The 144,179-nt window shown below is 41.1% G+C and overlaps 11 protein-coding genes and 1 pseudogene across 13 annotated transcripts; 2 read left to right on the top strand and 10 right to left on the bottom strand.

The window, feature by feature from the left end:
* Positions 1-3,271: 3,271 nt before the first annotated feature.
* Positions 3,272-20,130, bottom strand: LOC146658909 (chemerin-like receptor 1 pseudogene; annotated as a pseudogene). The gene is made up of 2 exons (XR_014913761.1): positions 18,937-20,130; positions 3,272-3,446 (listed from the first exon to the last, which is right to left on the bottom strand). The product of XR_014913761.1 is annotated as a chemerin-like receptor 1 pseudogene (transcript).
* A 13,583-nt stretch (positions 20,131-33,713) lies between these two features.
* LOC146658908 (chemerin-like receptor 1) lies at positions 33,714-37,614 on the bottom strand. The gene is made up of 2 exons (XM_085424180.1): positions 37,578-37,614; positions 33,714-35,416 (listed from the first exon to the last, which is right to left on the bottom strand). The coding sequence occupies exons 1-2, from the start codon at positions 37,612-37,614 to the stop codon at positions 34,338-34,340; spliced, it is 1,116 nt and encodes a 371-aa protein (XP_085280306.1). The 3' UTR covers positions 33,714-34,337.
* Positions 37,615-54,045: 16,431 nt separating this feature from the next.
* Positions 54,046-55,221, bottom strand: LOC146658907 (formyl peptide receptor 2-like). The gene has a single exon (XM_085424179.1). It carries the CDS (start codon positions 55,219-55,221, stop codon positions 54,046-54,048), a length of 1,176 nt encoding a protein of 391 aa, XP_085280305.1.
* Positions 55,222-62,347: 7,126 nt separating this feature from the next.
* Positions 62,348-63,505, bottom strand: LOC146658906 (formyl peptide receptor 2-like). The gene has a single exon (XM_085424173.1). The coding sequence runs from the start codon at positions 63,503-63,505 to the stop codon at positions 62,348-62,350; it is 1,158 nt and encodes a 385-aa protein (XP_085280299.1).
* Positions 63,506-71,850: 8,345 nt separating this feature from the next.
* On the bottom strand, positions 71,851-73,029 carry LOC146658905 (formyl peptide receptor 2-like). The gene has a single exon (XM_085424172.1). It carries the CDS (start codon positions 73,027-73,029, stop codon positions 71,851-71,853), a length of 1,179 nt encoding a protein of 392 aa, XP_085280298.1.
* Positions 73,030-75,545: 2,516 nt separating this feature from the next.
* On the bottom strand, positions 75,546-76,821 carry LOC146658904 (chemerin-like receptor 1). Its single transcript, XM_085421794.1, has one exon. The coding sequence runs from the start codon at positions 76,808-76,810 to the stop codon at positions 75,872-75,874; it is 939 nt and encodes a 312-aa protein (XP_085277920.1). The 5' UTR covers positions 76,811-76,821; the 3' UTR covers positions 75,546-75,871.
* A 17,195-nt stretch (positions 76,822-94,016) lies between these two features.
* LOC146658903 (C3a anaphylatoxin chemotactic receptor-like) lies at positions 94,017-95,383 on the bottom strand. The gene is made up of 2 exons (XM_085424171.1): positions 95,374-95,383; positions 94,017-95,069 (listed from the first exon to the last, which is right to left on the bottom strand). Exons 1-2 carry the CDS (start codon positions 95,381-95,383, stop codon positions 94,018-94,020), a joined length of 1,062 nt encoding a protein of 353 aa, XP_085280297.1. The 3' UTR covers position 94,017.
* A 495-nt stretch (positions 95,384-95,878) lies between these two features.
* On the bottom strand, positions 95,879-97,783 carry LOC146658902 (chymotrypsin-like protease CTRL-1). The gene is made up of 7 exons (XM_085421793.1): positions 97,699-97,783; positions 97,331-97,434; positions 97,125-97,204; positions 96,963-97,044; positions 96,683-96,863; positions 96,352-96,482; positions 95,879-96,156 (listed from the first exon to the last, which is right to left on the bottom strand). The coding sequence occupies exons 1-7, from the start codon at positions 97,742-97,744 to the stop codon at positions 95,995-95,997; spliced, it is 786 nt and encodes a 261-aa protein (XP_085277919.1). The 5' UTR covers positions 97,745-97,783; the 3' UTR covers positions 95,879-95,994.
* Positions 97,784-98,284: 501 nt separating this feature from the next.
* hsc70 (heat shock cognate 70) lies at positions 98,285-102,797 on the bottom strand. The gene is made up of 9 exons (XM_085422637.1): positions 102,651-102,797; positions 101,311-101,515; positions 100,945-101,150; positions 100,478-100,630; positions 99,850-100,405; positions 99,541-99,743; positions 99,221-99,419; positions 98,877-99,109; positions 98,285-98,685 (listed from the first exon to the last, which is right to left on the bottom strand). Exons 2-9 carry the CDS (start codon positions 101,513-101,515, stop codon positions 98,503-98,505), a joined length of 1,938 nt encoding a protein of 645 aa, XP_085278763.1. The 5' UTR covers positions 102,651-102,797; the 3' UTR covers positions 98,285-98,502.
* A 544-nt stretch (positions 102,798-103,341) lies between these two features.
* On the bottom strand, positions 103,342-116,437 carry LOC146658900 (TBC1 domain family member 15). 2 transcript variants are annotated; one of them, XM_085422636.1, is made up of 10 exons: positions 115,927-116,437; positions 114,570-114,755; positions 114,316-114,434; positions 113,923-114,026; positions 105,475-105,542; positions 105,207-105,353; positions 104,682-104,772; positions 104,380-104,528; positions 104,137-104,275; positions 103,342-104,052 (listed from the first exon to the last, which is right to left on the bottom strand). In XM_085422636.1, exons 1-10 carry the CDS (start codon positions 116,132-116,134, stop codon positions 103,884-103,886), a joined length of 1,380 nt encoding a protein of 459 aa, XP_085278762.1. In that variant the 5' UTR covers positions 116,135-116,437; the 3' UTR covers positions 103,342-103,883. The 2 variants fall into 2 exon arrangements, with proteins under 2 accessions (XP_085278762.1, XP_085278761.1); XM_085422635.1 differs by having other exon boundaries at positions 104,137-104,278; positions 115,927-116,436.
* Positions 116,438-118,544: 2,107 nt separating this feature from the next.
* On the top strand, positions 118,545-121,563 carry LOC146658899 (uncharacterized). The gene is made up of 9 exons (XM_085421791.1): positions 118,545-118,625; positions 118,761-118,821; positions 119,096-119,482; positions 119,578-119,598; positions 119,691-119,741; positions 119,825-119,945; positions 120,285-120,359; positions 120,619-120,697; positions 120,799-121,563. Exons 2-9 carry the CDS (start codon positions 118,761-118,763, stop codon positions 120,871-120,873), a joined length of 870 nt encoding a protein of 289 aa, XP_085277917.1. The 5' UTR covers positions 118,545-118,625; the 3' UTR covers positions 120,874-121,563.
* A 5,694-nt stretch (positions 121,564-127,257) lies between these two features.
* Positions 127,258-127,944, top strand: LOC146658898 (sialic acid-binding Ig-like lectin 14). Its single transcript, XM_085424170.1, has 2 exons — positions 127,258-127,582; positions 127,667-127,944. The coding sequence occupies exons 1-2, from the start codon at positions 127,258-127,260 to the stop codon at positions 127,942-127,944; spliced, it is 603 nt and encodes a 200-aa protein (XP_085280296.1).
* The last annotated feature ends 16,235 nt before the right edge of the window (positions 127,945-144,179 follow it).

The raw sequence follows: 144,179 nt of genomic DNA, 5'->3' as shown, positions 1-144,179 counted from the left end.
GGGTTACTGAAGTTGGACTAGCTGGTATTTAATGATGTGCTACATGATCGCTAGCGACACAGTTATGTTAGCATAACATTAACACAGTGAAGCTGGAGGATGAACGCTAACTTTTTTCCATTCGATAAAAGTTAACGTGAGGGTTTCTGGTGGTTAGGGACAAATTCAATTGCATGGCAGGATGATATAAACGGACCAAACTTCAGTCGGGAGAACAACTGAGATAATCCATCCACAATACAAGGTTAGTTATTAATATACTGCAACAACATGGGAATAGAGCAGCTGCGAGACAATTCAACAATAATGAATCAATGGTACGGAATGCAGAATTCATACATAAGGCACACAGGATTATAAGGTGCATTCTCGAGTTTTGAGAAAATTGCAGGCTTTTATGAGCACCTTATAGTCCGACAATTACGGTAATAATGACGTCCCGCTTGGATGTTCTATAAAAGAAATGTGCTTTGGTGTGTATCTGACGGACAAACACCAAACCAGTTGCACCATTTTTACAAACCAATTCTGGTTCATCCGTTTCACTCAACGATCAGCTTTCCCCCTTCTCATTCTCTGTTCCCGCCATGCTTTTTTGGCCCTGTGCATATGAAAACAAAGGCACTGCGCATGCCCATTTTACTCATATTCTATCACGATATTTTATTTTCTTATCGTTGCAGAACATTATACCGGTATTACCGTGAACGGTATAATATGGCCCAGCCCTACTAGAAAGTACTTTTTCACGTTTTCCCTCCAAAACTTGCTGAATAGTCAGGAAAACATCAAACCCATGGCTGCATGTGTTTCAAACCAAGATTCTAGAAGGGGTTATCAAAGAGTAAAAGCATGTTGAATTTCACATTGTTCTGTCTTTCCTGCGATCACCAGAATACGCACTTATCCAACAATTTTTTTCCACTTTTATACATGCATTTCACCTTTCCCCCTTGCGACCCCTCTGACTCAAAAAGGATGAAAGGTGTCAGTTTTTTTCAAAAGTCCTTGCAGGCCTTACCCGTGGTCCTGTAAATCAGCAGTGGGTCATTGCATCTTGGGATGCAAAGAAAGGTGCCTGTTGGCTGGGATACAGGGCCTATAGAAGGCCCTCTGGAAGTCTGGAGAACCAAGGGGTCAAAGGTCACCACTGTAAAGAACATTTTGGGGGCCTAATCGCGTAGGAGTGACGTATCAGAATGCAAACACTTATGTCTTGAAGAGGGTGATTTGGCGATGAAGTGACCCGATTTCTGACCCTCTACGCCCCTCCTGTGACTCACAGCATGACAGCAAAGTTAGTGGAAAAGGCAATACAAATGTATAGGGGATTTTGAAAGTACATTTTGGGGGGGCCTAATCGCGTAGGAGTGGCGTATCAGAATGCAAACACTTATGTCTTGAAGAGGGTGATCTGGCGATGAAGTGACCCGATTTCTGACCCTCTATGCCCCTCCTGTGACTCACAGCATGACCGCAAAGTTAGGAGAAAAGGCAATGCAATTGCATAGGGAAGTTTGAAAGTACATTTTGGGGGGCCTAATCGCGTAGGAGTGGCGTATCAGAATGCAAACACTTATGTCTTGAAGAGGGTGATTTGGCGATGAACTGACCCGATTTCTGACCCTCTACGCCCCTCCTGTGACTCACAGCATGACCGCAAAGTTAGTGGAAAAGGCAATGCAATTGCATAGGGAAGTTTGAAAGTACATTTTGGGGGGCCTAATCGCGTAGGAGTGGCGTATCAGAATGCAAACACTTATGTCTTGAAGAGGGTGATTTGGCGATGAAGTGACCCGATTTCTGACCCTCTACGCCCCTCCTGTGACTCACAGCATGACCACAAAGTTAGTGGAAAAGGCAATGCAATTGCATAGGGAAGTTTGAAAGTACATTTTGGGGGGCCTAATCGCGTAGGAGTGGCGTATCAGAATGCAAACACTTATGTCTTGAAGAGGGTGATTTGGCGATGAAGTGACCCGATTTCTGACCCTCTACGCCCCTCCTGTGACTCACAGCATGACCACAAAGTTAGGAGAAAAGGCAATGCAATTGCATAGGGAAGTTTGAAAGTACATTTTGGGGGGCCTAATCGCGTAGGAGTGGCGTATCAGAATGCAAACACTTATGTCTTGAAGAGGGTGATTTGGCGATGAACTGACCCGATTTCTGACCCTCTACGCCCCTCCTGTGACTCACAGCATGACCGCAAAGTTAGGAGAAAAGGCAATGCAATTGCATAGGGAAGTTTGAAAGTACATTTTGGGGGGCCTAATCGCGTAGGAGTGGCGTATCAGAATGCAAACACTTATGTCTTGAAGAGGGTGATTTGGCGATGAAGTGACCCGATTTCTGACCCTCTACGCCCCTCCTGTGACTCACAGCATGACCGCAAAGTTAGGAGAAAAGGCAATGCAATTGCATAGGGAAGTTTGAAAGTACATTTTGGGGGGCCTAATTGCGTAGGAGTGGCGTATCAGAATTCAAACACTTATGTCTTGAAGAGGGTGATTTGGCGATGAAGTGACCCGATTTCTGACCCTCTACGCCCCTCCTGTGACTCACAGCATGACCGCAAAGTTAGGAGAAAAGGCAATGCAATTACATAGGGAAGTTTGAAAGTACATTTTGGGGGGGCCTATTCGCGTAGGAGTGACATATCAGAATGCTCAACCCTTCAAAACTGCACCCAAATCATTAAGAAATGCTTTTGATGTAAATGCATTCATAAAATATAAAGTTAGACCTAGTTTAAAAGTTTACACTTTGTCAGGAAAATGGCCCCACCGGTCCAATTTTACACACTTGCAATACCACATTTCAACAGTAGGGCGTCAAGTCGACACACATTTACACACGTTGTCAGGAAAAGTCACTTCCAGGGGACCAATTTTACTTTTCAAAAAAAATCGCACTAGGCATATCAGGAGGCTGTTTTCAATCCATTGCAATGCTTGTGCCTGTGGGGACCGGCGCTCGGTCCCCACCGGAAAAATTGGACCCCACGAGGTGAGTGAAATCTCAGGTTGTGGAACCCACCAGGTAGTAAATACGAGAACACACACACACACACACACACACACACACACACACACACACACACACCTGCCTACATACAGATGTGCATAGGGGCAGTGCAGACAACACACCAAATAATAATAATAATAACAACAATAACAATAATAGTCACAGTCCCCACTGCCCACGGACCCCGAGTCCCCAGAGCCGGGTCCGTGACAAGAATTGCGTGATTAAAATGCGAAATGGTGGCAAACCACATTTACACTTTCACTTACCGGGTACAGATTCTGTGTTTTTGTTCGTATTACTGGAAGCTGTCACACTCAAAGTGGTCCGAGTGAGCTTTCTTCTTTTCTTCGGTGGGGGTCGGTCATAGCCCAGATAAAGCTCCGGGTCGGGGTGTAGTGTAACCCTGGTTAACATAGCTAACAACAAATAAAAGCCTGTTAGTAAAAACAGTCATAAGAAATATATTACAGGTGATAAATAGTCAATAAATAGATCATAATGGTTAGAAAATTCATTAAAAACATCAGCAATGATATAATTCATGGTATAGGATTTCATTTGTGTTTAAAAACATGTTAAAAGGGTACAGAACTTGCTAATTCATGGTGTTTTATGTTAATTCAGGTAAAATGGCTAAAATATGTGTTGAGACTCTTATTGTGAAAGGGCACGCTGCAGCGTGACTCCTGTGATTAGCCACACCCAATCGGGTTGTTCCTTCTTTTTGATGCTCGAGAGGGAGAAATGCAGACAGTCCTTGCAGAGCTGCTGCTTAAATGAGTGAAAAAATAGTAAAAATAAGCCAAAAATCTACTTAAAGCCATTTTTGTACTCTGGAGAATGTATTTTTGTTTTTCCGACCTGTCTTTGCCTTGGTGACGTTGTGAACATAACCGAACGGGACTTGGCCATTAAGGTTTGGATCGGGAAATGCTGAGCTAGAATCGGAGTTTGATCCGCTGAGCGAGAAACAAGATGGCGAGCCACCCACGGACCCATTGAACTGTACCGAGCAGGAAAAAGGAAAACGCCCCCTGCTGGACGTTGAGCTCTTTCGCTGATAAAACTGGTAGGATTAATCCATACACCTCTGCAAAAGAACAGCGGACTTTTCAAAGCACTGGATAATCATTCGGAGTAATTCCAGGATTAATAGTTAAAGGACACAGAGACAACTTTCTTTTGTTTATTTGTTTGTTTAAGGGATTTATTCAGCCTTTTGCTGAATTGTTTTCAGTTTTACATTTATTTATTTATTTTCGTAATTTATTTTGGTCAACCTTACATTTTAATGCTGTAATGGTGTTAATGGAAATGTAAATAATTTTGTTGGGTTAAAACAAAATAAGAACTGGTTGAGAATTTAAAGGTGAACCTAGACCAAGATTAAATTAAATCTTGGGCCTAAAGAACTGAACTTGATTTAAAATAACACAGTGTTAATGCAAATAGATCAAAGGATAAACTTGAACTTAGAACTTGAAATAAATAAAACAATAACCTAGGTTGAAAATAACATCCTTCTAAAGCCAAATAAAAGGTTTTGAGATAAATAGGATGAACTGACAGAACATACTGAACTAAAAGGGGGAAAAGAAAAACCTTGTTTTCTTAAATGTGTGATGTTGAATGTTTTATGTAATGTGTCTATAACTGTCTATTCTCTGTCTTCACAAAATAATAAGCCGGCAATTTAAACGTATTTACTGGTCTGTGGTCTTTATTACATGCTACGCTCATTACTGCTCTAGTAGTCGAACCTAACTGGTCCTAGTATACTGTAATGACTCCAGAAGTGTTACAGTAGCTCTGTGGGCTTTTTATCGATAAAATGAAAGGAGCAAACATAAACTCTCTTTGGAGGGTGTTTGAGTCTTAAAGCTGCCCGCCACGCTAGTTTCCGATCCTCCTTCCGCGGCATAGAGTGCAGTGCGTAGGGCGGTGGGCACGGACAGGCCTTTCTAAGTTGTTGATGCTCAAGGCAAAATGTTTCTAATGCGTTTTTCAGTTTTCTTGAATTATTGTGGCAGCCGACGACAGCACACGTTGAACCCGAGCTCATCTTCGAACAGGTAAAGCCACTTATTACCGCACAAAGTAACTGATTTTGTTGTTAGCAACGACTGAACGCTGGGTCTCGCTTTGAGTAACCGGAAGTATAAAACCGGACAACGGAAGTAGTGGTCTGTCATGGCAGCCTACGTACGCTCTTACAGAAACCTGTTGATAGAACACTGTGACATCCTGTTAGATCAGCGGTGAAGCAGTGTGTACGTCAGGTTTGTCATGAAGACACGCAAAAGCATTTGATCGGCATGTTTTTATTCACAGGTTAAAAATACATAGAGATCAAAAAATGTTGAGTCTCTGACAGTGTAATAGATGCAGATACTAATAAACATGGTTTAACAAGCTCGAAGATGAAAAAGTTATGTACATAAATAGAAATCTTACCAAATGTAATCTTGAAAACCCTTAAAAAACACATTTCATGTAACATTGGTTGTTTTAATCAGTAAATCAATAATCACAACTTTAAGCTGAAGCAAAACCACAAAGGGTTTTATCTCTATAAAACTCCAAAATGGAAGGGCAACCAGCAGATGAAGAATGCAAAAATGATGGGAGTGATGGAGTGAAATGATTCAGTGAGATCCTTGTTTTCTTGTTTTTGACATGTGCATTGAATGTATGCCTATGGCCACATAATACACAAATATGACCAGGAATGGGACCACAAAGCCCATAAGAAAGCGAAAAATGTGGAGACTCCATTTTTGTTCATGTGTGAATATACACAGTAATGTGTCCCATTATCTCCTGTGTTAGAGGAGTAGTCTTTATTGTAGTTCCACTTAGGTTATGTATTTCCCTTAGCAATTATTTATTGTTGAATACATTTTTCTTCTGCTGGAAAGTACCCAGGCTTCACACCTCCTTAGAGACACTTTCCTACTCGCTTACTTATCAGGTGGACGTGAAAAATATGGAGTGCCAGGACTGCCATAATGAATTAATTAAATACACCATTAAATAATTAATTAAATGTGGCAATAATTAATTAAAATTGAAATTAATTAATTAAATAAATAGTTATGACACATTTAATTAATTAATTATTGACACATTTAATTAATTATTTATGTATTTCACATTTTAATTAATTATTGACACATTTAATTAATTATTGACACATTTAATTAATTATTTAATGATATATTTATTTATTTCATTTTGGCAGTCCTGGCGCCTGGCTCTCATCATGAAATAATTTTATCTGTCAGCCTCACCCATCAAACTCAGGGGGCGGGGTTAACGCTGATCGAGTCATAACCATTGCTTTGGCCTGGTGGCCATTGTTTCTAGCACACAACAACCGGCATGTGGAAGCTAACAGAACTGAACTTTGAAAAACCCTGTTTGTGTGTCACCAAATACCGTTTTAATATTTTTTTTAGCCAAGAATGTAGTGGTTTAATCTTCATGTGTCTGGTCGGTTTGTCAAGATACAGCCTCTTTGCAAAAGTGCTTCGATGATTTCGGAGATGTCTGCCCAGTCTCACGGCAAAGCGTGGGATAGACCCGCTCGCCTCGCAAGCAATCCCACCGACAAAGCGAAGGCCCCGGTACACAGCTGTAGTAACCCCCGCTGACTTCTTTTACTGAGGTTATATTTATCGGTGTTTTATTTCCTGATGTTCTTATGTGTCCTACGTGTTTCAGTCGCCAATTCTGAATTATAACTAACATTAAAAACATGTTTAAGGAGGAGAGAGAGCAAATAAATCTGTTTAACATCTGATCTTTGGGTTTTTGTTCAGTAATCAGCGTGACCTGTGTATAAACGCATAAAAGAGATAACGTTGGTGTTTCCGTCATGTAGTAACTGCTGGCTTTAACTGTACAAAGGTTGTTCGACACTATGAAACACATACGGACTTCATGATGTTCGGCTAATATTTTTATTGTGAATATTAATCATGCTGACCTCGCTCTGTACACCACGCAGCGAGGTCAGCATATCCACGATATCCTCAGCTCCATGAGTTAACACAGAGTTTCCCAGCTGACTATCTAACTTCCAACTATTCCAGAGACGTGAAAATATACAGCATAAAGAAAAGTGTAAGAGACTCAGCAGCAGATTAGAATAACAGTTATACATTTAATAAATCACCAAATGAATCCAAGAAACGAGTAAACCTGTTCCGACAATTTGAGTTTGTATTCCCTCAGCTGCAGACTCGCTGCTGTTTAAATGTTTGAAAAGGAAGATTAGATATAAACAAACGTCAAACATAGACTCAGTCTGCCTTCACATTTGATATGAGGCCAGCACGTATAGTGGCTGTGTCCTGTTTTAAGATCATACATGTAAAATTTTTGTCTGACCTCCGTCGATCCAGCCGCTCAGAGTCCGTGGTTACCATGGTTACTGCATAAGCAGCTATAATGTTAACAGCTGGCACTGAGGAAACCTACCGGCAGCATGGGTGTTTATGTTTTTCATTGCAAAAGAACTGTCTGAATGGTTAACTGAAGTTAACTTGGATAAATTATAGTTAAGGAGTATCACAGATAACGCCTACGTGAGCTGTGCGACTGTTCACCACTACACTGAAATCAGCAGGCTATTACTGAAATACATGTGCTATATCATAAACTATGATATAAATAGGGGAGGTCCTATTAACATGTTTAGTTTTAAAGGACACCTTCCTGCCTTTAGTCTCCTTCATGAGCAGTATTAGTTTTCTTCTAACATCCAGAAGTCTGCACGATGTGTTTCATAGTTTGTAACAAGCCTTTGACAGGTAAACATAACATGACCGAAAAAGAAAAAAAAAAAAAAAGAGAGAGAGAGTGTTGACATAAGAAGAGAAAATGCTCTCAATTATGGAGACAGGCAAATGGTTCATTTATGTTTGATGTGTGTTTATTCCTCCCTAAATATCGTCGCTGAAGTTTGCCATGCACATCAGATTTTCCTGCGCATTTTTATACCTCTGCCAACAGAGAGAGAAAAAAATCACATTCTAACAGACAGCTGGTGCTTAGAATACAGTTGAATAACTATTAAAAAACAGATGATATTTAGATGATAGTTCAGTCTAACACATGTGCCAGTGAACCATTAAACGTCTGTGAAACTATGCAGTTATGAAACGTAACTTTAACCTCAGCCAAACCGATTTGCTCAGTTGTAAATAAAACAGCGAAGTAAACGTGACCCGACAGACAGAACCTGAGTGAATGAAGTCCAGCGTTTAACCACTGAGAGCTAAAACTCAGCTGAGGTTTCAAAGCTGTGTGCCGGTGATTGGACATCAGCCGCTGATGAAGCTGTTCGCCTATAAAGTGCTCTGTAAGGAAACAAGCTCCAGCAGCTCTGCGCTCGGGGAAAACACTATATTTACTTATCTTGTGCAGAAAAATGCGTTGACATTGCTTTATATCGAGCACCGGCTGCCCAGTTAAACTGTGACTATCACCAGGTAACGTAGGCGTGTTTCTTGAATTAGCAGCAGGTGTTAAACAGCTGACAGATGAGGAGGAGGATGCATGCAGGTAAACTGAGGGTCTGTTGAGCTGATCGCTGGTTTCGTGAGAAAAATGTCAGCTCGTTCTTTATGTTACAGAAGCACAGAGACACAAGACCAGGCGGAAAGAGACGATCGTTCGGTGAAAATGAGAATCTGCGAATGCAACATGTGGAACACGGAGAGTGGAATATGTAAACAAACCGGTTAACGTAACCCCCTCGGTGCACTCTGCATGCTAATTGTTAGCAGAGCTAGTGAAATCTCTGAAAACATCTGAGCACTTTTGCAAACATGTTCTATGTTGACAACCTGACCAGACATACGTCGCGACATTCGCGGCTAAAACACTGTTAAAAGTGTAGCTGGTGACAGAAAAACGGGGTATTTTAAAACTACACCACCACCATTGCTGCCTGTGATTTGATCTGCATTCTGGGATACCTGGCTGCCCCAAGTCTACACAAGCAATCGATTATCTAGGATCGACCTGTTTTGACTTACTTTGCACGGCAACCAATCAAATGTTAGAGAAGCTGCATGGGCAGCGTTAACCCCGCCCCCTGAGTTTGATGGGTGAGGCTGACAGATAAAATTATTTCATGATGAGAGCCAGGCGCCAGGACTGCCAAAATGAAATAAATAAATATATCATTAAATAATTAATTAAATGTGTCAATAATTAATTAAATGTCAATAATTAATTAAAATGTGAAATACATAAATAATTAATTGAATGTGCCAATAATAAATTAATTACATGTGTCATAACTATTTATTTAATTAATTAATTCCAATTTTAATTAATTATTGCCACATTTAATTAATTATTTAATGGTGTATTTAATTAATTCATTATGGCAGTCCTGGCGCTCCATATGTGCATTGTACGTATGCCTATGGCCACATAATACACAAATATGACCAGGAATGGGACCACAAAGCCCATAAGAAAGCGAAAAATGTGGAGACTCCATTTTTGTTCATGTGTGAATATACACAGTAATGTGTCCCATTATCTCCTGTGTTAGAGGAGTAGTCTTTATTGTAGTTCCACTTAGGTTATGTATTTCCCTTAGCAATTATTTATTGTTGAATACATTTTTCTTCTGCTGGAAAGTACCCAGGCTTCACACCTCCTTAGAGACACTTTCCTACTCACTTACTTATCAGGTGGACGTGAAAAACCACAAACCTGCACTTGTAAAAAGTAACTAAAATTTATTTATATAGCACATTTCATAGATAAAAATCACAAAGTGCTTTACAAATAAGATTAGACATACAAGTTAAAATGAATTAAAAGCCCGTTTGTATAAAAATGTCTTCAGCTGCTTTTTAAAGGAGTCAGTAGAGTCTAGACAGCGTAAAGACAACGGCAGAGAGTTCCACAGCCTAGGTGCCAGTGCCTGAAAAGCCCGATCCCCACGTGTTTTAAACCTAGTATGTGGGACCACCAGTAGCCTCTGACTTGAAGACCTAAGTGCTCGGGATGAAGCATGAGGTTTCAACAGGTCAGAGATATACTGGGGAGCTTCACCGTGCAGAGCTCTAAAAGTTACAACTAAAATTTTAAAATGAACCCTAAAATTTACAGGCAACCAATGAAGAGAAGCCAAAACTGGAGTAATGTGTGTTTGTAGCAGTTAAAAGTCTTGCCGCTGCATTCTGTACAGACTGAAGGCGATCCAGAGCTGATTTGTTGAGACACGTAAAAAGACCGTTAAAATAATCCAAACGAGAAGAGATAAAAGCATGAATAATCATCCCAAGTTCTGCCTTTGACACCAGTAGCCTGAGTTTAGAAATGTTTCTTAGATGATAAAAACAGTTCCGGACAAGTTGTTTACAGTGTTTCTCAAGAGACATTGAACTGTCAAATATAACACCTAAGTTTCTGAGACTTGACTGAAGTGAAGGGTCTAAAAAACTGATATGCTGCCTAATTTCTGAGAGCATGTAATCAGGTGCAATAATCAAAGTTTCACTTGCTAATTATAAACTCAGTTTATCAAAGCACCAAACCCCAGCACTCTGTGAGGCTGCCACTATTAACTGTCAGTACAAATAGTAACATCCAGTAAAATATTGATTCTGTATGGAAGTACTCATGAATGTGCTGCATATTCTGCATGTGTTTGTAGATTAGCTATAAGTGATAATTTGGTTAATCCCATTTTGCAGGTAGTACATGCTGACATGCATGGATCAGGACTGAATAGAGGCAGAACAGTCTATTGAAGGTAGTGAGGGGTTGTCTAATGGCACATTAGAAAAAGTGAAGTGTAATGTCCAAGTTAATGCTCATAGTTTGTTAATCTTTAACAAATAAAACCATATAAAATAGGGTTACGGTTAAAACAAATCACACCGACGATGAGGTGTGAACAAAACTAAACAATTTTTTATGCAAATTTACAATTTGGACATAAATTCACAGGCATGATGGACTGAAGAAAACAAACGAGAGAAGATTTATGGAACATTTCTTGTATTGTTATAGGACATACTATAAGTGTCTTATGACACACTGCAGTGACAACCTTGTACAGGGTTAATTGGGAAACAGAGTGGAATCCACTGCAATCCTGTATTAAAGAAGATGCATATGAATCCATGTGGCAAAAACACAACTTTGTTTTAAAATGTACTTTCCTAGTTAAGTGAAATATTTATTCTCTCATGATGTTTGGTTTAAAGTTGGTTGTGAATTTGATGTTGTAAAATATTTTACAACTGTGCTGTAGAGGCTCACATGAAGCTATGGACTTGAAAATTGAGAAAGTTGATGGTGAAGCCACAAAGATTTTGATACGCTTTATTGCCAAAAGTATTTGTAAAGTGTAATCAAATGAAAAAGTCTCTTTATAAAACTAGTTTTATTAGTTTTAATCTTTTAATTTTATGCACCAATCATAAATTAAATTATATGCAACATTCTCTGACTGGAAGAAATTTGTTTAACATTTAAACCTATTTTCAAATAGATGCAAGTAAAACACAGTAGAAAATAAATAAAATTAAAGATTTAGCCGTCCTGTTGCTTTATTTTCACCTGTATAGCAGAAGTGTCGCAGGCGGATGTTTGCCACAGCGGTCACTGGAAGGATTTGGGGGTTTCTCTGTGAATTTCCCATTCCGTGGTAGCGTACTCTGTGCTGGCTTGGAAATTTAGTTTTTTTTTTTTGCTGTACACAGTTTTCTTCCCATGCAGTGTACAGCGGATGCTAATGTTTTTGTCACTTTTTATGGAATCAAACTCAAAATAAGGTCAGTACTTCCACGCTTTAACCCTTTAAGACCTACCATAGAACCAAGTCCGCCAGAGCTTATATTATATTTTTACATGCTGTGGAGCCATTTTTGGGAGCATTTCAAGTTGCTATACTGTGGCCTATACGGTGGCCCCTAGAGACAAAGCACGTACAAACTCCAAAACACTTGCAAACTCCAAAACACATGCAAATTCCAAAACACATGCAAACTCCAAAACACTTGCAAACTAAAAAACACATGCAAAATCCAAAACACGTACAAACTCCAAAACACTTGCAAAATCCAAAACACTTGCAAACTCAAAAACACGTACAAACTCCAAAACACTTGCAAAATCCAAAACACTTGCAAACTCAAAAACACATGCAAACTCCAAAACACGTACAAACTCCAAAACACTTGCAAAATCCAAAACACTTGCAAAATCCAAAACACAACGGAAGTGCTCCAGGATGCTAGGGGCAGTGTTGAGCTTTTGATACCTAGTAACTACACAAGCCAGGAAGTACCAATGACCGGATTTGGGGTTTGCAGCCTTAAAGGCCGCATTTTAAGGCCGATTACGTCACAGCGACAAGAGAAGGCTTTCCCAATTCAAAGGCTGCTCTACATGCGGCCCTCAAATGCGTCCTTAATTTCCCTGAATTTTAAGGATGGGTCGGTGTAGCCTTCATGGCCCAACATATCCCAGATTTCATAGCGCGGCGGTAGTGTGGATAATTTTGCCGAAAAAAAACGGTGGAAGCGGAGCGGAGGAAGAGTAAACTTTCAGAAGTAAGTACTGAATATTATGTCACTTATTTATGCGCAAATATTTTTTTAATGAAGAACATTAAACCATTATTGTTGGCCACATGTTGGGAAAGTTATGTGACATTAGCAATGTCTGTACTTTCAGAATTAACTTGGTTTTAAAGCCTTTACTTTAAAAAAAAATATATATAGTCGACCTTAATCTTACAGAGATTGTGATGATTTTGTGGATAATTAAAGTCAGTCATATATCCACAAACACAACAAGCTGAAAGTCAGTGATGTTGCTCGGTTTGCAGTCCTGAATATCACGGCACAAGCAGGATCCACTGCACTGTTAATGTTAGCTATGTTATATTGCTGCCTCTGTTCGGTGGTGTCGAGCCAAACGGACTTTAACGTGTGTTTGAACGAGCTGACGGTTCACTCGTGAAGCTGAAAGAAAGATGCTTTAATCACAGGAGTCACACGTGTGTTCACTGTACCATCTGGGAACTCCTCTTGTTTCGTAATAACACAAACACTAAATCCTCCTTCTTTTGTAGCAGTGTGTACACCTGAGACTTTCACCTGTCTGTCTGTCCTGCACTCGCTCTCTGTTTCTTTCTCTCTGATTGTGTAATAAAAGTATGAACATGTGTTTATAAGTCACACTTGTGTTTGAATCCTGCAGCTTATCACACATTTGATTTCCATGTGTGACAACTGCAAATGTCCAGAGTGAGGACAGACTGAGGGACCCACTGCTGCACATCATCTGTGAGGCTTTGCACCCCTGATGATCCACCAGGACAAACTCAGCAGTGTGTGAGGAAGAGGAGGAGGAAGAGCCAGCAGCAGCTGACAGATGGAGAGAATAGACAGACTGTTCCCTGTTTGTGAAGGACTGCTAGAAAAGTTTAACATAACTAACTGTCTGTGCTGAATCAGTCTTATTAGGTAATGTTCAAATCATTTTATCATTCCAGTGTTTTCAGTGTGGGAGAAAGTACTCAGGGCCTTCAAGTTACACACTATGAAAGGCAGCAACAAGTTTAATATTCAGAAACCTAAAGTATGTATCAGCAGCAGAATGGACCTAAAAATAAATGTTTGTTCCAGTTCTATGAAGCTTTGAGTATTTTGGATTAGTAGCACTGCTGTGTTTGTTGCATCATATTGCTGTAATTGTTTATATGCTTTATATATTCTGAGGTAAGTTGATCTATAGTGTTACATCATATTCTATAAGGATGTTATGTGTTTGTATACTTTCTGCCCAGTTTGACCCATTTAGCAGAAGCCAGCCTGTTTAAGGCTCTGATATCTATTCTGTATGACTTAAAGCAGTGATGACATGGTCTGATTTTCTCACCCAATAGTAGACTGATATTTAATACATCAGTCTACTCTTCATTCTATCAGAAACAGTTATCACAGCTCGTACATTTGCTTTTTACACATATATGTAAGCGTTGAGCCAAATTTAGAAATGCCAACATACTGAAGGAACAACATTTGTCTCTTATATATGATACACCTATATATGCACTGTCAAAGATACTTGTCTTTGAGTGAAGATTTAAGGTGATAAGACATATAAATAACTGCAACTTGAATCTGTACTGAAGCTCAGTATTTGACACAGAGTTCATGTTCACTGCTGTAATAGCTAATAATGATTAATATAATAACTATAATATTGGCCATATTATATTTACATTACCAAAGTGATATGACTTTAGTCTCATGAACAACATGAGCTAATTCTTATTTACTAACTAATCTTGAAATAACTGTTCAGTACAGAAATGAAGCCCAAAAATCATGTTTTACTGTCCTGTGGTCTCAGCCTCAGATACTTATCAAATCACACAAAGCTCTTGTAGAAACAAACAAACAAACAAATGAACAAAATATGTTCTCCCTCATTTCTGTCAAACCAAGTTGTATGACACGTTTCCAGCGGTTAGTATCATGGTTGCTAGGCAACCTGGGAAGCGCGACGGAGACTAGACCGTCCCATACAGACAAACTTGCCGTTTATTTTGCAAATCGAGCTCAACACTGCCCCTAGCGTCCTGGAGCACTTCCGTTGTGTTTTGGAATTTGCATGTGTTTTTGAGTTTGTTCCCGTTCCTGTCAGCGGAGATCGCATTGACCACCGATGCTTCGGATGTAGCAGTGGGCGCCGTGTTGGAACAACGCGTCTCCAGCATCTGGCAGCCCCTTGCCTTTTTCAGTAGCACGCTCCGTGATACGGAGCACAAGTACAGTGTTTTTGACAGAGAGTTACTGGCTCTGCATCTCGCGACGCAACATTTTCGATTTTTCCTCGAGGGCCACAATTTTACCGCATATGTTGACCATAAGCCTCTGACTTTTGCCATGTCCAAGGTTTCTGATCCTTGAAGCGCGCGCCAGCAGTGGTAGTTTTTGGCAATATCAGAGTTTACCATGGACATTCGGCACGTGGCTGATAAATCCAACCAGGTCGCTGATTGCCTGTCCCGCGCGCTGATCTCGCCAGTGTATGTCGGTGTCGACTACGCCGCCATGGTTGCAGACCAGAGTGCCGACCGGGACGTCCTCGCCCTTCGGTCCTCGCAGACTGTCCCCATGCTGGAAGACATGCCAGTGTGGGATGGTGGTCCGCGTTTGCTGTGCGATGTGTCTACAGGTCGCCTGCACCCCATTGTTCCTCTTTTGTGGCGCTGTCGTGTTTTCGACTCCATACATGCTCTCTCTCACCCGGGCGTCCGCGCTTTGGTCAAGCTGGTCAGTGACAAGTTTGTTTGGCTGGGCCTGCGGAAAGCGGTAAAGAGTTGGGCTGCTACATGCGTTCCATGCCAATGCTCGAAGGTCCACAGGCACACTCAGGCGCCCCTGAAACCTTTCCGCATTCCTGGTAGGCGTTTCGAACATGTGCACTCCGATTTGGTCGGACTGCTCCCATAGTCGCAGGGTTTCACACACCTTTTGACTGTGGTGGATTGCACCACCAGGTGGCCGGAGGTGGTTCCCCTGGCTTTCACAACAGCTGAGGTGGTGGCCAGAGCGTTCGTGTCCATGTGGGTTTCTTGTTTTGGTCCCCCCGCTGACATTACCTCGGACAGAGGCCCTCAGTTCATGTTGGAACTTTGGTCCGCCATGGCTGACGGCCCGGGGGTCAAGGTCCATGGCATGGTATACCACCTGCAGGCTAACGGGATGTGCGAGCGGTTTCACCGGTCGCTCAAGGTCGCACTCCATGCTTCCTTAACGAGTGGTAACTGGGTCGACCGTCTGCCTTGGGTTTTGTTGGGGTTGTGCAGCACGGTTAAGGAGGACCTCGGGGTTTCTCCCGCTGAACTGGTCCTTGGGCAACCCCTCCGCGTCCCCGGGGAATTTTTGCCTGAGAGCCCCCACCCATGTTTTGATGTCTCGGTGCTGGCTCTCCGCCCCCCTGGAGCCCCCTTTTCTGTCCCTGGTCTCGTGCACCAATGCCTACCAGATGTTTTTGTTGGAATCTTCTCCTTTTGTTTTTGTTTGGCATGACGCCCATCAACCCCCTTTGCGTTTGCTTTATGACGGCCTGTTTCGGGTTATTGCACCAGGTCCCAATTATTTTGTTTTGGATTTTGGGGGCTGGCAGGAGGTAGTTTCAGTGTTCAGCCTGCACACGTTCTGCAGGATGCTCCTGTGGTGCCGGCCTGGGCCCCCCGCCGCGGCCGCCCACCTGCTGCCGGAACATTGGACTCTGACCCTCCTTCTTAGATTGCTCCGTGCCCGCTGGCACTTGTGTAGCCGGCGGAGGGTTTGGCCTGTCTTTCCCGGCCTGGTGAACCCACAGCCAGTTCTTGGACTTCCTGTTTCAGCCATTCTGGACGATTAAGCCCCGGGTCCTGGACTAGTGGACTGTTGTTTGGGTGTTTGGAGGGGGCATGTGTGACAACCCACTAGAGGGTTCCACTCACACCCAAGCTGGGAGGAAGGGTTCTGCTGTGTTTGGGCACAATATGCTCAGTTCATGTTTGGAGGTGAATAAAGTTGGAGTGTAAAACTAGAGCTCCTGTGTCGTGTGTCACATGCCTCCATAGTAACAATAGAAAGCCCAGGATGTCCCCTTGATCATAGCAGGACTTGTAAAGATTAGATAATTGGTGCTTGGTGTAGTGGTCTCAGACTCAGACAGAGGACAAAGTCTAATTGTTGGTTTTAGATGGAGATAATGTACTAAATCTCACGTTTTACTGGACTTTTGACTTTTTTGTCAAGGTCAATTAAGATCAAACTTCTATTCTTTTCTTTTACTCCGCTACAAACTTTGTAAAGTAGGCTATGTTTAAAAAGAACAAAACAAAAACAAATATTTAAAAATTACAGCACTATTTCCTTAAAAGTAAATGCTGCCCAGAGAGTGAACTGCGTTGGTGGAAGGGTGTGTTCTTGAAGTGCTTCTTGTATTTCTCTTCCAAGGAATCTGACTTTCTTGTAATGTTTTGCAGTTGATCAAGGGATCTTGAGCAATAGTTCTTCAGCCTTCCTGAAGGTTTTCCTTTTGACATCAGCTGCTTTTTCATTCACTTTCAGTTCAGTCCTTGTAGCTGATCATTTTCAGAGGATTTTTTAAAGCCATTTAACACTGACATATGAGTAAGATAGTAAGATAGTAAGTAAGATATGATAAGTATAAAAATGCATCTAGCTCAAGGAATGAATGAGTGTTGTGTCAACACATAACAGACAACTTAGCAACGGACTCATTTTAAATTGTTCCTTTCAGTTTGCAATTTGTTATTAGCAGACTCACAAAAACATAATTTGTTTTCATTTCTTTTGTTGGCTCTGTGAAAAAATGTCAATGATGACACAGTTTGACATTCATAAAATTGCATTTTTGTGTGCTTAAAAAATGAGGAACCGGAAAAGAAGTAGCAGGCCTACAGACTATTTGCAGTCAAATAGTGTAGTACTCTCTTTCAGTACTACAAAAAGTATCTGAAAGTCATGTCCTTAAGAGTTAGGAGAAAAAACAAGCATTTAATTGACACAAAACATTAGACATGCATCTGGCCCTTCAGCTGATCCATCTACTGCTCATGATGAAGGCTCATCAAGGTGGCTGTCAAGAAGCCACTTTTAAGGTAGGGAAACAGGGAAAAATAGCTGAGGAATGCTGAATTACACAAGGACTGGACTGAAAGATCCATCAAAAGCCACACCTCATTAAAACCACTGAAGAACTGTGCATTGCATTGTCACAGGAATGTGTGTATGATTGATGTGAGTGATTTATAACATATATAAAATGTTTTTACACTCCTTCTTCTTACTTCCTTTTATACTGCTAGAATTGCAGCTAGTAGAAGAAAGGACACAAATGATGAAGACCAGTTCAGAAATGTATGTTAAGTGCAGTGTAGTGTAGGCAAAGTGATAAATATATCAGTATAATATATAGCAATATATTGTATAATTTTACAGTTCTGCAGAATCTACTGGATATAAATCATAGAAAGTTTTGATGATGCTGACTTGGCAAATAACCTTGCTTACCTCTGGAAATCCTTAGTGAAAACCAAACATTACTGATATTTACTATGGCTTTTACAGTTCAATATCTTTCCTCATGAAAGGCAAACTTTTAGCAACTTTTTTAGTAAGAACATTTAGAGTGAATAGTGTAATTACTACTGCTCTGATATTGAGTCCCAGAGTGAGAAAGGCCTGTACAGTATATGCGTGCAGCAAGATACCTAGAACTAGCTGAGTGAATCTGTGGTTCATTTCCTGCACTTCATAGTTATTTAGATAGTGTGTTCCAAGTCAAATATAGAACACTGTGACATCCTGTTAGATCAGAGGTGAAGCAGTGTGTATGTCAGGTTTGTCATGAAGACAGACAAAAGCATTTAATCGGCATGTTTTTATTCACAGGTTAAAAATACATAGAGACCAATAAATGTTGAGTCTCTGACAGTGTAATAGATGCAGATACTAATAAACATGGTTTAACAAGCTCGAAGATGAAAAAGTTATGTACACAAATAGAAATCTTACCAAATGTAATCTTGAAAACCCTTAAAAAACACATTTCATGTAACATTGGTTGTTTTAATCAGTAAATCAATAATCACAACTTTAAGCTGAAGCAAAGCCACAAAGGGTTTCTGTTACTGTGACTAATCAGAAAAGTCGTAACATTTCTTTCTTACACTTGGAGGGAGCACAGCGAGATACTCCCTGCAACAGTAAGAACAATTTATAACAAAGTAACAATTTAACACACACTTTTTAATATCTATGCATGACTGCACTGTGTCAGTCAATTTGACACGAACAATTAAAAAAGATTTTTTTTTTCAGTTGAAATTACCTGATGTTGAAATCTTATTCAGTGCTCGGTGTCTCCTGAGTGACGATCACTTTGCTTTCTGTGAAGGATTTCAAATCAGCCGTGTCAGTCCTCTTTGAAGTTGCAGCAGCTTCTGACTTTTGGGCAGTATTTGAAAAGGTTGACATGGAGCGAGTGGACAAGAACGACATGTGGTCCTCTGCCAGAGCACTCTCAAGTACAAAACATACGGACTGCCGAAGCTTCTTCATGAATTCTTCACACATGAAAACATAAAGGATGGGGTTCAGGCAGCTGTTCAGAAAAGCCAGACTCAAAGTCAGAGAACCCATGATTCTAACAATGTTCCTGAGGTCTGGGTTAGTCACAGCCTTTATTTCTATAAAACTGCAAACATGGAAGGGCAACCAGCAGATGAAGAATGCAAAAATGATGGAGAAAATGATTCGGCGAGATCTGCGTCTCCTTGTTCTTGACATGCGCATTGCACGTATGCCTATGGCCACATAAGACACAAATATGACCAGGAATGGGATCACAAAGCCCATAAGAAAGCGAAAAATGTGGAGACTCCATTTCTGTTCATGTGTCATAGAATAACCACAGGAATGTGCCCCATTGTATTCCACAACAGTGCGAAAAGTGGCATAAGGAGTGCTGCAGATCGCAGCAGTCACCCAGATACCAACACATATGAGCCGAGCTTTGCAGACTGTGCGCTTGTTGTGTGCCCACACCACCACCCAGATGGACAAACAACGATCAGCACTCATAGCTGTCAGAGTAAAAATGCTGGCAAACATGTTGACTAAAGTGACAAAGTTGTTGAGCTTGCACATGAATTGTCCAAAAGGCCATCGGTGACTCTGAGAGAGAGAAATGATCGAGAAAATCAGGAAGGCCGTGAAGAGGAAGTCAGCTATGGCCAGGTTGAGAAACCAAACTGTCTCGACTGTTTTCTTCATTTTTAACCCCGTCACATAGATAACCAGAGCATTGCCCAAAGTTCCAACTATAAATATCACACAGTAGATGAGAATGGAGGCTGTTTGTATGTGTCTCAAAGCCGATTCCAGTCCATGTGATGGATTTGCAGCCGAACTAATGTTACCTAAAACAAAAATCACTTTATTCAGTTTATCAAAAGTTCATATTATCTTTTAGCTGACATAGTTTAAAAGAAATGCTAATGTATGTCGAAAGTTTCTCACCAGACCCCATGTTCCTTTTAGCTGAGAGAGTCGGTCTTTAATCTACACTCGTCTCTGTCTTTTACTGCTTTTATTTGCTGCCATTACTCCTCCCTCTCAGTTTATGCAAAAGAGAAGAGAAACATCTCAGAATATGCTCATGCAGCAGGAAAGGCTGAGTGATATATTTGCTGGATATTATTTAATATTTCCATGATTAAACTGAAAGGTTGAACAAATCTTGGAAGAGCAGTATTTATTTCACTAAGAGTGTTATCATATTTCACTGAGAAATTATTTGTAGTTACATATATTTTATTAATGTTTTCCTGGAAACATTGCTGGAAACACCTTTTAGAGGTGTGAAATTAGAGGTGTGAACGTGCGAAGTCTCTGACTGATCAACTTAAACAGTCATGTGTACTAACAAGTCAAGGCAGTGCAGTCAACTGCTGCTTTTCCCACTCTGACCCCCAGTTTGGTGCACCTGACTCAGTAACAACAGACTTTGGTGTGCCTAGCAAGACATACTAAGGTACTAGCTAAGATAACTATTGTTAAATGTCAAAGTCTGGCATTGGGCTCCAAGCCTCTGCCTGCCTTTGATGGTGGCCTATAGGCATTAAGCAAGTATAGGACAAAAGCACCAACAGGTCAATAATTAGATAAATAAATAAATACACAACATAGATCATCTTGTTAAATATGGACGGGTGACTCCTTAAAAGTGTTCACCTAAGCAAATACACATTTACCAAGAACTTTACACAGCATTATGACATCATTATTCTCTATGCATCTCAAGCTTCACCCAAGATAAATGCAAACAGCTTCATAGAAAGGTGGAAGTGAAACAGACAAGATGCATCAATGCTATTTCTCTAAAAGTATTCACTCACCCATCCAAATCATTGAATTTAGGTGTTTCGATCACTTTCATGTCAACAGTGTATATAATCAAGCAGGTAGCCATGCAGACTGCTTCAGCAAACATTTGTGAAAGAAAGTGTAGCTTTCAGGAGCTCAGGGAATTCCAGTGTGGTACCAGACTAGAATGCTACAAACTACTAACAAGTTCAGTCATGAAATTTCCTCATTACTAAACATTCCAGAGTCAGCTGTTTGTGGTATTATAATAAAGTTTAAGGGACAACAGCAACTCAGCCATAAAGTTGTAGGCAACGGAAAATCACACAGTGGGGTCAGTGTATGCTGAGGCAATTGGTGTGTAGAAGTCACTTTCTGCAGAATCAGTTGCTGCAGACGTTGAAACTTCACATGGGCTCCAGATGAGCTCAAAAACAGCACATAGAGAGCTCCATGGAATTTCCATGGCTGAGCAGCTACTTCCAGGCCTTAGATCACCGAGCACAATGGACAGCATTAGATGCAGTGCGGTAAAGTAGGCTGGCACTAGATTCTAAAGCAGTGAAGACTTGTGATAAGGTTTCTTAAAGGGACTCACACACAGGCCAGGTTTTCCTTAGGTGAAAGATAGTGCATTTATTTACAGTGAACACAACACCAAGTGAATATACACAATGTGCAGGGGAAAGGGGTCCGTGGGGAAACAGGTTGGGAAGAGGTGCTCCACACCTTCTGTACAAAACTCCAACTCCTTCTCCACTGCCACTCCTCTCGTAGTCCATAATCAGGTTCCAGAAAAGATCTACACACACAAAAGGTCCGGTTAGCAGGATAGTCACAACACGCACAGATACACAGGTTCAGATTTGCAGGTTTGACTGACGCCGATAGCTCAACGATTCAGCGAAGACTAGCGCAGATCCGCCATCTTAAATAGCAATCAGCTGGGATCAGCGACCGGTGTGGTGATGAGAGCAGGTGTGTGGGCCAGCAGCGGGAGCCCGTAATGAGCATCGCTGCGGCGAAAGACAGAGAGCGAGAGCGGGAGAGGAAGGAGGGAGAGAGTAAAAAACAGAAACAACTATGTTGCCTAATGGAGAGTCGACCAGCGAGGCACAAGGACCATGACAACTTGTTCTCTGGAGTGACCAATCACACCTCTCCATTTGGAAATTCCACTGACAAATCTGGGTTTGGTGGTTCCCAGGTAAATGCTACTTGTCTGATTGCATTGCAGCAAGTGTAAAGTTTGGTGTGAGCCAGGATTTCTCATCCTAATAAATCTGCTTCTGGAAGAATGGCCAAAACTTCCCATAAACACACTCCTAAACCTTGTGGATAGCTTTCCCTGAAGATTTGTAGGGTGGACCTGCTTCATATTAAACCTTATAGTTTGAAGAATGCGATGTCACTCGAGTTAGGGGTTTACAGAGAATACTTTTGGCAATGTAATGTATTAAAATCTTTCCGGCTTAACCCTCACCTTTCTGAATTCTGGCACCTTGTGACCAAAGTCCATAACGTCATGTGAACCTCTGCAGCACACTTGAAATATACTTTACAACATCAAATTCACTATCAACTTTAAACCTGAAAGAATAAATGTTTCACTTAACTATGAAACTACAATTCACTAGCTGGGCCCACGTCCTCATTTTAGGTTTGATAGCGTTTTAGTAGGTAAAGGTGAATGGCTTTGACATGAATTAAGCTGCAGTTTGGGGAAGGCCTCGAAGGGGACTGGCGATGTCTCCCGGGCCTGGCAGATCCCCATGTACTAAATAGAAGTGAAGAAGTTAAAGAATAGAGAACAAGGAGGGAGGGAGGGTGGGGCACGTAAACGAGAATGATCAGCTTGCAGAACTGGGGGAACCTATATAGATGACAGCCGGAAGGAGCGTGTTTGGAGGCATGGTCCTGCTCCTGAAATTCCGATACATAATCTCCAATAAACTGACAACATTGACAAACATTGATCCCTACTGCAACTCCCAGAAGTGTAACAATGACATCACAATTCTATTCCCCAGCACCTTCCTCTCCTACACGCTCTCTTACGGTGTGTTCACCCCGAACGCGATAGACGCGAACGAAAACGCCCCAAACGGCCCTAATTTGACGCGTGCACATTCGCACCTCAACGCGTGTCCAAGAAAAATCCATCGCGCCTCAAAATTGCATACTTTGACGCGCGTGAACCGGAAATGTGGGAGGGATGTGGGAGGAAGTTGTGCCAGACCGGTATCTTTGTCAGCTGTCGAGCTAGCGTTTGAAGAGAGAGTCTCCCTTCTCTATTTACTGTGGAGAGCAGAGCAGCAGCGTTAAGGACGTCCTCGCCGTACCTGGGTCCATCAGGTCCTCCAGACGCGTGAGCAGTTTGGTGAGTTTCAACACTTGCTCCAGGAGCTGCGCCTGGATGACGGCCGACTTCAGCGATATCGCCGTCTTCCCCTCGCCCAGTTTGAGGACCTGCTGTCCCGCGTTTGTCCAAGAATCGCCCGCCTAGACACCAACTACAGGCGCTCAATCCCACCTGCAGAGCGCCTGTCCGTCTGCCTGAGGTTAGTAAAAGTGTTTAATACGGTAATCCTTTATTGATACCTGTGCTAATATGCTAAACTATCGTTTATAGACTGCTAACATGGATGTGCTATGCTATCAATGAATGCCGTTGGTGTTTACTGATAGCAAACTGTGGTACGGAGACGACTGTTTATAATATTTCTAGTGATACTCGAAAGGTCTCATCAAGTCCTGATTTAATTCAATTTATGCTGTTATCAGTGTTTGCATTGATAGCATGGCTGTGGTGTCATACGTATGCTCTCGGTGTTTGCTGATATCAAACTGGTATTAGGACCACTGTAGGTTAATCTTTGTAGTGATACTCACTCCTTTTTTTATTTAGACCTGGTTTAATTCTGGGATAGTTGAATATTTGTATATAATCCCTGCAGCTGTCAGACTATAACAGGGGTCACCAGCCTTTATTAAAACAGAGTTATATAAAACTGAACAGTTTGGTTCATCTTTAGTTACATGGTTCTATCTTGATAAGATATGTCTTATCACAGATTAATTTTTCAAAAATATTAATGATTTAAGCAAGGAAAGGGTTACATGTCAACACACAACTCTTTATTTCTATTAATGTCTAACTTCATTCCTACCTGATTGACATGTTTAGGAATTATGCGTGATTGGCTCACTGTAGTGGCAAAAGTTGCTACCAATCAAATTATGATATGTTAAAGTTAAACAAACAAAACACAACTGTTTTATCCTTGTAATTACAAAATGTTTTATGTAAGATTTAAGTTTTGTGATTTAAATCTGACATCACAAAAGTATTTTGGAATTTGAATAATGTATTTTCTAACTGCAGTACACATAATACTAATTTTGAACAATTTTGTCCAGGTTCCTTGTCACCGGGGACTCCTTCACGACCATCGCGTTCAGTTACAGAGTTGGTGTGTCCACGGTGAGCCAGATCATCCCCCAGGTAGCGACGGCCATCTGGGACTGTCTAGTGGACGACTTCATGGCTGTGCCTTCACCTGGAGACTGGCGGTCCATCACAGAGGGATTCCAGGAGCGCTGGAACTTTCCTCTCTGCTGTGGAGCTCTGGATGGGAAGCACGTCCAGACAAAGGCACCCATATATCATATACAGGGCTCTAGAGTGCGACCAATTTGGTCGCAAATGCGACCAAATTTTTCAGTGGTGCGACTAAAAATAAATATTTGGTCGCACAGGTGCGACCAACTGTTCCGGTAACAAAAAAAAAATCTCTGTAACTCTCCGTGTGGTCAACAACAGACACACATTATGCCCCTATCGTGGACTAAACCAATCAGAGATAGTCAGGGGCGGGACCTCTCTGATTGGCCGTGGTCCAGTTGAAAGTGCAGGTGGAAGAGAGAGGTGAGTAGCTTGAATAAAGCGATATCAATTCATTAACGGATTCCACACAAAGACCTAAACACGGAGCGGACCCAACACATCAGAATCAGCTTCGTCTTTCTCGGCTTTCTCACCCGACGGCCTGAACACGGACACGCTGTCGGAGCTTAGCGATTCTTCGGGTCCGCGCTGTGTTTACGTCTTTTTGCGCTGATTCTGAGCTGCAGGTTTTGCCTCTCTCCAACCAAAATTCACCGAGCCTGCAGCAAAAGAAGCAGCAAACTGCGCTTCACATTTGATCAATGTCGTCATGAATTCCCTCTGACTTTTGCTGTTTTGCTTCCACCACGATAAAAATCACACTTCCTGCACAGCTCTCTCTCTCTCTGTACTTCAGGAACAGTTTCCCGTCTCAAATCTGTTTTCTGCATTATTCATTCGCTTATTACCCACCAGTCTAGCGTTGTTTACAGCGCTTTTTCTTTTTTCACTTAAATGACCTCGGACAAGAAAGCCTAATTTCTGCTGTTCAATACTGAAGAAATTTAAATTTCTTAAAATTATGCAAAATTGCAGAATATTTTTAAGGTTATCTGCTATAAAAAGCCAGACCAGGAAAATCTCCTTCATGTTTTCCTGTGTTTTATTCTCAGTTACTTTCACACAAAGGCATCTGCTGTGATTTTCACAATTCTGATGAAGTCTCATGTGTATCAGTACTGATAAATGATCAGAATTATAATATTTCTGACTGTCTGAGGCTAAATTGAATCAAATCAGGACTTTGAGAACCGGAATTGAATGGATTATAGAAATCAGTGATGATACTCAGCCCTAGTGAGCAGCCTAGGCCTGAGAGAAGTGGATGTACTGTAGCTGTGGGTAATAAGAAAAGATGAAAAGAACTATTGATAACTTTTTTGTTAAGTTAAGGCCTGATCTGTCTGAAATTCATAGCCAGTGCTCTGACACGGTGCCATCAATCTTTGAATGCTGAAAAAGCAGTGTATCCAGGAAACACATTATATGCTGCAATAAATGCACTGCCCAAGTGTCCCCTCTCCCCACGGCCTTTCAGCAGCAGACAGCAGCAAACAGGTCGTCAGAGGAGGCCAAGATGATGATTAAGTTTTTAACATTTTCTACAATATTGACAAAGCACTTTAAGCACAAGTTTGTTTGTTAATAATTTAGAAATTAATATTGTCTGTATGGACTTCCCCCCCCAAAGAAAGTGCACATGTAAAACTGCGGTGTTAAGCGATGCGGTTGAAAAATTTGAGTGCGCCTAACTTTTGTGCCGGTACGCCTAAATTTTTAAAGTTAGGCGTACCGGTGCGCCCATGTCAAAAAGTTAGTCTAGAGCCCTGATATAGGAGACACACACATTGATATACACTAAATATTTATTTCATTTCTTTTTTTGTGGTGCCCAAATTTATGCACCTGCTCGATTTTGTTTAAACAATTATTGCACACTTTCTGTAAATCCAGTAAACTTCTTTTCACTTTTCAAATATCACTGTGTGTGTCTCCTGTATGATATTTAACTGACATTTTTTATTGTAACAACGAACGATTTATACAGGAAAATAATGTCTATTAACAAGGTTGCCCAAACTTTTGCATCCCACTGTATTGGTATATTCTGTCATTAGTATAATATGAAATAAATTCTACATGTGTCAAGTCGTGTGCCAACATTTGCTGTGTAGTAGAACTGAGACATTAGTCATTATAAAAATTTATTTGAAGTAATATTAAAATTCTCAAACAGAAAAACATTAAACATAAATATATAAAATATAAGAATTTACAGAGAGACAGGAATAAAAAGGACCAGCTGCTCTCCAGAGCAGGAACAAGGCTGAGGAGGAAATGCTCCATTGAAGACTGGTGTGGCCTCTTCAGGGACACCAGGATGGCCAGCTCCACCGCCGATGGACCGTCCTGGGACCCGTCCCTCATCTGCCTCAGAGCCGTCCTCCCCTGTGGGCCTGTAAAACAGCACAAAGCACAAAGAAATGAGAAGGCTGCTACTAGATTTTAATTTCAACATTGAAAAAAACAAAACAAAAACAGGATATAATCAGATTGGTTGTAGATATTTAGTAAAGGTGATCACAAGGCAATCCCACCAACTAAAAAGGTATCAGTGCTTGCTCTACATACCTGTGGGTGCAGCAGCAGGAGCTCAGGGACTGGGCAGCCAGGAGAAGCAACAGGGGATGCTCTGCTGCAGAATCAGTTGGCTCTATCAATACAGTATTAAATGTTAACAGGTTGAATATAATCAGAGAAAGTATGTACAGTGGTCCCTCATTTATTGCAGCAGGGGTTCTCAGAATAACTAGCCCCTGGCCACGCACTTTATACACTGTTTTCCCCACACACATGAACATTGGTCACAGTTCTCACAATTGATTCTCAAAGTGCAAACCTTTGTAGATTGCAAAACGTAAAAGTATTATTATGCCGCGGTTTGTCTTCATCTGCCTGCCACTTTCGTGCGCCTTTTTCCCTCGCGGTGCAGGATGTCTATTTCCAAATGAGGGTCATAGTTATGGGTATTTTTGTGCTGTTTTTTCTATTGGACGTGATGGTTATCAAAACCAAACATGATAAATTTGGCAAGCGCAGGAGACACGACACGAAGGAGATTTGTCAATCAGGCTGCAGAATGCAATGCTGTACGGTGCAAAAAAAAGAAAAGAAAAAGAAAATCAGCGAAAAAGCGAAGCAGTGACGGATGAACAGCGGGACCACTGTGTGCTGTTTATTAATAAACAAAATATATTCCTATATGACAACATGCATAAAAGCAGAACGGTATTTGTACGTCAGTGGGAAAATAGCGGTGGCTTGCTAGCTTTTTTGCGGCTTCCCCGGGTCAGCGAAAACTTTCAAAAGAGAAATGAATGAACTTACCAGGTTGCCCGATCTCTTTACATATCTTCCTCCAAGCTCGGTCCTTTATATTCCTGTCTCGGTACAGAAAGCAGCTGGTGTAGTACAGCTCCGGGTTGTTTGCTATGGCGTTGATTAGCCTTCCTTCCATTGAAGAATGAAGGGCTTTGGCTGGATCTGCCCTTTTGACCTAGGTCACAGCCACGTCACCAGGCTCCTGATTGGTTGTCGCGGCGCGATTTGACGCTGGAGTTCAGATCTTTCCAACTCGAGCGGTAGACGCGTAACGCGCGTATGCACAAAATGCAACACAAAAACTCACGCGCATGTTTTTTTTCGCGAGTCAAACGCTCCAAACGCGGTAGACTGACGCCTGTTTCAGGCGTTTTCGCGACGCAAATCTGCTTCCGAATTTTCGCGTTAGCCGCAATCGCGCGTCATCGCGCCTTTCCATTGACTTTACATGTAAACCTGACGCTCTGTTCGCGTCTATCGCGTTCGGTGTGAACACACCGTTACACTCCAGGATGCGACAACGAGGGGAGCCGCAACCTGCACACACGGAAGATTACTGGGAGATTACTCGGAGGACACCTGAGAAGACAACTGACTTTAAGAGCCAGGGTTTCACTAACTATGTAAATCAACATTCCAGCGATGAATGACTGCCCACCCACACCTTAAGTAGGATCTGTGATTGATCATCTTCAGTGCTGTTAAAAAGTATTTTTGATGTCTTAACATTTGCACATTTGCCACACATATTTCAGATCGTTAAATAAATTTTAATATTACATAAAGACAATGTGAGGAAATCATTTTTTATGATTTTAATTTTTAAGGGGGAAATAAACCAAATAAACCAACCTAGTCCTGTGTAAAAAAGTAATAACTGGCTGTGAAGTCCTTGACACCAAGAACTTTAAGTATTTCTGAGCATGACTGACTGAGCCGAAAAATCTCGATCGTATCTAAGTCCAGACTTTGACTAGGGCAATCGAAAACCTTCATTTTCTTTTTTTTAATTGCATCTAGAGAAATGTAAGGGAGGGTATGAATATATCCTCGTGGCAATGGACCACTTTACGTAATTTGCTCAGACTAACCCCTGTAGAAATAAAAGTGCCAAAACAGCTGTAGAAAAAATATTTGGAGATTTCATCTTGAATTTTGGTTTCCAATACGGCTCCATCAGGACCAGGAAAGAGAGTTTGTAAACAAACTCTTTGCCAAGCTGTAAGAATACAGTTGAGTTAAGAGATCCAGAACCACACTATACCACCCCTGGGGAAATGGCCAGGTAGAAAGATTTAGTAGAATACTGCTGGCCATGCTTTGCAACCTTGCAGATGGAGCAAAAGCAGATTGGAAAGCATCTGTGGTAAAGGCGGTCCATGCTTATAACTGTATGCGCAGTGAGGCCAGGTTGCTTACTGTTGGTGCTTACAAGTTACTGCTTACTTCCTCTTGTTTTGGCGAAACACCAGACTCCCTATTCAGATGGTTTTTGGTCTCACAGCTAAAGCCCAAAGTCCTTCCCATCAAGACTATACTGAGAAGTGGAAGGCTTGCATGAAGAATGGTTACAAACTGGCCTCAGCAACAGCCTATAAGGAAAGTTGATCAGGGAAAATTTTCTATGGCAGCAAAACACTTGGTACGGAGCTATACCCATAGTGCAGATTACTGGTCTGAAATTTCAGTGAGAAGATAGAGGACCAGGGAAATTGAGACCATTCTGGGAGGGCTAGGTGTTTTGGGTGACACACAGGAAACATAAGGATAGCCCAGTATATGAAATCAAGCCAGAGAATGTCAAGGGGCATATCAGGGTTGTCCACAGGAACCTCCTGCAGTCGTGTGACTTCTTGCCAGTGGAAAAATTCAACTGACATGCAGAACTGAGAAAGCAAAAACAGAAAAACAACAGGAACATAAGCAAGAGCACAGTTCAGAGGATGAGGATGAATAGAGAGGAATCAGAGGACCTCCGACAGAACAGGGGGAACATTTTAAACAGCCATGGTGGACAGAGGCGTCAGAGTTCAATCCAGAGAGTGGAACAGTGATACTAGAGCAACCAACATGAAGAGGATACAGAGACACAAGAGAACAATAAAGACACAGAACACATGCCCCAACTTGAGACTTAATGCAGTGACCGAGAGGAAAAAGTATCCTTTCAGAATGAGAACACAAAAGCTAATGTTTACTTACCACAAATTAGGACAGCCTACTTTAGCATACGAAGAAGTACCCCAGACAAGGTCATACATTAAATAGTGCAGTAAAATAGTTATAAAATGTAAAGTGTGCTGGTGTAGTTCTTCTTCCCACCAGCAAGAGTCACTACAGTTCTTTCATGCCAAGATTTGTTTGTTATTAGCTGTAGCGTTAGTAATGCAGCACACTTTGAGAAAAGACTGACTCAGCATGTTGTTCGGATAAACATCTGCATCCATCCTCTTCGTTGTTTTACAGAAAGCATCGCTTGTGAGTATTTAAGTTGAACAAGAGTTAATGCAACTATATTTGCTATTATTTATGCACTTTTATGGTTAAAGGTGTACTAGGGCTGCACGATTAATCGTTAGAAAATCGCGATCTCGATTCATACTTATGTGCGATCTCATTTCCAAATGACAACGATTAAAAAAAAAAAAAAGACGACGACGACGATTGTACCGCATTTTGATCCAGGACGTACTCTGCATGAAAACAAGCGCTCACTCTTCCTGCTCAACAAATGACATGGGCAGAGCCTTATACCACGTGATACAGAAGCTGTGCCGTGTGATGCTAAAATTAGCAGGGAAAAAACAACGGAGAGCACGTCAGGGATGACGAGAAAGTGACAGGAGAAAATCCGTCCCGGTCAACCAACCAAACATCAATAACGGAAACCTTATACAGCGCTTCCCTATACCTGTTGAACTCCCGCAGGCACAAAGAAATTACGGAGGCTATCACTTATCACCTGACCAAAGATATGGCTCCCATCAACACTGTGCAAAACGAGGGATTTAGGAAAATGATCAACACCCTAGACAAATGCTACACAGTGCCGTCCCGCAACTATTTTTCTATTGTTGCACTACCTGCTCTATACAGGCAGTGTCGAGCAACGGTGGAGACGGAATTTCAAGCAGTACAACATTTTGCAGCAACAACAAAACGTGAGACATTTATTGTTTTTATGTTTATTTATTGTTTTTATGTTCAGTCTCAACTGTTACGAAGTTGATGTGCAGTTAATAAGTGCAATAAATATTTATACTGGAAAAGAGAATCGTGATCTCAATTCTAAGCCAAAAAATCGTGATTCTCATTTTATGCAAAATCGTGCAGCCCTAAGGTGTACTGTATTCAGATTTACTTTCTTTCCAATGTTAGCTAGTTTAGTCAACTGATTTGCATTATCGTGTGAATATATAGACTGAATATTGCTTATTTCTTCTGTTTGTAGTTTCACTCTGTTGATAATTGAAGGCAGCGTCAATAAAAGGGACAATACACCTGTCAGTTGTCGAGGAGTTTATCTATCTGCATAACTGTATCCAGTGTAGGAGTGAGGGCAGAATAAAAAGTTTCAGGTTTTCATTACCGTTTTGTTAGGAGAATAGAAATGTTAATTTTGTAAAGTTAGGTGCTATTCTTATTTGTAATGAGAATAGCACCCTATGTTATTTAGCTAGGTTATGTCCAGGTTAGAGCATCTTACTCAGTAAAGATACCCATAATATGGATGGAGGTTAAAGATGAAATGAAAGTCCTGGGAATTTGGATTAGTGGAAAGTGTCACGATCCTGGGTCGGTGACCCAGTGTTTTCGGTTTTGTATTATTATTTATCCTCGGTTTTGTTATTATGTGTCATTGTTAGTGTCTTGGGTTTTGATTCTGTATTTCTAGTCTTGGTTTGCTTTTGCGATTCCTCCTCTGTTAGGTCTGTCTGCGTCTCTGTGTGCTTCCTGTTTTTCTTTGGTAGTCTTCAGTCTGTATCTACGCCTCTGTCAGTGCGCCCCAGGGCAGCTGTGGCTACAATGTAGCTTGCCATTGCCAGTGTGTGAATGTGTGTGTGAATGGGTGAATGACTGAATGTAGTGTGAAGCACTTTGGGGTCCTTAGGGACTAGAAAAGCGCTGTACAAATGCAGGCCATTTACCATTTACCATTCAGTCATCACATTCAGTTTAGCTTTTGTCATGTGTAATTAACTGCTGCTACCTCTTTCCCCTGTTACCCTCTGTATATGGTGTCTAGTTTAGTCTGCTCAGTGTCGCGCCGTCCCGTCATATATGTGTTCTGTGTTCTGTTCGTAGTATTGTTTAGTTCAGTTCTGTGTTTACTAGTGCCAGCAATAAAGCTGCTTTTTGACTTTAAGTTTCGCTTCCGTGTATGAGTCTGCATTTGGGTTCTTCACTCCTGCCTGCCGTGACAGAAAGTGGACACTGTCAAAACCCACAATGTATCAGGTGGTTCTCAATAAATTATGCGTTAAACTGATATGGGGAACAAATCGTGAGGTAACAAAAAGGTGAACAGTGTGCCTGACCTTTGAATTGAAAATCTCTTTTATCAAAAATGTGTGTAGTGCTTGTGTGAGCAGGAAAACAAACAAGAACAAGGCCCTGTGGGGCTAATTGAAAGGGAAAGCTATATACTACAAACTCCTTTTTGGAGATATCCTTGAGCAATGGCAATATCTTAACAGAAATTAGAATCAGAATCAATGTCCAAAACAAATTTATAGTATAATTAATGACAATAATAATGGAGGTTTAACACAGTATAAATATGCGAGTGAAGAAGAACATTCTCAAATTGTTAAAAATATCTATGACAAAGTTATATCTGAAAACTTATCTCTGTTGGGCAACTTCCTGTCAGAGCAGTGGATCAGTGGTGCTTTTATGTTACAACAAAGAAATGCCCCATGCTACACTGCAGAGGTGTGGACTCGAGTCACATGACTTGGACTCGAGTCAGACTCTAGTCATTAATTTTATGACTTTAGACTTGACTTGAAAAAATGTTCTAAGACTTGTGACTTGACTTGGACTTTTACACCAATGACCTGGGACTTGAATTGGTTTACTTGAAAAGACTTGATATTTCACCCCAAATATAAAATTTAACACGCATATTATATAGAAAGTGTGCATCATTTATTCAAACTACACTCTGTACGTATGTGTGCGTGAGCTGTAGCACAGCCAATCAAATTAACCAGATTTTTTAAAAAAAGAAAAGGAAAAAAAAAAAACCCCTCAAAAATGCTGCAAGGAGTTATTTTTTTCAGGTACATAAACTATGAAGTAGTCAACAAAAAACCGAAATGCAATATGCAAAACATGCAAGAAGAGAATCACAGACAGAGATGGAACAACTTCCAATTTTCTCCGACAGTTGAAGTTGCATAAAGAACAGTAGGTGGTCCTTCTCTTTTGCTACGATGAGATAGCTGACTTCATCTAACTAGCAAATGTTGTCCAGGCTACATTGGTGATACAGTTTTTTTTAATGTGTATGATATTTTTGTCATCCGATTTTAAAGCCCGTCCTACAAGCGCATCCAAGACTAACATGCAGCTTATCTCAGAACTGTCGGTGAAAATTATTCTTGGAGCTAAGTTTAATTGAGCTGCATTTTATAGAGGTGCAATTTCACAATTTGTGTATATTTTCCAAGTTCACTATTTCGTCATGTGTTGAGAAAAATACAGATTTAAAAATTACATGTTCTAATATTTACATTTAGCATATAACTGCAACATTCTTTTTTTGTTTTTTTTAGGACTCTAAAGGACTTGAAATTCAAAGTTTCAGACTTGTGACTTTACTCTGACTTTTACACCAGTGACTTAAGACTCGACTCTGACTTGCCTGACATTACTTGAGACTTGACTTGTGACTTGAGGATAAAGACTTGAGACTTACTTGAGACTTGCAAAACAGTGACTTGGTCCCACCTCTGCTACACTGTGATGAAGACGACTTTGGACCATTTAATTTTAAATTGCTACAGAACACAGAGATAAGACAACAAATGGCTACTGTGGGTTTTGAGATTGATAACAATATAAAATCTGTAAGGTATGGTTTATTACGAATTTTTAAAGAAATGAGACAATTATTCTGGTTAATTATGTGCATAATTAATACCCCGTTCAGTGGATGCTGATATTAAAAAACATGAAATAATCTAGAGCATTAGAAACTCATATACACAAATATAAAGCTGTTCTTCAATCAAAAATGTTAATATGACTGTATGGATTACATAATTCATTTTTAACAAATTAAATACCACAATTCAAAGCTTCATAGGTTTTCTATTATATTGGCTAGTTTAGTTTTCTTACTACTGCATGGAGCATAGTGAGATTTCCCCTGGAATAGTTAGAAAAATCTAAAGAAAACAGTAGGGGTCACAAAAACAAAACAACAAAACATTTTAGATTTTTTTGCACAAATTTACAATCTGAATCATCCTGAGATTAAATTTTACATTAAAAAATTAATTCAAATTTACATTGCCAACGGTAAGTTTTTATTCGGGGTTTGGTGTCTCCTCAGTGATGACTACTTTGCTTTCTGTGCAGGATTCAAAAGCAGCTGGGTCGATCTTCTCCAAAGTTGCAGCAGCTTCTGACTTTTGGGAAATCCTTGAAAAGGTTGATGACACAGAGCGAGTGGACATAAACGATAAATGGTCCTCTGCCAGAGCACTTTCGAGTACAAAACATACAGACTGCTGAAGCTTCTTCATGAATTCTTCACACATGAAAACATAAAGGATGGGGTTCAAGCAGCTGTTCAGAAAAGCCAGACTCAAAGTCAGAGAACCCACGATTCTAACAATGGGCAAGGTTTTAGGGTTAGTCACAGCCTTTAATTCTATAAAATTGCAAACATGGAAGGGCAACCAACAGATGAAGAATGCAAAAATGATTGAGAAAATGATTCGGCGAGATCTGCGTCTCCTTGTTCTTGACATGCGCATTGCACGTATGCCTATGGCCACATAAGACACAAATATGACCAGGAATGGGATCACAAAGCCCATAAGAAAGCGAAAAATGTGGAGACTCCATTGCTGTTCATGTGTCATAGAATAACCACAGTAATATACCCCATTGTATTCCACAACAGTGCGAAAAGTTGCATAAGGAGTGCTGCAGACCGCAGCAATCACCCAGATACCAACACATATGAGCCGAGCTTTGCAGACTGTGCGCTTGTTGTGTGCCCACACCACCACCCAGATGGACAAACAACGATCCAAACTCATGGCTGTTAAAATGAAGACACTGGCAAACATGTTGACTAAACTCAAAAAACTGTTGAGCTTGCACATGAATTGTCCAAAAGGCCACTGGTGACTCTGAGAGAGAGAAATGATCGAGAAAATCAGGAAGCCTGTGAAGAGGAAGTCAGCTATGGCCAGGTTGAGAAACCAAACTGAGTCAACTGTTTTCTTCATTTTGAAGCCCGTCACATAGATAACCAGAGCATTGCCCAAAGTTCCAGCTATAACTATCATACAGTAGATGACAATAGAGGCTGTTTGTATGTGTCTGGAAGCTGCATCTTGTTCAGGTGACTGAGTTGCATTGAAACTGATGTTACCTGAAAACAAGAAGGAAAGTATTTTAAGAAAGATTATTATTTAACACATTATACATCATACACAGAAAAATAGGGCAAAAGAACAAAAAATAATATTTGATTACGTGCACTATACAGTGGGGCAAAAAAGTATTTAGTCAGCCACCGATTGTGCAAGTTCCCCCACTTAAAATGATGACAGAGGTCAGTAATTTGCACCAGAGGTACACTTCAACTGTGAGAGACAGAATGTGAAAAAAAAATCCATGAATTCACATGGTAGGATTTGTAAAGAATTTATTCGTAAATTAGGGTGGAAAATAAGTATTTGGTCACCTCAAACAAGGAAAATCTCTGGCTCTCACAGACCTGTAACGTCTTCTGTAAGAAGCTTTTCTGTCCCCCACTCGTTACCTGTATGAATGGCACCTGTTTGAACTCATCATCTGTATAAAAGACACCTGTCCACAGCCCCAAACAGTCAGACTCCAAACTCCGCCATGGCCAAGACCAAAGAGCTTTCGAAGGACACCAGGAAAAGTATTGTAGACCTGCACCAGACTGGGAAGAGTGAATCTACAATAGGCAAGCAGCTTGGTGTGAAAAAATCAACTGTGGGAGCAATCATCAGAAAATGGAAGACATACAAGACCACTGATAATCTCCCTCGATCTGGGGCTCCACGCAAGATCTCATCCCGTGGGGTCAAAATGATCATGAGAACAGTGAGCAAAGATCCCAGAACCACACGGGGGGACCTGGTGAATGACCTGCAGAGAGCTGGGACCAAAGTAACAAAGGTCACCATCAGTAACACACTACAACGGCAGGGAATCAAATCCCGCAGTGCCAGACGTGTTCCGCTGCTGAAGCCAGTGCATGTCCAGGCCCGTCTGAAGTTTGCCAGAGAGCACATGGATGATACAGCAGAGGATTGGGAGAATGTCATGTGGTCAGATGAAACCAAAGTAGAACTTTTTGGTATAAACTCAACTCGTCGTGTGTGGAGGAAGAAGAATACTGAGTTGCATCCCAAGAACACCATACCTACTGTGAAGCATGGGGGTGGAAACATCATGCTATGGGGCTGTTTTTCTGCCAAGGGGACAGGACGACTGATCCGTGTTAAGGACAGAATGAATGGGGCCATGTATCGTGAGATTTTGAGCCAAAACCTCCTTCCATCAGTGAGAACTTTGAAGATGAAACGAGGCTGGGTCTTCCAACATGACAATGATCCAAAACACACCGCCCGGGCAACAAAGGAGTGGCTCCGTAAGAAGCATTTGAAAGTCCTGGAGTGGCCTAGCCAGTCTCCAGACCTCAACCCCATAGAAAATCTGTGGCGGGAGTTGAAAGTCCGTGTTGCTCGGCGACAGCCCCAAAACATCACTGCTCTCGAGAAGATCTGCATGGGGGAATGGGCCAAAATACCAGCTACTGTGTGTGCAAACCTGGTAAAGACCTATAGTAAACGTTTGACCTCTGTTATTGCCAACAAAGGTTATGTTACAAAGTATTGAGTTGTATTTTTGTTATTGACCAAATACTTATTTTCCACCCTGATTTACGAATAAATTCTTTACAAATCCTACCATGTGGATTCATGGATTTTTTTTTCACATTCTGTCTCTCACAGTTGAAGTGTACCTCTGGTGCAAATTACTGACCTCTGTCATCATTTTAGGTGGGGCAACTTGCACAATCGGTGGCTGACTAAATACTTTTTTGCCCCACTGTATATATATCGCTATATATATAGCGATATATATATATATATATATATATATATATATATATATATATATATATATATATAGATAGATACCTTCAAAAGTTTTAGAACACTCCAATTTTTTCAGTTTTTTATTAAAAATTATGCACTTTAATTTCTAATTGCATTCTGAAATGAAAGCATAGTACAAATAAGCTATTGGAGTTAAAAACAAACAAACAGATAATGGAATCAATTTATAGACCAAAATGTTTTCTAAACCTTTGACTCATCAAAGCAGCCACCTTTGGCAAATATAACAGCTGAACACACCCGTGGCATTCTTTCTACAATAGAAATCAAATATTCTTCAGAAAGTTCTTCCCATATCTGTTAAAGAATTTCCCATAAACATGTGGCACTTGTAGGTTAGTTTGCTTTCACTGTTCTGTCCAGTTCATCCCAAACCGGCTCGATGGTCTGGAGACTGTGCTGGCGACTCCATGTTTCCAAGCTTACCATCTTGTTCTTTTTTCCTGAGGTAGTTAGTTTGGACTTATGTTTTGGGTCATTATCTAGGATGAACCCCTGACCAACTAGGCACATACCAGAGGGTATTGCATGGTGATGGAGAATGTTGTGGTAGCCATTTTTGTTCAGGGTGCCTCTCACTCTGTACAAGTCACTGACCCTCAATCCAGCAAAACACCCAGACCTTCACACTTCCTCCTCCATGTTTGACATTAATGCCACACACTGTGGAACCACCACTTCGCCTTCTTGACGGCGTACAAAGATCCTGCGTGATGAATAAAGATTTCGAATTTTGATTCATCAGTCCATAATACCTTCTTCCAGTATTCAGTAGTCCAGTGGTAGTGTTTCATGGCCAAGCCTCTTTGTCTTATTCTGACATCTTTGCAATGGCTTTCTTGCTGCAACTCATCCTGTCAAATCTGCAGCTGGAAGTATTCTCCTTAAAGTTAAAACTGAGACTAATATTAAGCTGTGCTTAAAGCTGTTGCTGTGTGAGCTGTCTATCACGCAAGCTGTTAACTCTCTGTGCCAAACCTCTTCCTGTCAGAGTTTCCCCAGTTTCTGAGTGCCTTTTGATGGTGAAAGAAAAAGTACTCACTGACACCTAGACTTTCTTTGCAATTTCTTTGTAGGAAAGACCTACATTTTTAAGTGTTACAAGGGTCAGTCACTCTTCCGTTGCTAATTGCCTTTTTTTCCACAATTTTTGTAGCAACACACTACTTTCTGCAGTACAATATTGTTCAACTGATGCTCACGAGGTTATGGTACCACAGTGTGTTCCAACACTGCTTTTATGCAGACAAAGGGGGTTGTAAGTACTCCAAAAAAGTTGGAACACCTGTAGGAATTAGTAGTACCAGCTTTCAAGGCATGACAACCTCCATTCCTGCAGAACAGCTTTAAATTGTTAACTCATTTTGTGTTTGCTGAAACAGGTCTTTTTGTGTAATTTTAAAATATACATTACTTCTCAGTTTTAGGTAACCTTACCTTTTTTTAACCCATGGCAGTCAACCATTTAGCTATGTACCACTTCAAGCTTGATCTGAACTGAACCGCAATAAATAACTGGAAAAATTGGGGTGTTCTACAACTTTTGATCGGTAGTGAGTGTGTGTGTGTGTGTGTGTGTGTGTGTGTGTGTATATATATATATATATATCCACTATGCAACCCTTACTTCCAATATGCTACTAGATTATGTCAAGTACTTTATGCAAGCTGAAATTTTGAATTTGTTTAACTTAATTTATGTTGTAATCAGAAATGATAACAGGCATGCATGCTCATCTAAATAACTTTAGCAGGAATTCATATCAGCATTCAATGCTAATACATTTTATATTTAAAGTAAATCATCTTACCCCCACTCATGTTTCTTTTAGCTGACAGACGTTATTCTAAATTGATCTCTATCTGTTGCTGCTTATACTTGCTCTCTATCTTCGATTACTCCTCCCTCTGAGTTGCTGCAGATGAGGCAATACTCACACAGAGAGATGAATAGACAAAATAACAGAAATGCCTCAATATACACTGATGAAGCAACAGAGGAGTGCATGACATTTGGTGAACCTAAATGAATATTTTTTGATTACTTTTAAAAGGTTACACGTCTTACTAGATTAGTATTTATTGCAGTGTGTTGTATTTGTATTTTGCATATTTCATTGTATAAGAGTAATTGCTTGTGGTTAAGTGTATTTTTTTCTGCTATATTATGCTAAATTTTAAACTTCCTCATACACTTTTACAACTCTTTGACCTATCAAACACTCACTAGCTGTCTGAGTATATGTTTCACAGATTAACCCAACAGCAGTGCAGTAGCTGTTTTGCAGACTATTATTAATTGTCAGTAAAAGTAGTACAATCCAGTGGGGGTGTTCGATATAAGGATATATATCGGATGACGATATAAAAACGTCTATCATTTCATTTTACACTATCGTTTGTTTCATGGTATCGCAAAATAAACTGTTTACGGCACAATTTTTTCATTGTTTTGATGGTCACTGTAGTGGCTATAATAATTTCTTAAAGTTCTCTCTTTCTCTTATATTTAATATAACCACACTAAGGAAGGACAAGCTCCTGTTTTTATGCGTTGTGGTTAGCAACAACGACGGTAACACCATCGCGTGTCCGCTTGTTTATGTTCCACATAAACCTTTCACAATAAAGTTCAAGATCCTGTTGAGACTTTTCAAAATAAACGGAATCACGTGACAGAGCAGATTATTTACGGATGAGAATTAAAAAAGAGCCGCCAGGTGCTAAAAAATAAACCTTAGACTCAAACTTTAGAACAGGCTTTTCCCCGCAGCACGCCGTGTAATAAATACTCACAAAGAAAACGGTGGCTGTTACAACTTATGTCTAAAAATGTATGGTTTCATACATCGGTTAAAACACTCAACTCCAGCTACATGACGCGCAGTCGAGATTCACAGAATTTACAGAAAATGTTACATTTTTGTGATTTAGATCGTTATTGGGACAATAGAATTCTTATATCGGGATATGAGATTTTGGTCATATCGCACAGCCCTACAATCCAGTAAAATATCAATGCTATACGGAAGTACTCATTGATGCTGGGATGAGAAACATGTAAAGGTGTTTTGGTTTCTTTGTTAAAATATTCATTAGCTGTGCTCTAAACTAATCCTTCCTGCATGTGTTGCAGCGGCTTTTATAAAGACAAAGACACCAGAGCTTGACAGACACACAGAAGGGATGGCACCAAGGCAAGACAGGAGGCATAGAAAGGGAATACAAAAGGGGATAAATAAACCCCACAGAAAAAGCAAACAGGAAACTAGAGGCACAGAACATAGCATCGTCCTAAGCCTGGGAATGTAAATATAATTTCATAACTAGAAGACTAAATAAGGAATACAGAACCAAAATACAAAAACAGAAATTCAGGAGAAGATATGGAAAACATGCTGCCTTGTTCTGTACTGAATAATCCAACACCATCAGAACTGAATGACTATAATCCAGTTGCCCCCATATCACATGTGACGAATGCACTAGAGAGACTTCTGTGCAATTTGCATACAGCCTAATTCTGGGAGTGGATCATCTATGCTGCAGTGAGCTTACAACTGCCTTGTAAGGATCAGCTTCTGTAATTTCTGTGCTTTTAAAAGGACTCAACAACATGAAGCTACAGGAAATGTCAGTAAAAACAGCAACACATCAGACCATCAGTGCAATAACTGCTACTGAAACTGAATAACACCTTAGATGGTGATTGACTTCTTAAGGGAAAGGATGGCTACGTGACCTGTGTCTGTTCAGGGACAGGATGTTGAGGTGGATTGCTGTGGTGGACAAATATGAGTCCCTGGGTTCCCATATTCTTCAAAGACTCGGCAATTAATTTTTGCCAGGAACATGAGTGTGAGACCTTTACATAAAGCACCATTCTTGTAATTCATATAAGTCCTACTGTAATATCCTGTAAGAGGCCATCCTGAGCTATCAATTAAAATCTATTGATGCCACTAGTGATGGGAATTCCAGCTCTTTTTAGAAAACCGGCTCTTTAAGCTTGGCTCACTAAAAAGAACCGGCTCTTTCGGCTCCCAAGCAGCTCTTCAGGTTGTTTTGTTGCTTTAATTAATATATTATCAACAACAATATAAAATTATGCACAAAATGAATGACTTTTTATTTATATATGTTTAATATATAAATATGCTTGTGACACAGGACCCCGGAACACACACACACACACACTGGCGTTATGTTTGGGCAGCAGCCCTTTTATTTATGGCAACACAAACTGCAGCAGAACCGAGACCACACCTCCGCCACAATGGTTTTATTTATTCACTCCACACAAAAAAAATTATATATATATATATATATATATATATATATATATATATATATATATATATATGTATAACAACTATTTATAATTCAACTTTGCAAAAACTGTCTCATAGAGCTCTGGGTTGGTTTAGGTGGTTGTATACTGCAGCAGCAGCAGCACCAACAACAACATTTGCAGTAGACACACTGGCACCTTCAATAATATCACGCTCAACTGACTGTGTTTTATCTTTCCATTGCACTGATGGGTGGACAGTTCTCAGGTGCCTGTGCTGCTGGTTGTTTGTAGAGCCGGCTCTACATGACACTCTTTTCTTGCAGACTCTCTGCAGACACTCTGCCTTTGTATTGTCAATAAAATTTAAATGGTTCCAGATTTTGCTTCTTTCTTGGTGTCATTCATTTTCTTTATTATATCTTTCTAATGTGTCGATGTTGTCTCTTGTTGTTGCCCCGGCTCTCTTTCTCTCACTCCCTCCTGCTCTGTTCGTGTGCTACTGCTGCTGCGAGTGTAACTACCGCCCCTTCCTCCTGTGATCAGCAAAAACACAAGGCACAAACACATATTGACCAATCACGTCCGGCGTGATGCGAAAAAAGGTGTGTGAGAGAGGGTGAGAGAAAGAAAAACAAAAAACAAAAACACGGCTCCCAATGAGGAGCCAGCTCCCATCATTCACTTCAAAGAGCCGGCTCTAAGAGTCGTTTGGTTTGCGACTGACCCATCACTAGATGCCATATTTGTGGGGGCTGGGCAGAGCACACAGATTAGATTTTCAAAATGACAAGATTTACAGCTTCCACATTTTATGGTGCAAAAGGTGGTTAAGTTATTAGATATTATAATTATGCTGGTAAAACTCAAAATTGGAGCTTCAGTTTGAGAACCTTAACTTTGATTTGGTAAGATTTCAGTAATGTTTAGTAATTTTACCTAAAAAAGTTTATTGAAATGGACAGAGAAGAATGCATGAGGGGAGTTGAGCAGCCTCAAATATCTGATGGTGTGAGTGAAGAAGATATCATGGAGCCGAGGGAACTGTTTATGTTCTGTTTTAACATAAACGGTTAAAGTTCCCAGGATGATTCTGATACATTTTGTGTTATCAAAAAGAGGAAAATACCATTTTTGGTTCCTTTATAAAAAAAAAAAGAATAACACTCTGTTCATTGTTCATTGTTTAAAGTTAAGAAAATACCACAAAGAGAACAAATTGTTATCCAATGTGCATAACCCTGACCATCACCCTCACCTCTACAGACAGACAGTAAAGCCCCTTCGTTAAAGGACAGATAGGGGAAATCTTTCATACCATGTGTTAGTATCCTCTGTCATGGTCCCTCTATCTCTTTGGCTGGTTCACACTGGCTACAGGTTTTGTTGTTTTTCTCCTTCTCTCTGCCTGGGCGGAGCTCGTTACAGGTTCTTGCTCTTGGCCCACGCACCTGTGATTGTCACCACCTGCTGCTCTGGCTGAGTTCCCCAGCTGCTATTTAAGGCAGTGGCACAGAGCAGCTCACCGCTGGAACGTTGAATCTCCTGAGTTCGTGCTCTCGGCTTCATCTAAGGATCTCATATAAATCATATACATAACAAAATTTCAAGAAGTGTCTCAATCGTAAGTAAAGTAAAACACATTCTGCACAAATCACTCCACATTCTCTATTGTTCCCTGATTGCACCGTATTTGAATTACTGTGCAGAGGTTTGGGGCAATACTTACAAATGTTCGCTATCATCAATCTTTATATTGCAAAAAAGGACCATAAGGATAATCCATAAAACTGGTTACAGAGATCATACAAATCCACTATTCTTAAAATCAAAAATTCTAAAATTCACAGATCTGGTTCATTTTCTCACAGCACGAATTATATATAAAGCAATAAATAACCTGCTTCCTGACAATATTCTAAAAATGTTTTCTAAAAGGGAACGGGAATACAATTTGAGGGGGGAATTAAATTTAAAACATCCTCGTATCCGTACAACATTAAAAAGTTTTTGCATCTCTGTGTGTGGAGTGAAGCTGTGGAACAGACTAAGTAAAGATATGAAGCAATGTCCGAGCATGGCGCAGTTTAAAAAGCGGTTTAAGGATATGGTTTTTACAGGGTACAGGGAAAAGGTAGAGATTTGATAGGGTGTTCTTGTCTAATATTTTCATGTGTGTGCGGGTGCACGGGTATGTTGGTATGGGTATATATATATATTTGTAGGTTGTGTATCCTTGAGGTGTTAATGGGGTTATTGAAAATGTGTATATGTGCGTATGTGTAAATACGTATGTATGGATAGATAGAAACATATATGTATATATATTTAAAAAAAAATGAGAAAAAAAATACACATGACATATAATGTAATTGCAAGGAGGTATTTCTGTAGTCTATTGATACTAGATAGTGGAAAAGGGGTGGGATTAAAAAGGCTTATGCTTCTTCCTGCTCCTTTTTGAACATGAAAGTTATTTGGAGTTGTGGTTGCTCGTTTGCCTTTTGTTTTGCTTTGTTCATTTGTCTCTTTTAATTCTATTTTGTTGTACTTTTTCAACATGTTCAAAATAAAGATTCAATCAATCAATCAATCAATCTCCCTGTGAATTCTGTGTGTAGATACCCTCCTCCTGGAGCAGATTATGGACCCTTTCTGTGTGTGGCGGCATGAGTGGAGTTTTGGAGAGTGTGCGGCTGAAGAGGAGTGAGTGTGTGTGGATTATCCCTTCTCCCTTGAGCCCTGGACCCCCCTCCCAACTCACTGTACATATATATAGCACTGAGTTGTTCCCTGTTGTAAATAAATTGTCTTCTTTTGTTTGCAAAGAACTCTGCGCGTGAATCCATCCAATAGCCATGACACCCTCTATAATATAATATATCGATCTGGCAGAAAAGCATCTCCCAGATACTACTACTACTAATAATAGTGCATAAACATTTCAACTTCTGCAACAAAATAATTTAATTTAATGTAGAAACAACCAGTCCCGAGGTGAGAAAGACATGTACCCAAAATGTGTGCAGGCAGATACCTAGACCCAGCTGAGGGTTCCTGCATTTCCTCATTTATTGGTCTACCATTAATGTTAATGTATTAATGTGCTCAATGTTTTTTTACGAATTAATTTTTCCTTTTTGCTTTTAATTTTAATTTTTAACAGATGCTTTTGTGGTTTGTGCATAGTATGATTTACATAGTGTGACTCACAGTTAGAGGACCATGAATTTTAACAATGCCATGAAGATCTGGGTGAGTCATAGCCTTCAATTCTATAAAATTGCAAACATGGAAGGGCAACCAGCAGATGAAGAATGTAAAAATGATGGAGAAAATGATTCGGTTTCCTTGTGTCAAGATCCTCTCTCGATTTCTCTGATCCTTTTGTTACTCAGCTGTAAAAAATAAACACAATTGACTCCAAAACATGTGCGATGCAAACTTTCAAAGCACGCTGGCTTCACCCGATTCTTTGTTGGCAAATAGTCATTCACAGACAGTAAAGTTCAACTTCAACCCATTATTTAGCAAAGCATATGCATATGGAGATCACCCATGTCACACTCTAGGCCTGGCAGAGTATGCTCCAAGGAATCTCTGAAGCATTTCCTCTTAATAGAGCTACATTTATACTTTTCCACTACCCGCCTCCACATCAATGGGGAGGGTGAGTTCACCCCCCTCTGTGAGCTTATCATAACATGTTTGATTGAGAGGGCTGTACGCATTTACTGTACAGCCATAGAAAGGGTCGCAGGCTTTTGCTGTACAGCCCTTTAAAGGGCCGCCTGCTTTTGCGAGATCGATCAACTTCAGACCAGACAACAAACGACGGAGGCTCCGGAAAAGTGCAATCAAACGATGAGTTTTATTATCACAGGAGAACAACCAACCGTCAGCATACGAATTGTTTTGCTCTGACAAAAATACAATGGGTTCTGGTTTTATAGGATAAAATATCACACCTACGTCAATACAGTTCAAAAATACATGGTGACAGACGGGCAAAAGTTCAACCCGTGCAGACAAGGGTACATCACGTACACTTCTAATAACCATAAACCGACATATAACTTCCCTTTTCTACATTACTTGCCTTTTAGGGTAATAACTTCAGGTCTCAGCATCTCTGAAAGCTAATAATGGACCCTCGTCATTAATCACTAAGTAGAGTACTTTGCAGCCAGTCTCAAACTGAAGCAGAAGACGCTTAGGCCTTCGCTCAGACCTGCTAGTAGATTAATATGTGTATCGTAAGCGTGCATGCAATTAACCTGCTATGTTCTCATCTCCCCTCAGCATGTATCATCTGGACACTCTCACCAGTGAAGCTTAAAACCTTCTAGAATGGAACATCAACTCTAACCAAGCACATTCATGCATTGTGTATAGAATGAACTCAACCTGTAAAAATAGAAAGGTCAATGTGATGACAGACATATTCAATGCAATTTTATAAACCCTGCAGGAAATATTACTGATAAATGATACTGTGAAACATGTTATTAATACATTCTTCATAAGGCAGATTATATGGTAGCAATAAAAGAATCTCTGAATCCCAACATTCCCTCTTTTGACATTCCAACAGGAATGTCACCATACTTCATGTTGTATCACTCCCTGCCCCACTCTATGGGTGCCAGGTTCATCTGGTAGATGCCCTCAACCCAGCCAGGGTTCGCAACCCTCGCCACTATCTTTACCAACAATCCTCTGACACAAGGAATGATACAACACCCAGCAATGACCAATATTCCCAAAAATACAGCCAATGAGCACATCACTGATATAGCCACACCTTTCCATTGTCCAAACATGGATGCCACCCAGGACCCCACTGGGTTTTCAATACCTGAGTGCTCATGCATGGTTTTAGACAAATTTTCAGGCCCTCCAGAGCTCGGGTTACTGAGCCATCTGGGGCAGTATTGTTGTTCCATGGCGTCCCTGGTAAGGCTAGAGAGTCTCAGCAAGTTGTAATGAACGTAGTTAATGCGGTCATCATTCTTATTAGGCGTTATCCAAAGGAATATACTTTCAAACCCTGAAGCTACTGGGTCTGCCAGCTTATACTCGTTTGTAACTCCCCTGGGCACTCCTATGGAGTCTATCCTAGTCGGAGAGTTTAGCCGGGGGTCATATGCATGTATACCCTGGGTCCCTCTTTTTGCCAAAATGTGTCTCTTATGTCTGGCTGCTAAGGTACGTGTGTTGTGTTGCTGAATAGTCTTTACCTGATTTCCAATCAGTATGAGTGGAGCTCCCAGTCGCACCATTGCACATGTCCCTACGCTTCCCATTGGGACACGAACCAAAAGGGTGCTTTGCCCACAATAATAATACAACCCACTTCTTGCCCATGTTCCAATTAATGTGCTCGGGTCACTCACATTATTCGTGGTTCTTCCCGTGGGTGTGACAGCACACCAAGTAGGGTCGATTTCTCCCACGTGGTACTTTACTTTATCTGTAGAATAGAATAGAATAGAATTCAACTTTATTGTCATTGCACATGCACAGGTACAGGGCAACGAAATGCAGTTTGCATCCATCCAGAAGTGCTTTAGTGATATAGATATATTACAATATATATTAGCAATAATATAGATATGTGAGTATATTACAGAAATGGGTCTATTATGGTATGTTATAATGTACACGGTATGAAGTATGTTGTGAATATTCTATAACTATAAGTATGTACAGGCTGTAGTGAGTACAAGCTATGTACAGGATATGAACAGGATATAAATATGAAAAACTATATAGAATATGAAATAAATAACTTTACAGAAATCTGAGATATACAGCTATACAGAAATGGGAACTATGCAAGTTGTAAACAGTTGTAGGATTAAAGATTATCGAATGTACAGAATGATTATTTACACAGAGCTATACAGTAGTGCAGTTAAGATAAGTGAGGGTGTAGATAGTTTCTACAGAGGCTATATAAAGTGCTAGTGGTTGTGAGTGGTGGTTCAGTCCATGTTATTATTGTGTTTGAGGGTACAGTTGTCCATTGTGGGTGTGTGTATGTTCAGTCCATGAGTTTAACGTGGGTCAGATGTCAGGAGGCAGAGTTCAGGAGTCTGACAGCTGTGGGGAAGAAGCTGTTCCGGTACCTGGTGGTCTTAGTCCGGAGGCTCCTGTAGCGCCTCCCAGAGGGCAGGAGGGTGAAGAGTCCATGTGATGGGTGACTGGGGTCTTTGATGATTTTCCCAGCCCTTTTCAGACACCGCTTCCTGTAGATGTCTTTTATGGCAGGAAGTGGTGCTCCGGCGATGCGCTGGGCAGTTTTCACGACCCTCTGCAACGCCTTCCGGTCCGAGGCAGAGCAGTTCCCGTACCAGACTGTTATACAGTTGGTCAGGATGCTCTCGATGGTGCAGCGATAGAAGTTCACCAGGATGTCTGAGGACAGGTGGTTCTTCCTCAGAGTCCTCAAGAAGAAGAGGCGCTGGTGAGCCTTCTTGACCAGCTTGGAGCAGTTGGTCGTCCAGGTGAGATCCTCGGAGATGTGGACTCCCAGGAACTTGAAGCTGCTCACACGCTCCACAGCCGTCCCCTTAATGTGGATGGGTGGATGTGGGTCAGCATTCCTCCTGTAGTCCACGATGAGCTCCTTGGTCTTCTCGGTGTTAAGCAGCAGGTTGTTTCTGTCGCACCACTCAGCCAGACGATCCACCTCCTCCCTGTAGGCGGCCTCATCGTTGTCACTGATGAGGCCAATCACCGTGGTGTCATCTGCAAACTTAATGATGGTGTTGGAACCATCAGCAGGTCTGCAGTCGTGGGTGAAGAGGGAGTAGAGGAAAGGGCTCATCACACACAGAAAACCTGAAACATGTATAGTTATCTTGTTTTGGCATGAATGAATTGGCATTCTCCGCTTGCCCTATCGTGTTTGGTGCGAGATTATTAGTTTATCAGTTAGATTTGTCATTGAGTTTTTAAGTGTGACTCAGGCTTTGGGGTAAACTAAGTGTACCCTAATTACCCCAAACGAATCTGTTCCTGACATGTCCACCCTGATTACCAGATAGAATACGCCTCCCGGGCTCTCGGCTTTAGGCAGTATGTTCCATGGACCTAAGAAGATGGTGACAGGGTTATGAAAAACAGAATAAACCCTTTGAATTACTATTCCTTGCAGGCCTTCTGGCACATTTGGCTTCCAAAAGGCAGATTATATGGTAGCAATAAAAGAATCTCTGAATCCCAACACTGCTTTTGCTGTACAGCCATCTAAACGGCTGTTGTACAGCCATGTAAAGGGCTGAACACGCAGTGAAGCACTACAGTTAAATGCAGCTGGATGCAGAGAAGGGGTCCGATGCGCATACTTTAGCAGTGCCAAGCTGAATTAACCCTATGTTAGACTAGTCACAGTTGGCCATAACACTATCAAAGGTTTCTTACTGATCCTCACTGTTACATTTTCAAACAGTACTGATCAGCATGTATTCATACAACAAGTGGCACAAACTTTTTCATTCATATAGTGGTAGATATATTTGACCTAAATATATGGGTCATGTGAGTTGAACATGCAGGTTAATTGCTTAACACAGTGACTCCACTATATAAGACACTTCATTGTAAGTGTGCATAGTATATATGATTGCACAGAATTTATCTGAGTAATTATGATTACATATCTAGTGTATACAGGTATATATGTCATAATAAAATCCATTTCCACTAGCCTACACATAATTTCATATCCTCAATGCCTGGCTCTTTTAACCTTTGAGCAACAACATCTATCTTGCTTAATATTTCCACACTTGTTATTGACATGCGCATTGCACGGATGCCTATGGCCACTTAAGAGACAAGTATTACCAGGAATGGGATCACAAAGCCCACGACATGAGCTGAGCTTTGCAGACTGTCCTCTTGTTGTGTGCCCACACCACCACCCAGATGGACAAATAACGATCCAGACATCCAGGCTGTCAGAAAGAAGATACTGGCAAACATGTTGACTACACTCACAAAAGTGTTGAGCTTGCACATGAATTCTCCAAAAGGCCATTTGGTGACTCTAAGAGAGAGAAATGATCGAGAAAATAAGGAAGGCCATGAAGAGGAAGTCAGCTATGGCCAGGTTGAGAAACCAAACCGAGTTGGGAGTGAACAATGCGTAAATTGCGTAAATGCGTCCTGGCTCCGCGTCCCGATTAATACACTGTATATATTTTGTCCTTGTAAATACCTCCCCCTCACTGTAAATAAACTGTCTTCACCGCAACTGTGCCTCCGTGCGTTCTGCTTCCTGGGTCCATTTGCATTTGCTATAACAGGTGGAAGGAACAAAAATCCTGGAGGGCCAGGATTTCCCAAGGTGCTGTGTGTTACTCGTGGGCATAATATATGCTCTCAATCTGAGCTATTGCATGGATCTAAAATATACTTTTGAAGTTTTCAGAAGCTGTTCCTTGACCTGGATGGACTGAGAGCCAGTGGAAAGTCCCAAGAACAGTATTTTCTAAAGATGTCACTTGTTTTAGAGCACTAAGAGATTTTATTCAGATTGTGTTGCTTTGTACTTGGAAGTCCATTGGAATAAAATGATAGTGTTGACAAAAAACAGAAGACAAAAAAAGTTTTTTTTTCTTTTTTCTACCTAGCTGTTTTTGATATTATATTCAACAAATTGTGCCTTGGCAGTTGTTGTAAAACCTTTACAACTGTCCTTAACACCTATCCAATCTTTAATCCTCAGAGAGATGTGCTGATAAATGAGCCAGCATTACGTTAAAGATGCTGACTCTGTTTCAAAAATTGTTAACTGTTTGGAATTCTACATGTGTAACATTGATCTTAAAGGTGTTTGCTGTATTGTGTAAAAGAAAAATGCAAGATCTTGTAAAGTTTGGTAGCCATTGAAAGCTAACAAAAATAAGAGAAAGCTAAAATGATGATAACAATGAAGAAAATCAGCAACTTAATATTTTAACTTAAAAAATGATTAAGAGGTTGGGAGCAGAGCAGCAGATTAACTTAACTTTTTTGTAATTGCTGTAATTAATTACATAACACTTAAAATCGTTTTAAATAATGTGGAAAAAGTAATGGAGGAACATAATTTTCACGAGTAAACAACTTAAAAACATGTTTTAAGCTACCAATTATTAAGTAAGCTGGTTCAAAACTCCGCTGACCGCATTATTACCAGAACCCCCTCCTGCCAGCACATCACCGCTGTTCTCCAGGAACTTCACTGGCTCCGTGTGAAATTCCGGATAGTGTACAAACTTCTTCTGCTCACCTTCAAGGCCCTTCATAACCTCGCTCCTCCCTACCTTCCTGACCTGTTAAGCACTATCTCTTCTGCCCGCTCACTTCAATCCTCTTCTTCTATCCAGCTTGCTGTGCCTTCTTTCCGCCTCACCACCATGGGAAGCAGAGCTTTCTGCTGCTCTGCTCCCAACCTGTGGAACTCTCAACCCCCAAATATACACTCAACAAAAATATAAACGCAACACCTTTGTTACTGCTCCCATTCCCCATGGGATGGACGTAGAGACCTAAAATTCATTCCAGATACACAATATAACCATCCCTCCCAAACAGTGGTCACAAATCAGTCCAAATGTGTGGTAGTGGGCACATCTGCTATATTGAGATAATCCATCCCACCTCACAGGTGTGCCACATCAGGATGCTGACATCATGAGTAGTGCACAGGTGTACCTCAGACTGCCCACAACAAAAGGCCACCCTGGAATGTGCAGTTTTTTGCGCTATTGGGGGTCTGGGGACCCAGAACCGGTCAGTATCTGGTGTGACCACCATTTGCCTCATGCAGTGCAACACATCGTCGCATGGAGTCTATCAGATTGTCAATTGTGGCCTGTGGAATGTTGGTCCACTCCACTTCAATGGCTGTGCGAGGTTGTTGGATATTCGTGGGAACTGGTACACGCTGTCGTATACGCCGGTCAAGCACATCCCGAACATGCTCAATGGGTGACATGTCCGGTGAGTATGCTGGCCATGCAAGAACTGGGACATTCTCAGCTGCCATCTGCCCTGAACAATGTGAACCATGATTCATCCGTGAAGCGCACACCTCTCCAACGTGCCAGACGCCATCGAATGTGAGCATTTGCCCACACAAGTCTGTTACGGCGACGAGCTGGAGTCAGGTCAAGACCCCGATGAGGACGACGGGCATGCAGTTGAGCGTCCCTGAGACGGTTTCTGACAGTTTGTGCAGAAATTGTTTGGTTGTGCAAACCAATTGTTCCAGCAGCTGTCTGGGTGGCTGGTCTCAGACGATCTTGGAGGTGAACCTGCTGGATGTGGAGGTCCTGGGCTGGTGTGGTTACACGAGGTCTGCGGTTGTGAGGCTGGTTGGGTTCTTTGAAACGCCTGTGGAGACGGCTTATGGTTGAGAAATGAACATTCAATGCACGGGCGACAGATCTGGTTGACATTCCTGCTGTCAGCATGCCAATTGCACGCTCCCTCATTGCTTGTGGCATCTGTGGCATTTTGCTGTGAGACAAAACTGCACATTCCAGGGTGGCCTTTTGTTGTGGGCAGTCTGAGGTACACCTGTGCACTATTCATGATGACAGAACTGCATATAACTGGAAAGCTAAAATGAGGGATATAAACCATATATTCAGCTATCATAATGGGCAGTGTTACATTCTTGGGCAATTACAAACCCAATTCTTGAAAGGTTGGAATGTTGTGCAAAATGTGAGAAAAAATCAGAATGCTGTCATTTGCAAATGTTTTCAAGGAACCGCTCAGATAATGTTCAGTGACTTTATTTACAGTATGAAGGTGAAACAACAATCCAAACACAAGTTCAACAATAGTGAAGGTCCTGATTCCACAGGGCAAGTTTCTTCAAAAGTCCAGTATCTCCACACATCTCTCAAGAAGCCATATATTAACATGATCTAGAAATGCTCCATCTTCTTTGGGTCAAAGCTCATTTAAAATGAACTAAATGAACTGAGACAAAGTCAAAAACTGTTCTGTATTCAGATGAATTGAAATTTGAAGTTGTGTTTGGAAAACATGCAAACATTTGCATCCTCTGGGTTAAAGAGGGGAGAGACCATCCATCTTGCTATCAGCAGTCAGTTGAAAAGCCTGCATCTCTGATGGTATGGTGGTGCATTACTGTCTGGAGAGGCACCATTAATTCTTTGTAGGACTATTGAGCTGACAATCATGTTCTCTCAGGAAATGGTAGAAAGAAAGAAAGAAAATAAGACAGCACTCCACACCCCAAGGCCTAATGACGTATTTAAAAAAAATCTCAAAAAAGGTTATTTGCATATTTAAAAAAATATACTTGAATACAGAGTAACTGAAATGAAGGCTTTTAAATGTTGCTAAATCTCAAGGATGTACATCTTTTCTAATCTCAGACCTTAAAGTCATAATTCAATTTTTTTTAAAACAGAAAAAGAAAATAAACAACATTTTCATACTAACTTCAGCACATTGCTCCTTGAACTGTAACTATTGCATCTTTTTGTTTACATACTGAATAGTCAATGTAAGAAAACTGACTATTTAGCATGTTTTCTTTATACATTTCTTTATATTTTGTTTCCATGGTGTCAGAATACATTACTGTAATTTTTGAAGGGGTCTCGAGCAATAGTTTTCTTTAGACATGGGCTGCTTTTTTACTCATTCAGTCTCTAACCATTTTCAGAGTAATGTTTTTCGTAACACATTTAACACTGATCTATGAATCAATAAAGAAAAAAAAACTGCAACTAACTTAAGGGACAGACCAGTTCGGTGTCTACACATAACAGCCAACTAAGCAAATAAACTATTGTAATTCATAAATTTTGGCACCTTTTTATTAGCATTATTTGTTCCCATGTATTTATCGATGAAAAAATGCCAAGGATTAGAGCTTGAAAGCTAAATGTTTCCCAAAAAGTAGGCAAACAACATATGAACTGTATCTTAAGGCCATGACATGAAGAATTACGAAAAAAAAATGATTTATTGTATTTTTTGCTTTGCAACATCTACCTTCTAACATAAAAGTCACTTAAAATTAATTTAATGATGAAATCCAAATCATGGAAAAATGACAGCATCAAAGTAAAAAAACAGAAAACAAAACAAACAACACAAAAAAACCATTCATATGTTAAATAGTTTTAGTGAATTTTAATGCAGAGATGCAGCACGCATAAGTTTTAACGTATTCTGACTAATTAAAATTGTAACTCCTCTTTCTTACTATTATAAGTAAATATAGTAAGCATAGTGGGATATTCCCTGTCTGTGCAACAATAGATAAGTACCATACTAACAAGCTGACATTTTATATTTCTGTGAAAGAGTTTAAAGTTTAAAAAAACAAAAACAAAAAAACCATTTAATGCAATAAAATTCATTAGAAATTGATGTAAAATTCATTACATGAATAAATGAGGGTTTCATTCAAGTCCATATACATGTGAAGGCAGACGAGCAAATTATATTGTGTATGTCTGTTCATGAGCGTAAATATGTAAAACAAAAAACAATGATTCATTTCAAAATTCATTGTCTGGTGGGGCACTCTTCTTCAGTTCTAGGAATCCCCTCAGTGATGATTACTGTGCTTTCTGGGATGTTTTCATAAATGGCTGGGTCGATCCGATCTAAAGTGGCAGCAGTGTCTGATTTTTGGGAAGCTTTTGAAAAGGTTGATGACATGGAGCGGGTGGACAGAAATAACAAATGGTCTTCTGCCAGTGCACTCTCGAGTACAAAACAAATGGACTGTCGAAATTTCTTCTGGAATTCTTCACACATGAAAACATAAAGGATGGGGTTCAAGCAGCTGTTCAGAAAAGCCAGACTCACAGTCAGAGGACCATACATTATAACAATCCCCTGGAGCTCTAACTTCAATTCTATGAAATTGAAAATGTGGAAAGGCAACCAACAGATGAAGAATGCAAAAATGATGGAGAAAATGACCCGGCGAGATCTGCGTCTCCTTGTTCTCGGCATGCGCATTGCACGGATACCAATGGACACATAAGAGATCACTATTATCAGGAATGGGATCACAAAGCCCATAACAAAGCGAAAAATGTCGAGAGTCAATTTGTGTTCTTTGATTGTTGCAGAATAACCACAGGAACTTTCCCCTCCGTTCCCCACTGATGCAGTGCGAAAAGTGGCATAAGGAGTGCTGAAGACGCCAGCGATCACCCAGATCCCAGCTGATATAAGCTGAGCTTTGCTGACTGTGCGTTTGTTGTGTGCCCACACCACCACACAGATACACAGACAACGATCCAAACTCATGGCTGTCAGAGTAAAGATGCTGACAAACATGTTGACTACACTCACAAAGGTGTTGAGCTTGCACATGAATTCTCCAAAAGGCCATCGGTGACTCTGAGAGAGAGAAATGATCGAGAAAATAAGGAAGGCCGTGAAGAGGAAGTCAGCTATGGCCAGGTTGAGAAACCAAACCGAGTCGACTGTTTTCTGCATTTTGAATCCCGCCATATAGATAACAAGGCCATTGCCCAGAGTTCCAGCTATAAATATCACACAGTAGATGACAATGGAGGCTGTTTGTATGTGTGTGAAAGCTGCATCTTGTTCAGGTGACTGAGTTGCATTGAAAGTGATGTTATCTGAAAGCAAAAAAGAAAATGTTTTATTAAACAAATCATGTTTCCACAATATATTATATGAACAGATAAAATTGGATTTCATTACATTTGTTGCCAAATTATACAAATTAAGTAATTTTTAATTAACAAAATACAGCTATGCATTTTCATAGTTGGCTCCAACACATGTTCTATGCAATACTAGCTTCTACTTTTGTGATGCACATACAGAATTCTGTGTGCAAGTTGATATTTGCATTTATCTAACTCAGTTTCTTTTGTGATTAATAACATAATTAATAACAGGTATGAGTGCTCATTTTGAACAGTTTAACAAGAACTCAAATAACCTTTCACATATTGCTGCTTAAAGAGAAATAGTAATATATGTCTAGACTAAATTAACTTACCCGTCCCCATGCTCTTTTTAGCTGAGAGAGTCTGCCGTGGTTGTAAGTTGATCTCTATCAGTTGCTGCTTCTACTTGCTCTCTGTCTTTGATAACGCTGCCCTCTCAGTTTTTGCAGCTGCAGATGAAGCAGTATGCAAATACAGAAATGAGCAGATAATTTAATAGTAACGCCTCAGAATATGCTAATGCAACAACATTTGCCTGAACTGAATGAACATTTTTGTGATGACGCTCAAAAGGTTGGACAAATCTTACAAGAGTATTATTTATATCTGTATATTGTGCCAATGTTGTACATATATCACTGTAGACAATCACCGATCGTGGTTAGCTACATCGTTCTTGTGCTGCACTGTACTCACATTCATGCACCCTTACAGACACTCTTTGGCTTATCAGATGAACACAAAAGACAAAGAAGTGCTAAAAATGTAAGAGTTTATTGCATAAAGATTCACCAAATAACATTAAAGTGGCTGTTTGGCAAAGACTGTTGTTATTAAGTGTCGATGCAAACAGTAAAACTGTATATTATTGATTTTGTATGGAAGTAGTCACTGGTGCAGAGATGGAAAAAATGTAAATATGCTTTTGCTTCTTTGTTAGCATTAGCTGTGCTTTAAAAACACAGTAATGCTTCCTGCACACGTGTTGGAAAGTTTCTGTGTGTTTGCACATTAGCTGTAATTATCTGGTTGATCTAGATGTTCAGATAGAACTAAGTAGAGGTGCCCAAGGACACTTTTCAAATAATAGAATACCATATGTCTCAAGCAGTTGATTTTTCTCGGTGGTCATGCATTTAACAGTGTATACCAGTACTATGTAAATGGTAAATGGTAAATGGCCTGTATTTGTATAGCGCTTTACCAGTCCCTAAGGACCCCAAAGCACTTTACACATTCAGTCATCCACCCATTCACACACACATTCACACACTGGTGATGGCAAGCTACATTGTAGCCACAGCCGCTCTGGGGCGCACTGACAGAGGCGAGGCTGCCGGACACTGGCGCCACCGGGCCCTCTGACCATGTATATCATTACTTTCTGCACATGGCACTGGGTAATCATTTGCATTAATAGTGGTTTGTTTATAATTTATTGATACGATCTTGCTATTTCTTTTGTAATTTCTGAACTCTGCACTGAGTACTTGACTTCAGTAATATCATTGAAAAAGATGACATAAATTGTCATATATCAGAATCATTGCCACAAGTGTCCATTTCACGATTCTACTACCACGGTGCCATCCTAAATGACAGCTCGTTACAGGAGTGCGTTTTTATGATGTTCTTCTGTTTATTTATTAATTTATTAGTTTTGCTTTTTTCTTAATCACATATTCAGTTATTCTTATTTCTTAGTAAATTTGTTACTTTATACCAGGGGGGTTGTTAGGGTTTTGAAACACTGAGCCCTTAGCCCAGCTCTGAAATGTTTTGGATTTTCCTTTGATAACAACACCTCTTTAAAGTTTTTTTTAAAATTACTGCTTTGTGCTGGATGGAAAGTTATCTGTCTGGAAGAAGGCAAAAGGTTTATTATAATGGTTATTTCTCAGAGGGCCGCGAAATGAACTGTGGTCTACCCCAAGGCAGCTGCCTCGGTCCACTTCTCTACTCAGTTTTTACAAATGATTTGCCGTATGTCCTGGATAAATCTCATCTTGTAATGTACGCTGATGATTCCACCATGTTTTATTCAGCCAGTAGCCACTCTGAATTGACAAGTGTATTACAACTAGATTTGCTGAATGTGTTTGATTGGATAAGTAAAAACAACATGATTATAAATGTGACTAAATCCAAATCCATGTTAATAGGAAGTAGAGCACGTTTAATCAACAGTCCACAACTAAATCTTTCCATAGCTGGATCGGCATTAGAACAGGTCACCCAGATTAAATTACTTGGTGTTACCATAAACCACCACCTTTCATGGTCTCAGCACATCAATTCTGTTATTAAGAAAATGGGACAGGGCATAGCTATAGCTAGGAAATGCTCCTTTTATATTACTTCTTCAGTTATGAAAGATGTCATTAACGCATTAGTATTATCTCATCTAGAGTACTGCTCAATCATCTGGTCTGCAGCTAATAAGACAGATCTGAATAGACTTCAGTTAGTCCAAAATAGGGCGGCCAGATTAGTGTTAAGGTGTTCATACTATACAAGTATTGACAAAATGCATGATAAACTTTCTTGGCTTTCTGTACAAGCTAAATTATACTATGGCTTACTTGTATTTTTAAAGAAAACAATACTGTTAAACACACCACACTTTTTTTGTGCTCAGTTGCAGTATCCAGATGAAATTCATAATCATGCCACACGATTCTCAACCAACCACAATTTAGTAATTCCTCGTGTTAAAAGTAACTTTTTGAAAAACTCTGTTATATTCAGAGCATCGTTTCAGTGGAATAAGTTGCCTGAGGCAATAAGAGAATTGGCTTCAATTCATAATTTTAAAAATCACCTAAAAGCCTATTTAGGCAGTTTTTAATGTATTTGTAAAAATTGTAGAGGGTAATATCACTTGTAATGGAAATTGTGTATTTTGTTTGAGTGTTTTGTTTTGGTTTTCTGCTTTTATATAATTTTTAATATTCACATGTTTACATTTCAGTATTGTAAAACTTTACTGTAGATCTAATTGTTGTAACATTTTATTTGGAGATATTTGATGGCTTGGGCCCCAGGAAGACTAGCAACCACTGTTGTGGAAGCTAATGGGGTTCCTTATAAATAAACAAATAAACAAATAAACAAAACATTTTATAGTATAATTCATATAACATCTCAAACATTATGAACACTAAAGATTGAATTCTTAGAATGATTCAGAAATAAACAGTAAACAATAAATGATGCGGATGCCGAAGACGCCGCTGCAGGCGATGATGCGGATGCTGACACGAAGGCTGGACCAGACGAGGATGCAGACACGAAGGCTGGACCAGACGAGGATGAAGCTGAAGCTGGACCAGGCGAGGATGAAGCCGAAGCTGGACCAGGCGAGGATGAAGCCGGACCATGACCAGGCGAGGCTGAAGCCGGACCAGGACCAGGCGAGAATGAAGCCGGGCCAGGACCAGGCGAGAATGAAGCCGGGCCAGGCGAGGATGAAGCCGGGCCAGGCGAGGATGAAGCTTCAGGCTGAGGCGTGGCAGTAGCAGGTGGTAGCGCTGCAGGTGATGGTACTGCAGGAGGCGGCGCTGCAGCCACAGGTGGAGAAGCAGCCACAGGTGGAGAAGCAGCCACAGGTGGCCAGACGGGATCCTCGGGCCCCCCAGCTGACGTGGCAGCCGGTGTGGCATGAGGCTGGACGGGCTCCTCGGGCCCCCCAGCCGAAGAAGCAGGAGGCTGGACGGGCTCCTCGGGCCCCCCAGCCGACGTGGCAGCCAGTGTGGCATGAGGCTGGACGGGCTCCTCAGGCCCCCCAGCTAGCGAAACAGGAGGCTGGACGGGCTCCTCGGGCCCCCCAGTGGGCGAAGCAGGAGGCTGGACGGTCTCCTCGGGCCCCCCAGCCGACGTGGCAGCCAGTGTGGCACGAGGCTGGACGGGCTCCTCGGGCCCCCCAGCTAGCGAAGCAGGAGGCTGGACGGGCTCCTCGGGCCCCCCAGCTGAAGAAGCAGGAGGCTGGACGGGCTCCTCGGGCCCCCCAGCCGACGTGGCAGCCAGTGTGGCATGAGGCTGGACGGGCTCCTCGGGCCCCCCAGCTAGCGAAGCAGGAGGCTGGACGGGCTCCTCGGGCCCCCCAGCAGGCAAAACAGGAAGCTGGACGGGCTCCTCGGGCCCCCCAGCGAAAACAGCCGCAGAACCAGTGGGCACCGGGGCCCCCGGCACACATGAAACAAAACCAGTAGGCACGTGGGCCTCTGGCACACATGAAACAAAACCAGTAGGCACGTGGGCCTCTGGCACACATGAAACAAAACCAGTAGGCACGTGGGCCTCTGGCACACATAAGGAGGGCTGCAGCTGCGCAGAGCACTGACCCTGCTCAGGCAGTGACAGCCCGGTGCAGTTCACAGCTGGCATCTTGGCCTCCAGGGGTCCAGAGTAAGCTGAGGGCAGTAACCCAGCCTCTGGGGAAGCCCCGGAGTGAGCAATAGTCTCTAATGTTGCCAGCTTTTGGGGAACAGGTCCGTAGTGAAACAGTTTATCTCCCTGCTTAGAAACAGCGGTGGAAAAACAGTATGAATGTTGTGACTCAGCCATTAACTGAACTATGGGTTGTAGCGATGCTAGCGGTGGTGGTGGCTGAGTGGCTAACTGGAGCGGTGGCAGAACAGGTAATTGTGCCCTTAGGGAGGCTAACGGTTGAGCTGCAGACCTGGAAGCTTGTGGCTGGACACAGAACTGAGCCGGAGAATGGCGATACAGTCCTGGCTCGGAGGGAGCGGCAGAGACAGAGTCTGTCGGTTTTCCAGAGGGTTTGTACACGCCCACTTGCGAAGGATCTGTTACCACGAAGGTAGGTAAGCGACCCGTACAGTCTCCCATCCCGCTCTGAATAGCCCCAGAAAACAAAGTCCCGGAATCTGGGGAAGCCAATGCATCCCGCTCACTCACCGCCTCGGGCTGCTCGAAAGTAAATGCAGACGGGGGGTGAAGTCCAAGGTCCAAAAGGAGAAACTCCCGCTCCCACGAACAGAGCGAGTCCAGAAGCCACGGGAGACCGGTCACCAGACGCTGTAGCCGCCTCTCTATAGCGCGCTGGGACGTGCCACCCGGGCTTTCCAGCCACAGGTCGATCAGCTCCTGTGTGGCATCGATGAGCGTCTCCCGTAGCTCCCTGGACGGATTAAGCGCTGCTGGGTCCATCTTGTGGTCGCGTCGTACTGTCACGGCTCGGGGCAGCGGCCGTGTGAAGAGTGGAAAGGAGGACTCAAACGCAGCGCTTCCTTAGATGTGAAGGTGATTTATTGACAATACTGAACATAAAGTGGAGATGGCAAACAGAACTAAGGACGAACTAAACTGGGAGAAACTACACAAAGGGAGTGGCAAACCTGAACATGAAGGGAGAACAGCAGGGAGAGCACGCAGGGGATTCACCGGGTATGAACACAGACGACGCGACGAGGAGCAGAGGAAAACACACACTATAAGTACACAGAGAGACACTGGGAAATCACACACAGGTGGGGGGAAACAGCTGGACCTGATTAACCTGACGAGACAGGGGAACACTAACACCAGGGACCAATAGAGGGAGCACAAACCCAGAACCCAGTATCTAAAATCCCAAAACACAAACCATCCCAAAACAGCCCATGAATAATAAAGAGAATAATAACAAAAAAGAACACAAACACAAAGTCACTGAGTCATGGTCGCAGGACCATGACACTCCGCACCTTTTCTTCTCTCCTCTGTCCTGCTTATAAGAAGAATGTAATATAAACCGTATACTAAACAGGTTTTCTTTCAGTGGATGGGAGGAGCTGTTAATGAGGAAATTAAAATAGTAAACAAAAACATGCCCACCAATCAATAACAAGGCCGGAGCCATCATACCTATTACGGTATTTATTTTTTGCTTTGCAGTTCTACATCTATCCTTGTGTAAGAAGAATGTGTTTAGTAGCCATTTTTAAAAAAAATAATTCTTGACTTAATTTTATTTTTAGTCTCAGAACGAATAGTGAGGCAATACCATTTTGATTTTGCAACAACCACAAGTCCTAATTGAGAAGGGCACAGCTCATCCGTGCAATAACAAACCTATAATAAGCGGAGGCTATCTCTAGTTCTTTGACTGTATTTCATAGTTTAATAGCCTACAAAAATCTAATGTGTTAATCTGTTGGTTATAATTTTAAAGGATTTATATATATATATATAAGGATTCCTTTTATTTTTCAATTTGCATAGTGTGTTCAATACTACACTGTGGCATAAAGTATGCAGCCTTATAAATATCCAGTGAAATAAAAGAAGAGTATGCAGAGTGTAAGCCAGTTTTGTCATGCAGACAACATCAGCATGTTTTTATTAACAGGTTGATCAAAAAACCCTTAATGATCAATAAAAAGACACAGCTCTCGTGTAAGAGTATGATGCATATTGTTTAAACATGGTTAGAAACATACATACAAAAAAGTGAAAGTAATTTAAAATGAAATGTCATAATGGTATTTCAAATCATGGAAATTGACAGCATGAAAGAAAAAAAAAGAAACTCCCTGGAGTTTGTTTGATGGTTCTCTGGAGTTATGAAACACACTTCTCAGTCTGGAAATCTGATGGATAAGTCTGGGTTTGGTTGTTGCCAGGAGAATGGTAATTTTCTGACTGCATTGTGCCAAGTGAAAGGAACTGTAATGAATATTTAATCCTCCCAAATTTTTTGAAACAATTTGGGGATGGCCCCTGCCTGTTCCAATATGACTGTGCAAGAATGCACAAAGCACTGTGTCCATAAAAACATGGATGAACGGGTTTGGTGTTGAAGAACTGGACTGGCCTGCACAGGTTCCTGACCTCAATAGAACATCTTTGCGATGAATTAGAGTCGAGACTGCGAGTCAGGCCTTCTCATCCAACATCGCTGTCTAATCTCACAAGTGGTCTTCTGGAAGAATGGTAAACACATTCCTAAACATCTCAATGAGTTGAAGGGTGGGCTGACATCATCTTAAACACTATACATTAGAATGAGATTTCATTCAAGTTCATATACATGTGAAGGCAGACAAGCAAACACTTTTGGAAATATTGTGTATGTCTGTGCATGAGCGTAAATTTGTAAAACAAAAAACAATGATTCATTTCAAAATTCATTGTCTGGTGGGGCACTCTTATTCAGTTCTAGGAATCCCCTCAGTGATGATTACTGTGCTTTCTGGGATGTTTTCATAAATGGCTGGGTCGATCCGATCTAAAGTGGCAGCAGTGTCTGATTTTTGGGAAGCTTTTGAAAAGGTTGATGACATGGAGCGGGTGGACAGAAATAACAAATGGTCTTCTGCCAGTGCACTCTCGAGTACAAAACAAATGGACTGTCGAAATTTCTTCTGGAATTCTTCACACATGAAAACATAAAGGATGGGGTTCAAGCAGCTGTTCAGAAAAGCCAGACTCACAGTCAGAGGACCATACATTATAACAATCCCCTGGAGCTCTAACTTCAATTCTATGAAATTGAAAATGTGGAAAGGCAACCAACAGATGAAGAATGCAAAAATGATGGAGAAAATGACCCGGCGAGATCTGCGTCTCCTTGTTCTCGGCATGCGCATTGCACGGATACCAATGGACACATAAGAGATCACTATTATCAGGAATGGGATCACAAAGCCCATAACAAAGCGAAAAATGTCGAGAGTCAATTTGTGTTCTTTGATTGTTGCAGAATAACCACAGGAACTTTCCCCTCCGTTCCCCACTGATGCAGTGCGAAAAGTGGCATAAGGAGTGCTGAAGACGCCAGCGATCACCCAGATCCCAGCTGATATGAGCTGAGCTTTGCTGACTGTGCGTTTGTTGTGTGCCCACACCACCACACAGATACACAGACAACGATCCAAACTCATGGCTGTCAGAGTAAAGATGCTGACAAACATGTTGACTACACTCACAAAGGTGTTGAGCTTGCACATGAATTCTCCAAAAGGCCATCGGTGACTCTGAGAGAGAGAAATGATCGAGAAAATAAGGAAGGCCGTGAAGAGGAAGTCAGCTATGGCCAGGTTGAGAAACCAAACCGAGTCGACTGTTTTCTGCATTTTGAATCCCGCCACATAGATAACAAGGCCATTGCCCAGAGTTCCAGCTATAAATATCACACAGTAGATGACAATGGAGGCTGTTTGTATGTGTGTGAAAGCTGCATCTTGTTCAGGTGACTGAGTTGCATTGAAAGTGATGTTATCTGAAAGCAAAAAAGAAAATGTTTTATTAAACAAATCATGTTTCCACAATATATTATATGAACAGATAAAATAAGAGGATTTCATTACATTTGTTGCCAAATTATACAAATTAAGTAATTTTTAATTAACAAAATACAGCTATGCATTTTCATAGTTGGCTCCAACACATGTTCTATGCAATACTAGCTTCTACTTTTGTGATGCACATACAGAATTCTGTGTGCAAGTTGATATTTGCATTTATCTAACTCAGTTTCTTTTGTGATTAATAACATAATTAATAACAGGTATGAGTGCTCATTTTGAACAGTTTAACAAGAACTCAAATAACCTTTCACATATTGCTGCTTAAAGAGAAATAGTAATATATGTCTAGACTAAATTAACTTACCCGTCCCCATGCTCTTTTTAGCTGAGAGAGTCTGCCGTGGTTGTAAGTTGATCTCTATCAGTTGCTGCTTCTACTTGCTCTCTGTCTTTGATAACGCTGCCCTCTCAGTTTTTGCAGCTGCAGATGAAGCAGTATGCAAATACAGAAATGAGCAGATAATTTAATAGTAACGCCTCAGAATATGCTAATGCAACAACATTTGCCTGAACTGAATGAACATTTTTGTGATGACGCTCAAAAGGTTGGACAAATCTTACAAGAGTATTATTTATATCTGTATATTGTGCCAATGTTGTACATATATCACTGTAGACAATCACCGATCGTGGTTAGCTACATCGTTCTTGTGCTGCACTGTACTCACATTCATGCACCCTTACAGACACTCTTTGGCTTATCAGATGAACACAAAAGACAAAGAAGTGCTAAAAATGTAAGAGTTTATTGCATAAAGATTCACCAAATAACATTAAAGTGGCTGTTTGGCAAAGACTGTTGTTATTAAGTGTCGATGCAAACAGTAAAACTGTATATTATTGATTTTGTATGGAAGTAGTCACTGGTGCAGAGATGGAAAAAATGTAAATATGCTTTTGCTTCTTTGTTAGCATTAGCTGTGCTTTAAAAACACAGTAATGCTTCCTGCACACGTGTTGGAAAGTTTCTGTGTGTTTGCACATTAGCTGTAATTATCTGGTTGATCTAGATGTTCAGATAGAACTAAGTAGAGGTGCCCAAGGACACTTTTCAAATAATAGAATACCATATGTCTCAAGCAGTTGATTTTTCTCGGTGGTCATGCATTTAACAGTGTATACCAGTACTATGTAAATGGTAAATGGTAAATGGCCTGTATTTGTATAGCGCTTTACCAGTCCCTAAGGACCCCAAAGCACTTTACACATTCAGTCATCCACCCATTCACACACACATTCACACACTGGTGATGGCAAGCTACATTGTAGCCACAGCCGCTCTGGGGCGCACTGACAGAGGCGAGGCTGCCGGACACTGGCGCCACCGGGCCCTCTGACCATGTATATCATTACTTTCTGCACATGGCACTGGGTAATCATTTGCATTAATAGTGGTTTGTTTATAATTTATTGATACGATCTTGCTATTTCTTTTGTAATTTCTGAACTCTGCACCGAGTACTTGACTTCAGTAATATCATTGAAAAAGATGACATAAATTGTCATATATCAGAATCATTGCCACAAGTGTCCATTTCACGATTCTACTACCACGGTGCCATCCTAAATGACAGCTCGTTACAGGAGTGCGTTTTTATGATGTTCTTCTGTTTATTTATTAATTTATTAGTTTTGCTTTTTTCTTAATCACATATTCAGTTATTCTTATTTCTTAGTAAATTTGTTACTTTATACCAGGGGGGTTGTTAGGGTTTTGAAACACTGAGCCCTTAGCCCAGCTCTGAAATGTTTTGGATTTTCCTTTGATAACAACACCTCTTTAAAGTTTTTTTTAAAATTACTGCTTTGTGCTGGATGGAAAGTTATCTGTCTGGAAGAAGGCAAAAGGTTTATTATAATGGTTATTTCTCAGAGGGCCGCGAAATGAACTGTGGTCTACCCCAAGGCAGCTGCCTCGGTCCACTTCTCTACTCAGTTTTTACAAATGATTTGCCGTATGTCCTGGATAAATCTCATCTTGTAATGTACGCTGATGATTCCACCATGTTTTATTCAGCCAGTAGCCACTCTGAATTGACAAGTGTATTACAACTAGATTTGCTGAATGTGTTTGATTGGATAAGTAAAAACAACATGATTATAAATGTGACTAAATCCAAATCCATGTTAATAGGAAGTAGAGCACGTTTAATCAACAGTCCACAACTAAATCTTTCCATAGCTGGATCGGCATTAGAACAGGTCACCCAGATTAAATTACTTGGTGTTACCATAAACCACCACCTTTCATGGTCTCAGCACATCAATTCTGTTATTAAGAAAATGGGACAGGGCATAGCTATAGCTAGGAAATGCTCCTTTTATATTACTTCTTCAGTTATGAAAGATGTCATTAATGCACTAGTATTATCTCATCTAGAGTACTGCTCAATCATCTGGTCTGCAGCTAATAAGACAGATCTGAATAGACTTCAGTTAGTCCAAAATAGGGCGGCCAGATTAGTGTTAAGGTGTTCATACTATACAAGTATTGACAAAATGCATGATAAACTTTCTTGGCTTTCTGTACAAGCTAAATTATACTATGGCTTACTTGTATTTTTAAAGAAAACAATACTGTTAAACACACCACACTTTTTTTGTGCTCAGTTGCAGTATCCAGATGAAATTCATAATCATGCCACACGATTCTCAACCAACCACAATTTAGTAATTCCTCGTGTTAAAAGTAACTTTTTGAAAAACTCTGTTATATTCAGAGCATCGTTTCAGTGGAATAAGTTGCCTGAGGCAATAAGAGAATTGGCTTCAATTCATAATTTTAAAAATCACCTAAAAGCCTATTTAGGCAGTTTTTAATGTATTTGTAAAAATTGTAGAGGGTAATATCACTTGTAATGGAAATTGTGTATTTTGTTTGAGTGTTTTGTTTTGGTTTTCTGCTTTTATATAATTTTTAATATTCACATGTTTACATTTCAGTATTGTAAAACTTTACTGTAGATCTAATTGTTGTAACATTTTATTTGGAGATATTTGATGGCTTGGGCCCCAGGAAGACTAGCAACCACTGTTGTGGAAGCTAATGGGGTTCCTTATAAATAAACAAATAAACAAATAAACAAAACATTTTATAGTATAATTCATATAACATCTCAAACATTATGAACACTAAAGATTGAATTCTTAGAATGATTCAGAAATAAACAGTAAACAATAAAAAGTTCAATTTGAGTTCTTCTTGTTTGATGCAATAAAAAAAATTAAGCAGCAGGAATAAAACTTTTAAATGTTAGAATGTCGATGAAGTATTAATTTGAGAAAGTATTTATCTAGTTAAGTTTTTAAATTTTACCTGCCCTGGTCTCATAACTTCTTTCCTGTTATTTTGGTATCTCGTTGTTCAGCTCCTCTACTCTCCGTGTCACGGCTCGGGGCAGCGGCCGTGTGAAGAGTGGAAAGGAGGACTCAAACGCAGCGCTTCCTTAGATGTGAAGGTGATTTATTGACAATACTGAACATAAAGTGGAGATGGCAAACAGAAATAAGGACGAACTAAACTGGGAGAAACTACACAAAGGGAGTGGCAAACCTGAACATGAAGGGAGAACAGCAGGGAGAGCACGCAGGGGATTCACCGGGTATGAACACAGACGACGCGACGAGGAGCAGAGGAAAACACACACTATAAGTACACAGAGAGACACTGGGAAATCACACACAGGTGGGGGGAAACAGCTGGACCTGATTAACCTGACGAGACAGGGGAACACTAACACCAGGGACCAATAGAGGGAGCACAAACCCAGAACCCAGTATCTAAAATCCCAAAACACAAACCATCCCAAAACAGCCCATGAATAATAAAGAGAATAATAACAAAAAAGAACACAAACACAAAGTCACTGAGTCATGGTCGCAGGACCATGACAGTACCCCCCCCTCAAGGGCTGGCCCCCGACAGCCACAGAAACACACCACCAGATCCGGGCGGGCGGCAGGGGGCCCAGGACGGAGGGACCGGGCCATGACCAAAGATGGAGGCCCCAGAGTCCCAAAAAAAAAAAAAAGGTACACAAAACTCACAGGGGAGCAGAGTCCAAAACACAGTTCAGGTGGCCGGCCTGGGGCCCGATAACACAGGAGGCCAGGATGGAACAGTTCAGGCGAAGAGGGTCCGGGGCCGGCCGTGCGGAAGGCAACGGCGGCCGCTCAGGCAATGGCGGTCCGGGGGCCGGCCGTGCGGAAGGCAACGGCGGCCGCTCAGGCAATGGCGGTCCGGGGGCCGGCCGTGCGGAAGGCAACAGCGGCCGCTCAGGCAATGGCGGCCGCCATTGGCTAGGCTAGGCTAGGCTACTGGCGCCCGGCCAGTAGCCTAGCCAGCGGTCCAGAAAACGGCCGTTTAGCTCCAGACCCAAACGAGGCTGGGCCAGGCGAGGCTGAAGGCACGGAAGCCGGGGCCGCAGCGGGCGAAGATGCTGAAGATGCCGCTGCAGGCGATGATGCGGATGCCGAAGACGCCGCTGCAGGCGATGATGCGGATGCTGACACAAAGGCTGGACCAGACGAGGATGCAGACACGAAGGCTGGACCAGACGAGGATGAAGCTGAAGCTGGACCAGACGAGGATGAAGCTGAAGCTGGACCAGGCGAGGATGAAGCCGGACCATGACCAGGCGAGGCTGAAGCCGGACCAGGACCAGGCGAGAATGAAGCCGGGCCAGGACCAGGCGAGAATGAAGCCGGGCCAGGCGAGGATGAAGCCGGGCCAGGTGAGGATGAAGCTTCAGGCTGAGGCGTGGCAGTAGCAGGTGGTAGCGCTGCAGGTGATGGTACTGCAGGAGGCGGCGCTGCAGCCACAGGTGGAGAAGCAGCCACAGGTGGAGAAGCAGCCACAGGTGGCCAGACGGGATCCTCGGGCCCCCCAGCTGACGTGGCAGCCGGTGTGGCATGAGGCTGGACGGGCTCCTCGGGCCCCCCAGCCGAAGAAGCAGGAGGCTGGACGGGCTCCTCGGGCCCCCCAGCCGACGTGGCAGCCAGTGTGGCATGAGGCTGGACGGGCTCCTCGGGCCCCCCAGTTAGCGAAACAGGAGGCTGGACGGGCTCCTCGGGCCCCCCAGCGGGCGAAGCAGGAGGCTGGACGGTCTCCTCGGGCCCCCCAGCCGACGTGGCAGCCAGTGTGGCACGAGGCTGGACGGGCTCCTCGGGCCCTCCAGCTAGCGAAGCAGGAGGCTGGACGGGCTCCTCGGGCCCCCCAGCCGAAGAAGCAGGAGGCTGGACGGGCTCCTCGGGCCCCCCAGCCGACGTGGCAGCCAGTGTGGCATGAGGCTGGACGGGCTCCTCGGGCCCCCCAGCTAGCGAAGCAGGAGGCTGGACGGGCTCCTCGGGCCCCCCAGCAGGCGAAACAGGAAGCTGGACGGGCTCCTCGGGCCCCCCAGCGAAAACAGCCGCAGAACCAGTGGGCACCGGGGCCCCCGGCACACATGAAACAAAACCAGTAGGCACGTGGGCCTCTGGCACACATGAAACAAAACCAGTAGGCACGTGGGCCTCTGGCACACATAAGGAGGGCTGCAGCTGCGCAGAGCACTGACCCTGCTCAGGCAGTGACAGCCCGGTGCAGTTCACAGCTGGCATCTTGGCCTCCAGGGGTCCAGAGTAAGCTGAGGGCAGTAACCCAGCCTCTGGGGAAGCCCCGGAGTGAGCAATAGTCTCTAATGTTGCCAGCTTTTGGGGAACAGGTCCGTAGTGAAACAGTTTATCTCCCTGCTTAGAAACAGCGGTGGAAAAACAGTATGAATGTTGTGACTCAGCCATTAACTGAACTATGGGTTGTAGCGATGCTAGCGGTGGTGGTGGCTGAGTGGCTAACTGGAGCGGTGGCAGAACAGGTAATTGTGCCCTTAGGGAGGCTAACGGTTGAGCTGCAGACCTGGAAGCTTGTGGCTGGACACAGAACTGAGCCGGAGAATGGCGATACAGTCCTGGCTCGGAGGGAGCGGCAGAGACAGAGTCTGTCGGTTTTCCAGAGGGTTTGTACACGCCCACTTGCGAAGGATCTGTTACCACGAAGGTAGGTAAGCGACCCGTACAGTCTCCCATCCCGCTCTGAATAGCCCCAGAAAACAAAGTCCCGGAATCTGGGGAAGCCAATGCATCCCGCTCACTCACCGCCTCGGGCTGCTCGAAAGTAAATGCAGACGGGGGGTGAAGTCCAAGGTCCAAAAGGAGAAACTCCCGCTCCCACGAACAGAGCGAGTCCAGAAGCCACGGGAGACCGGTCACCAGACGCTGTAGCCGCCTCTCTATAGCGCGCTGGGACGTGCCACCCGGGCTTTCCAGCCACAGGTCGATCAGCTCCTGTGTGGCATCGATGAGCGTCTCCCGTAGCTCCCTGGACGGATTAAGCGCTGCTGGGTCCATCTTGTGGTCGCGTCGTACTGTCACGGCTCGGGGCAGCGGCCGTGTGAAGAGTGGAAAGGAGGACTCAAACGCAGCGCTTCCTTAGATGTGAAGGTGATTTATTGACAATACTGAACATAAAGTGGAGATGGCAAACAGAACTAAGGACGAACTAAACTGGGAGAAACTACACAAAGGGAGTGGCAAACCTGAACATGAAGGGAGAACAGCAGGGAGAGCACGCAGGGGATTCACCGGGTATGAACACAGACGACGCGACGAGGAGCAGAGGAAAACACACACTATAAGTACACAGAGAGACACTGGGAAATCACACACAGGTGGGGGGAAACAGCTGGACCTGATTAACCTGACGAGACAGGGGAACACTAACACCAGGGACCAATAGAGGGAGCACAAACCCAGAACCCAGTATCTAAAATCCCAAAACACAAACCATCCCAAAACAGCCCATGAATAATAAAGAGAATAATAACAAAAAAGAACACAAACACAAAGTCACTGAGTCATGGTCGCAGGACCATGACACTCCGCACCTTTTCTTCTCTCCTCTGTCCTGCTTATAAGAAGAATGTAATATAAACCGTATACTAAACAGGTTTTCTTTCAGTGGATGGGAGGAGCTGTTAATGAGGAAATTAAAATAGTAAACAAAAACATGCCCACCAATCAATAACAAGGCCGGAGCCATCATACCTATTACGGTATTTATTTTTTGCTTTGCAGTTCTACATCTATCCTTGTGTAAGAAGAATGTGTTTAGTAGCCATTTTTAAAAAAAATAATTCTTGACTTAATTTTATTTTTAGTCTCAGAACGAATAGTGAGGCAATACCATTTTGATTTTGCAACAACCACAAGTCCTAATTGAGAAGGGCACAGCTCATCCGTGCAATAACAAACCTATAATAAGCGGAGGCTATCTCTAGTTCTTTGACTGTATTTCATAGTTTAATAGCCTACAAAAATCTAATGTGTTAATCTGTTGGTTATAATTTTAAAGGATTTATATATATATATATAAGGATTCCTTTTATTTTTCAATTTGCATAGTGTGTTCAATACTACACTGTGGCATAAAGTATGCAGCCTTATAAATATCCAGTGAAATAAAAGAAGAGTATGCAGAGTGTAAGCCAGTTTTGTCATGCAGACAACATCAGCATGTTTTTATTAACAGGTTGATCAAAAAACCCTTAATGATCAATAAAAAGACACAGCTCTCGTGTAAGAGTATGATGCATATTGTTTAAACATGGTTAGAAACATACATACAAAAAAGTGAAAGTAATTTAAAATGAAATGTCATAATGGTATTTCAAATCATGGAAATTGACAGCATGAAAGAAAAAAAAAGAAACTCCCTGGAGTTTGTTTGATGGTTCTCTGGAGTTATGAAACACACTTCTCAGTCTGGAAATCTGATGGATAAGTCTGGGTTTGGTTGTTGCCAGGAGAATGGTAATTTTCTGACTGCATTGTGCCAAGTGAAAGGAACTGTAATGAATATTTAATCCTCCCAAATTTTTTGAAACAATTTGGGGATGGCCCCTGCCTGTTCCAATATGACTGTGCAAGAATGCACAAAGCACTGTGTCCATAAAAACATGGATGAACGGGTTTGGTGTTGAAGAACTGGACTGGCCTGCACAGGTTCCTGACCTCAATAGAACATCTTTGCGATGAATTAGAGTCGAGACTGCGAGTCAGGCCTTCTCATCCAACATCGCTGTCTAATCTCACAAGTGGTCTTCTGGAAGAATGGTAAACACATTCCTAAACATCTCAATGAGTTGAAGGGTGGGCTGACATCATCTTAAACACTATACATTAGAATGAGATTTCATTCAAGTTCATATACATGTGAAGGCAGACAAGCAAACACTTTTGGAAATATTGTGTATGTCTGTGCATGAGCGTAAATTTGTAAAACAAAAAACAATGATTCATTTCAAAATTCATTGTCTGGTGGGGCACTCTTCTTCAGTTCTAGGAATCCCCTCAGTGATGATTACTGTGCTTTCTGGGATGTTTTCATAAATGGCTGGGTCGATCCGATCTAAAGTGGCAGCAGTGTCTGATTTTTGGGAAGCTTTTGAAAAGGTTGATGACATGGAGCGGGTGGACAGAAATAACAAATGGTCTTCTGCCAGTGCACTCTCGAGTACAAAACAAATGGACTGTCGAAATTTCTTCTGGAATTCTTCACACATGAAAACATAAAGGATGGGGTTCAAGCAGCTGTTCAGAAAAGCCAGACTCACAGTCAGAGGACCATACATTATAACAATCCCCTGGAGCTCTAACTTCAATTCTATGAAATTGAAAATGTGGAAAGGCAACCAACAGATGAAGAATGCAAAAATGATGGAGAAAATGACCCGGCGAGATCTGCGTCTCCTTGTTCTCGGCATGCGCATTGCACGGATACCAATGGACACATAAGAGATCACTATTATCAGGAATGGGATCACAAAGCCCATAACAAAGCGAAAAATGTCGAGAGTCAATTTGTGTTCTTTGATTGTTGCAGAATAACCACAGGAACTTTCCCCTCCGTTCCCCACTGATGCAGTGCGAAAAGTGGCATAAGGAGTGCTGAAGACGCCAGCGATCACCCAGATCCCAGCTGATATGAGCTGAGCTTTGCTGACTGTGCGTTTGTTGTGTGCCCACACCACCACACAGATACACAGACAACGATCCAAACTCATGGCTGTCAGAGTAAAGATGCTGACAAACATGTTGACTACACTCACAAAGGTGTTGAGCTTGCACATGAATTCTCCAAAAGGCCATCGGTGACTCTGAGAGAGAGAAATGATCGAGAAAATAAGGAAGGCCGTGAAGAGGAAGTCAGCTATGGCCAGGTTGAGAAACCAAACCGAGTCGACTGTTTTCTGCATTTTGAATCCCGCCACATAGATAACAAGGCCATTGCCCAGAGTTCCAGCTATAAATATCACACAGTAGATGACAATGGAGGCTGTTTGTATGTGTGTGAAAGCTGCATCTTGTTCAGGTGACTGAGTTGCATTGAAAGTGATGTTATCTGAAAGCAAAAAAGAAAATGTTTTATTAAACAAATCATGTTTCCACAATATATTATATGAACAGATAAAATAAGAGGATTTCATTACATTTGTTGCCAAATTATACAAATTAAGTAATTTTTAATTAACAAAATACAGCTATGCATTTTCATAGTTGGCTCCAACACATGTTCTATGCAATACTAGCTTCTACTTTTGTGATGCACATACAGAATTCTGTGTGCAAGTTGATATTTGCATTTATCTAACTCAGTTTCTTTTGTGATTAATAACATAATTAATAACAGGTATGAGTGCTCATTTTGAACAGTTTAACAAGAACTCAAATAACCTTTCACATATTGCTGCTTAAAGAGAAATAGTAATATATGTCTAGACTAAATTAACTTACCCGTCCCCATGCTCTTTTTAGCTGAGACGAGTCTGCCGTGGTTGTAAGTTGATCTCTATCAGTTGCTGCTTCTACTTGCTCTCTGTCTTTGATTTCTCCTCCCTCTCAGTTTCTGCAGCTGCAGATGAATCAGTACGCAAATACAGAAATGAGCAGATAACAAAACAGTAATTTCTCAGAACACACTAATGCAACAACATTTGCCTGAACTGAATGAACATTTTTGTGATGAGAAGTCTTAATAGAGTATTATTTTATAGCTAACTATTGTACCCTTCTTGCATATTTTGCTGTAGAGAGTCCCATTTGTGGTTACCTACATTGTGCTTCTGCTACACAAAAAGTCACTTGACTTATCAGATGGACATGAAAGACACACATATACTAATAGTTTTAGAGATCATTTAAAAATCGTTCATAGATTTACCAATTAACATTATAGTGTATGTTTGGTATGTTGTTAACAAGTGTCAATACAAACAGTAAAATTCAGTTAAAAAATGATGCTGTTGAGTTCAGTCTTATATTTATTGTCAAGGCTGAGTGGCCGGTGTATGGATTGGACCCTAACGCACACAGTCGTGTGATGTGAAGGCCCTGAGTAAATGTGGTTATCCCAGCTGGACTTTTGTCAAAGCTGGGAAGGCGCCAAAAGAAAGCTGCTACAGGCCAGTGGACACTCTTTCAAGGATGAGGATGTACTCATCCTGGACAGGGAGGAACGCTGGTTTGACTTATCTAATTACTGTGTCAGAAAAGTAACTTAATTACTAAATAAGTAATTTAACTAAATACTTCTTAAAATCCCTATAAACCTTGAGCGGGCAAACAATAGAAATTAAACTCTTTAAATAATAAATACTTTTTTTTTAAAGACGGAGACTCTACAGTACGCAGCGGTAGCATCTCTTCCACAATGTAGACTGCAATAATTTTTTTAAGATCACCTTCAGACGCTTTCTGTGCTGCTGAAATAAAATCAGGTTTTGCCTGCTTAGCAGGAGTTGTCCATGGATGATGAACAAGGATCACTCAGAAGTGTTCGTCTATGCTCTCGTGTCAGGCGCTTCAGCAGATTACTCATGCTATTAACAGCAGCCGATAGTTTTTTCTCCCTAGGACATAGCTTACATATTACTGTAATATTCTTGTCTGCTTGTTTCAGAAAAGTGAAGAGACGGGAATATTTCTATTTCAAAAAACAGCCACTCGCTTCAGCCGAATCCTACATCTTCTGCTTTAGAATACGACTATGCAGCAAAGTGGCGCGAAATGACGTGCAGCTGCACTACAGCGATGTTAAAGCGGCAGAGTTTACGTCTACATTTAGAAGACAAATGATTGAAATTAAATGATTTCAGCGAGTTTAATTATTTTACAATGTAACACAAGTACATTGTAAGTAACTGTAATTAAAATACCTAAAAATGAACAGTAATTAGTTACTCTACTTTTTCAGTGGAAAAGTAATTTAATTACAGTAACTCGTTACTTAGTAACGCATTACACCCAACACTGCTCATGGCCTTTGATCGGTGGGTTTTGGTCAGTGGTTGTTGATCAATGGTCATGAGAATCTGCATAATTAAGATTAAGAAACTGACCTCCCAGCCCACTGTTCCTTCAGTGGGCAGGTTTCAGTCATTATGCAAATATACTGTTTAAAAGATTGGGGAAAACTGCAGCCAGCTGAGACTGAAGAAGACAATGGGATGAGTGACGAAACATTTCTCCCACTGAAAACGCTACGTCCAGATAAACAGAATCAGACTCAGAATCAGACTTCATCAGAATGTTTTTATTCTTTTATTTTATATACAAGTGTAACAAAATCATAATGCTCTATTAAAGTTCAGTGTCTTCTGACATCATTATGAATTCTGATCATAAAGAAAAAACTGGTTGATGAGCAGGAGTATTAAAAGCTTACTTAGAAACATATATAACTTTTCTCAAAGGAAATTTAATGATGGCAATCCAATTTCTATGAACAATACAAAGTTCAAAAAAAGAAACAAAAACAACCCCCTCTCCAAAGAAAGAAAAAAAAAAAACGCTTCATGTAATACTTCATGTCATCCTTCTCTCACCCCAACCGGTCGCAGCAGATGGCCGCCCCTCCCTGAGCCTGGTTCTGCCGGAGGTTTCTTCCTGTTAAAAGGGAGTTTTTCCTTCCCACTGTTGCCAAAGTGCTTGCTCATAGGGGGTCATATGATTGTTGGGTTTTTCTCTGTATCTATGAAGCGCCTTGAGGCGACTTTTGTTGTGATTTGGCGCTATTGAATTAATCCTTTGTTTTAATCACGAACTCAATAGCTATAACTCCAAGCTGCAGCACAATAACATGGGTTTTCAGTTACTCTGACTCTTTCTTGCTTGTCTAATAATATGACAAGACAAAAACACGGGCTTTGTGTTTCTGTGCATGAATGTACTTTATGTTATAATCTGATGTGAAAGTTTTGGATTAAAAATCAATGAATTCCTTTTTACATTGCCTTTTGTTACACTGGATTTTGTTGCTGTGTGTTGATTTTACTCGGAGACCGGAATCTCCTCAGTGATGATCACGTTGCTTACTGGGATGTTTTCATAAATGGCTGGGTCAATTATTTTTAAAGTTGCAGCAGGATCAAATTTTTGAGACATTTTTGAAATGGTTGATGACGTACAGTGACTGGACACATGGTCCTCTGCCAGAGCACTCTCAAGTACAAAACATATGGACTGCCGAAGCTTCTTCGTGAATTCTTCACACATGAAAACATAGAGGATGGGGTTCAGGCAGCTGTTCAGAAAAGCCAGACTCAAAGTCAGAGGACCCATGATTCTAACAATGTTCCAGAGGTCTGGGTTATTCACAGCCTTTAATTCTATAAAGTTAAAAACATGGAAGGGTAACCAGCAGATGAAGAATGCAAAAATGATGGAGAAAATGATTCTGTGAGATCTCCTTCTCCTTGTTCTCTGCATGCGCATTGCACAGATCCCTATGGCCACATAAGAGATGACTATTACCAGGAATGGGATCACAAAGCCCATAACAAAGCGAAAAATGTGGAGACTCCATTTTTGTTCATGTGTCATAGAATAACCACAGTAATATGTCCCATTATCTCCTAACACGGTGCGAAAAGTGGCATAAGGAGTGCTGCAGATCGCAGCAGTCACCCAGATACCAGCACATATGAGCCGAGCTTTGCAGACTGTGCGTTTGTTCTGTGCCCACACCACCACCCAGATGGACAGACAACGATCCAAATTTATAGCTGTCAGAGTAAAGATGCTGGCAAACATGTTGACTAAACTCACAAAGTTGTTGAGCTTGCACACGAATTGTCCAAAAGGCCACTGGTGACTCTGAGAGAGAGAAATGATCGAGAAAATCAGGAAGGCCGTGAAGAGGAAGTCAGCTATGGCCAGGTTGAGAAACCAAATTGAGTTGACTGTTTTCTGCATTTTGAAGCCCGTCATGTAGATAACCAGGGCGTTGCCCAGAGTTCCAACTATAAATATCACACAGTAGATGAGAATGGAGGCTGTTTGTATGTGTGTGGAAGCTGCTTCCAGCCCAGATGACTGACCTGTTGCGAAACAAAAAAACATGAAAGCAATGCATCACAGACATTAGTTGAAACTTATAAAAACGCTTCTTTACTTAAGTGTACATGGCTATGTAATTGTTATGGTTGTATGTTATAGTGCTTGATTCTAACACATATTCTGTGCAACACTAGCTTCTAGTATAGTATCCAGAATATGTGACATACATACTTCTTTTATCATAAAAAAATCACATAAAATATCAGAAAAACAAGATAAAAAAAGAAACAAAACAACAAAAAAGGTTTGATTGTGTTAGCAGGTTAAAAACATTATATATATATATATATATATATATATATATATATATATATATATATATATATATATATATATATATATATATATATATACAATTTTCAAGTGCATATAATTCTATATTACAGTGCTTTGGCCTGGCACATGGGCTACAGTAGTTGCTCAAGATAGTACCACATTATGTGAAGTACTCACAGAATTCCTTGTGCAATTTCACATATTTATTTATTAATTTCTTAATTTCTGTTGTGATCAGAACTAATAACAAGCAGGCATACTCATATTAATCATTTTAGCAAGAAATCCTAATGACATTCACTTAATGCAATTTAAAAGAATTGCTCATAGATGTTTAAATTGTCTTACCTGTCCCCATGGTTCTTTAGCTGAGAGAGTCTGTCTTTACTCCAAGTGGATTTTATCTTCTTTTTGCTTGCTGTCTGTCTTTGCTTAACCCTCCCTCTCAGATTATGCAGCTATAAATGAGGCAGTATGCACATGCAGAAAAGAGTTGGGAAAAGAAAACAGGAACACTCTAGAACATGCTAATTCAGCAAAAACGGCTGCCTGCGAGTGCGCTGTTGGAGAAACGGAGCCAGGCAGACAGAGGAGAACTGAAGTTCGACCAGGTACCAAAGCAAATCATTCGTACTGTACAAATAATGTAAATATGACGGTGTATCACAAAAGATCGATATCAAACTGATCACTTGACCCATATTACGTTACTTGCTCTTCAAGTGAATTAACAAATGGCGAAATGAAAAGCCGAACAACAACAATGCTGTTTCTCTGGTAGTATTTTATATATTATGCTTTGTATGTTGTTCAGTATATTTCTATGCAAAACGAGGAATTTCAATACACAGCAGTATATTCACAGTTGAAACCAGATATTTACATACACTTTATGGAAAACACAAGAACATTTTTTTTTACTGTACAACATGAGTAAACTTGTTTTGTTTTGGTTAAATAAATATTGAAATATCTTTTGAATGAGTTAATTGTCAGAATAAAGCGAGACAGAGCTGTCTATTTTTTTATCACTTTCATCAAATTTAGGAGTACATATACACTAAATTTATTGTTAATTAATAAGAAACTCCAGACGATTCCATTCTGAGCTGAAGAAGCTTCTGATAGGTTAGTAGAGTCCATGTGAGTAAATTGGTGGCACAGCTGTGGATGCTGTGGGATAAAAAGGGGGTGTTTTTTTTGTTATTTTAGTATCGGCATTATTAGTACATCAGAATCATATAACCAGCTTTGCATTAAACATTTATTGAAGCTTTTGACATTACATTTGTCATGATCTGGCTGTGTGGAGGCAGAAGGGGACCCAAACGCAAAACTCACGGAGACAAAAAGCTGAACTCAAAATCACCGCTTTATTGCAGGCTTCACAAAGAAACAGAACTAAACTGGGAATGCTAACAGAAAACCGAGGGAACACAGAAAGACACACAGGTCCGGGGAGGAGACATTGACAACGGGCCAGGATCATGACAACATTAACATTTGTATTACAATGATTGTTATAACCTCAGGTTAATCTTCTATTTACAGGTGGCAGAATAATCATATGATCTTTCATTGCAGGTGTAACCATGATCATCTCATACATATTGCAGTTTGTTGCTCATTATAGAGTTGTGCTCAAGTTAATAAGGGTTAAAAGCTACAGTCAGCGCGATGTCTGGCTGATCTATGGAGGGCAAGGCTGGACTGGGACAAAAAATCGGCCCGGGCATTTTGACTAGAGACCGGCCCACCAGGATAAAGATTGAAAATGTGACGTCATTCAGGGATAAAACCGCAAAGGATTCTGGGAACTTGTGGCAAGAGGTATGTTAGATTTGTATTGTTGATTGTCATTTATGCTTAGAAATATTTACTTATATATGCTTAGAGTTTTGTAATTAGTTGTAGATTGGTAGAGGTTTTGATCCTTGATAGTCTGCAAACTTTGTGTGTATTAGACAGCACTTTGGGAGCATGAGAGGTCATACCGTGTCTTATTATTTTATGGTAGGATTAACGTAGTTGTGTCTGTTCTAGTCTAAGTGCTCTTTGTTTAGATGAACTGCAAGACTTCCTCACCGTGTTATCTAGGATGAACCATCTAGGGTGAGGGGGAGGCTACCCTCTTCCTGACCAAGGATGTTTGACCCTTTGATCAGCAGTCCACACACACACACACACACACACACACACACACACACACACACACACACACAGGCAAGGTACTCTTTGTGTATGTAGACGTCATATGTTAATGAACTTATGCATATTCATGTAACCTCAATAAAAGGACAGTGATACGGGAGAACGGACGAGACCAACTGGAGTCAAGCGGTTGTCCGGTTCTCTCCCGTGCACGAGTAACATGAAGAACTTTGCCTATTTGTGTCTTGCTTAGCAGTGTAATTATATTGTCTTAACGTTCCAGCGAATAGGTTCAAGCTACAAACCTAACATTAATTGGTCCTTCGATGCCGGCTCCCTGGGATCGCATTCACCGAGGGGGGGGAGGCACGCTGAAAGACTGACGTCAGCCAGGAAGTTCCTGTGGATTCGCTGTCTGTCTTTCTCCTCGATGAATGGCGATCGGCGGGATTCAGGCTGATATTACACGCTAAGCAACGCCAAGTAAGTTTAAAGAGGCCGACTCTATAACCGTGTCGTTGTGCAGTCTCCGCCATTTTGTGAGGCGTTGAGAAGTTCGCTGCTTTGTGGAGCGATAACTGGGTTAGTGTCCCGAAAAAGAAGTTTTGGTTAAATCGCCCAAGGGTCCCAAGCGTCCGGTGAGTGTCCGGTTTTGAAATCGCCCTGGGTGTGTGTCCCGAGCGTCCCTTCATTGGGTTTTGTCGCGCGAGTGGGTGAGCGTCCCACAACTGGGTCAGGGTCCCGAGCGGTCCGGTGTGAGTCCGGAGTAGGCCTATTTTGTGTTGTTGTCATTGTTGTCGTCGTCGTCGTTTTTGTTGTTGTTGTTGTGTGAGTGTGTGCGGAGCAGAACACGTGGTCTGTAACACCGACTGTTGTTGTTATCATGGGTTTCTAAGCAACCAAGAGTGAGTTAGAGGGAGAAAGACGTTTGTGCTGGACTTTGCTCCTGGCAGCACAAAGTATTTATGTATAAAAGAGAGAGAGAGCGAAGGCTCCACAGCTGCGTGGGTGCACGCGAATGCGGTCGCGCGGGTTTCACGCGGACCTGAGCCGTGCGGTTAATCGCAGGCTTATAAATGGAAGAGATTCAAATGTTAGAAGTTTTCAGAAAACACACCAGCCTTGAAGAGTGTGTGGAAAAGGCCAGCCCACATCAGCAGCTGTGCTCTGGTGGGTGGCTTTCCCCCCACCCCTTCCTGACACAAAATGTTAACAGCCTGTGTGCCAAACCATTGAGGTGGATAGTTGTTAAAAGTAACCTACATTAAACTTGTGGTTGCTTAAATTCAGTACAATGACATGTGAGGTGAAGTGATATAGGTAAATATTTAAACTAATGAAGTGCATAGAGGCACTTGACCTGTGTGGAAGACTTTCGTCTTATTATGAGCCATTGTTGAGATATAGAGCACATCTGTGAAAACAACTAATATGCTCAACCCTGTATGAAACATCTAAAAATACATGATGGAGAAGCTGTGTTGAATATGAAAGTGTAAGACTTTGCCACTGTGGGCAGAGCATGCAACTACTGTGTGATGTCGCGTTGCAGTTTTGTTTTTGTTTTTTGAGCTGATGAGCAAGCTACACATTATCAGATCAAGAGCTGTCTGAGAACTACTCAAAGAGAGGGAAACAGAGAGTGTGCAGCGTTTCCATGAGCAGTTTTTCTGCACCTTGACTCGTGTGTGTGTGTAGCATCAGCATCATGTTTTTGTTTATTTGTTTTGTTGGATTAAAAATAATTAAATAAACTGGTGATCATGCTTATGGATCACCATGGCACATATCTCCAGCCATATGGTTTATTTATGCAGATGAAAAAGTGAGTGTGAATGTGTCTGACATCACAGTGTTTTTGTGCACTGTGCAAAAGTGATTGCCTCTGATTGTGAGTGAGAGCGGTGATTTTGCAGACCACCAGCTATTGTGAAGAAAAAAAAAAAAGAGTGAAAAAGAGACAAATTACTACATTGTAGACGAAGAGAAATAATCATAGGAAAAAGGTTTTGTGTTGATCAGCCGAAAAACAACTACAATGTCATTTTCTGCTTTTAAGAAAGGATTGTTCACACAAACACAGACAGAGAGAGAGAGAGAGAGATGTGTGTTGATTAAGCAGTGATGATAATAATGAAATGTCTTAGTTTGTCACTTTCAGGTGAAAAGCAGACCTGAATCAATTTTCCACATGCAGCGGTCGGAAGAAAGTTATAGTTTAACATCATTGGAAACATGCAGGCCAAGTTTCTGGCTGACTTATTTACAGTGCCATGTGTTTCTCAACCTCACAAGCGAGCTCACTCCTCCCTGAAGATAAGGAATGCAGCTCCAAAGCAATAACATGATAAAGAGACAGCAGCAAGTCCTGAGCACAAAAAGTCCCAGCAAAGCAGCAGCAATGTGGATAAACAGCAGCAGAAGAAGAAAGCAAACCCATCTTCCTGTCTGATTGGATGAATTCCACGGAGGGGCGAGCAAGATGGCGGTGGCAGCATGTTGAAATGCTCAAAAAGGACTGAGTGACTCGGGCAAGCCACATGCAGCTAGCATGCTGGCTAGCGACATGAAAGAAATGGACCCTTCATGATGCGTTCAACGTGCCAGCGCTGTGGTGGGAAAGGCTCCATCATAAACACGCCCTGCGCCCTGCGCCGAGGTTCAGGCCAAGTAGAAGAAGATGATGACTTCCAAGCCCAAGAAGGTCGGCCTCAGCGTGGGCGAGCTGATTGTGAAAGCCGTGGCCGCTTCCAAGGAGCGCAACGGCCTGTCTGTGGCCGCTCTCAAGAAGGCTCTGGCTGCCGGAGGCTACGATGTGGACAAGAACAAGGCCCGTGTCAAGACCGCCATCAAGAGCCTGGTGGCGAAGGGCACTCTGGTGCAGACCAAGGGCACCAGGACCTCCGGATCCTTCAAGATGAACAAGGCTACTGAGAGCAAAGCCAAGAAGCCCGCCGCGGCCAAAGCCAAGAAACCGGCAGCAGCTGCTAAGAAGTCGCCCAAGAAGGCAGCAGCAGCACTTCAGCTACTAGACAGGACAAAGCTGAAGGAGAACTGCCGGGACTGTTGAAGTGGGAGAGGACAAAAGAGTGAGAGGACAACAGAGTGAGAAGACTAGGTGAGAACACATAGGAATTATTTAATGTGGGAAATCAAAATTTGGGTTAGCAAACCTGGGGAAAAGAAAACTGACTGCTTAAGTTGGAAAATTGAGACGGAGTCTGAAACATTGCGAAAATAGAAACATATACAGAATCACACACACACAAGCAGAACATGCATTAACCCTACTAACAATTCCAAACACAAAATGACTCATGAAGACTCATAGCACATTAGTTAAGAAATGATTAAATAATAGCAGAGAAGTGTGTAGGAAAGGCAGCTTTAAGAACATGCTCTGCTGGAGATGCAGCTCCACAGACATGCATTAGACCTGCCTAATAACACAAACCCATGCAATGAAAATTAGCTTGTTATCTTTCATCAGTGTTAAAATAGTGTCAATTTAGCAGACACTTGTTATTAAATACTGAATTTATCCAATGCAAAAAATTGACTCTCCAGGTTGCAGGACAACAGTTTAACTTTTGTGGGAAAAAAGATCCTGGTTTGACCAACCAGTGATCAGACAATAAATTTAGTTGTTAAAATGGTAAATTGGGAGAAGCTTCCTGCTTGATTGAGGCAGCACATGTAATTTACTGTATGAGGGAAATTGTCTTTTGTGATACTATTTTGAACATGCTTTTCTGTCGTCCTGTCAACTTAGTGGGTTAATAGCTGATATGCAAATTAGTTGATTGGTTTTAGATTAATGAAAGGTGACTGAATTCTAGTACGAGTGAATGAGATGTGTTGGAGTTGTTGTGTGTTGAGTGGAGACTCTAAAACACTGAGTTTCCTGTTTTGATGTGCGAGTGAATCCTGTATTTAGATACACAACTCTGAATACATCAGAACAAACGTCTTTTGTGAAGTGCATGACAGCATGTCACATGTTTTATGATGAAGGGAAAAAGGAAAAATTGAATAAAATAGATCTGTGGCCTAAACGAGTGAAGAGCACAGACCGGGTGATTAAACTCATAGCTAATATGACATTAGGGTTATGTTGTGTGTTGTGCAGTTGATGGTTGGTTTGGAGTGAATCTAGCTGATGATTCTTCTCCTGTTGTGAAGATGATGAGGAGTTTGTGTCATGACTTAACAAGGCCTTTTTATTTTGATACTTTCACAGTGCACTGAGAGTTTGGTTTGATAATCTCTGTTATTTTTTTATTTTTCATTTTTGAACAAGCACTGATTTTTGCTTGTGAATTTCTTTTCTTTGAGCAGATCTGCAAGTCGGGAATTGAAAGCGTTACACGTCGTCAAGAAAATTGTTGCAAGTGAGTTTCTCCACATTTAAAATGGGTTCAGGAGAAAGCCACTTATTTGGGACAATTAGGAAATGAGAGTCCCCCCCAAAAAGGATTCAACGAGGAAATCCAGTCTAAATTATTTTTCTTTTTGAAATAACGTCGTTTTGCTGAGCGTGGAAACGAATGCGATGATAATTTCCACAATTAGCAAAAGAAGGAACCACTGAGTGAATGAGTAAGAATTTTAAAATAACTGACTGACTGAACATGATTGTGTGAAGTTAACCCCCACCTGACAAAGGTGCAGATGAACCCATGTGTTTCCTTTTACAGGAGCAGAAAGATGACAGCAACACTCGAGGTTGCATGATGATTTAACCTTTTAAATGCCATTTTCTGTGTCTGTGCATTTATCAGGTGTGTTATTCATAGGCTTGAGTTGCTCACAGAGATAACTGTGACAAAGTATGCATACGCCTGCGCAAGCGCTAATATTTGCATTTTCTTTTCTTACAGCATGCCAGTTCTTCATGTGAATTGATGATGCGATTTATACCAGGACAACTGGTTGATGTTTTTTCCTACTACAGGATTTCTGGGTTTATGTGTGAGGAAAACTGTGTTTACAGGTTATGAGTGGTGATGCTGTTGCGTTGTGTTGATGGGAAAATGTGAAGGTTACTTTGATAATGTGAATAACCTGTGTGAAATTTCCTGTGTGGAGAACTGGTGTTACTTCTTTCCACAGCTATAGATGGCTAACTTTATGGTCTTTTTATGGCACCTCTGGGACCTGTTGACCTGTGTCTGACCTCTGTCTGACTACAGTCAATGTGTATTGCTAATGTTAGTTTCTTTGAGAATGCTGTGGAAGATTCAGCTGGAACGGACAAGTGACATGAGAAGAACAAATAAGAGATACAGTGTTTCTGGGATAGTTTGATATGGGCTCATTAGCTGGCCACTTTTGAGCCCATAGTAGTATATAAGTGGAGTGACTTTGCTTAAGAGCAGTCACCGATTACATTAATGTTGCCTGAGTACATGGGATGATCCATGTCTGAGGCGACTTATGAAAATAATTGTAGTTTACTGATTTGAGAAAACCTGCACATGACACTTGTCTTGCTGATGTTGAATGCTTCTTGTCCTTATGATACAATTGTTTACAGGTATGGAGTTTGATTTTACTTCCAGATCTTGTTTTCCAGGCCATGATGGTGTGTATGCAGGCTCCTGGGAGAGCCGGGTGTTAAGCAAACTTAATATGCAAAGCACACTAACATTTTCATTGCAGGATTATAGGTCCAGGGTGGTGCTGCTCCAGGGGAGGAGATGCCCTGATGTTGCCTGGGATATGATCTAGCTAATCTTTTTCTTTAAGACTGGAATCCAGGTTTGGTGAGTTGACGCATGGGTGTGTCCATGCGTCAAGAGGAGGGGTCCAAGGATTAACATTAAACAATGTTTTTTATTATTGTTGCAGTGATTTGTGTGATTAGCCGTTTTATTTACAAATATTAAACCTATGCAAGTGGTGCACCCATGTTCAGATGAGGCTTTGATGGCCTATAAGTGAAGTTCACTGAACTAAAGAATGTGGTTTGATGATTGTTGACATACTCTCCAAATAGTTTGTCTTCCTAGCAAGGAAATACAGGTGCAGCAGTAATCTCCTGAGAAATCTTCAGAGGCCCAGTGAGAAGCGCATAGCTGACAGGACCAGGCAGTGGTTGAGGTCAAAGATCAAGCTGATTGGGGCCCATCATGAAATCAGACCTTGGAGCCACAGCAAGGACCATGAAACTGCCTGCAAAATAGAGGAGAGGATCGTCCACAAGATGGGAGAGAGGCTTCAGGAGGATCAGAGATCATCTTCAGCACAGCAGACATCACACAGAGAGCTGTGCTACTAAGCTTCCAGGAAATCAAGAGGAGACTTCCCACAGCAAGATTTTAAATACAATGAAAGATTCAATATTGACGCTGAGGAAGACGACTAAGGTGTACGACGTGCTCTGCCTTAAACCTTCAGCAGCGTTGGAACATAAACACTCAGGGGATGAGGAGCGTGCCAAGCTCCATCGACAGCGTAGAAGGAGTTCGAGGATGACATCATGATTCTGTGAAAAGCACAGGAACCAGAAGCTATGGTGGTGATAACAGCAGTTTCCTATGAACATCACCTAACGCTGTGCCACTGTACTGTGCATACGATGACACTCTGAAGGCTGCTGGGATCATAATAGCAGTAAGACAACCCTGCACCCTTTCCACAGAGGTGTTTTCTGCAGAGTATGGACAATGAAGGACAATGAAGGAGTCATAAATATCCCCCTCACAGGACGAAGGCCTGAAGTGAGGTAATGGGAGGCCATAAAACTAGAGTGCTGAGAGGTCTGCAGCTTTGGAAATAGCTGAGAACCATGTTGACAAACAACAAAACCAACTGGTATGTTTGAATGTCTATTCTACATACATTTGGACTCTGGTCCTATGGACAACGATGGAAACAACTGGAAGAGACATTCATGACGCCCTGCGGAACTCAAACCACTCTGCAGAGAGACATGTGATTTGCACACCCGGAGGAAGCACCACCAAGCTGAGATGTTTTTGAAAATGTTACTTTTTTATTTTCACTATTAAATTAACAATTTCTTTGTTTGCTCGTAAGATGCAGTTTGCCATGAGATGAGATCAATGAGGAATGGGATAACTGCTAATACATTTGTTGAACTGTGTACCTTTTCAGTAATTTAGGGTGATTTGACATATGCTGAGTATAAAAATGTTTGCATTGAAACTGTCAGACATGAGGTATTCATACCTGGGAACTTTTCAGGCATAAAGGTCAAAAAGGGGGGAAATGTTAGATTTGTATTGTTGATTGTCATTTATGCTTAGAAATATTTACTTATATATGCTTAGAGTTTTGTAATTAGTTGTAGATTGGTAGAGGTTTTGATCCTTGATAGTCTGCAAACTTTGTGTGTATTAGACAGCACTTTGGGAGCATGAGAGGTCATACCGTGTCTTATTATTTTATGGTAGGATTAACGTAGTTGCGTCTGTTCTAGTCTAAGTGCTCTTTGTTTAGATGAACTGCAGGACTTCCTCACCGTGTTATCTAGGATGAACCATCTAGGGTGAGGGGGAGGCTACCCTCTTCCTGACCAAGGATGTTTGACCCTTTGATCAGCAGTCCACACACACACACACACACACACACACACACACACACACACACACACACACACACACACACACACACACACAGGCAAGGTACTCTTTGTGTATGTAGACGTCATATGTTAATGAACTTATGCATATTCATGTAACCTCAATAAAAGGACAGTGATACGGGAGAACGGACGAGACCAACTGGAGTCAAGCGGTTGTCCGGTTCTCTCCCGTGCACGAGTAACATGAAGAACTTTGCCTATTTGTGTCTTGCTTAGCAGTGTAATTATATTGTCTTAACGTTCCAGCGAATAGGTTCAAGCTACAAACCTAACAAGGTACTAGCGCACGCAGGCTTTCAATTGAACTCAGTTACACAGCGATAAAAAGAAACCCAAAAAATGGCAAGAAACTGTTGTATTATTAACTGCAATAGTCGGTCGCATGACAGCCACGGGAAGCCGACGGGTAAAGAGATCGTTTTTTTTTTTTTATCGGATTATGTCGTTGAAGTGAAATTTTTTAAGCCAGTAAGAGCCGACGGATGGTCTGGATATACCAAATATAACATCTCAGAACACTCCAGCTCACATGTTAGTCTGCTCCAAGCATTCCCACAAAGGTCAGAGTTTTGTAGTAGTTAATACGTCATTTTTCTTAACATAATTGGTGATATAGGTTACAAGCAAGTCTGGCGCTGAACAGAAATTGTCACGCTATGCTCCTTTATTTATTGTGCATAAATAGTGAATTGTCCTGACACAATATTGCGTTTCGCTTCTGTTATTATGGTACATTGACAAAAAATATACTTTTATTCACAGGATAAAACAGTTGTTTTGTATCACTAATTGTCCATTGCGATTACAACATACAATATTATTGTCACTGCTACATTTCTGTAATGCTACTGTAACCGGTTTCTGCTTCATCCCGCTGCAACAGTTCGGCCCAAACAGACTCCTCGACTCTGCGTTGTGTAGTGTTTTTAAAAAGACAAGGAGTCTCTGATCGATCGTTGCCACTTTATTTCCTGAATGGAAACAACGGTGCACAGGCTCGCCATACACCACTCCGCACAGCACACTCTCGTATGGCTACGGCAGACTGGCAGCGATTACTGCAGCAATATTACAATTTCTAATATACAATAAAATAACAGCAAGAACAAATGATGTACCTGAATGGAAACAACGGTGTATTATCAGTGCACAGGCTCGCCACACACCACTCCGCACAGCACACTCTCGTATGGCTACGGCAGACTGGCAGCGATTACTGCAGCAATATTACAATTTCTAATATACAATAAAATAACAGCAAGAACAAATGATGTACCTGAATGGAAACAACGGTGTATTATCAGTGCACAGGCTCGCCACACACCACTCCGCACAGCACACTACGGCAGAACATCTCATTAGCATTCCGCTTTAGCATACAGTTTCACACATTAATAAACAAATGAAAAGTACATAAAACTGGTGTTGGACATGTGTCCACTAAGCACTTATTACACTCGGTGCTCGTCAGCTAATCAAACATGTTTTATGTGTCTGTACTACTTAGCTATATTGTGTGCGGAACAATACAACTCACCTCTCGTATGGCTACGGCAGACTGGCAGCGATTACTGCAGCCAGCCACACCGAGAGGGGGGGCGCTGTTTCCCCATTACACTGATATTTGTGGCAAGTGGAATAATACCACATAAACACTGTTACACTACCAGAAATTATTTCCACTACTAATTAATTACCGTTGAGCTCAAAGGTCCTATTAATAAACTGTTAATGAATGTGTATTTATGAAGACGATTTGTGAGACTGGTAAACTTATGATACGTACAATAGTCTTTCGTTCTACATGGTGCATTTCAAGGTCCTGTACCCATCCGTCGGTAAACTGTACCTGGGCTTGTTGCAGTGACCTGAAGTTACTAAACTTCATGAGTGTATGCACTCACTCCAAGAAGCGTATAATTATAAATCTGAGCGTGGTGAAAGTTGGGCAGCACGCTGACGTCTTTTGTCCACTCTTTCACTCCTTTGATTTTTTCCTCGTATCTTTTCTTTGTCTTTTCGTCGAGTCTGTCTTTGTACGGACCGGCATTGTTCTCCTTTTGTTTTGTACATTCCTTTTTTGTGCGGCAAAGAAAAAAAAAAGAAGGTATTGGAACCGGAGAATGAACGTTTTGCGGTGCTGCAAATGTTTGCATTTGATGCGGTCCTTGGATTGTTTTGCCACGAGTTCCCGCATGCAATGCGCGAAAATCACGTGATTGTTAAACAAGGGGGAGGGTGCATCCAGCCTCCTCGGCTGTAATTGGTCCAGCCCAGAGTCGATCATGACCAATTGGCCAATCCAACACCTTTCATTATATATACCCTTCCTAAAAATAAATAAATAAATAAATAATCCATCGGCCCATAAAAACAAAAAATCGCCAGCGGCCCACCGGGCAAATGCCCGGTATGCCCGATGGCCAGTCCAGCTATGATGGAGGGGAGAGGCTTCGAGCATGGAAGGCCGCACGCGCTTACACAACACTGATATCATGTTATTCTTTGTGATCTTATATTCAGTTATATCTTTTGTTATGTTTTACGTAGTGGCAGTTGATTAAACAATATTACATACTTGAGTCAGAGCATTACACACTGATCACCTTAACAAACCTGGAAATCCTTGTAGCTGCAATGTTGTGTCTCCATAGGGGACGGTTGGCTCCAGGAGATAAGCGGGAGTCAGTGCCTGTCCTCGGGATGGAGAGAATGTTCCTTTGCTGTGTCAAATAACTGTCAACATTGATTGTATTGTACCTGTCTTACGCATGAGGGGGCGATCTAATACCCTGATTTCATAAAACTATTGTGATGTGGTTTTTGAGGTGAGATCTGATGCTGTCTGCGTACGGTGTCCATCTCCCACGCGTGTGATCATTAAAATCATCGTTTGACTCAACCCGGCCGGACCAGTGTTGTTATTTTGGTTTTTCCTCTTGTATTCATCCCCAATATTTGAATCCGTAACAATGCATATAAGGCAAAACACAGAGCCTGTTTCTTTGAAATGGGAAAATCAAGAGATGTCAACCAAAACACCAGGAAAAGAATCGTGGAGCTCCATAAGTGTGGCTCAATTTTGAATACAATTTGGTGCCATTTACAATTAAGAAATACAGATAGTTTCTCTCTTTACTCTTAAAGTTAACAAATATGTTTTTATATTTATCAATCTAAAAAAAATAAACATTTAGTCTGATTTGATATTACAATTAAAAAAGTGTATCTGTTTTTATCTGAAGAGTTTGTAAATATCTGGTTTCAACTGTAGATTTGATGATTGTCAGCACAAAGAGGGAGAGAGAGGAACAGAGATGGAACAAGAGCAGGTGAGACACACGTTAGTCAAATGGTTGTTTACCAAAAGTATCACCGTATCATAGGTCCTCATGTATCTCGTACCTAGTGTTCCTTTTTAGGTTTGTTATTTTTCAAGTTATATATTTATTAAGTTATGCAGGCTTGTTTGCACAACAAGGCTAAATAATTATATAAACTTTTCTCAATCTAAATAGTGCACTTTGGTAGAATTAAAAAATAAGTGTAGTGCAGGTCTATGATGATTTTTAGTGCTACTATCATCTAGTTCTGATTCTGGTTCTGTCTTGGTTAAGTCCTCAGCAGTCCTGATTTTGAACTGTTGTAGTCCTGTTTTAATTCTGGATCAGTTCTGGGTCTGGTTGAATTGGGGTTTAGTCCTCGTGTCTTGATACAGCCCCGACTTTGTTCTACCTTGCTGCTTAATTAAAAAACTAGTTTAACGTGTCCTGCATATGTGATATATATTTTTTTCCTATATGAACAGAGCCAATTAATCTTTCAGTCATTTCTACACACCCCCCCCCCCCCCCCCCCAAAAAAAAAAAAAAAAAAAATCCCACATGCATACTACCCTTTAGGGCTAAGCCCCGGGTGTTTCAAATGTCTGGCTCCGCCTCTGCTTGAAGACCTGACCTGAGTATTTCATAAACTACTGCAGAAACTGCTGCATATTCTACAGTAATTTTCCCACACAGCCATCTTTAGGATTTACATAGAATCATCTGAAAAAAACGTAACGTGAGTTTTCATTATGTGGTTCGGAATCACCAAGATGGAGATGGATAACGTTCCCAGCAGCACGTTTACTCTCTGCACCTCAACAACATAAAAAACAGTTCCTGTGTAAAGCCTTCATGATAATCCTCTGGCCACTCAGAAGCCAAAAAGCTTTGCCAGGTCTGATGAGCCTCAGTCTCTGTTATAGGATCAGAATTTGGTGTAAATATTATGACAGAATGGATCCACCCATTTTTTTGCACACTTAAATACACTAAGTACCAACCGAGCATTGTTTACATTCTACAGACTACTGGAGGATTGCTGTAGTTTCTTGAACTAGTTTAACATGAGTTCACTGTACTCAAATGGCCTCCACAGTCACTAGATCTCAACCTACGCCGACAGATTGGATGTGCAAGCATTATTAAAGGTCATAAAACCTGTCTTGGTGGATAGAAGGCTGTCACATTATATTGGTCAAATTAACGTGGGAGGTACTAAATGACTCATATGAAATATTTTATTTTCACAATAAGATTAATCTTTTATTTACAGATTTTTCCTGGAGATTCTTTAAAAGGCCCACAATTTCATTTTCTCAATAGTTAACACAAACTTCTCAAGATCATCTGTGCATGTCTGAGTACAAATCCAATCCAGAAAATGAGTGGGTGACAAAGAGGTAACAAATACTGAACTTACTGACCAGCTACAGATAGAGCCCAACAGGACAGCTCCAATACCACAGTTGCAAATGTGTCTGCATTCATTTTTAGTATTTGTGCTTTTCCTTGTTGTCTTTTGTCGTGGAATTTTGTAAATAAAGTCTGCAACACTGAAAGAGCTGTGATCAAACTGTCACGGACTGTAGTAGGACTCAGGCGCAGAGCAGAGCAGAGGTCAATGCAAGAAACAATGTTTATTTACAAAGTCACCAGGTACAGATATATAGAGTGAGGGAATAGCGGGGGTCCAGGGTCATAAAGGAAAGTCCGGGAAGGGAATCACGTTCACTCTTGCTCCTCTCTTCACAAAGGTTCACACGTCGGGTTGGTCACGGCTCCGGGAAAAGTGTGCACAGAAAAAGGTGGGTTACGCTAACGCAGAAATCACAGACAAACTTCACAGAGCTAGAGATGACAAAGCTGAGATTCACTAACGTGTCTCACACAATCATCCAGCGATGAGACTGTCTGCGTCCCGGCCTTAAGTGTCCAACCTGTAATTGGTGCCTGATGAGACACAGGTGTGTACGCCGAGGGCGGGAGCCCGCAGTGAGCTCCGCCCTGGCGGGGAGGCAAGAGGAGAACGTACACAAAAACACATGTGGCCTTGTCGAGCCGGCCGGGCAGACACGGGGACCATGACACAAACTATTTATTACTGCGCAGGAGAATACACATACACACTCCCAAACATGACAGGTTCATAGTAATGAGCATTCTAACCTCGGGACAAGCATGTTTATAACATCCCACAAACTGTATATCGTTTCAGTTACAACAGTCTTTTGTCCAGCCTGGGCTGTTGCTGCACAAACAAGACTCCCACTATCCTTTCCCAGGCCACCACCTGGCGCTGGCCATGCACTTCATCCTTCTGAGCAAAACAGTTAACAGATAACATAGTGAAACATTGTTAGGCCTAGCTAAGCAGTTTTCACAAGCTCATGCTGACACATACTTGCTTCATCTTAAGCAGGTTATACAAAAGTTTATACAGAAATCATACAGTGAAGATGTACCAAAAGCAGCATTAGAGCTTGTGAAGCTTCAGATACTTTAGACACAATAGCCTGCAGAGACCTGGCCTGATGAAGTAGCTCGCCAGAATCGCAATCACAAACAAAATTACATTTATCACCAAGGTTTTACCCAAATGAGGAATTTGTCTGCTTGTCATAGTGCGCCAGTGGTACAAAACTGAATACATGTCTCTCTCTCTCTCTCTCTCTCTCTCTCTCTCTCTCTCTATATATATATATATATATATATATATATATATATATATATATATATATATATATATATATATATATATATATATATATATGTATATGTCATCAAATTCCTGTATCACTATTTCCTATAAAGACAAAGGCCCAGTCAGCATTTACTCACATTTGCACAGAAGCCTTCTATATGGTGTTGTTTTGTTTCCATGGCCACTGTCTTTTAGTTTTAGCATGAATAGTGAAGCAGGTGTTGTTCTGATAATAAAAAAAACCACAAGAAAAAAGAAGCAAGCACAGCACATCTGTGCAGCAAGATAAGATAGATGCTGTTTAAATCTCAGGTTCATGTACCACACTTCATGGTTTAATAGCTTACAAATAATATTAATGTTGGTCATTTTTGGGACCTGTTTTCATCGTTGTTTTGTTTTAAAAGTGATGTTTTTGTGGTTTGTGGTGTACTTTGATTTACGCAATGTGTTCCACTTTGCAAATGCAAGAAGTATACAGCACCATGATATCCTGTAAGATAAAACAGCGGTTGCCAGGGCGCAAGTAAGGTTTGTCAGTCAAATGCACCCTTTTATCATGTTTTTCTTTACCAGACAAAAGAAAAATGCAAAAAACTCAATCACTGTTCAGTCACTTGTCACAGTTTTATAGATGTTGATAGTGATTTACATGGTTAAAGAAGCTGGAGCAATAAAATGTAGATATATATATACAAATATAAAAATGATGTAAAAATTTTGACATTCAAATGATAGAAATCCAAGACCTTCAAAACCACAGTATAGAAGTCTTATTTTCTTTTAAAAAAACTTGTGTTATATGTTACATTAATTGATTAATCAAGAACTTAATCCGACTGATTTGATTGGATTATGGTTTCATGCATAATTATATTGTGCCTTACCCCAACAGACTTATAGGACACCCATAATAATCAGAGCCAGGGTACCAACATTATACTGTATGTTTCAAAGAGATGAGATGAACGTCTTGCATTATTGATTTATTTCATCATCTATTGGTGAGATCTTATTAAGTGCTAAGTGTCTTTTCAGTGATGACTACTTTGCTTTCTGTGCAGGATTCAAAAGCAGCTGGGTTGAGCTTCTCTAAAGTCGTGGCAGCGTCTGACTTTCGGGAAATCCTTGAAAATGTTGATGACATGGAGTGAGTGAAGATAAATGACACGTGGTCCTCTGCCAGAGCACTCTCAAGTACAAAACATATGGACTGCCGAAGCTTCTTCGTGAATTCTTCACACATGAAAACATAGAGGATGGGGTTCAGGCAGCTGTTCAGAAAAGCCAGACTCAAAGTCAGAGGACCCATGATTCTAACAATGTTCCAGAGGTCTGGGTTATTCACAGCCTTTAATTCTATAAAGTTAAAAACATGGAAGGGTAACCAGCAGATGAAGAATGCAAAAATGATGGAGAAAATGATTCTGCGAGATCTCCTTCTCCTTGTTCTCTGCATGCGCATTGCACGGATCCCTATGGCCACATAAGAGATGACTATTACCAGGAATGGGATCACAAAGCCCATAACAAAGCGAAAAATGTGGAGACTCCATTTTTGTTCATGTGTCATAGAATAACCACAGTAATATGTCCCATTATCTCCTAACACGGTGCGAAAAGTGGCATAAGGAGTGCTGCAGATCGCAGCAGTCACCCAGATACCAGCACATATGAGCCGAGCTTTGCAGACTGTGCGTTTGTTCTGTGCCCACACCACCACCCAGATGGACAAACAACGATCCAAACTTATAGCTGTCAGAGTAAAGATGCTGGCAAACATGTTGACTAAACTCACAAAGTTGTTGAGCTTGCACACGAATTGTCCAAAAGGCCACTGGTGACTCTGAGAGAGAGAAATGACTGAGAATATCAGGAAGGCTGTGAAAAGGAAGTCAGCTATGGCCAAGTTAAGAAACCAAATTGAGTTTACAGTTTTCTTCATTTTGAATCCAGTCACGTAGATAACCAGAGCGTTGCCCAGAGTTCCAACTATAAATATCACACAGTAGATGATAATGGCGGCTCTTTGTATGTATGTCGAAGCTGATTCCAGTGTAGATTGACCTGTGAAGTATTGTATTATTATTTTAACACATAATATAATATAATATAATATAATATAATATAATATAATATAATATAATATAATATAATATAATATAATATAATATAATATAATATAATATATACACGCACACACAAAATAAGTGCTTTGCAGATTTTATATATGTATATTAAAGTATTGGCACATGATCTATGCACCATATCACAAGATCATGCGTTTCAGTTTGTGTAACTTAACATGTGCACAGCTTTAACTAAATTTCTGTTTTAGTGAGAACTGACAACAGGCATGTAAGTATCTTACCAGTCCCCATGTTTCTTTTAGCTGAGAGATTCTGTCTTTACTGCCTCTTCTAGAAGTCTTTGATTACTCTTCCCTTTTAGTTTACGCGGTAGCAAATGAAGCAACGCACGCAGAAATGAGCTGATAGAAAACCAGCAACACCCCAGAATATGCTAATGCTGCAACACTTTTGTAATTATGCTTCAAAAGTGGGAGACGCCTTACATGTGTAATACTGTACAAGGTCTGTCTTGTTATAGTGTGTGGTTTCCAACATTTTAGTTCTGCTATGCAGTCTTTAGTAACCACTTTCACTATCCTACCCAATCACCCTCACTCTCTGGCTTATCAGATGGGCATGAAAAACAACAAACCAACAGTAGCTGTTTTAGAAATCTATTGTTCTGTTTGTCACAAATTCACCAAACATCAGTATTGTGGGATTTGCTAACATCAAATGTCAGTTGTAATAGTAATAACTAGTAAAATACTAGTGCGATTGTTATTCATTTACCGATAATATTGTAATCATTGATGGAAAGATGGGAAACGTGGTGTGCTCTTATTTATTTTGCTAGCAGTATATTAAAGGGAAGCCTACACATGTGTGTTTTGCTGATTTATTTATTTTTTTCTTAAGCTTCAGTTATTAGCAATTGTTTGGTCGACCCAGCTGCGCAGGTAGGACACACGAGAATACACAGCAGGGGTGTAGACATTGCAGTTAGAGGTTCCCCAGGACACAATACCAGTGAGGTACCATACACCACTGCTCTCACAGACCAGAGGGCCACCAGAGTCACCCTAAAGTAGACAAAGGGGATGTTTTTACTTTGTTGATATAAAAGAAAATATTATATTTTTATCATGCTCTTGATATTATTCAGCAGTGATGCATTTAATTTCTGCATTTTCTGAAAATTCTGAGCTACCCCCTAAAATTTGACCTTCTAAGAGTATTTCTGATCATTGTCATAATCATTTTGAAGTGGTTGTTACCTGACAGGAAGACACTCCAGAAGCACCAGCACAGATCATGGCATCAGTGATTCTGTTGTAACCCCAGTAGCTCTTGCACTGATCAGGGCTGATCAGAGGCAGGGCGGTCTGCTGGAGGAAGCGAGGGCTTGCTGAGAAAAACAAAAAAAAGGATAGGAATAAAAAGAATTAGTCTAATTGCAAACAAAGTCTTTCACATTTTTCTCCAGGAACTATGCAGCAGTGTATATTATTCATTTATTTATCTGCATTACCTTTTTGTAAACTAAGTTTTTTACACCAGTGTATTGTGAGATGATTATCTCAATTTACCCGTTGGAAAAAAACTCACATGTTACTCCAGTCCGGCCCCATCCAGTGGTGACACATTTGGTTCCAGAGGGGATGCTGCTGGTGGAGGACATCAGGCACACAGGTGACACACGGGAAGTATACTGTGCTGGGGAGGACAGCCTCAGAAGAGTGATGTCATTGTTAAAGTTCTGGGAGTTGTAGTAGGGGTGAGTGATGGCCTAGATGAAGAGGTGAGGATAAACCACACACAAATATAATACGATTCAGACAAGGGCTTTGATGAAGACAACTTTCATTTGTGTTGTATTATAGCTCACCCTAGAAATGTACATGACCTGAATTGGCTCGCTATTGTACTGCCGATCATGTTCTCCCAGGATCACACGGTGGCGTGATGGACTAAAAAAAAGAAATAAATCAGGTGGATGATCAAAGTGTTGGAAGACTTATTGTGTTGCTACAGCACTCAAGTGACTTACTTCACACCGCAGTGAGCAGCAGTGACAACCCAGTACTGGTTGATCAGTGAAGCTCCACAGAAGTGGAATCCAGTGCTATCCTGCAATAAAGAAAAAAAAATATCTGTAACAAACTTCTACATTTTAATTTAAAATGAAATAAGTTGTTGTAAATTGTGACTGTAGCAAAACCACATTGTTTGTGAGTAGTAAATAACTGAAACTACCTGAAGCGAAACCTGCCAAGGCCAGGAGCCAGACACAGCATTTTCCCCGTTCACAATCTTGTTGTATCCACTCACTTGGGGCTTGATAGCAGGCACTCCACACCCTGAGACCCAGTGACATAAAAAAAGCTCAAAGTTATTTGACAAAAAGTGTCAGAGTTAATTCTGTATGTATTTTTGTACTTGTCTTTTTTGGTGGTGCACAAAATGCTTAACTGTGTTTCCCATTTTCGCACACAGCTGACCAGTGTGTAAAGTGTTTACTTTTGTGCAGCTAGTCAAACAGCAAGAGTAAAATCCACAACTACCACCACAGATCTCAGAGTGTGGTAGCAAATTTCTTTGTCATGAAATCACAAATCACTCACCCAATGCAGAGGCCACAAGAGCAAAGCAACTGATGATCAAGAACATGTTTGTGTTTCGGTCGTGATTCCCGAGTTTCAGATATGGGGCACACTTGCTTTTATATGCACATCCAATACGCTTGACCCTGAACTGCATGTGTAGGTCTTCATGCCCCACCCACAATCCCCCCTTTCATGTGCCCACAGTATGGGAAAATGGCATCTGGTGATAAACTCAGTTTTTGCTGAATTCTAAATTCATTTTGCTAAAAGGCAAAAGCACCAAGTTGTCATGTAATAGACAGGAAAAACCTTTCATTGACCTTTGATCAAGATGTTCCAAGGTACATGCTCTTGCTTGCATCTTATCTTTCAAACTCACACATTTACAGTCAACATCTCACCTCTTTTTAACATCGACCTTCTTTCATTGTGGCAATATTTCCTGTAAATATTTCTTGTTAATAGGCAGGAAAAAGATACTGATCAGATCACATGTGGTTCGTTTACAGGAACCAGTTTTATCTGCACTTTTCTACAGCTGCAAGTTGAGTGTCTCTGTGCATACCTTAGTTTCACAAATGAGAAGATACACACGTTAAAGTTTTCAAATCAGAATTTTACTGTTGATATTTAATGATTTTTTGCATAAAAAAGCATTGATACAAAGGTGTGACTTTTAAACTATCTAAATATGCATCTGGATATTGAATGTGATGTGTGCTTAGATATTGCAAAACATTTGTTATAAACTTGACTAGATATTTATCAGATGTGTACTAGGTAAGGTGAATATCTATTGGCAAATAGTAAAAAACACTGAGTTCAGTCAACTTCCTCGATAGTTGGGCCAGAAGAGGAGCCACCTCCTGCACCGCCAGGGAAGCCACCGGGCATTCCTCCTGGCATTCCTCCTGGCATGCCCCCTTGATATAGTTTAGAGATGATAGGGTTGCACACCTTCTCCAGTTCCTTCTGCTGGTGATCATACTCCTCCTTCTCTGCCATCTGGGGAAAGAAAAGAGCAAATATACTCTACTATGACAGAAGGCTTTGTGGGTCAGGAGTTGACAGGAAGCATATGACAGGAAAAGGAAAAAGGATATTGATTCATAACTTTGATACAATGTAATGCTCACTGCTTTCACAATTTTAGATAAAGAGGAACCTCGGTCTACTTTTAAGGCATGGCTTTTTACCTGGTTTCTGTCCAGCCATGCAATGACTTCGTTGCACTTGTCCACAATAGTCTTCTTGTCCTCTGGGCTGATCTTGTCTTGGAGTTTCTCATCCTCTACGGTGCTCTTCATGTTAAAGGCGAGAGATTCAAGGGAATTCTTGGCTGTCACTTTCTCCTTCTGGACTTCATCCTCAGCCCTGAACTGCTCTGCTTCCTGCACCATGCGCTCAATGTCTTCTTTGCTCAACCGGCCTGTGACAGAATTAAATTTTTTCCCCCTGCATTCATGTATAGGATTTGATTTTTTCATAATAAATTTGCTGCTGGATATATGAATTAGTATGTATTTTTTCATAATTGTACCTTTGTCATTGGTGATTGTTATTTTGTTCTCCTTTCCAGTGCTTTTGTCCACTGCAGACACATTGAGAATGCCATTTGCATCAATGTCAAAGGTCACCTCGATCTGAGGAACCCCTCTTGGAGCAGGTGGAATACCAGTCAGTTCAAACTTCCCAAGGATGTTATTGTCCTTAGTCATGGCTCTCTCACCTTCATACACCTGAAAACAATTATTCATATTGTAGCTTAATGTATCAGAGTCAGGTTTTAGTGTACACAAGTACCTAGAATGCAGCTGGGCATAAGGGTTAAACAGTTACACAACTTTAACCCTGATGTACCTGAATGAGCACACCGGGCTGGTTGTCTGAATAGGTGGTAAAGGTCTGGGTTTGCTTAGTGGGGATGGTGGTGTTTCTCTTGATAAGGACAGTCATTACTCCTCCAGCTGTCTCAATTCCCAGGGAAAGGGGTGTGACATCCAGCAGGAGTAGGTCCTGTACATTCTCAGACTTATCCCCAGCCAAGATGGCGGCCTGCACAGCTGTGGAGATTTTCCACAAAGTTAAACTGATTATGGTTTCAGTCAGCAGCTCTGTTTTATTGAGCCATAGCTGAAATATATAGTGATAAATGCTGCAGAGACCCACCTGCACCATAGGCGACAGCCTCATCAGGGTTAATGCTCTTATTGAGGTCACGACCATTAAAAAAGTCTTGGAGCAGCTTTTGAATCTTAGGGATACGTGTGGAGCCGCCCACCAGGACAATATCATGGATCTGTGTCTTGTCCATCTTGGCATCCCTCAGGGACTTCTCCACAGGCTCGAGGGTTCCACGGAACAGGTCTGCATTGAGTTCTTCGAAACGGGCCCTGGTGATGGAAGTGTAGAAATCTGTACCTTCGTAGAGCGAGTCGATCTCGATGCTGGCCTGGGTGCTGCTGGAAAGGGTACGCTTGGCGCGTTCACAGGCTGTGCGGAGGCGACGCACGGCTCGCTTGTTGTTGATGATGTCCTTTTTGAACTTGCGTTTAAACTCAGCTGTGAAATGGTTCACCATGCGGTTGTCAAAGTCCTCACCGCCCAAGTGTGTGTCACCAGCAGTGGCCTTCACCTCAAAGATACCGTCCTCAATAGTCAAGATTGACACATCAAAAGTACCACCTCCGAGGTCAAAGATAAGCACATTGCGCTCCCCACCGACCTAAATTGAGAGGAGAGAATTACAAAGAGGAAGCCAAAATAGCAAAAGCTGAACATTTTAAAATTAGCTTACCTTCTTGTCCAGTCCATAAGCAATAGCTGCAGCAGTAGGCTCATTGATGATGCGCAGTACATTAAGGCCAGAGATGGCCCCAGCATCTTTGGTGGCTTGACGCTGGGAATCGTTGAAGTAAGCTGGAACTGTGATGACTGCATTGGTCACAGGCTGTAAAGAGAATAAGACACTAAGTTAATATTGCTTCTTTTTTTTAGATCTGAAACTGCAAACATGAAAACTGTAAGGAACCACTTTATCTAACTATAATTTACTATACAGACACCACAGACACTAGATAACCTGGGGAACCTGCTTCATGTCAAAGTCATTAAACTTCAGTGCTATTATATTTTCAAGAAGTATTCATATTTAGAAAGATTAGCCAGTTTAGTTTGCTGATAGTTGCAGGGTTTTTTTCCTGCATAAAACCCAACTTTTCCACCTAATTTCAACGATCCTGTTATCCATTCACTTTTATCTACCTTGCCAAGATATGCTTCAGAAATCTCCTTCATTTTGGTGAGGACCATCGAGGATATCTCCTCTGCGTAGAAGGTTTTGATCTCACCCTTATATTCAACCTCCACTTTAGGTTTGGATGACTCATTAATGACTTTGAAGGGCCAGTGCTTCATATCAGATTGTACCACGAGATCGTCAAACTTACGACCAATCAGACGCTTTGCATCTGGAAATAGATTTAATGGAAAAAATTCGAATTGGTTAATGTAATGTTCAGTTTGGAGTGTATCGACAATATTTACGTGGTTATAAAGTGAGGACACAAAGAATACTTTTATTTGATCACTGCTTCAACCGATTTGTCGGTTGGGTATTGGAGTTCTTACCAAATACAGTGTTGGTTGGGTTCATAGCCACCTGGTTCTTGGCGGCATCTCCAATAAGTCTCTCTGTGTCTGTGAAAGCCACATAACTGGGTGTCGTCCTGTTTCCTTGGTCATTAGCAATGATCTCCACTTTGCCATGCTGGAAGATTCCCACACAGGAATATGTGGTGCCTAGATCAATACCCACTGCTGGTCCTTTAGACATCTGTGACACAGAAGAGAAACGTAGTACTGCAATCCCACATTTTTGCACATACTCATCATTATTGAGCCAAGGATTATTATCTGTTTGTATTTTTATAGTTCTAACATTTTCTGTGTGAAAATGTTATTTAAAATGTTACTGTAAGCATCTAGAAAGGTGAACCTGGTGCTGTTACATAAGCCCAGACACCACTACCACGTGAGGTCCGGTTTGCAGTGGTGTGCTGTCACAGTACCACAGTGACTTAAATGACCAGCTGACACTTGAAACATATACTACTGCTCTTCTGCCTTGGCAACATAATACTAGAGTGTCTTACTCAAGCTTTTAAATGTGCTACACTAATCCTGCAGTAGTGACCGGTGTATCTATTTTCCGACAGCTGGCTCTAAATAGCTTTCACTTATTATATAGAGTATCCTCATGTCTGCATAGAAATGAATGGACTGTGACAAAAAATCTTCAGGGATCAGTTAATCAGAGACTCAAACCTGGCCTGGTTCCTTTTAAAACTAATGATGTGAAAAAAGAAATGGACAGCATTGACATTCAGAAGGATTAGCAAAGTAGTCCTCTTATTATCACAGTTCTTGGAGTCGTGTTTTGAATTAATTGCCAAACTAAGGGAGCAAGACCCTTTTAGGAGCTGTGAAAATCACAAACACCCAGTTGATTATTACACTAAATCACAGAGCATAACGTTTCTTGGCTTATCTCCTGTTTTCTTTCTGCAAATGTGTCAATCATTGTTCCTCCAAGGCTCCAGATATGTTGCAAACAGAACTTATTATTGAATTATCACTTGTTATCCAGTTGGGTAACACAGAGCAGAAAATGCTGACAAACTGTTGTGGCAGCACTGTACCAACATCTGAAACTTGTTGCAAGACTGTTTTTACATGGAAATTAACCACCCACACAGAAACCACCCATGACCTTTGTGGAAATTTGAGAAACGTGAGCACTTTTCTTCATAGAGAATTAGATTTATTTTGTCATGCGATTGTTTGAAAAGAACCATGCAAGCCTCACTTGTTTGTGAATTTGACTTCTGCCAGTTAGACGTTGAAAGCAGTAAGCAAGACAGACTATGAAGCAAGGCCAGAAAGCAATTTATGCTTTTTATTCTTGTTACCTTTGCTGTTGAATTTTCAGCGCTTGACAGTTTACAGAATTAAAATGCTTTTTTTTCGCTCAACACCCAACACAGCCGTCTGAGCTTCTCTCCAGCACTCCTTTCCCCTCTTCTGGCAGGCAGACTAAGAGGACGAGTGTCAGTTCCCCAGTGTATAAAGAGCACTGTGCAAGGAGAGAGGGTGTCAGGTGATCCCATTGAGGAAAGTTCTCGATCCACGTCTTCTCTCTCCGAATCTCCAAATAGATTTCTATGTAAAAGCCTCTATTTTTAACTCTGTGGTTCTCTCCCAGTTTTACAGAACATAGGCATTACAGAACATGCTCTGTAATGAAGAAAGGTAGTTCCTGAACATTGATAATTAGGTTCACATACTCCATAAATGGTGATGAGTGAGGACACTGTTTTTATTAAAAACAGCTTGTAAATATTGCATGGTGCACATTAACTCACTTTAGCAGAACTATTTTTTATAGCACTGACCTCATTTGTGATAATCGCCTGTAAAGTCCATCTTTTTTATGTGTCTGAAGTTGCACAGTTATTCAGATTTGATGTTAAGGCTTCTTAGAGGATCTTCTTTTGCATTCCTACATATCAAATGACTTTAATTCAGCTCAATCAATTCACATAGTAAAACAGGGTCTTTCAAAACACAAGGTCATCTTTTATTTAAAAAAATTCAAAAATGTAAATGAAACAGGTTTATTCACCAGCAGAATAAAAATCTTCAACACTTTTACTGAGGTACATTTTTTTAAACATTCATAGTGTAGTGTGCATGTTTGTCATTCTCTATTTAGGACAGTTATGCAATGTGGTTTCTTGGACACTTTGTGGTACACATACTGTAGGCCCCTCTGACACATGTGTCATCTACCATTAAATATAACTGCCAGCGAAGAGACCGGGCCTATTTATAAACTGCTAACAACCTGGAAAAAAAATAAAACAAAGCTCCTACTGTGAAGTAATAAAAGATTAGACCTTGCATAAAAAAATAAAATAAAAAAATCACCGCACAACAACTTGCACCCAGTGTTGGTCAACTATAAGACAATAAATAGTGTACACGTACTCATAGTGATGAGTGAGCAAATTTAAAGTGAGCAGCAACCAGCAGTACATTAGTGTTTCCCTCAGACAAAAAAGTAAGTGGCATCAAAAAGTGCATGTAGGGATTAACTGTCAGCTACAGATTACAACCTGTGAGATCATTAAAAAAAAATAAAATCATTTTAAAACAAATAAACTACGGAGATGATAAAAAAAGTCCTCGTGTTTGCTCCGATCAGGCCTGCAGCGACCATTCGTAAAATCCCAAGCACAGCGCTTGCAGTAGTTGTAGAAATGATGCTCGGCTTTCTTCAGTATACTGTTCAGGTCCAGTGTCCCCTGAAGGCTGCACAAAGCACACACACACACATTAACTAACACATGCACATCTTATTTGTGATGAGCCGTGTGATGCAGCACAAAAACAAACCTGTTAGTATAGTGGAGGAGCTGAAAGTCATCTGGGCACTGCAACAGAGACTCTCTGTGCTCTAAAAGGATGGCTGCACAGATGAAGAGCTCAAAGGTGAAGTCAGTGTTGATCGCCTGCAGCTCTGACTCTGAACCGTCTTCTGGCAATATCACAAGGCAAGGGCATAATAAGAAGTAGCAAAGAGGTTTGTGTTTTTTGTGGGGGTTTTTCTACTTTTTCTTTTGTGTTTCCGGGCTTTACCTGTGCTGAATTTCTGAGCAACTCTTTCCTGGTAACGAGCTCGGTCGACTTGCTGTGAGATGAGCTCCAGGTGGTCACAGCTCAGGATCTCGAACAAGCGTAGTGCTTCGCTGTGTTCAAACTCCCTCTGGAAACCAAGCAGCAGCCACCTTAAAGGAGGGGCAACATGTGCTTACATGTAAATAAGACGTTTGTGTGGGGGGGAAACAAAACAAAACAAAAAAACCTTGCAAAACTGCATTTGAAAACTCAAAATAAATAAATAAAATAGAGCACAGAAAAACAAAGCCTTGCAGATCTACCTGTGACAAAACGTAAACCTCTCCATGTTGTCTTTCACCAGATGAGCATAAAGCGGAGGGTCCAGTTCCTTCAGCAGAGCTGCCTCCAACTCTAGATGTTAAACAAAACTTTTATACTTTAACTAAACTAATTTATACAAAACATTTTTTTGTTTTTATAGAGACTTAATTCTATTTTAATTGGATTTTGGGCTAATATGATTTTGTTCTGCATATCCGACCTACCATCAAATTTCTACCCTGGAAATAAAGTTAGTGTCTTTGTTTGACCACTAGGGGTCATAAAGTAACATATTACTCTTTGGATAAAAAGAAAAAAGCAGGCAGTGCTTGACTGAACTATTAAAATAAGGGTGCATATGAGCACAACGGTGCAGAAGCTGAATGAAATTTATTATCTGAAACAGAAAAGGAAAGTTTAATTTACAGATCTTACACCATGACAACAGTGGGTGTGGCAGACATAAACAAAACACTATTTGGTGTCAAAGTATTTTTTTTAAATATCTGTTTTGTTATCGCTACCCATTTTCCTGTGTAGACCATCGGCCCTGAAGTCCCTGGAGAATTTCTCCATGTAGCACGAAAAACTCCAGAAAGTGTCAACCTCACAGTCGAGGACCTCCAGGAATCGGCTGCACAGGTCATTCATCCCCTGGGCATAACTGACCTCTGGATTTACAGCAAAGGGAGCAATGCATAAACAGTTAGCCTCTTTTTTATAGCTCAACAAACAACCTTTAAATCCATCTGATCCAGACCGAGTCAGCAAACCTGACACAGGGTTGTTTACCTGGATGAAAAGCAGCATAAGTGATAAGAATTTCTCGCAGAACCAACAGATTGCCTAAGCCTTCATTCCTGCAAACATCCACAGACACAAACAATATTAGTATGTTATAAATAAGCAGAATTAGTTCAACACAGCTGCCAAAACTTGTTTTGATGCGTAACACTGGTGATGCTTTATGCCCCAAATTAAACCTTCACTCATGGAGAGATTGTCAGATGTGACATTTAACTACTAAGTCTTCAATTGAAAGTCAGTTAAATAATTTTAAGTTTCTAAGAAATAAAACGAAGCGAGGGGTTTTTATTCAGTGTTGTCCACTTAGTCATCATTTACCCAACTTCACTTTTCCTTAATAGAGCAAGCTGGATTCCTACCCAAAATTCAAATGTTTAAAATGATTAAGCTCGTCAAGAACAAAATGCAGGTGACAGAAACTGCAAAAAAGGCAGTTTAATTATGAACATTAAATGCTATTCATACCCAGTAACACTGATTTGGGTCATTTGCATAGAAAAGAGGAAAAATTTTGTCAAAATGCATTAAAAATGTACAACTAAATTTTTTAAAATCATCTGTTGGTTAACAGCATTTATTGGCTGTATTTAAAAGTGTGAACATAAATATCTTATTAATGAAAGGCCTTCAGAATATTTCCTTTTCTCCTACTTCCCACCCACTTTGCCAGTTCAGTGTCACACTGGTCTTGGAGCTTACCACCGCTCACTCAGATATCTGTAGCCTCGATTCAAAAACTCATTTTAAGCCGCAGTTAGTCCAAATTTAGAATCTGAAATGTAGTTTAGACTGAAGAATCTACACATCATCTCTAACATGATGCCGATACATGACACATTTTTCCAATCAGTGAACAAATGATTATTCACTGACCATTGTGTCATGTGTCTAAATGTTGTCTCATGGTGAGATACAGGAGCTGCACTGAAGCAGAGAGGAGGCTACAGCACATCAATTAATACAGCTCAGAAGATCACCAGGTCCTCTCTGCCCCATTTGACTTGTTCACTTCCTGCTGCCTCAGTGTGTAAAATATTTTCAATTCAATTCTATTTATATAGCACCAAATCACAACAATAGCTGCCAAGGTGCTTTATATTGTAATGTAAAGACCCTACCATCATAGACCGAAAAACACCCCTATGAGCAAGCACTTTGGTGACTGTGGGAAGGAAAAACTTTTAATAGGAAGAAATCTAAACCTAAGTGGAAAGTTTTAAGCCTAATCTTAAAAGCACAGACAGCGTCTGTCTCCCGAATCCAAACTGCGGTGGTTCCACAGAGGAAGGACCTTAAAGCTGAATTCTACTTTTAAATATTCTAGAAACCACAAGTAAACCAAAAGTCTGAGGGTGCAGTGCTCTAATGGGGTGACATGGTACTATGACGTCTTTAAGATAACATGTGGCTTGATTATTCAAGACCTTGTATGTGAGGAGAAGGATTTTAAATTCAATTCTGGATGGAACAGGGAAGCCAAAATAGGAGAAATATGCTTTTTCTAGTCCTGGCAGTAGTCTTGCTGTAGCATTTTGGAACAACTGAAGGCTTTTCAGGAGTTTTAGGAAAACCTGATAACGAATTACAGCGTCAACTTGAGACAGGATATTTTTAATTTTGGAGATATTGCCAAAATGGAAGAAATCATTCCTACATATTTGTTCATTATGTCCATTGAAGGACATGGCCTAATTAATAAAGACTCAAAGATTCCTCACAGTGTTACTGGAGATCACGGTACATGCCATCCAGAGTAAGGATCTGGTTAGACATCACATTTCTAAGATTTTTAGGGCTGAACACAAAAACCTGAGTTTTATCTGAATTCAGAAGCAAGAAATTAGAGGTCAATAGAGGTCATTAGAGGCAAATCGTTACGTGTATTATCTGGTTTCATGGAGACCTGGGTATCATCTGCAGAGCAGCGAAAATGTATGCTATGCCTTCTGTGTAAACAGACTGTACAGAACTGGTTCTAGTGTGGAACCCTGTGGAACTCCATAATTAACCTTAGTGTTTGAAGAAGACTCCATTAACATGAACAAATTTGAATCTGTTAGATCGATATGACTCATACTACTGCACAGCACATTACCTTTAATACCTACAGGATTTTGTAATTACTGTAGTAAAACATTATGGTGAACAGTATTTAATGTTGCATTTAATGTTAAAGGTCTAGCACAGGGGTAGGGAACTCCAGGCCTCAAGGGCCTGTCCTGCAGGTTTTAGATAAATAAATATTAATTCATTACAAGGCCTCTGGAGACTTCAAGACATGTTGAGGAGGTGTTTTGGCCATTTAAATCAGCTGTGTTGGCTCAAGGACACATCTAAAACCTTCAGTACACTGGAGTTCCCCACTCTAGCAGGACAAGCAGATGTATGAGTCCACTGTCAGAGGCCATAAGAATATAATTTGTAACCCTCACTAAAGCTGTTTTTTGTACTGTAATGAGCTCCGAAACCTGACTGAAACTCCTCAAATAAACCATTCTCTGCAGATGATCTGTTCCACTACTTTGTAAGATTTTTTTATTTTTAGATAAAAGAAAGGTTGGAAATTGGGTTATATTTTAGAGGATCCATCACATCCTTGTTCTGACTGATTCAACTTGCTCACCTCTGGCATCAGCTACAGCGACTTGTAGATCAAGGGGGACCAAAAAGAAACTGTTTCTTCTCAAACACCAGTACAACGGTAAACTTTGCACTGACTCCCCTCTCTACCACCACTACCACATCCTCTTTTATTAAGAGTATTCTTCTTGGTGCATTAAGTTCTCTCCTGTACAGTACCACAATGAGTGGTATCTTAAATTTTTAGAATACTCTGTATATTATATTTATCTATACTCTGTGTAATATTGTATTGATATTTGTTAAGTCACTGTGAAATTACAAAATACTTATCTCTACAACTCTCAAATGTACAACTACAGTGGGGCAAAAAAGTATTTAGTCAGCCATCGATTGTGCAAGTCCCCCCACTTAAAATGATGACAGAGGTCAGTAATTTGCACCAGAGGTACACTTCAACTGTGAGAGACAGAATGTGGAAAAAAAAAAAAAAAAAAAAAAAAAAAAAATCCATGAATCCACATGGTAGGATTTGTAAAGAATTTATTCGTAAATCAGGGTGGAAAATAAGTATTTGGTCACCTCAAACAAGGAAAATCTCTGGCTCTCACAGACCTGTAACGTCTTCTGTAAGAAGCTTTTCTGTCCCCCACTCGTTACCTGTAGGAATGGCACCTGTTTGAACTTATCATCTGTATAAAAGACACCTGTCCACAGCCTCAAACAGTCAGACTCCAAACTCCGCCATGGCCAAGACCAAGGAGCTTTCGAAGGACACCAGGAAAAGTATTGTAGACCTGCACCAGACTGGGAAGAGTGAATCTACAATAGGCAAGCAGCTTGGTGTGAAAAAAATCAACTGTGGGAGCAATCATCAGAAAATGGAAGACATACAAGACCACTGATAATCTCCCTCGATCTGGGGCTCCACGCAAGATCTCATCCCGTGGGGTCAAAATGATCATGAGAACGGTGAGCAAAGATCCCAGAACCACACGGGGGGACCTGGTGAATGACCTGCAGAGAGCTGGGACCAAAGTAACAAAGGTCACCATCAGTAACACACTACAACGGCAGGGAATCAAATCCCGCAGTGCCAGACGTGTTCCGCTGCTGAAGCCAGTGCATGTCCAGGCCCGTCTGAAGTTTGCCAGAGAGCACATGGATGATACAGCAGAGGATTGGGAGAATGTCATGTGGTCAGATGAAACCAAAGTAGAACTTTTTGGTATAAACTCAACTCGTCGTGTGTGGAGGAAGAAGAATACTGAGTTGCATCCCAAGAACACCATACCTACTGTGAAGCATGGGGGTGGAAACATCATGCTATGGGGCTGTTTTTCTGCCAAGGGGACAGGACGACTGATCCGTGTTAAGGACAGAATGAATGGGGCCATGTATCGTGAGATTTTGAGCCAAAACCTCCTTCCATCAGTGAGAACTTTGAAGATGAAACGAGGCTGGGTCTTCCAACATGACAATGATCCAAAACACACCGCCCGGGCAACAAAGGAGTGGCTCCGTAAGAAGCATTTGAAAGTCCTGGAGTGGCCTAGCCAGTCTCCAGACCTCAACCCCATAGAAAATCTGTGGCGGGAGTTGAAAGTCCGTGTTGCTCGGCGACAGCCCCAAAACATCACTGCTCTCGAGAAGATCTGCATGGAGGAATGGGCCAAAATACCAGCTACTGTGTGTGCAAACCTGGTAAAGACCTATAGTAAACGTTTGACCTCTGTTATTGCCAACAAAGGTTATGTTACAAAGTATTGAGTTGTATTTTTGTTATTGACCAAATACTTATTTTCCACCCTGATTTACGAATAAATTCTTTACAAATCCTACCATGTGGATTCATGGATTTTTTTTTCACATTCTGTCTCTCACAGTTGAAGTGTACCTCTGGTGCAAGTTACTGACCTCATCATTTTAAGTGGGGGAACTTGCACAATCGGTGGCTGACTAAATACTTTTTTGCCCCACTGTATATAACTCTGTACCATAACCACATTACCTCATGATCATGACCTCAGTTATTGTCATTCTGATGGTAAGCATAATTACTCAAAAGGACTTCTTACAAGCATGTTTTGTATTGTCAAAATAAATAATTTACCATATAAAGATTTAAAATATGTTAGATTTAAACTCTTACCTCTCCTCCAAAGTCAGACTGATTTGAAGGTCAGCGTGATGATAATAATGCTGTATAGAGTTATTTAAAACAGTTTTTCTTAATGCCATTGTTTGTATTGCCAACATAAATAGGCATATAACTAATGATATATGGGAATTCTAAATATCAAGTTATAGCTTGCATACAAATATCATGTCACATTTTACCTCCGACCTCACTTTTACATTTTCAATCTGTCTACATATCATGCTGAAATTAAAAAGTGTTTTACTTTAAAAGTTTGTTTTTTATGACTTTTATAAAGGGGAATTAGTATGCGTGTTGACCTATATACCCCATTTGTGTTGGCCTACATGCGCAGGTTTTATCTATATTTACATCATATGTTATACTACTTATGCTTGAACACCTGTTGATGCACAGCTGTTATTTTTCAACCTAATAATGGGTCACTTTTGGGTAACTGTGACAGTTTTGTGTTCCATTTTGACAGCAGCTTGCTGTATAATGACAATGAAAGGCCTCTAATTCAAAAGCTTTATACAGTTTTATTTCATTTAAACAGCAATTGGTACAGTAATAAGCAACAAATCTATGTAATATTGAAATCTCAATAAATTTCAGTGCAGGTGTGGACTACCTGATAGCTGTCTCAATGCCGACAAAGTATCAGTGTTAAAAAGATGGAGACCACAGACTTACAGATTCTGAACTCAAAATAAATATGTGACGCCCAGCAGTGGGTGTCTCTGACATTACACTGATGACTCAGTGTTAGTAAAACCCTTGTTTGAAACACACACACACGCACAGAGAAATACAGGGAGTGCAGAATTATTAGGCAAATGAGTATTTTGTCCACATCATCCTCTTCATGCATGTTGTCTTACTCCAAGCTGTATAGGCTCAAAAGCCTACTACCAATTAAGCATATTAGGTGATGTGCATCTCTGTAATGAGAAGGGGTGTGGTCTAATGACATCAACACCCTATATCAGGTGTGCATAATTATTAGGCAACTTCCTTTCCTTTGGCAAAATGGGTCAAAAGAAGGACTTGACAGGCTCAGAAAAGTCAAAAATAGTGAGATATCTTGCAGAGGGATGCAGCAGTCTCAAAATTGCAAAGCTTCTGAAGCGTGATCATCGAACAATCAAGCGTTTCATTCAAAATAGTCAACAGGGTCGCAAGAAGCGTGTGGAAAAACCAAGGCGCAAAATAACTGCCCATGAACTGAGAAAAGTCAAGCGTGCAGCTGCCAAGATGCCACTTGCCACCGGTTTGGCCATATTTCAGAGCTGCAACATCACTGGAGTGCCCAAAAGCACAAGGTGTGCAATACTCAGAGACATGGCCAAGGTAAGAAAGGCTGAAAGACGACCACCACTGAACAAGACACACAAGCTGAAACGTCAAGACTGGGCCAAGAAATATCTCAAGACTGATTTTCTAAGGTTTTATGGACTGATGAAATGAGAGTGAGTCTTGATGGGCCAGATGGATGGGCCCGTGGCTGGATTGGTAAAGGGCAGAGAGCTCCAGTCCGACTCAGACGCCAGCAAGGTGGAGGTGGAGTACTGGTTTGGGCTGGTATCATCAAAGATGAGCTTGTGGGGCCTTTTCGGGTTGAGGATGGAGTCAAGCTCAACTCCCAGTCCTACTGCCAGTTTCTGGAAGACACCTTCTTCAAGCAGTGGTACAGGAAGAAGTCTGCATCCTTCAAGAAAAACATGATTTTCATGCAGGACAATGCTCCATCACACGCGTCCAAGTACTCCACAGCGTGGCTGGCAAGAAAGGGTATAAAAGAAGAAAAACTAATGACATGGCCTCCTTGTTCACCTGATCTGAACCCCATTGAGAACCTGTGGTCCATCATCAAATGTGAGATTTACAAGGAGGGAAAACAGTACACCTCTCTGAACAGTGTGTGGGAGGCTGTGGTTGCTGCTGCACGCAATGTTGATGGTGAACAGATCAAAACACTGACAGAATCCATGGATGGCAGGCTTTTGAGTGTCCTTGCAAAGAAAGGTGGCTATATTGGTCGCTGATTTGTTTTTGTTTTGTTTTTGAATGTCAGAAATGTATATTTGTGAATGTGGAGATGTTATATTGGTTTCACTGGTAAAAATAAATAATTGAAATGGGTATATATTTGTTTTTTGTTAAGTTGCCTAATAATTATGCACAGTAATAGTCACCTGCACACACAGATATCCCCCTAAAATAGTTAAAACGAAAAACAAACTAAAAACTACTTCCAAAAACATTCAGCTTTGATATTAATGAGTTTTTTGGGTTCATTGAGAACATGGTTGTTGTTCAATAATAAAATTATTCCTCAAAAATACAACTTGCCTAATAATTCTGCACTCCCTGTAAGTTAAACAGGACTGTAATGTTTTGGGGGGGGGGGGGGGGGGGGGGGGGGGGTTGAAGTTATTCTGTGTTAATTGTGACATGGTATTGTATCAGAAGAACATTCTTAAGGGAATGTTTAGCTGCTTCAAACTGCTGAGATAATCAGATGATCAGAAGTGTGAACAACAACTGCCATGATGCCTTACCACTGCTCAAAACTATTTCCAAGGTGCTCCAGGGGACATTTAACCGCATTCTTTATGCTTTGCAGCCTCCCCAACATGGATAATGTGACAGACCCCCTCTGTAAAGTTTATTTTTTAGCACATGATGGCTCTTTTTGGCTATTCATCTGTAAACTCTCTCCATACTCTTTCACGTGATTCTTGCGTAGGTGGTAGAAGTTTGTCATGTTTGAGTCTGTGGTTAGGACCCATTTGCGGCATAATTTGCATAGTACAGTTTTCTGGTCTGTGTCAGACTTTTTATACCCAAACCATTTCCATGCTACAGAGGTAGCCCCTAGTTTAGGAATAAGGTCCTCAATTTGTTTTGACCGGTCCTTCTGTTTGGAGCTACTTGGTTCTGCCTCATCTTCACTGGCCATGCTGGTATTTTCTGTGCCTGCATCCACGTGTTGACTGTAAGCGCCATTTATAGTTACTTCACGTTTTTATTTGAGGTAATTTTTTTGATGCATATTCTGAAATTTAATATTTGCGAATAATGTATTTTCCCATCATTTCAGCTTATTTTGAAAAATTTCAACAGGATCTTGAGCTTTATTGTGAAAGGTTTATGTGGTAAATAAACAAGCGGACGGCAGAGATACACGATGGTTTTACCGTCATTGTTACTAATGAACCGATACATAAAAACAGTCGCTTGTCCGTCCATAGTGTGATTATGGACGGACAAGAGAGAGAGAGAGAGAGAGAGAGAGAGAACTTCAAGACATTATTATAGCCACTACAGTGACCATAAAAATGATGAAAAAATATTGCCGTAAACAGCTTATTTTGCGACACCACGAAACAAACGATAGCGTATAATATGACACGATAGATGTTTTCATATCGTCATCCGATATGTATATCATCATATTGAACAGCCCTAACTGTGGTGTTCTTTTTTTTAAATCGTCTTGCCCCGAACCTTTTAGAGAGCAGAAACTCACTTTGTCCTTCAATTTAAACAATTGGATATTGCCAAGTTTATTTTTTGCTGCTGGCTGCTGTGAAAGATATCTGGTGCTTGATCAGTAGTGACAGACAAACAAAATAAGTGTATGCAGACCTCTTTAAAAAATTATCAAAGTTAGTTAAAAAAAAATACCATAACTGATAATCACTTACTGGTAATAGCTCAGGTCTCTGTTGGTTCGGGGCACATCTTTATCAATGATTCGAATGGCTTCCTGCAGCTCCTCACGGTCAAATGTGACCCGCTCAAACAATATCTGTTTATAGGAAAAGTTAGTACAAAGAGGTAGTAGGTAAATGGCAAACCCTTTAACAAATTTAGATCCTGTTGTTTCATTTGAATAAATATACTGCATTTATTTTATTTCCCCCACTTTAAACTGTTCTTATGTTCTACAAAGAAAAACCAAAGGGAACATTTTAAATATAACTTAACAAAAAACAATGCAGAACAATAGTGAGTAGAGACAAGTATGCGTAAAAGAAGCAAAAAGCCAGACATCAGACAGGTCACAATAATACTCACAGATGTTTAGTTGAACTGACCTGTGCCTGAAGCTCCAAAAAAGCCATTCTAACTCTGACCGCCTCTGACCTGTCCTGAGACTGTTGCTGGGTCTGTGCCTGTCTCTGGTCAAAGTACCTGACGGCTGCCAGCAACTCAGCTTGATCACATATAAGATATTTAGGGAAAAGAGTGAGAAATCACGGCAGTTAAAAACAAACAACAATAGAAAAAAAAATTGGAAAAAGAAGGCATCTACTGTACGTGGCTTTTAACTGACAGCCGTACAACTTACCATCAGTACCATTGAGGCGCATTCGCATGGCTGAGGGGAGGAAGTGCTGCCATTTTCTCTTCATCACCTGATAACGTACGGCCAACTGGTCCTGCAGCAACGAGCGCTCTAAAGCTGTTGAACCACACGGGTACATCCCGAACAAAAACCGCCACGCGAGACCACGCTCAGATGGACACACCCCACCTGGACAGAGAGTGCAGACCTTTCAATCATTGTCAGTGGACAATTGTGCTTGAAGATAAAACATTACGTGACCTCCTAACATTTAGTTAAACCAGTCACCACTGGTCTGAAAGAGAGCATGGGAAGATCAAACCTGAAAGGAACAAATTTTAGATGTAAATCAAAGCAACAAGACTGCAAATACATATTTTAGTGAGCTTGAGCCTGCTGAGACAAATATTTAAGAGGCCATTTGTAACGTCTTAGTCTCTGGTGGAGTTCAACATCCTCCATAAAGAGGACAGATTCAGCAGGATTGCTGAAGTGCTGATAAGTTCTGGCATGAGATGACAGTCTTCTTGCATTTAAGACACTAAAAATACAGCTAGAACACAGACGTATTCTGTCCGTTTTTGCTTCTTCTAGTTCACAGCATATGTTTATGGAGCCATTGACACTCATGTGATCTCACTCCTAGAAATCCTACCAACCCTATAAATGGAGCCGCTTTATCACAGTAGTCACGCTGGACTTCTTTGCTCCAGGCGGTCTGGTGAACAGTGAAATGCTGGACTTTACAGAAGCGTCTGGTTGTGCTTTTCCCCAGAGGCAAAGCGTCACCTGATTTAATCTTAAGAATGAAAACCCATTTAAAAAAAAAAAAAAAAAAATCATGTTAATTTTTACCGTACACCAAAACGGTGCTAAAATGGACACATGTATATTTTGTCAAAACACTATAGCCCATTTTTATTTTTCCAAAGAGTCAAATTAAATTTCTCTAAAAACACACATTGAGCGAATGCAGTCACGCCTTTTATCAGCAGGTGCGGTGCATTCAGGTTTGTTCACAACAACCTGAGGCCTCAGCAACAGTCGGTGTGAGAAACTACAGCTTTAAATCCAGCTGCTTCATGGACTGCGCTGATTGCCAGCCCCTGTCCTGTTATAGTGTATCAATACAGAAAAACGCAATTATCTCTCAAACTTATAATGAACTAGATGAGAAAAGAGTTTGCTTTTCTAAACGTGGATAATTAGATATTTTAAGATTTCTGCTTGGCCTTCCGTACTCACTAAAGTATTAAAACGGAAGTGCGGACAAGCAGTCTTACTTCATGTCTCCTGCAAAACTGCACGAATCAAGTTTACATTAAAAACTACTTGCAAGTAAGTTGTGCGTTTTAGAAACCGTTTTTGAAGATATGCATCCTCAGTCTTGACTCGTCGACCCTCCCCTCGGCGTCCATGACTCTGGGTAAAGTGAGGCGCGCTACAGCCAGAGCAGGAGAGCTGATCGCTGCTACTGTCCTCTGAGAGCCTCCATCCAGCTGGGGGCTGCTGGCTGTCAACCGTTCCCCTGCGGTCTGCCTTGGATTTCCTGTGTTTAGATCTTCCATGTGTGGCTGCGGTTTTAAATGACGCAGGGGTGAAGTTTGTCATTCGCGCTGCATCCACATAACAGGCAACATAATAATCCTCCTATGGCCCACCGCTTCCTAAACAACACAGCTCGTCTCCCTCCGTGAGCTACAACTGAAAGCATTCAAGACTCATTTCCAGCAGCGTGGTCGAGTCGTTTTAACTTTGCTAAACCCGTCGGAATGACTTTCAGGAAAGCATATCCAGCGAGCACAACTCTCATTCAGCCATCTGGGAGTCATATGACTGCACCTTTAAGATCCCAATTTGCCCCACATTCCAGGTGGAGTCAAAACCCATGTGCTAAAGTTCACAGTGGACTTGTGCGTATATCTTGCTCCATCTAGTGGTTGTATTTAGCAAATGTCCCCCAGAAGAGGGATTTCGCTAACTGGCTGATCTGAGTATTTCCCAAACCGTTGACCACTGGGGCTTTCACGCATAACCATCTCTAAGGTTTGCAGAGAATGGCCTGGGTAAAAAAAAGAAAAGAAAATATCCAGTGAGTAGCAGTTCATATCAGCTATTTCTTTGAAGTGATAAGAAGGAACTCCAATAATCACTTTACAGCCAAGGGATACAGACGAGCATCTCTGGACACCCAAGCACATGAACTGCAGCAGCAGAAGACCAAATTTTTCATTACAATAGAAAACTCTAAAAATGTCTGGTCAGAATTTGGAGAAAACAACATAAAAGCATGAATCCATCGTGTCTTGTATAAGTAGTTCAGGCTGCTGCTAGTAGCAAAATGGCGGGGGAAATATTTTATAACATTAAAAAAAACAATTTATGATTATTTAGATTTGAAAGCTAACTTGAATATTGATGCAGACCATTTTATCCCCCTGTGACCACAGTGTATCCATCTTGACTGCTACCAGCAGGTTAGCATACCATGTCAAAGAGCTCTAATCATAACTGGTTTCTTAAACATAACGAGTTAATTCATATGAAGTCATTGTTATGTTTAATGACCCCTGCAGTCACCAGATCTCAATCTAATAGAGCACTTTTGGGAGGTGGTCGGCTGGGAGATTCTCATCATGGATGTCTAGCTGACAAATCTGCAGCAACTGCGTGATGCTGTCATGTCAACATGGACCAAAATCTCTGAGGAATGTTTCCAGCATCTTGCTGAATCTATAGCATAAAGAATTAAAGCAGCTCTGGAGGCAAAAGGAGGTCCAACTCAGTATCAGCAAAGTGAACCTAATAAAGTGGCCAGTGAATGTTGCTACCACATATATTTTGTGCATAATCAGCCACTCCACACACCAAATAGTACCCAGCTTATGGTAAGAAAGCTGCCACTCTCTCCAAAAGTTGATTCTTTTCCTCTGGACGTAGCGTCTTCAGTGGGAGAAATGTTTCGTCACCCATGCAAGTGACTTCTTCAGTCTTAGCTGACTGCAGGTTTCCCCAATCTTATAAACAGTATATTTGCATAATGACTGAAACCAGCCCACTGAAGGAACAATGGGCTGGGGGATCAGTTCCTTCAACATAATTATGGAAATTCTAATGACCATTGATAAACAACCACTGATCAAAGACCACTGATTAATGGCCATGAGTACCTCGCTCAAACCAGCGTTCCACCCTGTCCAGGATGTTACATCCTCATCACTGAAACAGTGTCCACTGGCCTGTAGGTGTAAATAGACTGTAGAGTCCTGGCCTGACGAGGCCTCTGCAGTCTACTACCACTCATTCACAAGGGGTCACCAGAGTAGGTGGGTCCATATATTTGATTTGACCTCTACGCTGTGCAATTTTTGACATCAATACAAATATTTGTCTAGCTAGAATTACTTCTTGTTACCAAAAATATCACATTACAAATTCACGGAATCTCTTCTGTGTGATAAGGAAAAACACAAACCAGGTCTAATCCAACTTGCAACTCAGTCTTTTTTTTTTTCCAATAACATAATATCATCTATCCTTTGTTCACGTGCCATATAGTCAGGTGTAAAGCTCAATCCTCCTCAATTAATAGAAATTATAGTCTGGTTTAATATTTTTGACAGAGTGGAAGGTCAACTGTAAATGCACTAGACTACACTGTTGGGTTAGAAGTGACAGTTTTGCAAACACCTCTCTGCTGTTGTGACACTGACCTGCTATGTTTTTCACAAATGTTAATCAGAGAGAAAAAAAAGGGAGGAGTTCAGCAAAGTGCGACTTTTACACTTTGGTTAATATGTAAAAATTTAATGATATAAGAGAAGGAAGAGAGTGTTTCTGATATACAGTATATGTGCTTAAAATTTGAAAGTTGAACATAGTTATTGTGGGGACGGCGTTCACTTTTCTTTCCCAACTTCCTTTTTTTTTTTTTTTTTCTTCAAGTGATCATTAGAGTGCAACGGGAAACAGACCCATGTCATTTCACATCAGTGCAGAGATCTAATACATACTGAGAAAGCACAAAGGAACATCATTTTCTTACACCTCCCTCTCATAGTGAGTATTTACTATGTGCTAAATAGTAGACTATAGGCAATTTGCTGTACAGTATGTTGGCTACATGTGATGGGAATTCTGTAAAACTAAATCGGGATTTTGTCTACTAACCTGTGACTGTCTTGCTTTGGCTAGATGCAGCTGCCAGGCCTTATTGGTTTCATTTCAGTATTGATTCTGGCTTGTAATTCAAAAGGTGAGTGAGATAATAAGCTCATGTGTATGATTTAAATTGGAAATGCACTTTCAGTATGTAGTAAATATGGTACTTGGAGCACTTTATATGCTTCTCATTCACCCATTTACACAGATTCATACACTAATGATGGTGAAGCTGTCATATAATGTGCTTTTCTAATGCTGGCCTTGCTTTTGTAATAAACAATTTGTTCTACAATGTAAATTATAGCTTTAAAATTAGCCTTTGAAAAATAAATGCAATTCCTGACTTGCTTTGTTTTTATTTGCAGATACAAAATGGAAAATAAATGTCAAAAGAAAGATCACAGCACAACCTGGATCAACCGTTACCATACAATGCAACTTTAGCTATCCAAAGGAAATCTCCACTAATAATGTTACAGTTTTTTGGAAAACGTCATCAGTAGATGACCAAAGTAACTGCAGTAATGGGGACAAAGACAGGAAGGCATTTGTTTTTAACCCAAATAATCACTGTGTGCTTGAGAAGTACCGAGGAAAGACTAAGCTCATTGGAGACCCGAACAAGGGCAACTGTTCTCTCCAGATCACCGACATCACAGATATTGAGCAAGCGATCTATGTAAGAATTGATGTGCAGAAAGATAAATACAGTTTCATCAAGGACCCTGTCCGTGTCTCATTTTCCATAAATGGTCAGAATTTAAATCAATTATTTTAAATTTTAAATTTAAACTATGCATTTATCCAAAAAAAAATGAAATTAATACCTTGCTTGTTTCCTCCACAGAGACGGGGGCTTCTAAGCCAGGTATTAACTTCATTTCTGCATTATTTATATTTAAATTGAACGGAGCCTTTTTAAAAAATTTGCCATCATGCTGTGTAATATTTTTTCAACAGGTACCGATTCCTATACGACTCAAGACCTTTTAACCACTGAAACAACAATAAGTAAGTTTAATATTCACACAGTTTGTTGAGTATGTCACCCTCTGTACTTCAGCTTTCTTTACTGAACGTATTATTTTTTGCAGCAAAAGCAAATGAAAACGACACGAGCCATGCAACAATACTGTCTGTAGCCATCCCTGCAGCAGTTCTTGTGGTGATCATTCTTCTTGTTGCTGGGATATTTATTTTTATAAAATACAAGAGGTAACTTTTCCATCATTTGTAAACCGAATGTGTGGCCTACAAGCAGCAAACTTGAATGAGCTTTATTTCCCAGATTGATATACTTGATGTACATAGTTTATCATCTGGATACTTTTCAGGCAAATGTGTGGTATGTAAAGCATTTATGTAATCAAAAGACATTTAAATGTGGAAATTTAACTTTCTGTGAAGCATATGTACAGTACGAGAGAGAAATAATCCAAAGCAGATTATATTCATTTATCATAAACATACCAGAGTGCTTCGAATGTTAACCTTGTTTAAATTTTAGTTATCATGTACAAACAACCGCAATAACAGTAATCATAATTGTCCCAGGTCACGCAGTCTCACCAGGGAGGACTCTGGATACTATGCAAACTTTAGCAGAGCACTATCAAACCCACCCAAAAGGTTTGCATTAATGGAAAAAGTATACCATACATGTGTACCCATCTAAGAAGCTTGACATTTCTTTTATTTTTAATTGAATGTGTCATTATGATGAATCCAAAAGTAATTATTGTAATTTGGTGTTGTACCATTTGATACATTTGTGTTATCAGGATATAATTATGCATTTATTTGTTGCACAGTGACAAAATTCTGATGACCTTTTCCCCAACCTGGCATTTTTAATTTCTTGCTCTCTTTCTCTTTTTGTTCTTTTTAGAGAAGTCAGTTGTGACAGACAAACTAAGAAGCTGCCTGAAGGGAAAGCTATTGATGATCCTGTTTACATCAATGTCAAGGTACAATGCCCACACTGACACAAGTTTTACTGTCCCAAGAAGTTAACAGCAAAGATAAAAATGACTAAAGCCAACTTTTATGTAACCTCTTGTCTCTGCAGGCTCCAACAAATCACTTGGCTACAAACAGCAGTTGTGCAGACAATATATATGCAAATGTGGATTACAGAACTTAGAAGGACAGCTGCATGTCATTAGTGTACGATGCTTTCTACACATGTTCATGTGTTTGCATTACTATGTGCCTCTATACATTTCATGCAGGTCTTAATATTTTTTGTCTTTTTTGAGAGTGTTCACATATGCCCAAAAAACCCCTGACTAGTCGCTGTGGGTTCAACTGAAGGATGAAAGTGTGAAAACACTCTAAATGACCCAAAAAAAAAAAAAAAGCCTGCACAGCATTGCAAAACAATGATAATTCCTTTTTTGCGTACTTGTGATTGCAGACCTTCAGATGGTCAGACAAGAATGTTGTTTCAAAACATGAATTTATGTAAAAATGATATAGCATAAAATCATAAGTGAGATGTCAGTGTTAGAGATGGGGAACAGTAGACACACAGTAACAATAATCTTTCTCCAACCCTAACAACATTACCTTTGTCAGAAAAAGTCTTCTCCTAGCCTTACTTGTGGCATATTGTGTAATTGGAGAATGAAAACCTGTTAGGATTGAAAATTAGGAAGGATTTCATTTTTTTGTCAAATGCTTTGGGGTTTTTTTCTTTTTAAGAAATCTGCCATTGCAATGTTCTTGCCCAGTTTGCCTAATACAGGCAATATATGCTGGTGAGCATAACAATACTGTAACCAATACTGATGACAGTAACTTTGCCAAATAGTCTGTAGCAATAAATAAAAACAGCAACTTTATTAATATACTTGATCTTATGCAGTTTTTTTTTTTTTTGCTTTACATCAGTGTCTTTGACCTTGGTAAATAAACCTGCCAGTGTTACACCACCAAGTAACTAAGGAAATGAAATCAAGCATCAGTTTTGCAACTTTGCGGCAATATCGCTTGAGTGGAGTTCTCTTTTCGTTGGAACTTTGGAACCCATTTTAACTAAACTAGTTAAAATACAGAAGTGAGGGGTGAAAATTACATTCACTTTGGGTACATCCTGTATCATGTCTGCTGAAACTTATTTAAAGGGTTGAAAAAGATGGATGCACTGCAGTTTTAAAGAGAATTAGCGAAAATGTGTAGAGGCTATTTGTAATTTAAACTGAGTGAAACTGTAACTGCTGCTAATACCTTTTGCTTTCTGTTTTAACTTTGATGGGCAATGCTTACTGAGAGGCAGAAGTCCTGGAACGTTGCATTACTTAAGAAGTGTAGTGAAAACTCTGTTATCTACATGCACTGACTATTCAGATAAATTGAAGAATATACAGTCATGATGGAGTGTACATTATTTTAGTATCACTGAAACTATTGGCTGCATACATTTAATTGCATTTAGCAGCGAAATGTAATGTTTGGATGTTCTTGGACTCAAAACCAAGTTCAAGACAAACAACACGTATCCTTGTATCCACTTTCAGCCAGTTCAAGGGGCATTAAAAATGAAGCACTGATTGATGTTCAAATAATTCAAGGTAATCTTGCCACAAGCAGAAGTAAGATCTCATCATTGAAACAAACCCATTCAAGTCCATTCACTGATATTTTCATGTAAACTGACATTGAAAGTAAATACAAGGAGCCTGACAAGATTGTGCTGACGACTCAATGTTCTCGACCTTGGCTGTATCAGTGCCCTGATTACTGGCACTGGCTTATCATCATAGATGGGATTAAGATAAGATAAGACAAGATAAGATAGAACTTTATTAATCCCTCTGGTGGGTTCCGCTGGGAAATTCGATTTCCAAAAAGCACAGCACCGACAGAAGTTACAGTTACAGAATATTATATATATATATATATATATATATATATATATATATATATATATATATATATATATATATATATATATATTAGGGGTGCAACGATATTCGTATCGATATTGAACCGTTCGATACAGTGCTTTCGGTTCGGTACGCATATGTATCGAACAATACAATTTTTTTCAAATTTTTTTTTTCAAATTTTTTTTTTTTTTTTTTTGTGTCCCGTTTGGATCTATAGCCATCAGAATTGTTGTCTTGAGCAGGGCTCTAGAGTGCGACCAATTTGGTCGCAAATGCGACCAAATTTTTCAGTGGTGCGACTAAAAATAAATATTTGGTCGCACAGGTGCGACCAACTGTTCCGGTAACAAAAAAAAAATCTCTGTAACTCTCCGTGTGGTCAACAACAGACACACATTATGCCCCTATCGTGGACTAAACCAATCAGAGATAGTCAGGGGCGGGACCTCTCTGATTGGCCGTGGTCCAGTTGAAAGTGCAGGTGGAAGAGAGAGGTGAGTAGCTTGAATAAAGCGATATCAATTCATTAACGGATTCCACACAAAGACCTAAACACGGAGCGGACCCAACACATCAGAATCAGCTTCGTCTTTCTCGGCTTTCTCACCCGACGGCCTGAACACGGACACGCTGTCGGAGCTTAGCGATTCTTCGGGTCCGCGCTGTGTTTACGTCTTTTTGCGCTGATTCTGAGCTGCAGGTTTTGCCTCTCTCCAACCAAAATTCACCGAGCCTGCAGCAAAAGAAGCAGCAAACTGCGCTTCACATTTGATCAATGTCGTCATGAATTCCCTCTGACTTTTGCTGTTTTGCTTCCACCACGATAAAAATCACACTTCCTGCACAGCTCTCTCTCTCTCTGTACTTCAGGAACAGTTTCCCGTCTCAAATCTGTTTTCTGCATTATTCATTCGCTTATTACCCACCAGTCTAGCGTTGTTTACAGCGCTTTTTCTTTTTTCACTTAAATGACCTCGGACAAGAAAGCCTAATTTCTGCTGTTCAATACTGAAGAAATTTAAATTTCTTAAAATTATGCAAAATTGCAGAATATTTTTAAGGTTATCTGCTATAAAAAGCCAGACCAGGAAAATCTCCTTCATGTTTTCCTGTGTTTTATTCTCAGTTACTTTCACACAAAGGCATCTGCTGTGATTTTCACAATTCTGATGAAGTCTCATGTGTATCAGTACTGATAAATGATCAGAATTATAATATTTCTGACTGTCTGAGGCTAAATTGAATCAAATCAGGACTTTGAGAACCGGAATTGAATGGATTATAGAAATCAGTGATGATACTCAGCCCTAGTGAGCAGCCTAGGCCTGAGAGAAGTGGATGTACTGTAGCTGTGGGTAATAAGAAAAGATGAAAAGAACTATTGATAACTTTTTTGTTAAGTTAAGGCCTGATCTGTCTGAAATTCATAGCCAGTGCTCTGACACGGTGCCATCAATATTTGAATGCTGAAAAAGCACAGTGTATCCAGAAAACACATTATATGCTGCAGTAAATGCACTGCCCAAGTGTCCCCTCTCCCCACGGCCTTTCAGCAGCAGACAGCAGCAAACAGGTCGTCAGAGGAGGCCAAGATGATGATTAAGTTTTTAACATTTTCTACAATATTGACAAAGCACTTTAAGCACAAGTTTGTTAGTTAATAATTTAGAAATTAATATTGTCTGTATGGACTCCCCCCCCCCCCCCCAAAGAAAGTGCACATGTAAAACTGTGGTGTTAAGCAATGCGGTTGAAAAATTTGAGTGCGCCTAACTTTTGTGCCGGTACGCCTAAATTTTTAAAGTTAGGCGTACCGGTGCGCCCATGTCAAAAAGTTAGTCTAGAGCCCTGTTGAGGCCAAGAAAGATGCCAAGAGGATTTATTTTAAGTGGATCATCATATTGGTCCATTTGATTGACCTTTATTATAATTATGAATTTATTTTATTTCCAGTTGCAAACGGGACAGACATGACTGTGGGATAGGACAGGGGGAAAGAATGAAAGAAAGAGGGGGAGAGAAAGAAAGAAAACCAAAGGGGAGAAAAAAAAAAGAACAATACAAAATTTGTAATTGATTTTATCAACTTTCCTTCTGACGATGCTGTCTGTGTTGAGCGCTCAGTGAATCTGCATTTGACTACTCCGCCTAGGCTCGAGAGTGCAGCCTAGGCGGAGTAGTCGAACGCAGATTCACTGAGCACTCAACACAGACAGCATGGTCAGAAGGAAGAGCGCAGGGCAAGCTAGCGAGACAGAAGTGGACCTCCCCACCCTCATTCAGATCTGGCGTTTGGAATTATTTTGGTTTTCATGTGACGTATGACCCTGAAGGTAAGCGAGTCATGGACTAAAGTAAAACAGTATGTTGGATGTGCCATGCAATGCTCAATTACATGGGTGGGAGCTAGTGTGTTAGCGCAGTTAGCTCGTTAACGTGTTGGCCGTCTAGCCCCTCTGTATAGGGTAGCTCGTTAACGGAGATTTGCCGTGTTGTGGCGTTAAGGTTATTTCAACGAGATTAACCTGAAAGCACTAGTGGGAACACAACGAATATGACTGCACATTTACGCCGACATCATCCTAGTGCAAAGACAAAAACAACAAGCATGCATGCTACAAACTTTAGCCGAGTCATTTAGACAGCTGTTAGCACAGGATTCTCCTTATGGAGACCTGATATGTTTAATATGCTGCTGAGAATATAGCCTAGAAGAAGCGGATAGTATAGCTTTTATTTTGGAAAGAGACATTTCTCTGTAATAAACTCTCTTTTCCAAAGATGAGTGATTCCTCAATCAGATACAGGGCTCGCAATATCGCTAGCCCGACGTCCCGGGGCTATCTCTGCCCTGCCTGTCGGGCTATTGTAGGAAGGAAAAATATATGTCAATGCTTTTGCATTCTTTCAGAAATGTAGCTGGGTAATTATGTCATTGGGTGAGCCACTGTCAATATGTGACATATTGAAATCGTGTTTGAATTTGCGCTTGTTTTTTTTTTGCTTTCACTTTGCAATCGCGCGAACTGTGTATAGAGAGCGACAGCACTGATCTGTGAGTGATGATAATTTGTGCACCAATTCCTCTGACATCGTCTTATTAATTGTTAGCTTACTATGCAAACATGACAAGTGAAATCTCCCGCAGCTTAAACATGTGAGAGGTTGATCGCGCAGAGAATCGCTGAGCTTATGTGAGTGCGGCAGGATATATATTTCACTACGATGACCTGGATGATTGAGAACCTTCACAGACAGATATATATTTTAGTTCTGCTGAGCCAAATAAGACAGGTCAGGGTGAAGAAGTGACAGCCAAAGAAAAGCTTACCACAAAACGGAGAAGTTATGACAAATCAGACTATAAGGCAAAAAGAAAGTGCAGCTTTATGGTTTCATGGACAAAAGAATTTCTGTGGCTGCAATATGACGAGCTAAAAAACAACACGCACAAGGGTTAGGGTTAAATTTAAAAACTGTACTTTTGTGTTAAAATATATATTTACAATTTTAATAAATGACAAATTAAAAAGGCATGAACATTTTTTTTTGTATCGAAAAAATATCGAACCGTGACACCAAAGTATCGAACCGAACCGAACCGTGAATTTTGTGTATCGTTGCACCCCTAATATATATATATATATATATATATATATATATATACATATATATATATATATATATATATATATATATATATACACACATACACACACACACATACACACACACATATATAAATACAGAGACAAATATAAATAAAATATACGAAGGGGATAAATAGAATAAATAGGAATAAAAATAAAAATACAAGTGAATTGCACATTTCAAGTATTGAGGTCTATTGCACCATTGACTATTTACAAAAAGTATTGCACAGGCTGTTTTCATGCACTAAACTAAAGAAATGTACAGGTCAATATTATCTTCAAATGTAGAAAAGTTAGTTACATTCATTATTTACACGTTTACTTTATAAACACTAACAAGAAAACTGTGTCCAGAGATAGAGAAACATACTTAATTGGCCATCAATGAAAAATACTTACAATAAAGAACATTCTACATCTTCTATGAGAGGGTTATATTATGTAGAATGTTGACTTAAAAATGTAACACAATGCATACAACAAAGGAAGCTAGGACAAGAAACACTTACTTCCTCTGATTTAAATGTGGTAAATGTATCTTTTCTAGTACCACATTTAGATGTGGTAACATTATAAATGAACAGTTCATTACATCATTATGCAGCTTTTAGTTTTAAAAAGGCCTGCAGTAACATCACATGAGAGCCTTTTTTTAAACAACACATGTTTGTATACACATCTTTGTAATTTGTCACATGGTATTTTTCATGAAACTGTAGCTTTTGTGCACTCCTGGGTCTCAGTGTTCTCTGAAATGTTCATTTGCTTGCAAAAAGACTAACCAAAATGTAACAAGTGCTTTTTTATGCTTTTTAACTATTTTATTTTCAGGTCCTCATCAGTGATGGAACTAAAGTTGTGCCTTTCATTTCTGATGTTTTTTGGTGAGTGTCTAACTTTAATGTGGTGGAACCGCACACTACCTTCTACATAACACAACATAATAGTATAATTCAATGCTATCTTTTTTATTAGTGATTCATGATGTCCAGTCAGCCAAAAGCCAAAAGTGTGGTTATTCCCTGCACCTATAATTACCCCAGACCTAGCTCCAAAAAGATCATAAACAGCTGGTTAGGATTCTGCAAGAAACGGAACAAGGTTGTGGCAACCTCTATCCAAAAACGGAAACTGCCTGTGGAGTACAAAAAACGAACTCAATTTCTGGGAAAACTGAGAACACGGAACTGCACGATGCTACTGGATAGTGTCCGGAGCACTGATGTTGGACCTTTTTACTTCAGGATTGAAATGCCACAATACAAAAGCTTTTCCTACACACAAAACGCTGTATCCATTGATGTTATACGTAAGTAAGTTATCGATTTATAAAGAAAATGCAAATTTTAAAATGATTTTTTTATAATAGTGGTGTCATATTACAACTCTGCAGGCAACCCCCCACCACCAACTCTGTCTGTGGAGGTGAATGATCAGGCATATGCTACCTGCTCTGTTTTTCACTCCTGCCCATCTATTCCTCCTCAATTCTCCTGGAGTCACACTGGAGTCATCAAAAGCCAGTGGAAGAAAGTGAATGCATGGAACTGGCAAACAGTGTCAACTCTGACCTTTCCGCCTTTAGCCACCGATTTCAACAAGCCTTTAAACTGCACAGTGCGACACAGAGGGGCGAAGGAGGCACAAAGCTCCATTATTCTTCTAATATGAGCCCAGTGCATGATCGAAGTATAACTTCTTACTCTACACAATAAATTAATTCAAGGTTTTAATTTAGCATTTGAGGTATATAGCGTCTTTAAACTACTTAAAGTGAATCTTAAAACAGATAGCTTTGCTATTTGTGAAGCCCGAAGGGGTTTTGTGATTGTTTGGTTTAAGTGGATGTCAAAGAGTGTGTCTGCACTAAAAACACATGTTTTAGTGTTATCTACGGTGAATGATAAGTGATCAACAGCTTCTCCTTCTTAAAGTTGTATTTCTCCAAATGTTTACGTTAAAATACAGTTTAAAAAATTGATACATATATATTCTTAAATAATATTCTTAGAAAGAGATGTTGTTATGTGACAATGTGAAAATAATAAGGTAGTTATGAAACATATTTTGCAATTCAGAAACTTTGCGTCCACAAGAGTACTGTCAGGGACTTGAAAGAGAGCATATTTTGCCATAATCTGTAAAGATCTGTATAGAAATACAAAATTAATTAATTTTTTTCATGTATGATTTAAAGTAAATCAAATGAAAGCAAAATGGCATCAGTATGAATGCCTTGGATCTGACAGTCACGGTCCTGGGTCGGTGACCAAGTGTTTTATGTATTGTTATTTTATGATTTAGTGTTTAGTGTTGTTTTTGTTCTGTGCCAGTTTGTTTCCTGCTTTACTTTGACAGTCTGTGCCCTACGTTAGCGTTTCTAGTTTGGTGTCTCCCTGTCCTGTTGATGTCAGCTGCGTCTTCCAGGTGTTTTCCCTTTGCCCTGCTTTCCTCTTGTATTCAATGTCTGTGTCTGCTCCTGCTTGTCGTCACATCGTATCCTCATTCTGACCAGTTTAGTTCAGTTTCATGCCCTCATCGTTCTGTTCCATTTCCTAATTTAAGCCTGCAATAAAGCAGTCGGTTTTTTAGCTTAAATTCCACCTCCACGAGTCTGCATTTTGGGTCCTTTTTCCTGCCTGCCCGCACACAGCCATGACACAGACCTGTTTCATCCATCCATCCATCCATCCATCCATCCATCCATCCATCCATTCGCTTTCACTAAACCTAAAATAGTCAGAAATGCCAAACACAGTTGTTGAGGTCTCCCAGCACCTTTCTCAGATTTCGAATCTGTCCCAGAGTTTTAGATGACTTGATTATGGACATTTATTACAAATCCATCTGAGTTTTCTGACCTTCCCCTCTGGTTCTGGGTAGTTATTAGGGGTGCAATGATACTCGTATCGATATTGAACCGTTCGATACTGTGCTTTCGGTTCGGTACGCATATGTATCAAACAATACAAAATCTTTAATTTATTTTATCAACTTTTCTTCTGACGATGCTGTCTGTGTTGAGCGCTCAGTGGATCTGCGCTCGACAGTGCAGCCTAGGCGGTGTAGTCGAACGCAGATTCACTGAGCGCAGGGCAAGCTAGCCAGACAGAAGTTAAGCTCTCGTTGCAACATGGCAAATTGAACCTCCCCCACCCTAATTCAGATCTGGTGTTTGGAACTATTTTGGTTTTCATGTGACGTATGACCCTGAAGGTAAGCGCGTCATGGACTAAAGCAAAATAGTATGTTGGATGTGCCATGCAATGCTCAATTACATGGTGGGAACTAGTGCGTTAGCGCAGTTAGCTCGTTAACGTGTTGGCCGTCCAGCCCCACGCACGGGGCGATCCGCGGTAGCTCGTTAACAGAGATTTGCCGTGTTGTGGGGTTAAGGTCATTTCAACGAGATTAACGCTGACAGCACTAGTGGGAACACAACGAATATGACTGCACATTTACACCGACATCATCCTAGTGCAAAGACAAGTGGATGTCACGGTCCGCTGTGACAGACCGTGCGGTGGTGTGTATGGTGGACCCAGGTGCGAACACAGGTGAGCAGGCGGGAGTGAACTTTAAACAAAAGCGAGCCTTTATTGTGGCTGATGACAAGGTATACAAATACAGCAGGGATAGCGTGGCTAAACGGAAACCTAAACTGGGAATAACTAAGGTAAAGCTATGACTAAGAATACAATAGACCGGGCATGGAAACATAGAGGGTGGAAACACAGACGACGCGACACAGACTGCATGAAACACAGAGACTAAAAACACATGAGGGATGATCAGGGGAAGTGGATGCACACGGGGAACACAGGTGACACTGATAATCATAACAAGACACGGCAGGAGTGAACGTAACACTGATGGGAGATGGGCAAAGTAAAACAGGAAGTACACAGAGGTTCAAACAGGAGGGGAGAGAGCACGGGGAGAACGCAGACATAACGGGCTGGGGAAAACATAGAATAAAACACAAAGAGGGACGAGGGCTCATAAATACACAGAGGGGCACACAGGGGGTGAGAGTCACGAAGGGAAAACACATAAGGAACAACGTAACAGATCAACCCAGGAAGCATGGCCTAAATAAAGAACAAAATACAAAAATACATGAAAACTAAGAATACTGGGCCCACATGGCCCAGGACCATGACATCACCCCCCCCTAAAGGGCTGGCTCCCGACAGCCCAAACCCGAGAAACAAAACTAAAACAGAAAACAACCCACCCAGGGCGGGAGGCGGGGGACCAGGACGGAGGGACCAGAACGGGAAACAAAACAAACAACAGAAAACACAGGAGCACATGACCGTAGTCCAAATAAGGTTCCGGGGGCCGACCCAGAGCCCACAGGCACAAGAGTTCACGGGTCACACGGTCGGGGGGCCGACCAGGCGGGTGGCACAGGTGGCAGAGCAGGTCCGGAGGCCGGCCGCGCGGAAGGCAATGGCGGCGGCGACGAAGGAGACGGCTCTCCAGTGTCAGGCGTGCTGGCCATGGCCCGGTGGGCACAGGACCAGACGAAGCACAGGCTGAGGCTGGGCCAGACGAGGACGAAGACGCTGAGGCTGGGCCAGACGAGGACGAAGACTCTGAGGCTGGGCCAGACGAGGACGAAGACTCTGAGGCTGGGCCAGACGAGGACGAAGACTCTGAGGCTGGGCCAGACGAGGCACAGGCCGGAGCTGCAGCAGACGAGGCACAGGCCGGAGCTGCAGCAGACGAGGCACAGGCCGGAGCTGCAGCAGACGAAGCACAGGCCGGAGCTGGACCGGGAGGAGCAGAAGCCAAAGCTGGACCAGGCGTAGCAGAAGCAGAGGCTGGACCAGGCGTAGCAGAAGGTGGCTGGATGGGCTCCTCGGGCCCTCCAGCTGATGTGGCATGGTGCTGGACGTGCTCCTCGGGCCCTCCAGCTGACGAGGCGTGAGGCTGGACGGGCCCCTCGGACCCTCCAGCGGAGACGGGAGGCTGAACGGGCCCCTCGGACCCCCCAGCTGACGAGGTAGATGGCGGCGTGGGAGCCGCGGAGTCCTGGATGAGCTCATCCGAGCTCCCAGCAGGAGCTGATGCAGAGCCAGAGAGATTTGGGACCCCTGGCTGAATGTTAAGCTGACCAGCGGACCGTACTGCTATCGGGGACTGGGCTACTGGAGCTACTGGGGCCTGCGCTACTGGCGGCACTGGAGCTACTGGGGCCTGCGCTACTGGCGGCACTGGAGCTACTGGGGCCTGCGCTACTGGCGGCACTGGAGCTACTGGGGCCTGCGCTACAGGCGGCACTGGAGCTACTGGGGCCTGAACTGAAAGTGGCACTGGGGACACAGGAAACTGAACTGAGGGTGGCTGCGAGGGAGCTAACTGAGCTGTGAAGGGCTGCGAGGGAGCTGACTGAGCTGGCCTGGGAGGAGAAACACGAGCAGGAAAAGGAGCAGGCTCAGAAAAAACAGTCCGAGAAATGGCAGGCTCAGGGTCGACAAAAATAGCTCTATCAAAAACGAACCCGCCGTCCACTTCATGTTGTGTAGTTTTAGCATTGTCCGGTTTATGGCGGCGGGCGCGCCGCCTCCTTCGAGCAGAGGAAGCTGGCGCGATGTGCGCTGATGGCGCCAACACAGAGGGTGACGTAGTGGTGAGTTCCCCGTCGTCCGCCCCCATCCTTGCCAGAAATGAGACAGGCGAAAAATAGCCTAAGCGGATCGGAGACGGCGAGCGGCTGGTAGGCTGTGCAGCAGGTGAGAGGTCCTCCTCCGGGATGAGCCAGGGTTTCCACCGGAGCTCGTCCTCCCGATAAGCCCGTAACACCTGCTGCCGCTCTTCCTCGCCAAAGTCTATGGCTTCCGTTGTCTCCGTGCGCCACGCCGTGCGGCCAGACCGCGGTGAAGACGCGGAAGCCGGCGGGGTGCGGGCGGAAGGTGTGTCTGTGGCGAGCCTCACCGTTCCAACTCTGACCGCTACTGGCTCATGAGACAGCGGGGAAACGGCGCAACGGCACGGCTCTGGTGAAGGTGCACGCCCACCGGGCCGCTGCTCCTGCGGACGGAGTTGGAGGGTGGAGACGAGAAAGTCGCTGACGAGGGGGTGCAGCGTCTCCCATAACCAGGGGAACACAGATACGCACACCCCTACTTGGCGGGCGAACTCCTCTCGTTCCTCCTCACTGGAACAGTGCAGCCACTTGTCGCATAGAGACTCCACTGTCCGGATGATCCCCCTCCTCTGTGTCGCTGGGTCCGACATGGTCGCGTCGTACTGTCACGGTCCGCTGTGACAGACCGTGCGGTGGTGTGTATGGTGGACCCAGGTGCGAACACAGGTGAGCAGGCGGGAGTGAACTTTAAACAAAAGCGAGCCTTTATTGTGGCTGATGACAAGGTATACAAATACAGCAGGGATAGCGTGGCTAAACGGAAACCTAAACTGGGAATAACTAAGGTAAAGCTATGACTAAGAATACAATAGACTGGGCATGGAAACATAGAGGGTGGAAACACAGACGACGCGACACAGACTGCATGAAACACAGAGACTAAAAACACATGAGGGATGATCAGGGGAAGTGGATGCACACGGGGAACACAGGTGACACTGATAATCATAACAAGACACGGCAGGAGTGAACGTAACACTGATGGGAGATGGGCAAAGTAAAACAGGAAGTACACAGAGGTTCAAACAGGAGGGGAGAGAGCACAGGGAGAACGCAGACATAACGGGCTGGGGAAAACATAGAATAAAACACAAAGAGGGACGAGGGCTCATAAATACACAGAGGGGCACACAGGGGGTGAGAGTCACGAAGGGAAAACACATAAGGAACAACGTAACAGATCAACCCAGGAAGCATGGCCTAAATAAAGAACAAAATACAAAAATACATGAAAACTAAGAATACTGGGCCCACATGGCCCAGGACCATGACAGTGGAAGCAGACAAAAACAACAAGCACGCATGCTACAAACTTTACCTGAGTCATTTAGACAGCCGTTAGCACATGATTCTCCTTATGGGGACCTGATATGTTTAATATGCTGCTGAGAGTATGCCCCAGAAGAAGCGTATAGTATAGCTTTTATTTTGGAAAGAGCCATTTCTCTGTAATAAACTCTCTTTTCCAAAGATGAGTGATTTCGTGATCTGATTTTTTTTTTTTATTACTTTGTTATTTCAGCAACATTAAATTTAAAAACTGTACTTTTGATTTAAAATATATATTTATAATTTTAATAAATGACAAATTAAAAAGGCATGAACAGTTTTTGTTGCATCGAAAAAATATTGAACCGTGACACCAAAGTATCGAACCGAACTGAACCGTGAATTTTGTGTATCGTTGCACCCCTAGTAGTTATATGAGCAGAGGATCACAACTAATCAACCCAGGAGACCTTTCACTGAGAATGGCACATCAACTGTCTAAGATGAGCTTTCTGTTTGGGGATCTGTGATAAAAGTGCACAATGAAATATGATAAAGTGAAGCACAGAAATAAAACAGCCAATAAGACAAGAAGAGCCTAAATTAATGGCAAAATACAGAAAAGCTTAATTAATACTGAAAATATTCTGGACAAGAACTATGAACAGGACAAAAACCTGAAGAGCAAAGATCATTGCAATACCATCTTAACAAACATGGTGTGGCTGCTTTTATTTCCTTTAGATAAGAGGTGACTGTAGCTGTCCACTTGGAATTACCACTCGTGACGCAGAGAGCTATGACTGATGCAACTTTATTCTCTCCTCTTTAAACCACCGACAATATGGCACCGTGAAAACTATAAAGATGCACAAACAAATACCATTAAACATTTAAGTACAAAGTGCAGAAATGTTCACATTTTACTATATAGAAAATTATTTTGATGAACTCAAATCGTGACATTGACATAAATCAATCGCTTTTAAACAATTTATGTTACAGCATTTAATAAAATGAATTAACGATAACCTTTCTGTCTCTTAAATACATAAACAATCATTTGCAATTATTAAACCAACCTCTTTCTGCTTCCAAGGGTGCTAATCATGCTGAACCAGCTAGCAACCTCCTCCATGCGCATCTCTTAGCCAGTCTTTCCACACCACAAACAAATGAGATGCATATACACAAAAAACGAATTCAACCACATTGTGTAAACTTTCCAAAGTTATAGCATGTGACAGGTAAATAAAATACATGGTTTTGCATGAGTATTTTCAAAAAATAAATGCCTTACTCACTCTGAAGCAACGTGTTTGTGTCATTTCACTGAGAACAGAACAGGGAGTCTGACACAATAAAAGAGGAAGTGCTAAGGTACTCTTCAAAATAAAAGCGCAAAGTAAAGTGGCTTTGCCGGCATTTTACAGTGACTTGTATGGTTTACATTCTGCTTTTAATAGTCACTGCATCCACTTTATCACAAACAAAATCTATCTTTTGTCTCATATGCCACAGAGTGAAGATGAATTACATTATTTTCAGTATTTTTGAATTAGCAAATTAGTACTTAAATATTTTTCTGTGAGATCACTATTGAGGCTACTTTCAATTTTGGTGAAAAAATGTTTCGATTTTGTTCTTTATTTTTGCCCCCAAAAATATTGTGGTAATACATTTATCTCTCATGTTCTGCTCATTTGTTTGTTTGTTTCTGCTCAGCAGAAGTAGCTGTAGTGGTGATGTGTAAGAGACACACATTGGTGTGATACTGCCATGACTGGATTAACTATACTTGAACAAAGTCTACAGCTAAGAAAGTCAAAGATGTTCTATTTCTGCTTTTGTCTGAACTTTTTATTACCAAGATAGGCCTGAAGCAATTAAAATATTGTATCTTATAGAATTATTTCACTGGACATGCACAATGCCAAAAGAAAGACATTTTATCTTTGAGCTCATTTAAGAAAAAGGAAGAAAAAAAGGTGATCCAGCTTATCTGGTTTCAGTTCCTCCTCAGTGTTTATGCCGAGAGAATCTCTTTGCATATGAACTCTGTGTTATTCACACATGCCTCCCATCTATCTTCCTACACAAACCATTTCACATATGTGCCTCATGTTGATGCACTCCTTGGCTAGTTTGCGAATTAAAGTGAGAAACTAGTGTTCAGGCTTAACTTCTATTGTTCTTGCAAGATTGTTCACTGTTCTTAGCCTTAGTCATATAATCCTGCATTAGCCACAACCTCCATTTAGCCATACCCTGACTGCCCTTTGCTGGAACTTATTTCCATTCTGACCTTTGGTTGCAAATTATATTGTGAGTATGTTTTAATATTGTTGATTGTATTATTATTTTTTGAATCACCTCCACTCTAATATAAGCAGCAGCATCACATTGTAACTGAAATGTTAATCAATGAAGATCTCATTAAACTGTAAATTTAAAAAAAGATTTATTTCTTTTTTGCCTTACAGCACCATCTTGTGACAAATATTAATATTCTCACTAAGTACTGAAGGAGTCAGGGAGCGTCCAAAGTTTTCCCATTTTTGACACACAAAAGGTGAAATTTAGCACACAGTTCTAAAAAAAAGAGGCCTTTATGCGTCCTCAAACACAGTTTCAAAAGTGGAGGAGGAGATAGCAGCACAGAGGTTGTTACACAAGCAGAGAAGGGCAGGGTTATAGAAGGGCATCAGCCTCACAGTGGGACCGGTATCTGTTCATTGGTGCAAAAAAGAAGAGTGTCATCATGTATTGTTGTTCACTGTACCTACACTTATCCCATATTGAGCTCCAGAAAAAGCTCTACAAAATTTCTTTCCGTGGGCTATTGATGTGCACATTTGTGACAAAAGCATGGTCAAAAGTTCCCAGTGTCCTTTAGTGGGATGTGTGCTCAAAGACCATCATTATGCAGTTTAACTACTGTGGTATTTGATTACCCACAGCAACTCATAAAAACAAACAAACAAACAAACAAACAAAAAAATACAATAAAACAATATTACTGAACACAAATAATGAACAAAATAGATATCAAACATATTTATAACCGGGTCATCTTAATTTTTACAGAATATTACCAATGACAGAAATATTGGATAAACCTGGAAACTGAGGACATGTTTATTAAATGAGAAAGAAAAAATCAAAGAGATATGTGATAAACTTGCACAAGGATGCTTTTCGTGATACATATCAGACGACACAAACATTGCAGGTAGTTATAAGAGCAAGGGATCACCACACATGAGCCAAGGAGACCTTTCACTGAGGATGGCAACTTTACAGTCCAAGATGAAGCTTCACTTTGAGTAACTGTAATTAATTTGACAGTAAAATGAGATTAATTGAAGTAGAAAAACAGAAACACCAGTGAGAAGAAGAGAGCTTAAATATATCACCTCACGTTGACTGTCACGGTCTGCGGAGTGTGTGGAGGACCCAGGTGCGGACAAAGGCAAGAAGACAAAACTAAACTTGAACACAAGGCGAGCCTTTATTTTGGAGCTGATACTCACAAGCATGAAATAAGGCAGAATGAGGGAAAACCAAAACATATACTTAGAAGACTAAACTGTGAGAGAACTGAAAAAAACTGCAACTACGACTCTATAACAAAACAATAACCATAACTCAGAAGTACGACTTTAGCTCTGAGAATAACTAGGATCACGGCTAGGATAACTGTGACGTGATGTGGGGTAGTTAGCACAGACGACATGACAATGAACAAAGGAAGGCACGCAGACTAAATACATGACCAGGGGACGGGAAACAATTGGGGATACAGCTGATACAAATTAGCATGGCAACGCCACCAGGGAAAGTGAAACTACAACAATGAACACAGAACACAAGACCTCTTTCAAAATAAAACAGGAAACATGGAGACTTAGACATGACACCATGAGCCTAAGAGACCTGAAACACATGACAGATGAGACAAGCAACCAAACACAGAAAACAAGGACACAGATGATAAGTAATGGCTAACCTTAACCTCCACTAAAACCTAAATAAAAATAACACACTAACTTATAATCACCAGCCTAACAAGATAACCTTCAAAATACAAAATAAATCCCTGTGACAATGGGAAAGGAAAAAAAGAATTATTTGCCTTCGAGATAAAGATACAACCACCCACCACCAACAACAAAAAACCCAACAAAAAAAACAGACTGCTTAACTCTATATAATACAAGAAATCATACAATATACAGAACTCATATACCTTTAGTGTAAATGCACACGAAGAACGAAACCCACTGTAGAGTACTCATCTCCTCTTCTTCTCACTGCCACATCAGCAAATACAGCAATGAATATTCGTAAAGCTGCTTTTAGTTCATTTTGGAGAAACTTGACTTGTATGGTTTCTACTCTGCTTTTACTGCTCATTGCTTCAATTTTATCAAACACACAATCTCACCTTTTTCACATATACTGTAGAGTAGGGATGGGTACCGGTGTCCGGTGCCATGATGGCACCGGTTCTGACATAAACGGTAGTAACCAGACCGAAAAGCAGCGCACATTTCGGTGCTTTATTTCGGTGCTTTTTTTTCCTGAGCTGTGATACACTTTAGATTCTAGCCAATCATTTTACGTTTCCGAGGATAGTAGGCGGGGCCAGGTACGTACGTTCTGTTAGAGCAGAGCTACAGATTAAAAATGCCCAAGGCGAAGCGGTCAAAAGTCTGGCTGTACTTCATAGCAAAATATGCAAACTCAGCAGCCTGCAACAAGTGCTTTAAGCTGATACTGTGATACTGTCAAAGGAGGTAACACCTCAAATCCGATGAAACACCTGGCGACGCATAGCGTTTTTTTTAAAAGCCGAGAAATGCACCGTATTTGATAGCTTGCTGCGAGACCTCACACCGAGCACATCTACTGCCGGTGGGTTGCCTGTTATGCAACATCCCCCAAAAACACGAAGAGGAGAGTCCTGGCCCCTAGCCCTGCCAGTGTAGCAGAAATGATGACGGATGATGGTGTCAGCAGCCGTTCTTCTCTGCGTGAGTAGCTAATTTACGTTGAGTAGGCTAACCACGTTATTACATTAATGCATGTAAGGTGAACTAGCAAACATCATCATAGCTACATGCAGCTGTCTTCTTGTTTGATGGCAGATACTCCCTTCACCCTGGCTAAAAAGGATAAAATGACCAAAGAAAAAGTGGAAAACAGCTAAACATGAGAGGTTTTTGGACAAAGTTTGTGTTTTTTCCATTGTTTAAGCACTGCTTCCAGCCAAGAGTGATACCATATATGCCCCATAGCTGCAGAAAAGGCTAACATTGTTATATTTTTACAAAAAACAGCTGAACATGAGAGGTTTTTGGACCAATTTTGTGTTCTCCATTCTTTAAGCACCGGTTTGAGCACCGTTTGAGCACCGGCACCGTTTCAAAAGTACCGATTTGGCACCGGTATCGGATAAAACCTAAACGATACCCATCCCTACTGTAGAGTAATGTCATATTATGCTGCTTTTTTAAATGTGCATTTTCTTCTGCTTTTACTTTCTTCTTTAACTTTTTAAAGCCACTAATTTGATGCTAACTATGAAATGTAGTCTCACAATTATAAACTTTTTCCGTTTGGTTATGCCAGTAATTCTCAAAGTGTGTGGTGCGCTGTTAGGTTTTGTATTGTTGATTGTCATTTATGCTTAGAAATATTTAACCATATATGCTTAGAAGTATATAATCATTTGTAGATTGGAAGAATGTCTCATCCTAGGAGGTCTGTAACAACTCTGTGTAGCAGGAAGAGGGGAGTGCGTTCACTCCTCTACAGAGTATTCTGGCATAGATCACACACCTCCTAGGAGAGGTCGTATCTTCTCTTTTGCTGATATATGGTTTAGCAAACACACGTATATTTCTTTAAGTATAAGAGCCTTTTGTTCAGATGGAGCCCTAGACTCCTGGCACCAGCCTTTGGGGAGTCTTCACAGGGTCACATCTTGACCACACACACACACACACACACACACACACACACACACACACACACACACACACACACACACACACACACACACAGTATTCTTTGTTCACATGTATACCTATGTAAGATGTTATATGTTAATGACCCTATGCATATTCATGTAACCACAATAAAAGGAGTGCTATGGGGGACCTGGCTGAGAGTCTGACGGAGGTCAAGTGGTGGAACGACACTTGGCTCCAGGCAGGACTCCCTCATGCATGAGTAACATGAAGAACTTTGCCTACTCGTGTCTTGCTTTGCTGTGTAATTATATTGTCTTCAACGTTCCAGCGGATAGGTTCAAGCTACAAACCTATCATGCGCCCCCCTGTGTGGGGCAGAAATCTGACAGGTGGGGCGCAAGTTACCTGGCAGAAAAGTCATGTGGAAGTCATGTTTAGCATCGGAATCACTTTTAAAGCCGAACAAAGAAATTCGCAGCAGTCACATTAATAATATGGGCACCCACTGCATCTGCTGAAAAACCGCAGCCGCGTGTGTAAGTCAACAGCCGCAATAAAAAAGTGTACTGAAAAGTGCGAACATGTGGTCGGGACTGTCGTGCATTTGTTTACAGTGGTGCCAAAACCAGGATTGGGGCATGACAGACCTGACCACATGTACTGTATTGCTCTTTCATTGTGATTTCTTATGTTTCAGTCATTTTTTGCAGGGTTTTAGTTTGTTTCTTGTCTATTTGGGAGCTGACACAGTCTCTAAGGGGATGGGGTTCTGGGGATAACAGGATGAGAGAAGCTCCAGAGAGGCATGTAAGACTGCAACTCTGCTTCCTCGTCCCAACTCTGGATAGTCACGTTTGGGAGGTTTTGATTAATTTGGCCAGATTTCTAAACATGAGATCGGCTCCATCCAAAATGGGATGGATGCGGTCCCTCCTAATAAGGGAGGTTTCCTCCAGAAAGTTTCCCAATTATCTATCAAGCCCACATCATTTGTGGGACACCACTCAGGCAGACAGGAATTTAAGGAGAACATGCAGCTAAACTTGTCATTCGTGGTCCAATTGGGGAGGGGACCAGAGAAAACTACAGAGTCCGACATTGTTTTGGCAAAGTCATCCTTTCAATATTGATTTTAGTGTCCTCTGATTAATGTAACCAGGTGTCATTACTGCTTGGAATTAGGATTTTAGTGAATTTACATTTACCCTTAGCCAGCAGTTTTAAATTTCCCTCAATAAGATAAGATAAGACTTTATTGATCCCACAACGGGGACATTTTTGCGTCACCTCAGCTCAGGTACAGATATCAGAAGGAAATACAAAAATACAAATAAGTACAATCAATGAAAAAAGTAAGATAATACACTACATACAATGGTAGCATACACAGTATGTGATTATGGATATGGTTGGAAATATGGAAGACATAAACTATATAGCTTGATATAGCTATTGTAATATGATGGAATTAGGTGTTTTTTGTTCGGCAGTTGGCCCTCGAGTGGTTGTTTTGTGTTTTTTCACTCTGCAAGATCTAGTCAGGGGCAGTTTCACCTGTGTTAATCTGTTGACATCCATGCCTTCACTGTTGATAAACAGCATTATCTATAATTAATATAGTTTGTTATCACTGAAACAACTTGTGCGCGTTATTATTTATTGTGAAAGAGTGATATAGTTTGTGGTTTGACTCTAATATGCGCATTGAAGGCTCTGGCCTCTGGTTGCTGGTGTTTCTAGCTTCACATCTCAGAACAGAATCGCCAATTACTGGAATTTAATCCTTGGATGGTGTGTCGGCGAGTGGAGAAGACACATGAACATGTTGGTGCTACCTCTGGAGCTTCTGTTTAAGACTATGCTTCCTCATCACCATCACCCAGCGGTCCTGTGCTTGGGACAGTTTTCTTGGGACAGCTTGCCAGGGGTCAGCAAGCGTTACAATCAGCTACAGGGGCCTGGCTAGATAGGGGTTTTTCAAGGGTTTGAAGCAAACTCTCCAATTCAGGGATACTGGCCTCCAGAGCTGCAAATATTTATCAAAAGTTTATCTGTATGTTTTAGCTAATAGTAAATCATATTTATTTTTAATCAAATTTATAAATAAAGTGTAAGTCTGATTAAAAAGATACCATCCATGCTTTATTACTGATGAAATGAATGATGATGATGATACAGACAGCACTGTAAGCTCTATGTGCAGGCAAATACCATTGCATCAAATGATGAGTACATAACCAGGTCTCTGGAGAACTTCAAGACATGTTGAGGAGGTAATTTAGCCATTTAAATCAGCTGTGTTGGATCAGATCACATCTAAAACCTGCAGGACACCCGCCCCTGCTTTGAAACGTATTGCACACCGCTATGTACTGCCCCCTTGTGGTCCTCTTACAATCACTGTTGCATGCAGAAGCTGCATGTTGCATGTAGTGATGCAATGAGAATCTTCTATAGGATACCTAGAAGGTAGTAGTGTCAGTCAGATGTTTGTAGCTGTGGGTTTTTGCACTTTTAAAGCACTTAAAAAAAAAGTTCGTGTTCACTTTTAGAGAACAACTTGATGGTTCCTGAGGTTGAAAAACAAAAGCAAGCCTTTATTTAGGCTGATACATGAATAACAAAACCAAAACCGACAACTAAGACTAGACTATGAGTTTGACTATGATTTTAACTGTGACTATGACTATAACTATGACTGTGACTACAAGGGGGGGAACATAAGCAGACGACCTGACAACAGTAAGAGACACAAGACTTAAATACACAGGAGTGTAACCAGGGGCGATTTTAGCCCATTTTTGGGGGTGCTTCAGCATTTAACCTTCAGTTACTCTTTATATAGTTAGGTAGGAGTCAGACCATGTTTGTTTTTAGCTGAAAAACATTACACCCAGGTAACCTGCTGTGTTGAAAACGTGTTTCCTGACTATGTTTGCTACCCTACAATCCATCCTAATCTGTAGTAAATTCAGCGATATTTGACCGTCCTGTTGCTCCCATTGAAATTTATACAGCCTATTTAAAATCTAAAACTTAACATTATCCGTAGCCTGCTGCTGTTACCACTGTCTTGTTTGAAATATAATGAGAGAAACTGGTTATTTTATCATATGTGCCGATATTGAACCCAAGGTACTAACTAGCTAACTGACTGGATGCGCATTAACCTTATAACTCCTGTTGTGTGTGTGTGTGTGTGTGTGTGTGTGTGTACAGAGAGACAGCCAGGTTCATATTGGATATGAGGACGTTTTTTCAAAAACAGGAGCCACATTCAGGTAAAAGTGTAAGATCAAATGATCCGTCAATAAAGGATAATGTTGGATCAGTGTTTCAATATTTATATCCTTTATTAGTTGTACATGTGCTTTGGTTATTTGCCTTTTGGTTGAAAGTACAGTGAGAGAGGACTTTTTTATTAGTGATCTTGATATATATTTTTTTTAAATCTAATTGAACACAATCTATTTGTGTATGATTGTCAGTCCAAAGAGGGAGAGAGGAAAGAGGAGAACATGAGGAGAAAGTACAAGATCAGGAAGAACCAGGTAAGAAAACAGACAGGGAGTACTAACAGGTGTGGAGATACAGAAATTATTTTACTGCAACAATATAACCTGCATTATTAACATTGCATTAATAATATACCTTACAGCATTGATATTGCATTAAAGATGTTTATGAAACTTTCTGCTATTAACCTTTTTCTTACAGGTGCAGCCCTAGTCAGTTTATACACACATTGCATGTCTGTGCTTTATTCAGAGTTGATGCTCAGTCTCAGTCTATTGAAGGTTTCAAGCTTCGATAAGCGCGATGTCTCAGTCGATATATTGTGGGTGACTTGGAGCATAGAAGGATAGACACATACACGCTTACAAACACATATAATCCAAAAACCTGCCAGACCAAAGGCCTGAAACTCATTTAGCTTCTGACTGCATTTTAGTCTACTTGGTAACAGATGACAGAAGACCCGTCAAGAAGAGGACAAGCCCTCAGGGACCATGTAGGCTTGAAATTTATTGCCATGTATGGAAGGTGTTATAGAAAAGGGAACTTTGGTGTCTGTTTTTAGCCATTTAAGATGTACCATTTACTGCAAATCGATGTATCTGATCTGTAATCGAAGCGAGAAGGGGCGTGAACCCTGATGTTATAAAACACTTCCACGTGTATTCTTAGCAGGAGACGTTTTGCTGGTGTGGTGCTGTATACTTCTCCTCCTGCGTGTGTTTAATAAACTCCTTGTCTGATTGCACTCTCCTGAGCCTCTGTTGGTTTGTTCTGTTGCTCAACATTTTCGAATTCGGGACACAGGCAAAACAGAAACTGTTAAACTAATTTTACTCGTACAATCTGGAAGTTGTTTTCTCCCTATATTAAAGCTGCTGTACAGAATCTGCAAAACAAACTGGGTTGTCAGCCCTGGCACTGCATTACCATATTGAGCTTTAGTCAGAGGAAGTCACGGTTGCCAAAACCTTTTTGAAGCTCAAGAATGAGGCTGGTGCCATCCCAGATATGTTAACATTGTACAATCTTCTGGATAATCAGATCGTCCCCACACTGAAAACTGTTATTCAGGTTGCCCTAACAAACCCAGCTAGCAGCTGTAGCTGTGAAAGGTCTTTTAGTGTCTTGAGTCAGCTCCATACCTGGCTGAGAAGGACCATGGGTCAAAGCAAACTCCAGCACCTGGCTGTGATGTCAGTTGAGAAATGCTTGAGAAACTTGACCACCAAAATGTGATAGACAGATTTACCAACCTCAAGGTGAGGCGACATAGGATAAAAGAAAAGAACAAATCTGCAGAGCCATAGTAGTATCTGCAGTAAAGATCTTTTCATACATTGTATACATTGTACCAGAGGCCAAGGTGTCTCAATTTTTCTAATTTTGTAATAATATTTTGTACATTTCAAGGACTCTTCTATTTTTGGAGTGTAGGACCCAGGCACAGAGAGACTTGATGAATTTAAGAATCTCATGATTTAATA

This window comes from Rhamphochromis longiceps, linkage group LG11 (assembly GCF_057381845.1).
Source record: "Rhamphochromis longiceps isolate RC_006_pf linkage group LG11, R_longiceps_female_GT1.1, whole genome shotgun sequence".
NCBI lineage: Eukaryota > Metazoa > Chordata > Actinopteri > Cichliformes > Cichlidae > Rhamphochromis > Rhamphochromis longiceps.
Note: the sequence above shows the minus strand (reverse complement) of the source record. Positions and strands in the feature narration are given on the sequence as shown.

Bases quoted from the DNA above. Each gene is read 5' to 3' on its own strand.
- LOC146658900 (XM_085422635.1), bottom strand. From the start codon at position 116,134: ATGGAAGATCTAAACACAGGAAATCCAAGGCAGACCGCAGGGGAACGG. The intron at 105,543-113,922 runs GTAAGTGATTAT...GGATGTTTGCAG, and splicing joins AGAGACCTGAGCTATTACCA to GAATGAAGGCTTAGGCAATC. The intron at 104,053-104,136 runs GTTTGTTTTTGT...TGCTTTGTGCAG, and splicing joins CTCCTCCACTATACTAACAG to CCTTCAGGGGACACTGGACC.
- LOC146658905 (XM_085424172.1), bottom strand. From the start codon at position 73,029: ATGAAATCCTCTTATTTTATCTGTTCATATAATATATTGTGGAAACAT.
- LOC146658908 (XM_085424180.1), bottom strand. From the start codon at position 37,614: ATGGAGTCGCCAGCACAGTCTCCAGACCATCGAGCCG. The intron at 35,417-37,577 runs GTTTGGGATGAA...TCTTGTTTTCAG, and splicing joins GTCTCCAGACCATCGAGCCG to GTAACATCAGTTTCAATGCA.
- LOC146658907 (XM_085424179.1), bottom strand. From the start codon at position 55,221: ATGAAATCCAATTTTATCTGTTCATATAATATATTGTGGAAACATGAT.
- LOC146658902 (XM_085421793.1), bottom strand. From the start codon at position 97,744: ATGTTCTTGATCATCAGTTGCTTTGCTCTTGTGGCCTCTGCATTGG. The intron at 97,205-97,330 runs GTAGTTTCAGTT...TCTTTATTGCAG, and splicing joins CTTGGCAGGTTTCGCTTCAG to GATAGCACTGGATTCCACTT. The intron at 96,157-96,351 runs GTAACAACCACT...TGTCTACTTTAG, and splicing joins CTGGAGTGTCTTCCTGTCAG to GGTGACTCTGGTGGCCCTCT.
- LOC146658899 (XM_085421791.1), top strand. From the start codon at position 118,761: ATGCAGCTGCCAGGCCTTATTGGTTTCATTTCAGTATTGATTCTGGCT. The intron at 120,360-120,618 runs GTTTGCATTAAT...TGTTCTTTTTAG, and splicing joins CTATCAAACCCACCCAAAAG to AGAAGTCAGTTGTGACAGAC. The intron at 120,698-120,798 runs GTACAATGCCCA...TTGTCTCTGCAG, and splicing joins CTGTTTACATCAATGTCAAG to GCTCCAACAAATCACTTGGC.
- LOC146658906 (XM_085424173.1), bottom strand. From the start codon at position 63,505: ATGAAATCCTCTTATTTTATCTGTTCATATAATATATTGTGGAAACAT.
- LOC146658898 (XM_085424170.1), top strand. From the start codon at position 127,258: ATGTCCAGTCAGCCAAAAGCCAAAAGTGTGGTTATTCCCTGCACCTAT. The intron at 127,583-127,666 runs GTAAGTAAGTTA...ACAACTCTGCAG, and splicing joins TGTATCCATTGATGTTATAC to GCAACCCCCCACCACCAACT.
- hsc70 (XM_085422637.1), bottom strand. From the start codon at position 101,515: ATGTCTAAAGGACCAGCAGTGGGTATTGATCTAGGCACCACATATTCC. The intron at 100,631-100,944 runs GTAGATAAAAGT...TTCTCTTTACAG, and splicing joins CTGAAGCATATCTTGGCAAG to CCTGTGACCAATGCAGTCAT. The intron at 98,686-98,876 runs GTAAAAAGCCAT...TTCTTTCCCCAG, and splicing joins CATGGCTGGACAGAAACCAG to ATGGCAGAGAAGGAGGAGTA.
- LOC146658904 (XM_085421794.1), bottom strand. From the start codon at position 76,810: ATGACGGGCTTCAAAATGCAGAAAACAGTCAACTCAATTTGGTTTCTC.